The 140,250-nt window shown below is 50.0% G+C and overlaps 5 protein-coding genes and 1 non-coding gene across 16 annotated transcripts in view; 1 reads left to right on the top strand and 5 right to left on the bottom strand.

The window, feature by feature from the left end:
- Positions 1-7,486, bottom strand: part of Dyrk1b (dual specificity tyrosine phosphorylation regulated kinase 1B) — an 8,105-nt gene extending 619 nt beyond the window's left edge. The window contains exons 1-12 of one of the 4 annotated variants that reach the window (XM_052761613.1): positions 6,521-6,846; positions 5,269-5,432; positions 4,373-4,492; positions 4,087-4,275; positions 3,642-3,789; positions 2,175-2,461; positions 1,488-1,634; positions 1,266-1,406; positions 951-986; positions 671-866; positions 225-331; positions 1-121 (exon numbers count right to left, since the gene is read on the bottom strand). The exon at positions 1-121 is cut by the window's left edge and continues 619 nt beyond it. In XM_052761613.1, coding sequence (XP_052617573.1) covers positions 1-121; positions 225-331; positions 671-866; positions 951-986; positions 1,266-1,406; positions 1,488-1,634; positions 2,175-2,461; positions 3,642-3,789; positions 4,087-4,275; positions 4,373-4,492; positions 5,269-5,432; positions 6,521-6,599 — 1,735 coding nt within the window. In that variant the 5' untranslated portion in view covers positions 6,600-6,846. Of the gene's footprint in view, positions 122-224; positions 332-670; positions 987-1,265; positions 1,407-1,487; positions 1,635-2,174; positions 2,462-3,641; positions 3,790-4,086; positions 4,276-4,372; positions 4,493-5,268; positions 5,433-6,520; positions 6,847-7,309 lie in introns of those variants that run through there. The other 3 variants (XM_052761615.1, XM_052761614.1, XM_052761611.1) reach the window with 3 other exon arrangements.
- Positions 5,362-16,426, bottom strand: Fbl (fibrillarin). Of its 2 annotated transcripts, XM_052761616.1 has the most exons (10): positions 16,299-16,425; positions 12,241-12,432; positions 12,034-12,141; positions 11,853-11,947; positions 10,951-11,121; positions 9,539-9,671; positions 8,529-8,641; positions 7,891-8,036; positions 7,737-7,789; positions 5,362-5,432 (listed from the first exon to the last, which is right to left on the bottom strand). In XM_052761616.1, exons 1-9 carry the CDS (start codon positions 16,306-16,308, stop codon positions 7,765-7,767), a joined length of 993 nt encoding a protein of 330 aa, XP_052617576.1. In that variant the 5' UTR covers positions 16,309-16,425; the 3' UTR covers positions 5,362-5,432; positions 7,737-7,764. The 2 variants fall into 2 exon arrangements, 1 of the variants encoding a protein (XP_052617576.1); XR_008223011.1 differs by lacking the exons at positions 5,362-5,432; positions 7,737-7,789 and adding an exon at positions 8,861-8,934 and having other exon boundaries at positions 7,927-8,036; positions 16,299-16,426.
- A 7,388-nt stretch (positions 16,427-23,814) lies between these two features.
- On the bottom strand, positions 23,815-63,579 carry LOC128125085 (IgGFc-binding protein-like). Its single transcript, XM_052762071.1, has 19 exons — positions 63,525-63,579; positions 59,612-59,961; positions 53,259-53,829; positions 50,846-51,450; positions 48,682-49,243; positions 46,460-47,055; positions 43,128-43,713; positions 42,821-43,020; positions 39,820-39,961; positions 37,020-37,357; positions 36,027-36,600; positions 35,140-35,756; positions 34,242-34,782; positions 32,855-33,423; positions 31,935-32,508; positions 30,428-30,627; positions 25,989-26,372; positions 24,077-24,348; positions 23,815-23,981 (listed from the first exon to the last, which is right to left on the bottom strand). Exons 1-19 carry the CDS (start codon positions 63,577-63,579, stop codon positions 23,972-23,974), a joined length of 7,746 nt encoding a protein of 2,581 aa, XP_052618031.1. The 3' UTR covers positions 23,815-23,971.
- Positions 63,580-70,460: 6,881 nt separating this feature from the next.
- Positions 70,461-70,567, bottom strand: LOC128095761 (U6 spliceosomal RNA). The gene has a single exon (XR_008213370.1). It is a non-coding gene; the product is annotated as a U6 spliceosomal RNA (small nuclear RNA).
- A 5,189-nt stretch (positions 70,568-75,756) lies between these two features.
- On the bottom strand, positions 75,757-127,949 carry LOC128125084 (IgGFc-binding protein-like). 7 transcript variants are annotated; one of them, XM_052762064.1, is made up of 26 exons: positions 127,613-127,949; positions 127,376-127,502; positions 122,647-127,116; positions 122,390-122,531; positions 112,637-112,669; positions 112,036-112,356; positions 111,663-111,719; positions 109,596-110,843; positions 107,379-107,728; positions 103,722-104,292; positions 102,402-103,006; positions 98,348-98,915; positions 95,942-96,534; positions 94,533-95,115; positions 94,231-94,430; positions 92,885-93,026; positions 89,511-89,848; positions 88,387-88,960; positions 86,108-86,724; positions 85,054-85,597; positions 83,611-84,182; positions 82,714-83,287; positions 81,371-81,570; positions 78,294-78,677; positions 76,019-76,275; positions 75,757-75,923 (listed from the first exon to the last, which is right to left on the bottom strand). In XM_052762064.1, the coding sequence occupies exons 7-26, from the start codon at positions 111,715-111,717 to the stop codon at positions 75,914-75,916; spliced, it is 8,985 nt and encodes a 2,994-aa protein (XP_052618024.1). In that variant the 5' UTR covers positions 111,718-111,719; positions 112,036-112,356; positions 112,637-112,669; positions 122,390-122,531; positions 122,647-127,116; positions 127,376-127,502; positions 127,613-127,949; the 3' UTR covers positions 75,757-75,913. The 7 variants fall into 7 exon arrangements, with proteins under 7 accessions (XP_052618024.1, XP_052618026.1, XP_052618030.1 ...); XM_052762066.1 differs by having other exon boundaries at positions 127,058-127,116; XM_052762070.1 differs by lacking the exon at positions 109,596-110,843.
- Positions 127,950-128,045: 96 nt separating this feature from the next.
- Positions 128,046-137,618, top strand: Psmc4 (proteasome 26S subunit, ATPase 4). The gene is made up of 11 exons (XM_052762072.1): positions 128,046-128,176; positions 128,985-129,083; positions 129,192-129,378; positions 130,795-130,941; positions 131,025-131,134; positions 131,212-131,305; positions 136,316-136,483; positions 136,566-136,642; positions 136,825-136,993; positions 137,170-137,225; positions 137,418-137,618. The coding sequence occupies exons 1-11, from the start codon at positions 128,141-128,143 to the stop codon at positions 137,529-137,531; spliced, it is 1,257 nt and encodes a 418-aa protein (XP_052618032.1). The 5' UTR covers positions 128,046-128,140; the 3' UTR covers positions 137,532-137,618.
- Positions 137,619-140,250: the final 2,632 nt, after the last annotated feature.

The following is a 140,250-nucleotide window of genomic DNA, read 5'->3' as shown; positions in this document are numbered from 1 at the left end:
GGGGTTGGGGGGGTAAGTGGGCCCCAGTCCCTGGCAATGTCGAGGCAGAGGTAGGGGCTTGATGTGTCTTGTGGGGCACATCACCCCCTGCCCAAGGGCGCAGAGGCTGGGAGGGTATAACCTAAGAAACAAAACAAAACAAAACCCAAAGGAATTGGTAGGTGTTGAGATCCTGAAGTTCCAAGGACCTGCCACGCACCTCCAAGGCCTCACAGCTTCAGTACCTGGGGGCTGTTCATCTCACAGTCGGTGATGGGGGGCCCGGGCCCCCCACAATATCGGTTGCTGTAGCGGTAGGCCCTGTTGTCACTGGAGGAGCCACTGGAGCCCCCTGGAAGCACCGGGAAGAAAAGAGGGCGGAGCTGATAAGACGCAGGGAGCCAGTTCAACACCTAGACCCCAAGGCTGCATTTTGAGGCCAGAGCCCGTGTGAAGGCTCCAAGAGACCAATTTTGAAATCTAGGGTCAGAGCTGTGTGGGAGGCTAGAGTCAGTTTTAGGGGCCGAATCTCAAGCCTCGATTCGGAGCTCCTGTTGGTCACGTGGGACTGTCCCACCCCACCTCATCCTGGAGCTCAGAGTCTGGAAGCTCTAAGGCTCTAAGACAGAGGCCCACTGGTGAGGTCTCCCAGGCTGGGCCCTGCAGCACACATCTGACACTGGGCACCCACCAGAGCTGGAGATGGAGCTGGCGGTGCTAGAGGAGGGGCAGGTGTCGAGGGGCGCCGGCGAGGTGGAGGCACTGCTGCCTGCCGGGCCCGTGTTGGTGGCCTCGTCGGCCGTGCGGCGGAAGAAGCCGTGCTGCAGAGCGCCCAGCGGGCTGATGCGGGCGGCGGGCTCATACTCCAGCATGCGCAGCACCAGGTCCTGGAAGCGGAGGTAGTCGGCGGGGCTGTGGCCCGGCTCCCCCGCCCGCCGGCCCCCGGGCCCGCCCGTCTGCACGCCCAGCACCTCCTGCAGCCGCCGTGTCCCGGGGCCCTGGTAATCCTGGCAGGGAGGGGGTCGGAGGGGGGGCAAGAGAGTGGCCGTCAGTGGGCAGGAGGGGCAGGGAAACACACACGGGGAAACAGAGGCACAAAAGAGGAAGAGAGAAGCTAACAAGAGCTGTGGGGTAGGACGGTAGGTGATGGGGTGGTCAGGGGAGGAAGAAGGAAAGGACAGACAAGGGGGAGAGAAAGACAGGGAAAGACACGGGGAGAGGGGAGCCCCAAGTGTGAGTGAGGGGCCACCCAGGGAGGGAGAAGTGGCACAGGGCAGGGGCCGCACCTTCCTGAGTTCCTTTGTCCTTCGTAGGGTCCAGCCACCCCCAGGCAGCCGCTCAAAGTACTTGCGAGCCTTGGGTGCCTGTTCCAGCATGGGCGCGGGCGGAATGCCCAACACCTCGACAATTCGGCTCATCTGGTCCACCTGCGGGCAGGCGGCGGTCAGGGGCGCCGGGCGGCCAGGCTCCACCCCTCCACCTCCAGCACACCCCTTCCAGGGGCACACCTCATTGGAGCCGCTGAAGAGGGGCTCTCCGGTGTGCATTTCCACAAGGATGCAGCCCAGGGACCACATGTCGATGGCCAGGTCATAGGGTGTGCCTAGGAGCACCTCGGGTGAGCGGTAAAAGCGGCTCTGGATATACTGGTAGATCTGGGGGGAGGGGACAGTAGTCAGGGCACTAGCTCCCCTGCTGGTTCCACGGGACCCCGCAGCTGAAGACAAGCCCCTGCTTGAGAACAGGACGGAGGCCCTAGGTTCTCAGCAAGGCTGCACAAACCAGTCACTGTCTTGCCCATCAGCTTCCAGTCTTTGACCTGCTTTAACTGTCTCCACTCCCAGCTCTGGTCCCTTCTGTTTAATAGAGGTTGGCCATCCCATACTGAACTACAGCAGTGTAACCCCGCGACCTGCTCACAAGAGGCCTGTGCCCTCAAGAGCACAAGTCAGCAAAGCAGAGCTCAGGCTCAGACCTCAACTCCACTACTCTGAGAGGCTGCCTGCCCCTCAGGGTCACCCTTTCTCTTCCTTGCTTGGGTCTCCTCTGCCCCCTTCATCTCTGACCCCCTCCTTCCAGGCCCCAGGGCTCCCTATGCCCAGTGTCATCTCAGGCATCAGCTTTCAGGGCCAAAACGAAGCCGATCTACCCCATCCCACTCAAGACACTGGCCCTGCCCAGAGTCAGAGCCGCACCCGCTGGCCAAGCTGGCAGGAGCTGCCAAAGTCCACGATCTTGATAGCACTGCGCTTAGGGTTGCAGAGCAGGATGTTCTCAGGCTTGAGGTCGCAGTGGATGATGCTGAGCTCGGGAGTGGCCAGAAAGAGCAGCGCCGTGCAGAGCTGCTGCGCCAGCTTCCGAGTCAGGTTCAGCGAGACCCCTCGGAAGTGTGTGTTGCGCAGGAGGTCGTACAGGTTGTAGGACAGCAGCTCAAACACCAGGCACAGATGATTCCGGAACATGAAGTGCCGCTTCAGGTGCACTGTGGGGGGACAGCAGGCAGCAGATCAGAAACAGACTGACAGGGCAGCCAGCCTGGGGGCCACATAGTAACCACCTCTGCTAGACTGCGGTGAGCCCTCAGCCGTCTGTGCACTGGACTCAGTGGACTCCCAAAGCATGCTAGTTCTCGAGGCTCTCAAACCTTCCAACTGTTACCAAAAGGAAGGTTCTGCCAGCAGGGGATAGTAAGCATGACTTCTAAATCCCAGCCTTTGGGAAGCTAAGGCAGAGGAGGATGAGTTCAGGGCCAGCTTGGTACACAGGGAAAAAAAAACAAAGGGTGGTGTAACCCTGGGGTTACATTAGCCTAGGGTAAGGGATGGCCAAAGCGTGGTAGCACGTTTGCCTAGCAAGTACAAGGCCCTAGGTTCAAGCCTCCAGCACTGCAAAGGTTAATAAAATGCACCGTCACCTCCTCCTAGAGCTTTAGAAGATTCCATGCCTCCTCATCTCACTTTATAACACTGAGCTAGGCCTTGGGGGGCGGGAGGGGCAGGCATGGAGACCAAGGTCTTCAGATGCAGATACAGGGAGAGTCTAAGCTCAAGGCTCATCTGGATGACTTTAGTGAAACTCCATCTCACAATAACTAATAGAGGTCCGGGGATGTAGTCCTGGGGTGAAGTGCTTGCCTACATATGAAGCACTGGGTTTGACTCCCAGTATGTTAAGTACTACCACCACCAAAACCCGAATCAACAAATGAACCTGCTTTCCTTTTAGCTGTGTCTACCTTTGTGGCAAGGGACACTGGCTGTCCTTTTAAGAGTCTGTCAGTCCCTTTCCAGAGGAATTGAAGACTAGGACACATCGAGAGTCAGAGTTCCAGAGGCCAGTGCTTCTCAAATTACTAATCCTGTTGTGTATAAACTGCCACCTTATGTACATGACAGCACTCAGTGCCTCAGTTTCCTATCTCTAACATGTGCACAAAATTGTCCTATTCCACACGGGGCTGGGGTGAGGTAATTAATGTCAAGTTTGCAACAGAGCCTGGCCCTTAGTGAGCTCTGGATGAACACTGACCAATGTTAATCAAGTAAGCAGAGAAGAAAAATCCTGCCTACAGCAAGAGATGCACTGAGGCTGAGAAGCCTGAAGACCCTTACTAGCTCTGGCTCTACCATGGCACCCTGCACTCACTCAGGCCCAGGCCTCACCTATGTAGTACTTCATCTCTGTGTCATGCTGGTTCATCAGCTCCAGCAGCCGCAGCTCAATCTGGGCCTGGTTCAGGAAGGCCTTCTTGTTCTTGATGATCTTGATGGCCACCAGCTCCTGGGTCTGGTGATCATAGGCTTTCACCACCTGTCAAGACATGGAGTGTTACCCCGGGAGGTGGGAGGCCCACCAGCCACACCTTTCCAACTAACAACTCACAGCCCAGCACTCACATCCCTTGTACTGGATACAAAATACCACCGTTCCCTTGTGTGGAGTCTTGTTATTTATACTTTTACAGAAACTGAGACAGGGGAACTAAGTGGCTTGAGTGACTGGCCCAGGACAGGACTTGCAGCAAGTGAACCACTAGGGTGGAGGGAATGTGGGTAAGGTTAGTGGTTGTCTGCACCCAGGCACTGGATGAGTGGGGGAGTCCCACACCTGGCCAAAGGAGCCTTTGCCAATAAGAGAGTCAATCTCATAGCGCTCTAGCCAGCGCTCGCCACTGCGCACAATGTAGTCGTGGTTGTCGTCGTCATAACCGTGGTTCAGGACCTTCTTCTCCTTTTTGGTGCTCGAGTCCTGGGGTGGTGCCTGTTGGGCCCGCCGTTTCTTCTTCGCATAGTATACCTGCTCAGGCAGCCAGGAAACCGGACCCTTGAGTGACCCAGGCAAGCAGCCAGGGCCCTTTTCAGCACCCAGCCAGGGAATCCCATTCCCCACCCACCTCATTGATGTGCTTGTAGGTCTTGATGAGGTCCACTGAGAGCTTGCGCAGGGGGGCTGAAGTCGCGTCCCGGAAGGCCAGGGGCAGTCTCCGAGGCAGTAGCCGCACATCAGGCAATACCTGTGGTGCAGAGGGGCAGACACTGGGCACAGGCCTTCATCTCCAACCTCCAGGGAGAACGGTAAAGCTGATGGCTATTTGACAATGCCCACATTTGCCCAGCTCTCCACAAAAGTAGAAGTTCCCCAAGGAGAGATTCCACCATGTAGGGCCTGTCACACATTGGGGTTCCCCAGGTATCTGTTCATTGCGTGATGAAGAGAATGGTTTACCTCTGACCTTCCACCCAGCCCCTGGTTAGCTCGTTTGCTCTCTATCTTTATTTCCTTCTGAACCTCAGTGAACACACGAATGAGAAACCTGGGTTCTTTGCACCCAAGACCACCATTTTCGGGAACCAGGCCACTGATGAATTCCCTGTATCTCCATGTCCTCACCCTCAAATGAGTGTGCCCAGTTCCTAAAGCTCTTGGATTGGGGCTAGATTTCTTGGGTTTCCTAATACCCTCCAGACCTCTGTCTTGCTGTGGACACTAAGACTGTGTTCTGGTCTCTTGTGTGCCGATAACAGTTCTGAGCCTGACAAACATTACACCTAATTTGCTTAACCCTGGACACCACTCTGTGAGAGACGGAGGGCCATGGAGAAGCTCAGTAATTCAGTCCTCATAGCAGGAGTAAGTGTGGACTTCCCAAACTCCACCTGAAACTTCCAGTATCAGGAGGCCTCCAACATCCTCAGAGATCTTCCAACAATCATGCTGTTGTCTGGAGACCCTTTTATTCTCAGTCTCTTTCTATCCCCAGGCAGATGAGAAAGCCAGCTGAATGCCTACCTGTGTGTGTTCCTGGGGCCCTGGAAAGCCAGAGAAGGGACCATGGCCTGGTGGGACGGCCATGGTGGGCTCAGAGGGCCGCAGGGGTGTGAGGCCTGGAGCGGGAGCCCGGCCGGGGGGCGCCTTCTCGCATCCTGCACCTCGGCTGCCACCGCCGCTGAGACCTGAGAACAGGTAGGAAGTAGGGAGACAACATGGAACAAGAGGGTAAGCAGGTCAGGGCCAAGCAAAGAGGTGGGCATGAAGAAGAGGGCAGGGCAGGGCAGGGGGGCACCAGGTAGCAATGCAGAGGGGACAGAAGACAAGTGGCAAGTGGGTTGGCATAGCAGTGCTCCTCAACAAATGATCGGCCAAATAAAGGAGGCAACATGAGAAAACATAAAGGGGAATGGTTAGAGCCAGACAAGGGTGGGGGAGAGTGGGTACAAGACAAGGGCAGGAAGGACAGAAAAAGGCCAGCAATCAGGAGAGCAAAAGAGAAGACAGAAACCATGTAGAGTCTGGGCAGTAGAATTCATCTTTTCTTTGAATTTCTGCTGGTGTCCATCCCGAGTCCTTCAGATAAAGCCCCGCCCTCACATGGTCTTCCCTCAACATCAGTATCTTCTGGGCCACACTAAAGGTCCCATTTCAAATCTGGTCCACTCTCTAGTTCTTTCCACTCTAGAGAACTCCAGGGTCCCTCACACCGTAGCAGTCCTTGTGGACCTCCCAGCAAAATCAAGGTTATCTGAGAACTCCTTTCTGTGTGAGTGCTATGGGTGTCTCAACCACCAAGGCACACTTTCCCGTAGGACCGACTCTACACCCTACCAAGACTGCTCCCAGACCTTTTTCTAAGTAGTCTATATTTATCCCACTAGGATTTTCCCATTACTCCAAGACCCCTACTCCTAAAGAAAATAAGAGGAATGTATCATTTCTCAACAGTTTAAGAGTCACTGTCTTTTTCTCCCTTACACTGGGGTCCTTGCTGTCCCCTCTATCCAGTATTTCTAAACCGGGTCATTCCACAATTGAGCCTATTCCTAGAAGGGCCCAATAGCCAAATCCCTAAATAACACCAGACTTCGCTCTCTCAAAGTGTCCTCTAGAATAAAATCTTCCCCCAAGAGCCTCCCCCATGTCAGATTCCTTCTGTCCTATGCCTCGCTACTCCAGGTCCCCTTTACTGGGGCTTCACGGACAAACAACCTCTTCCCCGGCCCTTCCCTCCCACACTAGGACCGGCTCTCCCAGCTCCCACCCCTACCCGGGTCAGGGCTGGCGCTGGGCCCACGGGGGGCTGGGGAGCGATGGGGCCCCCAGTGCGGTGGGCGAACCGCCAGCATGGTGGTGGTGGCGGTGGCGGCGGTGATGAGAAGGTGGCCGCCTGTCCCCGGCCTGGCCGGCCTGGCCTGGCCAGCCCCGCGGCGGTGAGGGCAAGCGGGACAGGCGGCCCGGTGGGTGACAACAGCAGCCGCCGCCACCGCCGCCGCCAGGGGGGCGGGGAGAGGAGGGGACGAGGGTCAGACCGGGGCACGCGGGGGAAGGGGACAGCAGGTGGACGGGGGAGGGGCGGGCTAACCCTCGCCCTACGGCCCAGCCCCGCCCCGCGTGGCCACCCGCCCCCAGGGACCCTGGCGTCCCGCCCCCCACCCGGCAGGCCCGCCCCGGCCGGTGGAGTCCCGGCGGGCGGGGCCCAACTGAGCCCGGCAGGCCGCACCTCCCATGGCAACAACCGCGCCATTGGTTGTTGCTGCCAAGAGCTTAACCAACCAGCACTCAGGGCAGCTGTTGCTAGGCGACAGTGAAGCGGCCAGCGCAGCCGAGCCCAAACAAAGGGCGGGAGTGGGGCCGGGCTGCCCCCTCCCAGACTCCCTTTCAAGAAGGCTCCCTCGGGCTCAGCCCCTTCCAGAAATCCAGCTGTAACTAGCCGGGCTCCGCTGCACTGGCCCGAAGCCCCCTCCTTTGCCTTGCTAAGTCTCGCGGGGACGGGCAGGGCGGATCCCGGCTTGCCCTCCACCCAAGCGTGCCGCCCCGCCCGTCGCCATACCGTTACCTGAGGGCGTGGGTAAGGGGACTCAAACTGCTCGGGGAGTCCGAGCTCAGACCTGCCCACTGGCTGAGGGTGTCCGGTGGACGCGGCGAGCCAGGGCCCCGATTACCCAGTAATGCAACCAGCAAAATGGCGACCACAACAAACCGGCCCCCCTGTCCCGGCTCCGCCCCCACACCGCTCACGTGACTTAAGGGAGTACTGTGCGCCTGCGCCTTAAGGGCGCGGAGCCGCGCACATGCGTAGCAGCCATCAATGGAGCATGCACCATGTGACCGGATGAAACTTTCCAAGGCACCCCCCACCAAGCGCGCATAAAGTTGGTCAAGGGCGCATGCGTCTTTCGGCCACTGAGCAAACAGCACCAGACAGGAGCGACAGTTGAGTCTTTTAATAGAAAAAAACTACACGTGCAACAGTAGCAACACACATTTCTTCCAATCCGGACAGCTCTGGGTTCAGTTCTTCGCTTTGGGAGGCGGCCTGTGAGAAGATCAGAGGGAGTCGAGTTGTCACCGTTTTTTGGCTCCCCGGGTCTAGGGAGCTCAGGCTGCAGTAAGGGAGAGGTCTATCCTGGTGCTTACCTGTACACACCTACAACCACAGCGTGGTCCCGCTCGTAGGGCTCGAGCGTCAGCTGCTCCTGGGGCTTCATGTTCTCTTGCTGCATCTTCTTCACCTCGGATGCAAACACAGCTTCTGCTGAGGCCGTGGAATCGATGCAGTTGGCCTACAGAGGAGAAATGACACGAGGTCTGTGCGTTGTTTTAAGCTAAAAGTACATTAGAAGTTTGGAGTCCAGGGTTTCGCAATTATAAAACTCCATTACCGAAGTTTTAATTTGGCTTGGACTGAAAACAGGATGTTCTGATTATCTAAGGCAGTGTTTTACCTCAGGAATTTTCTTTCATGTCCTGGTAACAACAGAACAAATGCAGCAAACATACTAGCTAATTTTGAACATGGTGAAAATGCCTGCGAGTTTTTTGTATTTCAAATTAAAATGTTTTGAAAAATGCACCTTGCACTTATTTAATATTTATATAAGAATCTGTTCTAAACACTTTACGTGTATCGATTTTTACTTCAGCCCTTAAAAGCGGACTAATAAATGAAGAAACTGAGTCAACTAGACTAAGTAACATGTTCAGGCACAAGATCAAGCACCCACCCACCACCTTACACTCAGTTGTCACCCCACCTCACATTCCAAGCCTCATACCTTAATGGAAATCACAAAGTGTCCTCCATTCCGCAGGAAGGTGTGGGCATTCAGGGCCACAATCCGGGTTTGGTCTGGTTGCGCCACATCAGCAAAGATCACATCCACCATTGCTAGGGGAAAGGGACAGCAGTTACAAGCAGAAGCCACCGGAGAACTTCCCAGAGCCTCCCAATGGGGGCCTGTGCTCCATCACCACCAGGTTCCTGGGAGTCTCCTGCCTCCAGTCTCACTCCCCACCACATACCCTCCCTCCAAAGTGCCCCAGAGGTGGGGCCAGAACCCAGTCACATCACTCATCCACTCCTCTTGTAAACATGGTTGCCACCTACTCTGTGGCCAGCCCTGGGCTGGGCGTGGGGGACACAGAGACGAGTCAGACCCTGCCCTCGAGATGCTCCCGGGTCTGGGGGGAGACAGACATGTCATCAAAAAGACAGGTAAAGGCGAGCAGTTAAAGGCAAGACGTGGGCAGGGCTGTCAAATGAGAAAAAGGACCAGAAAGGGGCCAAGTAAACCGAGAAAATGCAAAGAAAAAAGAAAATAACACCCTCAAAAAAAAAAAAAAATGAAAAGGTGATGTTTTTAGGCAGTATGATTTAAAACGTTAACACATAAACAAAAGTGATGGAATGAAAACATCCTTTAAGAATTTGGAAAAGCAGATGCCAAGTATCAAGTACCTCTGGGGGAGTTCATGAGGCTTTCCACTTTTATACTAGACCTTTGAGGAGTTTAAAAAAAACAAAGCCAATGGGTCATACTTGCTGTGTTCAGGGCTGGAATCTCATCAGATAATATAAAGAACACAAACCAGGGCGGTGTAAAAGGGCAGCGTGTAGAGAGGAGCGCAAGTGCATGGGACTCAGGGAAGGAGGTCAGATGAGCAGACACAATCTCCACCCTCAGCTCCTCACTCTAACTCCATCTGCTATGAGGCTCCCTTGGCCTCTCCTGGGAAACATGCAGTGCTTAGCCTACCTTCCCTGGGCTGCCCCCAGGCCCCTCACCGATAAGCATGCGGTATTTGTGTGGATGCCGAGCATCTTCAATCACAGGAATAATGTTGGTCCTCTTCTTGGCCAAGTTGATGAGGTCACGGCCAGAACGGTGGGAGAATTCAACTGCATAGACCAGACCATCCTAAAATAAACCCGACAGTGATGAGCACGCACTTGCTCTCCACCATGGTTGCCAAAACTGGGCTCATGTGCCTCTTGTAGCAGGCAGCTCAGACCCTCAATCCAACCCAAATTGAATAACTGTCATTATGTCCACAGTCCAGATGAATAAATGGGCCTGGAGACGAGAAGTCACCTGCCATGGTTATTCACCACCAACAAAGCTACAAGATCCTAATTTATCTGACCCAAGAGCCCAGAAGGACAGAGCCAACAGCATTTGCAATGGGCCAGCACTTAGGAAACATTTAATTTTCAAAACAATCTTATTCTCCATAATGTTAAGCCCTGGTTCAGGAGAGCTCAGGTGTCTCACCGATGCCACACAATATTAAATACCTACAGAAGTCTTGAGTTTTGTTGCTGTTTGTATTTAGACGAGGTCTAACTACGTAGCTTAGGCTGGGACTACAAATGTGTGTGCTTTCATAGCTGGCCATGCACAGGGTTTTCACCCACCAAATTAAACAGTCTATAATTCAGCCACCAGCAAGAGGTTATGAAGTGGGATACCCAAGAACCAGGCGCTCTCTGCACCAGGAACCAGTATTGCCACACAGAAACACAAGCCCCCCAGTAGAATCCAAGGGCTGCGGATGTAGCTCAGTGGCAGCCTATGTGCCTAGCATTCAAGAGGCCCTAGGTTCAACCGCCAATATGGGGAGGGGTACAGAAAACTATATTTGGGGGACATGAATATTCTGTGTGTATGTATGTGGAAGCCAGAGGACAATGGTAGGTGTTCTTCTTCAGGAACCCCATACATCCTACTTCTGAGAAACGTCTCTCACTGGTGTGGAGCTTATCCATTAAACCACCCCCTGATGGATGATCAGCAAGCCCTAGAGATCGGCTTGTTGCTGCCCCTAGTGCTGTTACTACAAGGGCACATCACCACACCTGGCTTTTTAAGTGAATTCCGAGGATCAAAATCAGGTCATCATGCTTGTGTGACAAGCACTTTAGTGACTAAGCCACCCTTCCAGCCCTGGGACATACATTTTTCAAGAGGGCAACCAAAATAGTTCATTTAGTCTCTATGCTCCCAGCTCCGGGTCATTTTAACACTGGCCACACTCCCACGCTCACAACTCTTACAATCCAGAATCCGGGAGCAGTTTTAAGGAACTCTGCTTCAAGCTGTCCCTCTCACAGAATGGAGGATGAACCTGGCTATACAACACACGGTGCAGGTAAACGGCCAGGCCTAGTTCCCTCCACCTTCACACCTGTCTACTCACCGGGCCAACAATATCAGAGACATGAGAGACGGTGGTGCCTGAGGCTGCCCCAAGGTAGAGCACCTTTGCCCCTGGTTTGATGTGGATCTGGTCTACGCCTCCCAGGATTGCTGCTGCCAGCTTGGAACGGAAGGGGTTCCAGGCTCGGTACTCAATTTTGTCATCTCCCTCCTGACAGAAGAGATGAGAACAGAAGTCAGTGCTGGGTTCTTGTGCAGGATTCCACTCCCCATAATGCTAGGAACCTCAAAAGAAACAGTGTTCCAATCACTGTATAAGAAACCGAATGCAGGTGTACAGCAGGGACCAGGACAGAAGCCACCCTGCCATCTCATGGAGGCTGTTGACTTGGGAAGAGGGGAGAACAGACAGTAGATAGAGGTGAACCTGGGTACTAGGCATTACTTCCTGTCCTAGCTCCTGTCTCAGGTGCTAGAGACAACAGTGACCAGGACATGGACCCTGCCGGGAGTGCTAAGTACAAACTGAACTAACATACAAACTGGTTCAGGAGATGGTGACAGGCTATAGAGACCAAGCCAGGAGAGGATGTGAAACCAGAACAGAGCAAGGAAGCTGTGAAAAGGAGAAAACGGACCGGGAAGGGCTACGGCTAGCCACAGAGAAGAGGACATGGGAGAGCTAGGGCTGGGGCTGTGAGGACCGCTTTAGAGAAGTAGGGTGATGTGACAGAGGATAAGAAACTGGTGCGCTATGGAGCTGGGAAACAATGGGGCAAGGCCAGGTAACTGGGAGGCGGAGCTGAGACTGGCAGCATCTCTAAGGCTACAGCGGGCAGATGAACAGTGTGCATTAACACCTCTGGCTGTCACATGTAGGACGCAACAGCAACACTGAACTGCAGGTGACACTATCGGCTGGGGCTGGTACTTTGGACTCACTGAAATAGAGACTCTCTTCTCCCCATATACGGATTCTCCAGGGACCAGATTCTTTGTGACAAGGGCATCCTCCTTTCCTCGACAGATAAAGACACCTGGTGAGGGAGCAGAGTGTGGCTGAGGACTCAGCGTGGCCATGGTCCACTTCCAGATTCCCCTGCATCCCACCCACCACACTCACCTTCATGCCGATGCGGTTCCACCATGACATTCTTCCCTGACTGGTTGCCTCTTTTGCCTCCCCGGCCACCACCTCGACCCCGGCCGCCCCCAGACTGGAAGCCTCCACCTGCAAGAGAAAGCTGCAGGTGGAGAGGGAGGTCCCCGCCTCTCCCCTCCCTGTACCCTCTGAGAGCCTGCTCCACCTCCCCATGTCAACCTCGCTCACCTCGTCCACCTCCTCCTCCTCCACCTCCTCGTCCCCTGAAGCCTCCACCTCCACCTCGACCTCGACCTCCACCTCCACCAAAGCCTCCTCGTCCCCCGCCAAAGCCTCCTCGTCCGCCTCGTCCTCCTCCTCTACCGCCTCTGTCACCAAAGCCTCCTCTGCCACCAAAGCCGCCCCCACGGGGGCTGAAACCTGTAGTAGAAACAAAAACAGGGACCAGGGCAATGAAGCTTAAGTTTAAACTAACCTTACCTGGCATTTTTACAAAAGTGAGAAATCGGCTGTGTGCTCCGAGGAAGAAATGTCCACTGCAGCCAATAATGCTCACCAAGCCCACCCAATGTCCCATCAGCAGAAGGGACACACAAAAGGAATAACACCAATCAACAATGAAAATGACCCTCAGTTGTGTCGTTTGGATAAAGAAACCAGAGCCTTCCCAAAGTGAAGAAACATACTCCTAGAAAACTACACCCAATGACACATACTGCTTTTTTGAAATACCCTGAATTACTATGTAGCTCCTGATGCCACCTCCCAAGTGCTGGGTTACAGGTCTGCACCTCTGGGCCTACCATCATAGCCTTCTTATGAAGCATATGGCAAGGGACCACTAAAAGCAAAGCATGCCACAGACTAACTGGTTAGGGATGAGATGGAATGCAGATATTCTGGTTTTCTTGGTGGGACAGCAGATTCATGGAACTCATTTTATCCTTAGTATCAGTGAGCCCTGCACATCCATGGGATTAGAGCAACAGGATCTCCGCTGCCCTCCCAGCATCTTCAAGATCCCCTCCCTCATCTCCCTTCTTTCAAGACTATAACATCCCTCCCAGAAGCACAGGGGGAAAAAGTAAAAAAAAAAAAAAAAAAAAAAAAAAAAAATCCCCAAATTTAAGGATGGGCAATGATCTAGATGGGCAGGTCAGAGCTCATTGTAAATCAGGCATAGTAGGACAGGCCTGTGATTCCAGCATCCCAGGAGGTGGAGACAGAAGACCCCAGGGTGAAGCAACACTGTCCACTCAGCAGCCAACAATTCCCAGGACTAACAGACGTCTGATGCTGTTGCTGGGTTCGATATTTAGCTTTTCTATGACGGTTTAAAAAACGTTTTGAGTACTATGGGCGGGGGCACAAGAGTTGATCTGAAAACATAGTTTGGAGATTAGTGTTGACTTAAAATGATCTCACTTGAGGTAAATTGTCAGATACAAATCTGCTTAATTTTTTGTCAAGGTACCCTGAGACTACATCCTATCGACAGCTTCAATCAATTCTTTTGTTTTTGAGACGAGGTTTCATCACTATGTATCCCTGACTAACCTGGAGCTATGCACACCAGGCTGGCTTCAAACTCAAGAGATCTACCTGCCCCCGCCTCTCAAGTGCTGGGATTAAAGGAGTGTGCCACCCTAAAAGTATTTTTAATGGTATTTAACAGTTTCATCTTCAAAACTCGGAAACATTCCCAAGCCTTATAAGAGATCCCATCCTGCTGCTTTCAACCTCCCTCTTCACAATCCACAATAAAATCAGAATACTTTTCTTTACAAAGAATCTCGAGCCAGGCGTGGTGGGGCACACCTTTAATCCCAGCACTCCAGAGGCAGAGGCAGGCAGATCTCTGTGAGTTCAAGCCAGCCTGGTCTACAGAGTGAGTTCCAGGACAGCCAGGGCTACACAGAAACCTCGTCTTGAAACAACAACAACAACAACAAAAACCCAAACCTCTGAGGACTTTCTTTTCTTTTTTTAATTTCCCACAAGAACATAAGGGGCATGGTACCCCTGTGCTCCACTGCACTTGGGCTTCTGATTAAGTGGTACAGACTCCCCCGACTCTCATCATATTGCATCTAGTACTGGCACTCTCCCTGGCCCCCACAAGTTTCAAGTGCACAATGATTTGTAATTATTCTGGTTAGTGCAACATCCCATCATCCGGCACAACAGGAAGTTCAATAAACATCAGCAAGTGTCTGGCCATATTCGTAGCCCTGCTGACTCAAGGCCCCAGGTCCCTCCCTCACAGAGAAACCACTAGAAAACCATCCTTTTCATCCAGAGGAGGATGGTGATGGGGAGTCCTGGTTCCTCCTCTTGTAGCTCATACAGGAAGATGGTCATGCCATTGTCATTCAGGACCCTAAGGTAGGGAAGGTACATGGAGTCAGATGTAAAAAATCAAATGACTTTGTATACACAAGAGTACTTAGGAGAAGCTGCTAGCTAGGGCCTGACAGAACAGAGGCCTGGCAAGCTGTGGGTATCTTCACGGGGAGCAGTGGGCCGGAGTGCCCACTCTCAGTCCCAGATACTCAACATGTATCTCAGTCTATTTCAGGAAAATGAACAAAAAGGCTCATTACCCAGAAAGACTCCATGTCCACAAATAATCTGCTTCCCTCCAAGCCTTCCCACCTCAAAACTACCAACTCCAGCAGGGTGAGGCATCACATGTCCACAATCCCACCATTTGGAAGGATGAGTTTGAGACCAGCCTTAGGCTATACAAGATCTCATTTCAAAACACAAACATAGAAACAACAAAGGATCTTACTTTAAAATGCCCACCAGTCTACAGCACACCTCTGCTTAAAAATCTCCCCTAGCTGGTTGTGGTGGCACAGGCCTTTAGTTAATCCCAGCACTTTGGGGAGCAGGGCAGGCGGATCTCTGAGTTCGAGGCCAGCCAGGTCTACAAAGCGAGTTCCAGGACAGCCAGGTACACAGGGAAACCCTGTCTCAAAGAACCAAAAACCAAAACCAAACAAAAAGCCAACTTCCCCAAGACTCAAACTGTCACTGAAGACTCGACTGCTAGAAATTTCTACTTCTCACTCATTTGGTAGAGAAAGGTTGGAGGGAAAAGCATTCCTTGGGGGAAATCACAGACCACAGGTTGCCAACAGAACGCACAGACTAGCAATCCTACCCTACTTCACTTCATCAGATTACCAGAACAGGGGAGCCCCAGATATTCAACACGACTGGGAGGGTGCCCCTGGGTCACTATCCCCTGTAGTGACTCTCATCTGTCCACACCAGACAAAAACCTGCAGTAGTGAAAACTGATCCTTGGGCAACAGTGAAAAGCTCATGTTATCATTACTGTAGCACAGACTGGTGTCAAACTCGTGATCTACCCTGCCTCAGCTTCCCTCGTACTGTGATTGACAAGCATGGGCGGCTACAGCACAGAGTAACATATTACCAAAAAAGCCACTTATCCATTAAGAATCCAAGAAAGAAATGAGACGCTTCTGTCAAAGCCAGAACCCTCGCCATCATCCTCCATGCAGTGAATTCATCAGAAAAAGGCGGGAAATAACACGAATATATTTTTGTCAGGCCAGGCGTGGTGGCGCACGTCTTTAACCCCAGCACTCTGGAGGCGGAGAGGCTGGTGGATCTCTGAGTTCGAGGCCAACCTGGTCTCCAGAGAGTTCCAGGCCAGCCAGAGTCATATGGTGAGACGCTCTCTGAAAACTCAAACCCAAACCAACCCCACTCACTTTTATTCACCCACCGTGCTAAGGCCCCCGGGCTTGTAAAGTTTCTCCCACCACAGAGCAGGGACTCCCTAGTCCCCAAATCATCAACTTCTCCCTGGCTAGGACCCCGCCCCTCCCGGAAGCGCGACAAGCGAGAACCTGCGCACGCGAGCGCCGCACATCATCGACCCGGAGGTCCTCCCTCATCCCCCACCCCGGGGACGTTGGGTTGAGGATCAAGGTAACGGTGACGGCGGGTGACAGTGGCTGGTGGCGGTAACAGGGAAGGCTTGAGTGGGGAGAAGGGTTCCTGGTCTCAATCCCGGAGCCGTTCCATCTACGACCCAAGCCGGATCCCTCCAAGGCACGCGCAGAGAGAGATCCGAGCCCCAGCTCAGGGTCGGGGTCAGGAGGGCCGCGCCGGCCGGTCTGGAGCGGCGAGCCTTTAGGCCTGTCTCTGTGAGCCGAGCCACCGGTCACATTCCCCGAGTCCCGAGCAGCTGCAGTCCCCGCCCGCCGCGCCTGGAGCCCCGCTCCTGCCCATGCCGCGGCCTCTACCTGGCTTCATCACTGCGTCCTGGTCGCGCGGCCCCGGCGATCGGCGGTGTCCCCTGCTCCACGACTCTCAGGCTTTCGCACGTGGAAAGGAGCGCAGGCGCGCGGCGACGCACGGCGCGTGACGGAAGCGCGTAACCCCGCCCCTCACACGCGCCCTCCTCCCCCGGAAGTGCACGGCTTGGGCGGGAATTCAGGAGCCTCTGTGGGATCGGTCTTGTTGCTTCGCTCTTGTCTCTTTCCCGGAGCGTAGAATTCGATCGCAAATCTGCTGCGGCTTCTCCCGTCACTAGTGCTAAGCACTCCAAGTATCAGAGATTATACTCACATTTTTTATTTTTTCAAAGATTTATTCATTTTTACTTTATCCTTAGAAGTGTTTTGCCTGCGTGTATGTCTGTGCACCACGCGCATGCAGGGCCCGCAGAGGTCGTAAGAGGGAGTCGGATCCCTTGGAACTGGAGTTACAGGCGGTTGTGAGCTGCTACGTGGGTGGGGGACCCGAACTTGCGTCTTCTGCAAGAGCAGGGTGTACTCTTTACAGCTGAGCTTTCTCTCTAGCACAGCCTTGTGTTTGTTGTTTGCTGTTGTTGATGTTGTTTGTATTTTGAGACAGGGTTTCACAGTGAGGCCCAGGCTGGCCCGGAACTGGGGATCTCTTACAGTCTCCAGGTTGTACCTCGTTTTTCTATCTCTTTTTTTCCTTTACACTCAAAAAGCCCTCCTTCACTCACTTGCCCCAAGAACAGGCACCTCACTGCTTCTGCTCCCGACCCCTGGCCTGTTTGTTTCTGGAAATCTTCGGTCACCCTAATGTTGCTGCAGCTGCCTCTGAGTCCACTGCCCCGCTGTCAATGGCCAGCTGGTTCTGCTGTCTGCATATCATGGATTCTGCCCACTCTACCGATAAAAATCAAAATCAGTCATGTTAATGTTGCACCACCAGGGGGCAGCACAGGAGCGACCTGGTCTCCAGGACAAGATTCCCAACCGCCACATCACAGCATAGCCTTCCAGGCAACCCAAAGACCATTTGCACTAATCACAGACTTTTTGTTAGGTTATCAGGGAAAGAGTTTACCCCCTGGCCTAGGTGAAGTGGCCGCTAAGGTTTACAGAGGCTTCTGATGGCAAAAAGTCCATGTAAACAGTCAGAGCTAGAATAGTGCCTCCCGAGCAGGAGTTGTCTTTCAGAATTAAATGGTGGCTGTAGCAGTGCAGCTTCCTGGAGGTCAGTCTGTGGAGCATTCAAGAGCTTCTAGGCTGCCATGACAGCAGATCAGGTGGCTCCCAAGAGGGAGCTGCTTGGATGGTAGTCACGCATTCAAAGCATCCAAGTGCCAGGGAAAGGCTGAATTTGTCTGGGTGACAGATCACTAGCCTCCAATATCTTGTTGTTTTTTTTTTTGTTGTTGTTGTTTTTGGTTTTTCGAGACAGGGTTTCTCTGTGTAGCTTTGCGCCTTTCCTGGAACTCGCTTTGGAGACCAGGCTGGCCTCGAACTCACAGAGATCCGCCTGCCTCTGCCTCCCGAGTGCTGGGATTAAAGGCGTGCGCCACCACCGCCCGGCAATATCCTGTTTTTTTTAAAAAAACAAAATAAGCATTAAAGGAGATTCTTACTATAAAAGGCTGTCATTGACACTGACAATGCTTTAACGCTTACATGTGGGCTCTCTGTCTCTCTGTCTCTCTGTCTCTCTCTGTCTCTCTCTCTCTCTCTCTCTCTCTCTCTCTCTCTCTCTCTCTCTCTGTCTCGTGCGATGTCTTGGGCGATGCCCAAGCTCATACAGAGGCCAGGGGAGGACGTTAGACATTCTGCTCTGCCATTCTCTAACTTATTCTCTTGACATAGGGTCTCTTCCCTGAATCTGGAGCTAGGCTGGGGAGCAGAGAGCTTCTTGTCTCACCACCACCACCCCGGCCCAGAGGTTCCAGGCATGCAGATGATCACTCATTTTTTTTTTGACATAGGTGCTGGGATTTGAACCCAAGTCCTCATGCTTGCTCAGCAAGATCTCTTACCTGCTGAGATGTCTCCCGAGCTCCTAGTATTTCTAACTATTTAATTTAAAATCTTTACTGGTAAATAGGTCACATTGTATTAATTTGCCCATTTATACAATTCAATGACTTTTCGTGTGGCGTAGTCATAGGAATTTTAAAACACTTTTGGCACTTCCAACATGTATAAAAAGTACTGTGCTCATGTTCACCCCTTTAACCTCATATCTTTCCCATTCCTGATGACCCCTTTATTTTTCCCAACTAGCACCCCTCCACCCCGCTTTCCTGTCTTTTTTGGTGTGGAACTTGTGCAGGTAGCCACAGCTGCCACGTGTTCATGACTACAATGTCACAGCGCATCCAGAAGACAGCATGTCACAGCATTCTTCACCATCGTCCAGCTCTTACAGTCCTTCCAACCCTCTTCTTCAGCCTTCCCTGGCCTTGGTGAGGACCGCAGAGAAGTCGTATTTAGGACCGGACACCCATCAGCCAGCCACTATTCTCGCACTTTGGCCAGCTATGAGTCTCTGTGGGAACTGTCACCGCTGCAAGCAGACGATTCTCTGTCCAAGGTGGGGAGCAGCGCTATCGTACGAGTAGAAACACAGACACTTAGAAGGCAGTGTTAGAAGTCCATTTAGTCCAACGAGTAGTAGACCCCACCCCACCATGCCTCTTTTAGAGTCTGCCGTCTTCTCAGCCTTGGCCTTGTAACAAGGTTTATGGTACCAGGCATGAGCTCCTTCCCATGGGGCAAGCCTTCGATCCAATCGGAAGTCGCCAGTTGCCCCCAAACAGGCATGCTGCTGTTGCACCAGTGTGCATACCTTGCCTCGTCAGTTGGTATTGTTGGGCAAAACAGTTGGTGACTTTTCTGCCCCAGTGGGCTACAAAGCACATCCTGGTGCCATGAAGCCAGCTAGCCAGCAGGGAGCTTCCAGTTCAGTTCCAGCGTGATGTGTCTGTATCCTGCAACCAAAGTGTGTGGTGCCTTCAGTGATATGATTTCACCATCTAGTTCTGGTGGACAACCAAGAGAAACGGACATAGCCTGTATTGTTTGGGGACCTCTGGACCCTCCCTGACAAAAGACTCGGGCATTTTATGCACAGCGCTGAGATTTTCATTTAGTAACTTTGGCTTCTAGGAGTATTCAGAGGTATCTATTCATGTAGAATACCGCCATACAAACATTTTTAGTTTTAATTTTTTATAAATAATATTTTCAGTTAGTGTTCAGTTAGACCCCATCTTTTCCACATTCTCTGTTGCATCTCCATATTAACACTTTCCATACATCATATCCCCCCTTTTAATATCACGTGTGTGTTCCCACTCCCCCTTAGGGTCCTCCCCTATCACGGTTCCATTCTTGCTTTCTGACCTCTGCTGACTTTCATTCCAATTTGAACACAGAAACCTGAAAATTCAGATCTAAGGTCCACAAACGAGAGAATGCACATGGCATCTGTCTTTCTGTGCACAGGCTACCTCACCCAGTAGGTTATTTTCCAATTCCAGCAATTGTGTGTTACACAGTATAGCAATTTTAGTATATATATGCTGACTAGTTTTATATAACTTGACACAAGCTAGAGTCATCCGAGAGGAGGGAACTTCAATTGAGAAATGGCCTCCATAAGGCAAGTCTGTAGGGCATTTTCTCAATTAGTGATGAGGGGAGGGCTCGGCCCTGTGGTGGTATTGTGTTCCCCAAAATATTGTGTACCTTAATAAATTTATCTGGGGTCAGAGAACAGACAGCCACTAGATACAGAGGCTAGAAAATGGTGGCACTCACGCCTTTAATCCTAGCATTCCAGAGACAGAAATCCCTCTGGATCTCTGTGAGTTCAAGGCCTCATTGGAAACAGCCAGGCATGGTGACTCACGCCTTTAATCCCAGAAAGCAGCCTTTAATCCCAGGGAGTGGTGGTAGAAAGCAGAAAGGTTTATAAGGTCAGAAACTAGGGCATTTAGCTGGTTAAGCATTTTGGCTGGTTAAGCATTCAGGCTTCTAGCAGCAGTTCAGCTGAGAGCCATTGGGATGACACAGAAGCTTCCAGTCTGAGGAAACAAGACCAGCTGAGGATCTGGCGAGGTGAGATAACTGTGGCTTGTTCTGTCTCTCTGACCATCCAGCATTTCACCCCAAAAACTTGCCTCAGGTTTGATCTCATTAATAAGAACTGTTAAGATTCATGCTACACTGCCCATTGTGGGTGATACCACCTCTTGACTGGTAGTCCTGGGTGCTATAAGAAAGCAGGCTGAGCCAGCCAGTGAGAGTCCTTCTCCACGGTCCCTGCATCAGCTCCTGCCTCAGGAATCCTGCCCTGTTTGAGTTCCTGCCTTAACTGCTTTAGATGATGAACTGTTTGTTATGTGGAACTGTGAGTGAAATAACCTTTTCCTCTCCAAATTACTTTTGGTCATGGTGTTTCATCCCTGCAATAAAACCCCCAAGAATAACACATAGCTTTCGTGTTCTTACAGAACTGTAACTATGGAAATTAAATACTTTTAATGTTTTCCTGCTCTAATTCGTCAGCATATAAATACCAAGTCGGTATATCTCTGGATTGTATTGTACTAGAATGTTTTACTTTAATTTTTTGACAGAGTGTCACTGTAGCCCTTGACGGTCTGGGACTCACTGTATTCCACAGCTCTTCTAGCTCTTACCTCCTTTCCGCCTCCTCCTCTGTGATGTGCCCTGAGTGTTGATGGTGGGGGCGTTGATATAGGTCTGAGCACTGCACTAGGACTTTGAATTTTAAAAAGACCTTGGACTTTTAGAATGCCGAAAAATTTAAAGACAAGTGTTGGACCATTTTGAATCCTGATATTAACACAATAATTTGGGGGACAAGGATTGAATGGTTATGCTTAAAGTGGTAAGTTTGTGTATCACGTTGATAAGGGATGGTGGGTTCTAGAAGAGCCACTGAGGGTGGCGCCATTCCCTAGGCAGGTGGTCTTTGGCTGTATAAAAAAACCAGCTGAGCATGAGTCTGAAAAGGAGCCAGCAAGCAGTGTTCCTCCACTGTCTCTCCTTCAGGTTCTTGCTTGAGTTCCCTCAGTAATTGGTTGTAACCTGTGGAATGAGGTAAGTCTCTGCTCTCCTTAGTTGCTTTTGGTCGTGGTATCTGACACAGGGACAGAATGGAACCAGGATGTAGGGGTAGATCGTCGTTCTCAGTGCTGCTGCCACACCCTTCTCTCTGCCTCCTGGCTACGCCAGCCATTTTGGAAGCCACTGGACTGTGCTCCCATTCTCGACACCAGCACTATCAATTTCCAAGTTACAGCTGCTTTCTTTGTGGCTTCAGCTTGCCCCCAAACTGTAGCCCAGTCGGACTCTGTGAACCCCATTTCCCACCTGTCTGCTTTGCGCCTCTAATGCAGATGTCCCCCTGAACCACTCAACTGTTGACCTCCTCATCACGCCCTACCCACTGTGACCACACTGCCCTCAGCTCCACCACTGTCAGTCACACGCCTTCCCTCACAGCCTCCAACTATAAACCTGACTGCAGCTCTCCATCCACGCTGCCCAGCACCCTAGAGGCTGAATGTGGAAGACTCTGCCTGACTCTTGAAGGAAATTTCTCTATTCACTGCTTCACTATTTCTTGAACCCACCCCAGCCAGATTTTCCCTTCCATCATCCCACCAGAAACCCAGTAAGGACTCAAACCAGGAGTGTCATCTTCATCTGACGCTTAACGTGATGTAATAGGAAATTAATATGCTCCTTAAACCTGACTTTGAGAACCCTCCTATGTTCTCGAGTGGTTTGAGTGGGGATGGTTCCCATAAACCGAGGTCTTTGAGCACCTGGTTCCCAGTAGGTGGCGCTGTTTGAAGAGGTTTGGATGGTGGAGACTTGCCGGCAGATGTCCCTCTCTAGGGGCGGGTTTTGAGAAGTCGGAGCTGTGCCCAGCTTCCTGTTTTCTCTCTGTTGGTGTTTGTAGTTGAGATGTGATCTCACCATTTCCTGCCCTGGCCTCTTGTTGCCGTGCTTCTCCCACCATTATAGACTCCCCTCTGGAGCCATAAGCCAAAATACAGTCTTTTTCCTGTAAGGCACCTCTGGTCACGGTGTTTTACCACAGTGTGGTGGTTTGAAAGATAATGGCCCCCCCAAAGGGAATGGCACTATAAGGAGGTGTGGCCTTGTTGGAGGAAGTGTGTCACTGTGGGGGTGGGCTTTGAGGCTTTCTATACTCAGGCTACCACACAGTTTGGCTGTCAGTTGACTTCCTGTTGCCAGCGAGATGTAGGATACTTCTCCAGCACCATGTCTGCCTGCATGCCGCCATGCTCTCTGCCATGATGGACTGAACCTCTGAACTGTAAGCCAGCCACAATTAAATGTTTCCTTTATAAGAGTTGCCGTGGTCCTGGTGTCTCTTCACAGTGATAGTAACCCTAACTAAGGCACACAGCAACAGAAAATAATTGGTTCATTTTCCTAGTATTGAAAGGACCAAACAGATGCCATAACAGGCTGCTCAATCTTCTCTCAGAGATCAGGCCTCAATTTCAGTTTCCTGAGACTTGAGCAAGCAGTTTCTGGGAGGGCCATGATCAAAAGACATAGCTCCTTGCAGTAGCTCCCTTTCTGCACGTACTCTGACTGCTCAAAGTTAAGCCAAATGTTTACTCTCTGGGGCCCCTCACCAACTTAGAGTTATGTGCAGTACGTGCTTGGCCAGCCAGCCCCCATGGTGGCTCAAGGACAAAGCCTGGGACTTGTGCTGGACTGCCCCCAAAGTAATAAATTGTAACCACCAACCAGTAAATTCAAAGGTTACATACCCTCACCCAATTAAAAGAGAACAGAGATAAAAATAAACCAATCCGAGTTGCACCCGTGCAAAATTCCCCCAACCCCCCTGAAGGGCTTGTGGATTTTGCCTTTAAAAAGCTAGCCACACAAAGAAAAAACAAGTTCCTTCTGGCCTCACGACTACGAGTGAGTGCTTTGGATCGAGCTTCCCTGCCCGCGGCTTGTAAACAAACAGAAATAAACCATGCTATTGCATTCTGAACCTAAGGTCTGTGGTGGTTGTCTTTGGGGTCCCAATCTGGGCATAACAGTATCATCTCTGTTCAAATTTTTCTTGCAGGGGGATTCCTATAGTAAATCCTCACTCCAGCTGTATACTAGCCTTTGTTCTATTTAAAGGTGATGAAACCGAGTCAGAGAGGAACCAGGCAACTCACCAGACTTGTCAATGGTAAAGCCAAGATCTGTCTTTCTCTCCACCTTCCAGGTCTTCCCCCATCCAGTATTCCATCATATCATCCATCCACTCCTCTAATCATCTGTCTCTGTGACTCCCAATCTCCTCACTGCTTTCCCCCACTCTGGCCATCGGCTTCTTCATCTGCTCAGGCACCCACACATGCAGTCACCCATCCTCTCCTAAGAGACTCATCATCATCCATGTCTCCCACAGTGGGGAGGAAGTTGGAGACAGCAGGAGGCAGACACACTGGCATGCAACTTGGGTCTAGATATTTACTCAATGCTTCCAGATTTGGCCTTAGTGGCTCAGCAAAGGGGAGGGACAGGGAGGGGACACACAGGACATCCTTCAGTCACTGGAACTTCTGGAAGAGGCAGGTCTTGAAGTGTCCATTGCCAGTGATGACTGATCAGTTGGAACTGCAAGAGACAGACATTTAGCACTTCATGCTGCAGACTGAGCACCCACCCACACCACCTCTTTTCCCAGTCTGGTTTCCACTCTCCATCCTCACCATGAGGAGAAGTCCTGTGCTTTCCACTTCTCCATCAGTGTCTTCCCCTGATATTTAAGCACATCATTTTTCTGGTCCCCATCAAAGTTTCCACAGGCCCCACACAGCAGGGCTGCATGGTCATCACCGACCATCACATCCAGCTGCCCACTGGTTCCAAGCCGGACCTGGACCCCTGCCTTCTTGCGGATGAGCATGGCGCCATCGGGCATCCTCCTCACAGACACAGATGTTAACACATTAGCTGGGAGATCCACTCGGAGACCATTCACCTGGTGTAGGGGGAGGGGAAACGGAGACGTGAGACCTGAGTGACAATAGCTGAGGGAACACCACACTGGAGTCCTCATGCACAATAACAAAGCAAAGCAGCGGCAGGGACAGGTGCTGGAAGGGATGGGTCCCGGAGAGGAGGGTTACATGGAGAGATGAACAGGTGGGAAGACAGCTGGAGATGGGTGTCCACACACAGCTCACTGTGCATGCTTATGCCCATTGCAGTGTGACTCCCCAATTAACTTACTAATATTTTCAGAATCTCTTTGTTTAGTATTTAAGTTGTCAGTGGACAGAATGATGGGTCAATGGACCCTCACAATATTCTAAGCTGGGGGAGGAGCTCCTTGGATCAGATAGATAAGTAAGCAACTGAGCGAATCTGGGGTTGCTCCTCAGGTCTGGTTTTCAGAATGAGCTGAGGATCCTGTCTGCACCTCTTCCCCATTGCAGCGTCTCTTCACATCCTGTCATTGTCGTCTTTCTTGCCCATCAGTACAGCCGGGGGCTGAGTTCTCAGACGGGACCATGGAGCCTGGAAATTAACTTGGGGAATCCCAACACTTCATGTGATACCAGCTTGGCGAATCATAGCATTCCACCCCCGACGCTAGAATGGGCAGGCAGTCCAGGCTAGCTCAGTGAGAAGCAGTCCTGAAGCTTGTGCTGGATCTGTTTCTGCTGAGGTGCTCAGGCTGAGGCAGGTGGCACGTCCCTTCACGGAAACAAAACTATCTAGGAATGAAGTTGAAAACCAGGCACAGCACTCTTTAATCCCAGCACTCAGGAGGCAGACACAGGTGGATCTCTGTGAGTTCAAGACCAGTCTGATCTACATAGTAAATTTCAGGACAGTCAGGGATACACAGATACATGTATCTGGTCTTTAAAAAAAAAAAAAAAAAAAAAAAAAAAAATTGCCAGGCAGTGGTGGCGCACGCCTTTAATCCCAGCACTCGGGAGGCAGAGCCAGGCGGATCTCTGTGAGTTCGAGGCCAGCCTGGGCTACCAAGTGAGTCCCAGGAAAGGCGCAAAGCTACACAGAGAAACCCTGTCTCGAAAAACAAACAAAACAAAACAAAACAAAACAAAATTTAGACATAAGCCAGGCGGTTGTGGCGCACGCCTTTAATCCCAGCACTCAGAAGGCAGAGGCAGCAGATCTCTGTGAGTCTGAGGCCAGCCTGGGCTACAGAGTGAGTTCCAGGAAAGGCCCAAGGCTACACAGAGAAACCCTGTCTCGGAAAAAAAAAATTAGAAATAGACATTGACTTCAGAGACAAGGTGTAAACTCCTGACAGTATAGCTGGGGTGTCTGGGGCCGTCTCTGGGTTTCCCAGATATGGAGCCAGTCCATTCGTTTCCCCCAAGGCATTTGGTTTCCTGTCACTGGTAACCAGTGGAGGCTTGATTAAGACCAACAGCAAAGCTATGCTGTTCCTTGAATGTAAGAACTCAGGCCAAGGAGAGGGACCCAGGCTGACCTATAGAGACAGGTACAAATCCAGAAAAATGTGTAGAGACCTGGATGAAGGAGACAGACCGCAAGGCCACTGGGTAGCCAGGATGTTGGCCACTGTGACAGGAAGAAGGAAAGCCCAGGGAAGACATCCCTGCCCTCTGTGCCCAGGCTTACCCACACGCCCTTGCTTTGGGTCACAGTCACCATTCCATTCTTGAAGAAGACGTGGACCTTGCCCACGACCTTGTCATTGCCATGGCGAGGCTGGACATCAGCAACCACACGGTACCAGGGCACAGTCTTCTGGAGTCCCGGGCATCGAGAAGAAAGCTCATAGACACCAGGGGAGCTGATGGCATTGTGAGCCCCATCGAAGGTGGTGAGGTTGGCCCCCACAGAGATGGAGCAGAGACCTTTGGCTGGCCAGCAATCCCGGACTCCTGCTCGGATCTCACAGACGTGGCCAGATGGGCAGCCAGCTGCTCCGCATGTCAGGCCGGTTCTTGTGGAGCAGAAACAGCGCTCGATGCAGTCTGAGGTCATCAGTGAGGTGTTCACCTGTGCACAGAAAGGGTGGGTTATGTGCATTTGCATGGGGAACCCATCGAAGCTCCCAATAAGAAATGGTGTGTGTGTCCTCTACCCAATGGTAGAGTGTCAATGACCCTCAGACTGATTTGTCAATAAAACATAGCAGAGGCCAGGCTGTGCTGTGGTGATATATTAGGTGTACCCTAATAAACTTGCCTGAGGATCAGAGGACAGAGCCAGCCGCTAGATTAGACACAGAAGCCAGGCAATGGTGGCACACACCTTTAATCCCAGCATTTGAGATCTCATGCCTTTGCTTGGGAAACACACATGCCTTTAATCCCAGGAAGTAATATGGCAGGGCAGAGAAAGGTATATAAGGCGTGAGGAAACAGGAACTTACTCAGTTTAGGCTGAAGATTTCATACAGGTAAAAACTAGTGGCTGGCTGTTCTGTTTCTGTGATCTTTCGGCTTTCACCCTGATATCTGGCTCTGGGTTTTGTTTTTTTTTTAATTAAAAGACCATTTAAGATTCAAACAACACTGTGCCAAGCTCATGTTTTGACTCAAGAGTCTTGACAGTCCACCCCATCACCACCCTGTCTCAGATTGTGCCGTTACTGTGAGAACAAGCCTGGGCTAATCCACTGGAGGATGAGTCCCCACGTGGTACAGACAGTGACCCCAGCTCAGGCCACTTGCCGTGGCTTGAATAAAGCTTGTTCTCCTGAACTGTGCAGGACTTTAGTCCTCAAGGTTTTGTATTAATGGTGTGAAGAGGTTGGAGACTTCATCCAACTACGGAGTTTAGAAGTTGGGACTCTGGTTAAGTTGGGAAAGTGTGAATGATCTTAGAAGCTCTTGAAAAACTCTTATTAGCCTATGACATGTGATCATTATAACTGCAAGGAAATCTAGGACCTAATAATGTCTGGAACAAAAGAAAAGCAGGGGTGATGTGTGTTACGAGCAAACCATGCACGAGGAGGCTGGGTAAGTTTTGATTGATCCTACTAGCAGGATATACTCTTTTCAAATGCACGTCAACATGAAGACAGAGTTATTTTAGGGGGAAAATGACTGGGGCTGGGCGTTGTGGCACACACCTTTAATCCCAGCACTCAGGAGGCAGAGGCAGAAGTATCTCTGTGAATTTGAGGCTAGCCTGGTCTATATAGTGAGCTCCAGGACAGCCAGGACTACATAGTAAGACCCTGTCTCAAAAACAGAAATTCTTTTTGTTTGTTATTGGTTTGGCAGAAGTTTGGCTGTGCAGATTCAGGCTCAGAAACCAGTGAGACAAAGCCATAAGGACAGTTTTGTAAAGAAAGAACCCATTCTCCCTGGCAACGCTGAATGAGAAGGGAAGGGACAAAGTACTCAGGATGAAATGACGATAGTATCTTATTACAGTCCTTGACTCTCAAGTAAGAAATAGAAGATCGGCCTTGGGAAGCTGACTATAGATCATGTCTCTAAGATGGCGGATCCCCAATAGAAGTCTTATGGCTTTTTAAGGAGAGAGACTACATGTTGACAGAAACATACAACTGCTGCCATGATGACAACATGCAGCCAGGGAGCCTCCCCAGAGCCTGCACCAGGAGCTTTGGACTTCCGTCTCCAAAGCTGTGAGCTACACCAACCTCCTTTACCCATAGAGCAGTCCTCCCTAGGCATTGTCTTGCAGTAAAAAAGCTAGTGGCCTACAGCAGCACCCTCCGCTGTCCTGTTAGGTGACAGATAAGCTCAGAGGACAGGAGGCCTCCTACCCCAAACTGCAGTCACCGGATTAGAAGCGTAAAAGCGGTCATTGTTTTAATCTATTACGTTTTGTAGTGATATAGTAACATATTAATTACATGAAGATATTTATTACTATAATGCAGAAAAACTTACTGGAGGAGATAAGGTGGATGCTGGGACATCTCAGTGCCCAGAGACCATGGCCCGGAGCAAATGGCTTTCCCTGAACTGGGTGTCTCTTTTCTGATCATCTCCTCCTGTTTTTTGCTTTCTCAGACCTAGGACCATTAACCCCTTGCCCTGGGCTCTGTCCCCAAGCCTCGTTCTTGCCGTACCTCTCCTGGAGAGGTCATCAGATTTTATGGACAGAACACAGCGTCTGCCTCCTCAGGGGCCCTGGGTCAGAGAAGGCAGTGATTACAGATGCTTGTATTGGAATAACTGGTGAAATCTGGGTGAAGTCAACTGATAATGGTATTGAATAACTGGGAGTTTCCTGGTTTTGATCATTATCATCGGTCACGTGATCGATTTCCTTAGTCTCACAGCACCCATGCTTAATGATGTAGGGGTAAGGGAGCCGCCACGTTTGCGAGAGAGTCTCAAATGGTTTATAGGAAGCAACAGGCACACACTCCCAAGAGAAGTGGGTGGGGCGAGCATGGCATCAGTGGCAGAGCCTCAGGAAAGGGCACCCCCCAACACACATGCTTACACTTGTTCTGAGGATTGATTATTTAAAAGAACAAAAGTTTGAAAAAAAAAAAACCACACATAAAACTTTGAAAACTTGGCAAGAAAAAAAAAAATCAGTGCAGTTCTCACAACAGAGGGGTCCCTTGGTCCAGAAGCTCCTGAAGGTACCGCATTGGAGGATGCTAACTCCACTATATATGGTGGTATTGTTTTTGCATGTAACACACCACATCCTACTGTATACCTTAGCCCATGCCCAATACAATGCGAATGCTGCATAAACAGTGTGGTGCTGACTAGGAGAGCATGAGAATAAAATTCTGTACATGCTCAGGACAGTTGTCGGTTTCCCCAATATTTTGCATCCAGGGTTATTGGATTCCACTGATGTGAACTGAGATTGAGTGAGCTGAGGGTCCCACCTGTATTCCAAGGACTCACACATTTCTATCTCTTGGTGGATTTTCCTCTGGATGCCGGCTTTACAAATCCAAAAGGCTTTAATAGTGCAGAGGTCAGAGATGAGATGGGAAGGCTCAGAAAGCCGGGGATAGGAGGGGAGGTGTAGGAATGCAATGAGGGATATAAAAATCGGGTCAGAACTGGGAAGCATTTGAAAGCCCAAGGAGGCTGCAGACCTAACCTGGGGGATCCCAGATGGCTTCCAGTAGGCAGTGAGACCTGAAGGAAGGGACAGAAATTTGGTTCCACTTGCTCAAATTAGCACCGCTGACTGAGGAGCAGCTTTGGGATGGCTTCTCTATTGCACAACCTTTGTTGGTAACCTGTCTCAGACTGTCAGGATCACAAGACGAATTGACATGTCAAACACACTTAGTCACACAAAGAGCTTTCAAAAAGCATCAGCAAGGATAAATTAACTCTTAAATCCCAGAGCACACTGTTGAATGATTGGTAGCTGGGCCACCCACTGCACTATTATAACTTCTGTTCTGTTTGCTGAATGTGATGCAGGGGAGGATGAGGCCTGTGCTCACTGGGTACCAGCTGTCCTGAGCATCAAATGTCTATGGAGCCAGGATGCTGACTCAACCACTCTGCAGGTGAAGAAGTTCAGAGAGGGAAGGGTAGTGGAAGAATGTCCCTGCACCAAAGATAGCAATTCCCAAGTCCTGGGACCAAGGATGCTACTTAAACGGAAACATGTGTTTGCAGTGTGATTAATGCTGTTTAGATGGGGAATTAATCCTGATCGTCTAGGTGGGGAATCCCATGGACACTCATGAAAGAACTATACAGGGAGATGTCAGGTCACCCAGAGAAGTGATGGCAGAGATTGGAGTGGTGTGGCCAAGCCAAGGAATGACCCAGGCCGCCAGAGGGTGGGAGACACAAGGCAGAGATTTCCCTCCGGAACCTCTTAGACAGTGTCAGCTTTCCAGTGCTTCGACTTTAGTGCCGTGAGCTGGTCCTTGACTCCTGGCCTCCAGAGCTGTGGGCAACTAAGCTCTCTTGCTTCGACCTGCCGAGTCTGGGGTGACTTAGCACAGCAGACGCAGCTGGGAACAGGTGGTGGCCCCCGGTGTCCCAATCCCTGAACAGAAACCCAGAGCACAGCAGCTCTGAATGTCCCTCCAGCTCCCCCGCCCCCACTGCCTGCTTGGAGTCCCTGCTCACCGGCATATATTGGCCATTGTAGGTGCAGCCGCAGTCGTGGGCAGGAATGCACACACCCTGGGAGAGCAGGTAGTGATTGTCACACTCACATCCTTCAAAGCAGCGAGTGGTGCATTGGGTGAGGCCAGAGAGGGCAGCACAGGAGCCCTGGCAGGAGCTCATGCACACAGAGTAGTGGCTGTGGTCGGGACACCGGAGAGCTGGAGGGAGAGGAGGCAAGGTAGGTCACACCTGCTGCAGGACACTGACTAACTCGGCTTACTGAACTCCTAGCCCTGGCCAGGATGGTGCTGAAGATGGGAACGATGCAGTCCCCAACCCTGTCTTACAAAGCTCACATCCAGGTTTACACATGCAGGTTTGCACTGCAGGAGGATAGTCAGAGGGGTCTGTGAAGACGAGAAATCTGAGACAGTCAGGCCTGGAGAACGGAATGCTGGGGGAGGATGGGAAGGCATGGAGGAAGGCTGGGCTTGGATGCAGGGAATCAGCTGTAAGATGGGGAGGTCAGGAAGAGGGCGGGGACAGCATGGGGAGGTCAGGAAGAGGGTGAGGGAAGGATGGAGTGGGCAAGCAGATTGTCAGGATGGGTTGGGGATGTGGGGCAGAAAACTCCGAAGGCATTGGGAGGCTCAGGTAGGTCAGATTGAAATGGGGAAGCTCTGACAGTGTTGAGTTGGGGTTGGGGGGGGCAGGCAGAGTATCTAAGGCTGGAGGTGCAAACAAAGGATTGAGATGGCACAAGAATAGATTTGAGAACGGGGCAAGAGAAAGACAAGAATAAGTGAAAGACACGGAGCTGTCAAAGAAGAGGCGCTGGGCTCCAACTGAGCGTTGAGGGCTGGCATGGCTATTGTCACCACACGGCCACTGCGGTAGGAGAGAAGGATCAGGCTTGAAGTCTGATTTCAGTTGGAAACGCAGCAGCTACAGAGACGTTAAGGACCACCAGGGCACATGTCCAGAGAGCACAGGGTGCATGGGCCTAGCCTACTGTTTGAGCTAGGGACGGCCAAACCCGGACTGTTTCAATGCTGTTGGGTAGATGACGACCCAGGTCTCCATCCTGCCTAGGAGACTGAAGAAGTGGCTCTTCAGTGGAGCACCAGGGACCCTTGTTTTGACATTGGGGGTCTGAGGGGACCTGTTCCTACCCTGTAATTTGGAAAGAGGTGTATTGTCTTGGATTAGGGATCTATTGTCCATGGACTTGCACTGAACACATGAGAGGCTACTCCATCTGAGGGAGGGGTCAGTGAGCCACAGACTCAGGACACTCAATCCATCAGCTCCCTTCCAGGTCACTACAGAAAGAGCTGGGAACAGCTCTGAAGAGGTGGATGGGAGGTCTGGGGAGGGTGGACTCTTGACTGGAGGCTGAGACCCCAGAGCCGCAAGTAAATGGGGGAAGGCACAGAGGATGCTGGAGCAGGGTTGGAGGAGGCCTGTCACAGGAAGGGATTTCTCCAGGGCCCAGGAGGTCCCAAAGGGGCCCACAGACACTCACGGCAGAAGCTGTCTGTCCTCCAGGGCTTCACGGTTGCACCAGTTGCCTGGCAGGCTGCAGTGTAGGCTGCCAGGCTACGGCAGAGGTATACTTGTTTTCTCTTATGGGCACACATATTAAATACACATTGGCGGAAGTATTCCAAGGGACTCAGAACCTGGTGGCAGTCTTTGAAGGGGCCTTGGGGATTACTGATCTGTCCACAGGCTTCGTTTTTCTCATATGCTTCTGTCTTCTCTGCCAAGCACACAGGGCAGCCTTGGGGCCCACAACCTTCACCACAGCCCAAAGAGGAGCCGGGAGCTCGCCACGCAGCTCCAAAGGCTTCCACATTGGGGGGCAATGTGCCACTGGGCAACATAAAGTCATCACTTTGGTTCCCATTGAAGTTCCCACAGAGGCCACACATCCGTCCATGGAAGGGACTAGGGATGACCATGAGGATATGGTTATTACCATCAAAGAGAAGCTTCAGCCCCCATTTTGTCTGAAGAAACATGTTTCGGCCTTCAATAGTTATATACATGGAGCCTATAACCACAGGCAGGGTCACAGCTTCACTCTCCACAGTCACCTGGAGGGAGAGGTCAATCAGGTTGGGGGTGAGAGCATGTCACTTTAAAGGAAAGCCCTTCTTGTTCTGCGGTAGAACGCCGCTGTCTCTCTTAAACCCTCATGGTAGAGCTAGGTACATTTTAGCTGGAGTGTATTTAGGCTCCCAGGGAAGGGATTGGGCCATGTTTCCAGTGGGTTTCAGGGTGGGACCTTCATTTCCCCAATACCAGGTTCTGTGGTGCTCTCAAGACTCTCAAGTTGGTCAGTGTCCCCCAAGGTCCTCCAGAGTAGGGGCATGACTCTAGATGACCCCGTATATGGGTCTGTGTCCCATCAGAACACTGGGCAGGCTTGTGTCCACTCACCTGTGGCCCTTTAGCCAGGACCACATTGTGGCCGTCCACTGTAACCACCACACGTTGGGGGTCACCTGCCAAGTTCTTCTCAAGCACAATGGAAAACTCCTCCAGTCCAGGTTTCGGGTAACAAACTTGTGCCAAGATGTAGGAGCAGGAGCCATGAAGATCATACACCCGTCCATCAAGGGTGACATAATGGATGCCATTAAGGACCAGCATTAATTTAGAACTTTTGGGATGACAGGCACGGATGCCATCCACTAACTGGCACTCCTCATGGATGCCACAGGACTCTATCTGGCAGCTGACCTCGCCACCTGGCCCACACGCACAGAGCCGCTCACACTCAGGGCCTGGGTAGAATGTGGCACCTAGCAGGTAGTAGCGTCCATTGTGGAGGCAGCCACACTGGCCCACGGGCACACAGGTGTCACCACTGAGCACAAAGCCAGAATCACAGACACAGCCCTCACGGCAGGTGGTTTCACAGCCCTCTGGGGGCAAGAGGCTTGGGCAACTCACAGGGCAGGAGTCACCACAGAGCTGGTAGTGACTGTTGGCAGGACACTGGAGAGCTGTGGGGACAGAAAAAGGGAGAGTCAGGCAGGGGCAATGGTGGGGCCAGAAGGGCTTGTGTGTAAGAGGAGCCTGCGGAGACAGCTCCCTGAGAAGGGTGTGTCATCCTGACTAGTACCTCTACAAGCGACTGTCTGGGGGATAGACGACGTGCGTCTGACCAGAGCACACTAGAACCCACCAAGGCTCTGTCGGTGAGCGCCTGACTAGGGGCCCAGGTGCGTGGGAGATCAGTCAGCCTGACTGAAGAGAGTGAAGACGTGCGGACAGGACCGGAGCACCCGCTGGTCTCTCGGACATCCTCCGTTTCAGGGTGCGACTCTGCCAGTGTGTACGTGAGTGGGTGACACTCACAGGGTGGAGTCTGCTTGGATCTGCCAGGGACAGGTCCTGATTCCAGCTGAGGGTGTCGGATGTCTGACCAGTGTGTGGCAGGCAGTGTAGCATCTCCCCAGGCACCGCTGGGCTACTGACCACTTCTGTGTGTCTAACTGTGGGAGATGGTCCAGGGGTGTAAGTCACCTGGCCTCTGACAGAGTTTCTTACTGAGTAACTGTCACTGGGTCATATCCAAGTCCACTAGGAAAATGAAGCTCCCAGAGGGGTCTGCACCCAGGCTTTGTGACTCTGGGTGTGTAGCTAGGTCCTTCCCTGGCCAGGTGGTGTTTTTCAGTATCAGTGCCAGGGTGTATCTCTGACAGGAGGTGGTGGGGATGGGCCTTGAGCTCCACTGAAGCACCAGGACTCTTGTCTTAGAGCTCCTGGAAAGGGTTGGGGGAGACCCTGTTTGTGTGGAGCTGCACGGGTCAGTACTCACGACAGAAGTCTGGCTTCCTCCACTCTCCAAGTTGGGCCCTAGAATCCTGACAAGCTGCCACATAGGTGGCGATGGCAGGACAGAGGCCTCCTGGATGGCCCTGAACCTGACAGGCATCCAGCAAGCAAGCCTCAAAGTACTGTGTGGGCGGCACGAGGCTGTGGCAGGGTGCCAGGGGGCCTTCGGGGGACGAGATTATGCCACAGGCGTCAGGGCCACGGAAGGGTTCCTGTTGCTCAGGTGTGCAGGGCTGTGGGCAAGGCCCAGCCACGCAGTGGTCACAGTTTAGGGTTCCTCCAATCTTCCAGCCCTCAGGTTTCCCAACTGCTGTCGGGTCATCCTTGGGATTTTTGTTGTAGTTCCCGCACAGGCCACAGAGGGCGCCTGCATAGGCTGCAGGCACATGCATGCGCACGAAACTGTCTCCATCAAAAGCCAGGGAGAGCCCCAGGGTGGTGTTCACCACCAAGCCTGTGCCACTCAGATAAGCGAACAGTCGTGAATCCAGCTGGAAAGGCAGCATCATCATCTCTCCGTTCACCTGTGGATGTGGGCGGGAGGAGTGAGTTGAGACGGGTCTACACACGTTCCAATCCTGTCTGCACCATTCAGTATCAGTGATCTTGAGCACATGACCACTGGTTATAATAATAGTAAAGAGACTAGTGACATTTGCACTCTATGCTACCGTCAAGTAGGTACTTTTGACAGTCCACCCTACAGAGGAATAATGGAAGGCAGAGCCTGGGGAAGACACTGCTTCCAGCCTCCCTGGCCCCACAGGCTGTAGGCTGAACTCAGCACCAGGCTCCTGCCAGGCTGGAAAGGTGCTTTGGGGAATGGCCCATCCCTCATTCTCTCCTGTCCAGCAGAGGCTCCTGGACCACAGCCCACTCACCTGCAGCTGCCTGGGCCAGCGGGCACTAAGGGTCAGGCTGAGGCCATAGATGCTCAGAGTGACAGTGCGGGTGTAGCTGACAGCCTGGCTGCCCCTGTGCTCATTAGCCACAGTGACACTGAAGTATTCAGTCCCAGTGGGTGGCGCATGGCAGGGTGCACTCAGCAGGTACTCGCAGGTGCCTTGGAAGTCAAACCGGTGCCCATCTAGAGTGATGTAATGGGGATCACCCCAGGCTTGGCACTCAGCTGTGCTTGTAGGCTGGCAGCCGAGCTGGCCAGAGGGCAACAAGGCACATTTCTCACCCAGCCCACAGCTGGCAGATGTGCAGACCAGGGATTCACCTCCAGGTCCACAGTGACACCTCTTAGAGCAGGTGGCATCAGTCCAAAACTCAGTGCCTGGTTCATGGTATGTGCCATTGACCCAGCAGCCACAGCCACCGTCCAGCGGTACACACATCTTTGCACTCAACACAAAGCCCTGGTCACACTGGCACCCCTCCACACAGGGCCCGTCACATGCAGCTGGGGTTGTGTGGCGTGCAGGGGGTGGGCAGCTGGCTGGGCACGGTGGGCCACAGAGCTCATAGTGGCTGTTGTCAGGACAGGCGATCTCTGTGGGTAGATGAAGGGAGAGAGAGAAATGAAGAATGGTGTTGGAGTGGTCTCTGGGGATGGAGTGGGAAAGACATCAACAGAGACAAAAGGGGACAGTCGGGGGGGAAGCTGGGACAAAGTAGAGCAGATGGAGTGAGATGGAGAGAGAGATAAGCTGGGACACAGACAGAGACAGCCGGGAGACAGAGACAAGCAGAAACCAGTAGAAGGACCCCAAACGGTGGGAGTGGAGCCAGCCCAGCCCTTGCCCTGGTCCCCACCACTCACCACAGCCTGCCTGAGTCCTCCAGTCCTTGATTTCGATGCCAGCAGCCTGGCAGGCAGCAGCATAGGCAGCCAGTGCCTGGCAAAGTATGTCTTTGTTGCCACCACCCAGACAGACATCCAGCACACAGCCCTTGAAGAAACTTTCAGGAGGCACATGGGCATGGCAGTTGGCGAAAGGGCCCACTGTGCCAGGAGCCAGAGGTCCACAGTAGCCAGGACCCTCATACTCCTCCACTCGTTCCTCTGGGCACATTGGACAGGAACCCTTACATTCATTCCAGCAAAGAGGGTCCCACCCTGGAGTCTGCCAGCTGCCACCCCAGGTGGGCATTGAGGGTGCCACTGTGCCGTTAGGGAACACTAGGTCATTTTGGGGGTTTTTGTCCATGTTTCCACAGAGCCCACACACTGCACCATGGTAGCTACTGGGCAGCGTGACCTCTACCCTCCAATTCCAGTCGTAGGTGACCTGAAGCCCGAAGTCAGTCACCAGCACAGCCTTGGAGCCTCCATGAACCACTGAAATCTGCCCACCAGCCAGGTAGACAGGCAAGGCCTTCAGAACTCCATTCACCTGGGGAGAGAGGGAGGCCAATGGGGTCAAGGGAGCAGCCTATGTTGAGCCGTAGCCTTTCCTGTCCTGGTTTCCTCATTCTGCCTGCTAAGGGCTTCCTCCTGACTGACATTATGGTCAACACCAGCTCTTGGGAATAAGAGTGGGCATCAGAGTCTGTTTTTTTTTTTTTTTTTTTTTTGGTTTTTCGAGACAGGGTTTCTCTGTGTAGCTTTGCGCCTTTCCTGGGGACTCACTTGGTAGCCCAGGCTGGCCTCGAACTCACAGAGATCCGCCTGGCTCTGCCTCCCGAGTGCTGGGATTAAAGGCGTGCGCCACCGCCGCCCAGCCAGAGTCTGTTTTAAATCTACTTTGGAGTTGGTTGAGATTCCAACTCCGGCCTCCTTCGGGTACTTGAGCGACCGCCCTACTGATCGTACCTGGACTCTGCCGTTCCCTTTCTTATGGATGGCGATGCTGGTGTTGTAGGCGGTCACAGTGACCTTCTTCACACTGGACACGGCAGGGTTGCCCTGGCTCTCGTGCTTGGTTGTGACAGTGAAAGGGGTCAGCCCCTCAGCACTGACCCCAGGACAGACACTTCCTGCCAGCAGGTAGCTGCAGGTCCCGTGGAAGTTAGCATTCAAGCCATCGAAGGACTGATAGTGAGGGTCTCCCCACACCCAGCACTTGGAATTATAATTGGGTACGCACACACCCTTGCCTTCTTTCTCTGTGCATGTTTCCTGTGACCGACAGGTCACACCTTGGCATGGGTCTGCGGAAACAGAAGACAGGTTCTTGAGGGGCTGCGCGCCACAAGCATGCCTGAATCTAACTCAGAATGTACCAGGGATATTGGCTCTGAATGTTGCCATGGGGGAGACCCTTGCAGATCTGGGTTTGGTTCATAGCATCCACATGGAGGTTCACAGCCATCTGTAGCTTCAGTTCCAGGCGATCGAACACCTTCTTCTGGATTCTGGCTCTCTGCTCTTAGGCTCAAGACCTCAGTCCCAGGATTTGCTGATGAGATTTCCATGTCTGGGGCCCCAACATTTCACCTTTTGCCTCAGTCCCTAGTCAAAATCTCATGGCCTGAGGTGCTAGCTCCATTTGTGGGTAGTGGGGTGTTCTGCCTTAGGAGTCTCATCACCGAGGCTTATCTTGGAGAGCGTCCATTCCCAAGGCTCCATATTAGTGTCACTATATACTGTCTCCAGTGTGGGAACACATACACACTCTGAGCCTAGGCTGCTGTGGGATGTTCTGTATGTCAAATGTGTTGCTGATTGGTCAATAAATAAAACACTGATTGGCCATTGGCTAGGCAGGAAGTGTAGGCGGGACAAGGAGGAGAATAAAGCTGGGAAGTGGAAGGCTGAGTCAGAGAGACACTGCCAGCCGCCACGATGACAAGCAGCATGTGAAGATGCCGGTAAGCCACGAGCCATGTGGCAAGGTATAGATTAATGGAAATGGATTAATTTAAGCTGTAAGAACAGTTAGCAAGAAGCCTGCCACGGCCATACAGGTTGTAACCAATATAAGTCTCTGTGTTTACTTGGTCGGGTTTGAGCGGCTGTGGGACTGGCGGGTGAGAGAGATTTGTCCTGACTGTGGGCCAGGCAGGAAAACTCTAGCTACACTAGGCATCCAGCCTGGAAGCTTTGTCAGCAGAGGGCACTAGGGAGTCTTGGGGGAGGGGCCCCTGTCCTGACAACCTGCTCTGCTCTTCCAGGGGCTGCTGCTGCTGAGCTGTGGGGCCTGTGGCCTGTAGGGATCTCTGGCTAGTCACCAGACACACTAGGTGGCTGCTTCCAGCTGAGTTTCGCCAGCACTTGGGTGGGGGATGGGGGTTCACTTCTGCAACCCCAGCCTTGCAGGATCCTCTGCCACTCAGTGGCTGCAGGGGTGTCTTCTCCAGTGAGGTATGAGACAGGTGTGGCACTTCCCAATCCCTGCCTTCCTATGTGATGAAGGAATCCCTGAAAGGGTCACTCCATGTAGTTTCTGTTGCTTGTGTGCCCTTGTGTGCCCTTGTGCGCCCTTGTGCGCCCTTGTGTGCCCTTGTGCGCCCCTGTGTGCCCTTGTGTGCCCTTGTGCACCCTTGTGTGCCCTTGTGTGTCTCTTTACTCAATGCAGCCAGTGCGGATAGCATCTGCCTCCGGCTCTAGTGCTATGCTCGGTTATTGCACCTGCTAGGCAAGCTCTGAGCCACATCCCTAAACACGGAAATCATTTGCCATATTAAGCTCCCTTCCGATGTGACCCTGATCAATGCAGCCCATTCCTCAGAGACTCTGAAATCCTGCTCATCAATTCTGAGTGTCTCAGCCCCACCCTCAGTTCTGGAATTACCACTTTTTACTCATTGCAGGAGAGGGCTGCCTTCCAGGAAGGTGGTGTGAGGTTAAATTTTGTCCTCAATTTTGAATGAGGGGGGTCTCTTCTGAGACCTGTGTTTCTTTTTCTTTTCTTTTCCTTTTTTTTTTTGTGTGTGTTTTGTTTTTTGTTTTTTGAGACAGGGTTTCTCTGTGTAACATTCATGGCTGTCCTGGAACTCACTTTATAGACCAGGCTGGCCTTGAATTCATTGAGATCCATCAGCCTCTGCCTCCCAAGTACTTGGATTAAAGGCGTGCGCCACCACCACCCGGGGCAAGACCTGTATTTCTAAAAATCACAATCTTCTGCTTGAAGGGGATCCTGTAGTCAAGGTTCTTCCTTGATTTTGTCTCTGCCTCTGCCCTGGGAGCACCTGCCTTAGAAACTCAGTGCCCTAATTTCTCAGTGCCCCTGACCCTTGATGCTGGCGTTGGAAGCCCCATGCCTAATCCAGTGAACCAGTGGCCATCCAGGCATAGGACCTCCTGGTGCTCGAGGTTGTAAATAAAGCTGTGTTGCAGTGAGCAATTGTATTCCAGGCCACGTGGCTTGCAAACTTAAATAATTATCACTGTGCATTTGAAAGAAAAAGTTCACCAGGCCTGCAGTCCTCCAAGGCCTTTGACATCCACCATCGAAATCTTGCCCTGAGGTTCCCACAGCCTCAAATGCCTTAAGGTTCCCTGACACCCAGACTGAATGATCTCTTCCCTTGGCTCCTGGAATCCCAGTCCAAGGTCTGATACCTCAATCCACAGCCCTCAGCACCTCTCACCATGAAATTATGTCACCTTTAGCTCCTAGCCCCTGTCCTGTGTCCCCCACACCAGCCCAGACCCACTTGCCCAGCACCTTTGGTGACGCAGGTCAGGATGCCTCCTGAGGGCTCGCACACCTGTCCTGGCTTGCAGCTGTGATCCTGGCACACCATGCCTTCTCCTGGGTGGCACACACACTGCTGCTGGCAATTTTCAATGAGAACTGACTCCTCTGGCTGTGGGGACAGAGAGCATGCCATCAGTAACCAGAGGGGGTGCCGACACTGGCGTCCCCAGTGTTCCAGGCACAGAGAGAAGTGGGGTACACAAAGTGGCAGCTCTCTGCAGCGTGGTTCATTGTCAATGAAACTGAGGCACAGCATGGCTTTGAGGCCCAGCTCATTCATTTATTCACTCACTCATTCTAAAACATGCACCCTTTAGAAGTAGAATTAAATAGTCCATGGAAAGAAAGCAAGTCGGGCACAGTGGTGTATGCCATTATCCTACCACTAGGGAGGCTGAGGCAAGAGGACTGCGGAAAGATGGAGGCCAGTCTGGACTACATAGTGAGTCACTTAGGGGCACACATCAAGGCCATCAAAAACAAACAAACAAACAAACCACAAAACAAAACAAAGCAACCAGAGCAAAAGCTGTGGTGTGGCTTGCTCTTTCCAAATTCTAGACAACATGGCTCGATGTTTTGATGTCTCATTTTTTTCATTTGCAGACTGTAGGTAATTAATTACAGGGCAGAGCTAAGACAACCCAATGGAGTTAACATAATGTGTAAAGTACAGGTGGAAGCCAAGAGGCACCTTTTCAATAATCCAGGCCTCTCCGTAAAGGGGTGAAAGTGAAGCGAGACTGGGGTAAAAGACGGTTGTTGTTAAAGCTGAGTGATGCAGGTATACAGTGATGTATTTCACCATAGGTGTGATGTATGAGCCCGGTGATCTGTTTCTCTATTCTCTTGACATCGCACATTCGATTTCATAATGAAACATCTCTATCTGTATAATTCATGTGTGCGCATCAGACAGGTCCGGGCAGTGCCCCCACTCATTTGCTTCCATTACTATTGTTCATGGGATGAGAAGCACAGGGAAGGTACTGCCCTCAGAGTCTTCTCAGTTCTATAAACAAGGCAGAGTTTCAGCACACACACACACACACACACACACACACACACACACACACACACACACACACACACACACACACACTGGTTAAGGCAGAGCTCCGTGGGAGTAGGGGGAGTAGGAGGAGGAAGCAGAGAGACTGAGCAGCTGCTATAACACAAAATTTCCTTTTTGTGGTCACAGAACAGAGGAGAGGACACATCTCCCCTTGGGCACTGGCCAGCTGTTATAAACTGGGGCTGGAGAGATGGCACAGTGGTTAAGAACACTGGTTGCTCCTCTAGAGGATCTGGGTTTGATTCCCAGCACCCACATGGTGGCTCAAAATTGTCTGGAACTCCTGTCCCAAAGGATCCGATGCCCTCCTCTACCGTCTTTGTTGACACCCACCAGGAACATACATGGTGCACACATATACAAGCAAACAGAACACCCACACGTAAAATAAACATGAATCTTAAAAACTATCATAGTCATTTTGTTCGGATAAATTATTTGCTTTCTTGTTGTCAGTGCTCTTTCTAGTGTTCATTGTTTTGCAGCTGAGCAAAGACATTGGAGGATCAGGTAATCTGGTGGCCCGATTGGCAGCTGGAGGACTCTCTCTTGCTGCAGTGGCCTCCTTGAGCAAAAGGACTATCACTCAGACGAGCCAGCCAGACTGAGCTCATGCCAGCCTCTGTGGTTTTGAGCACTCCATGGATTTGTGGAGAAGGTCATAGCTGGTTGTCCTGGCCCCTGAAGGTGCAGTTTAGCCAAGACTTTTTCCTAGCACAGATCTCTGTGAGCTCTCAATGATCCTATACTCATTTCTAGGCTGGAGGTGAAGTGCTCCCCCGGTGGCCTGGTAGTGACTGTCATTGACTGATGCTCAGGAGGCAATTGTGATTGGTGCAAACACCCCTGGGCAGGCAATGTAAGCATGCCTTTCAGCTCACCTAGTGAGTCAGCCGGGAGACAGTCCAGTCCCCTGTGGTAGATAAAAGGCCTCTTTTGAGTGGTTTGTTTTTTTTTCTCTTGCTTTTCAGTATTGAGGGCTGAGCCGGCGCACAAAGAAAGCAACAGGACAGACGGCAGAGGGCAGTGGCCAAGGAGACAGTGGAGTGGCCATGGCAGCCGAGTGGTCAGCAAGCCCAGGTATAAAAGCCACAAAGCTGGACAGCCAAGGAAAAGGCCAGCTGAGCTAGCAGCGGGCTGAGCCATGGAAGCGGCAGAGCAGCCAGCTGCGTAACAGCTGGAGCACGGGGGAAGACAGCTGCGCTGAGGATGGTGGGGGCGGCAGAATTAGGAAGGATGAAGGCATGGTGGAGAGAGGGCAGGCTATAAAGAGCCAGAAGAGAAACCGCAGACTCTGGTTGCCGGAAGAGTTCCGGAGAGCATTGCGTGCCCCAGGACTAGGATGGAACGCTGGCAGCTGCCCAGGGTTAAGGAACCTTCCACCTCTTAGGCCTCCACTGTGACACTTCCAGAGCTAAGGGTCTTGTTACCCAAATCTAAAGCAGAGCTATGACACTAGAGGCCATCACCTGCTCTTGCCCTGCCGCTATCCAACACCTGTGGATGCCAAGTGCCCAGGACCGTCACTTGAAAAGCTTTTCCTTCCTTACATGATTTTTATCTCAGCAGAGCAGGACTCCACCCAGCTGACTGACAAGAGGTGAGTCATCTTGGCCCAGACACGGTACAAAAGGGTTAAATCTTGACTTTGGGAGCCAGGGGAGAGTTTAAAACATCACTACCCATGGTGACATTTGGAAAGGTATTTTCCACTGTCATGAGGAGGGTAGACCAGGAGGAGGAAAACTCAGGACTGGATAAGGACCAGGTGACCCAGTCAGGGTGATGTGGGCAGAGAGCTAGTCAGGAAGCTGAATGGTGTGAAGGCTGATGAGCAGTGTGGGTTGGTTCAGGCGGAAGTTCTAGGTTCTGTCAGGACGGCTGGGTTCCTACCTCATAGTAGATCCCATTGTGGTGGCAGCCACACCTCTCCATGGGCACACAGGTTGTGAGGCTCTGCAGGAAGTCAGAATCACATTCGCAGCCCTCACTACATGTTTCCAGGCACTGTATAGGTGTGGTGATGGTTGAGCAGCCCAGGGAGCAGGTGTCTGCGAGGATCGAGTAGTGGCTGTGAGGGGGGCACTCCATTGCTGTGAGAAAGGGGTGCTGGTTAGGACGCCAGGGTAGAGGTTAGGGTCCTACCCCTTCCGCTCCCCAAGCTTCCCCTTTCCCTAGCCCTCAGTGTCCCATCACTCACGACAGAAAGTTTTGTTCCTCCATGGCTCGACATGCCCCCCAGCTGCCTGGCAGACACTCGCGTAGTTGTGGATGTTGTTGCAGAGAATGCTCAGGTTGCCGCCATTCAGGCAGAGATCAAAGACACAGTCTTTGAAGGGACCCTGGGGATCCAACAGCTTGTGGCAGGCAGCCAGTGGCCCTGTGGGGCTGGTGAGCAGCCCGCAGAACTGCACCCCGTGATACTTCTTCTCCAGAGTCGGGCTGCACTTTGGTTGGCAGTCCTGTCCCGGTTTGCAGGCAGGCTGGGGCATGCAGGAAGAACCTGGCACAGCCTTTTCCCAGGAGTTCCCCAACTCACTGGGACTGAGTGCTTGTGAGCCATCGGACTTCTGCAAGTCATTCTTGGGGTCATCATTGTAGTCCCCACACAGGCCACACATGTGTTTATAGTAGTTACGGGGGATGGTGACATGTACATTGTTGTTGAGATCATAGGACACTTGCAGGCCAAATCTGGTTTTGATTACCACATCTACGCCATGCTGGAGGGCCTGAACACTGCCCCCATCCAGCACCACAGGCATCTTCATGTTCACGCCGTTCACCTGGAAGGCGGGGAATGCCAAGCTTCAGAGGGCATGCTTTGAGACAGTCTGTCACTAAATATCCCTGGATCTAGTCTGTCCCTAGATGTTCCTGTCTGACACTGAAATCTGGAGTGACCCCATCTTTCTGACCCTCAGTTTCCATATTTGTAAAATATGTATAACAGTGTCTTATTCTAGCCAGGACCTTGAAATGTGACCGCATTTGGGAAAAGGCCTTTGTTGATGTAATTAAAAGTTACAATCTTGACATGAGAACACTATGGATCAGAGTGAACCCTAAATCCAATGACAAGTGTCCTGTGAGGCAGTGGAGTAGGACAGAGACCACAGAGAGGGGGGGATGGGAAGACTCAGTAGTCAGGATGGAGTGTTGACATTGTAAGCCTAGGGACATCCTGGAGCCACCAAAAGCTCAAGAGGCAAGAAGACTCCTCCCCTGCAGCCTCTGGAGGGGGCGTGGCCTTGTTGCCATCTTGACTTTAGATTCCACACCCAGAACTGTGAGACTATAAACATATGTTACATTAGAAAAGTTTGTAAGTTACATTTTATTTCAGTATTTATTCGTGGGAGGGAGCGCACACATGTACATCAGAGGACACATTGTGGGAACTGGCTCTCTCCCCTCACCACGTGTGTCTCAGAGATTCAAGTTAGGTCGTCAAGCTTGCTGGCGGGCGCCTTTACCCGCCGAGTCATCTCGCCAGCATGTTATTTTAAGTCAGCAAGCCTGTGGCATTTGGTCACAGCAGCCACCAGGAAACTATTGTAGGTCTCAGAGGGGTAATGATCTCACCAGCCTGGGTGACATGGTGACTGATAATGCAGGGACTGAGCCTGGAGACACATGCTGGGCTGAAGCAGTCTACCCTTTACCCCTCTGTGCCCTGGGCAGAGATTCGCCTGTGTTTCTGCTTCCTGTCTGTCTAGGGGGACCCGGTGTCTTGTCTCCAGAGTGTCATCTAGGGCACCTGCTACATATAACATGTGCAAAGGCTTGTGCCGTGGACCCCCGTCCCCCGTGGCTGGGGTCCTATTTGCAAGTCTTCATCTGGACAGTGAAGCAAAGTCAGGCTCCATTCCTCATTTGAAGATCACCCGAGGGCTTTGGCTCCAACCAGGCCTGCGAGGCGCACCCCTGGATACCACATCTGTGCCCTTCCTCATTACACACCCCCGCACACTAGGTTTACAGAGCTGTGAGGCGACAGGGAGTGGGCGGGGGAAAGACACACTCGAGGCATGTCCGAGTGTCCTAAAGACATCAACAACCATTCTATTCCATCAGGCTGGCCATGCAGAAGGGCAAGTCACTTAACCTCTGGGCTCAGTTTCTCCCTCTGCAGTGAGGGACAGTCGCAGGGAAGCTGGGGTTTGGTGAGACGCCAATAGCGAACAGAGACTGTCCCCATGTGCCTGGAGCTGCTTATTTGTCAGGTGCTAATCTCAGAGCTCAGGGCTTGTGAGGGAAGACACTGCATCCTGTACCCCATGACAGCTCTCGTACCTACTGCTACCAGAACAATGGTTGTGTGCTGCATGTGTGTGTGGGGGGGAGGGGGTGGATGGATATTCCCACTGTATCTCAAATGCCAGTCTCCATGTGAGACCCAGTCCTTCTTGTTCAGAAAAGCAACAGGGTGTGGTGCAGAATCCAGTGTGCTGTTTCTTAGCAACACATATCTTGTCTTTGCCAAAGGATTTTAACACAGTGATGGGACCTTGTCTTCCAAACAAATGAAGCCAATCGTGGTACCTTTTCCGGCTACAGTCTCAAGGTTAAATTGATGATGAGGGTGCCAGGTGCTTGGCAGCCAATGGGCCTAGGGGCAGCATGCGAAACAGGCTCCACTGTTGTTGCTATGGTTGTTAAGGGATAATGGGGGCCACAGGTTGTCCTCTGTTCCTGAACTTTTCCCACCTCTGAACTTTTCTATGCGGTGACTGTATCAAGTGTTCCTTGTGGGTAGTAAACAAGGAGGTGGCTAGGACAGTGTTGGGTAGAAATTTCCTGTGAATACATTTCGTCCTTGAGGGAGGCTCATTAGGACTCAGAAGTTTGAAAAGGAAGCTCTATAAGACTTAGGACATAATGAGGACTAATAACTCACAAGTCACAGGAAGTTCCTAAAACTTAGCAGATTCACAAGGTCCCTCTTCCCCAAGGTTATATAAGCAGCAGGGACTGCTTAGAGACTCTCCCACTTGCAGAACTAACTGAAGGTGTTGCAGAAAGCTCCGGGGTTTCAGCTTTCCTCAGTCATCACCTGTGCTGGAGTGGACTTTTGTTTTCCCAGCTTTCTTTGAGTTGTTCATGCTCTGTGAGTTTATATTCCTATAAGTAACCCAAGAAACTCATTGTTAAACTTGGGTGGTATTTTTACTTTGGCCTGTCGTGGGTTCCCGTCTAGGGGTGAGTAGACATTTGTTCATGCCTTCCTACAAATAGTGTCTTACAACAGGCAGGGACCAGGTATGGTGGGAGTACACGGGAAGATGAGGAGAAGGTCAGTTAAGGGTAGAGCAGAAGGAGAGACAAAGGCACATGGGAAAAGGCCCCAGGTCCCTGAGGCCTCCTTACTCTAGGCTTTCTATCAGTACCTCCTCTTGTTGAGGTCATACTTTCTCACATGCTCTCTTGGTCTCTTGACACCCCCTCCTGGACCGAGCACTGTCCACGCTCCACCTCACATGTCCTCCCCCAAGGCCCATGTCTCCTCTGGGGCCCTGCTTCTGCTCTCACCTTGACCTTCCATTGATTCCGCTGCAGCTTCAGGGTGTAGTTGGCTACCTGGATGGTGATCATCTTGATCGCACTGACTTGTTTGTTGTTGTCCGAGACTGCATTCTCCTGCAGTATTGTGAACTGTTGCAGGCCGGGCCGGGTCCAGCAGGTCTGAGCCAGCACATACACACAGGTGCCGAAAAATTCAAAGCGGCGGCCATCAAAAGTGGTGTAATGGGAAGCTCCCGATTCACGGCAGGTGGCTGAGTTCACAGCCATACATCTCAGGATGCCACTGGACACCTTACAGACTTCATATGGGCTGCAATATGAGGGCTGACAGGACACCAGGCCACCCTTGTGACAGTGGCAAAGAGAATTGCACTCGGGTCCAAGATAGAAGTCCTCTTCTGCCTGGTAGTAAACACCTTGGTACACGCAGCCACAGGAGGACAGGGGTATACAAGCCTCACCACTAAGGACAAAGCCTTCATCACAGACACAGGCCTCGTGGCAGTGTGAGCCACAGCCTCCAGGCACTGGCAGGTCTCCACAGGTCAGCGGACAGCCTCGATGACACAGTTCATAGTGGCTGTGAGGAGGGCAGTTCATTGCTGCAGAGAGAGGGCCGTCAAGATCAAAGATTTTTACTCTTGGGTAGACACAGTTGATTCCCCGATATACACAAGTACATACACACACACACACACACACACACACACAAACACACACACACAAAGTGGCCCTATTTCAAGAAACTATCATGCTCAGTAGGGTCAAGGGAACAACTTTCATCATAGTTTCTGAGTCTCAGAAATAAGATTCAGTTCTGATGCAACTGTGGTTTGTGGTCAATCTGAAATATATATATATCTCCCCCCAGACAGGGTTTCCTTGTGTAACATTCCTGGCTGTCCTGGAACTCACTTTGCAGACCAGGCTGGCCTTGAACTCACTGAGATCTGCCTACCTCTGCCTCCAAAGTGCTGGGATTAAAGGTGTGTGCCACCACTGCCCGGCTAATCTGTAATATCTTTTTTTTTCTTTTTTCCGCAGCTGAGGACCGAACCCAGGGCCTTGCACTTGCTAGGCAAATACTCTACCACTGAGCTAAATCCCCAACCCTTATCTGTAATATCTTTAATGACATAGCTAACATTGGATATAAATGCTAATATGTGTTACATAGTCTAAATAAGCTTATGCATGCCTATGTATAATCTGTGCAGTATGTGAGTGAGTATGGCATTAGCTCTTTCATTTTATAGTATTAATAAAATATTAGTTTAGTAATTTCAAATATTAAGTAATAGTAATTAAAAATAGTTATACATTGCAGTTAGTGAAAGCATCTAGTGTTACAATGAACAAACAAACGAATGAACAAACACGGGCCTGGGGAGATGGCTCAGCTGTTAGGAGCACTGGCTGCTCTTGAGCAGGACCTGGGTTCGGTTCACAGCACCCATATAGTGGTTCACAAGGATCTGTAAGTTAGGTCCCAGGGGATCTGCTGTTCTCTTCTGACCTCCTTGGGCACTGCATGCCCATCAGTGAATAGATGTATATTCGGGCCAAACACTCACACACATAAAATAAAAATAAATAAACCTTAAAAACAACCTGCCAACCAAATCAAACCATTTCTTACTTCCCTCCCTAAACTCTGACACAAAGCAAAAGGAAGCACCCGGCCAAGCATGCCGGGCCGAGCTCCCTGGCACAGCTCGCCAAACTTGCATCAGGCTCTGTGTTCACACCCCAGCACCACATAAAATGGAAACTGAAAAAGATGTCCAAACCCCAAACCATGGGAACCAAGCCAAAGGAACTCCCCATACTGTGGGCTCTAGCCACGTTGGTCATTTAAATAAAAGTAAAAATAAAACGAAGGAAGAGGGAAGATTCTGTCTCTGGACCATAGCGGCCTCATTTCAGAACAGCTTCCCAGCTTCCTAATTGTGTCTGACAGCTGTCATTGGCAATCAATCAAACTTGGGGTCTCCAGGTGTACTCGGTCATAAGTGCTGCTGTCTATGACTTCTTAGTGTCCTGTTGCTGTTCCCGAGTTCCATGACATAAGCAGGCCCCCTTTCTCACCAGGTATCATAAAGATTAAACAATGCTACTTGTATGTTAATTATGCTAATGTCACTTGTATGTTAATTATGCTAATGCTACTCGTATGCTAATGAACAAACACCAGATCCAACCCCCTGGTTGCCACTCTTGGTACTCACGGCAAAGCTTCTCACTCCTCCAGGGATACACGGTGATCCCTTCAGCCTGGCATATGGCGGTGTATGTGGCCAGCGCATCACACAGTGGCTTCGTTTGGCCTGGCATGCGGCAGCTATCATAGGCACACTCTATGAGGGCACTGTTGAACATGGGCACTTTCCAGCAGTTCCTGAACTGACCCTTCTTGTCCCTGAGGATCTTGCACTTCTCTTTGTTCTTCACCACTGACTTGCTGTTCATGTGAGGACAGAGAAATTGTTTATCCGTTCTGCAGCCAGGCTTTTCTACGACCATCCACTTCTTCCCGAAGTCTTGAGGGTCGAGGGCTTCCCCTTTATCCTGCTGACCCAGGTCATCATGAGGCTCCCCGTTGAAGTTCCCACAGAGCCCACACACAGCTTTAGCGTAGTTGCTGGGCATCTTGGTGGTCACATGGGTGTCCCAGTTGAAGCTGAGGGTCAGGCCAAAATTCGTGCGCAGGACGGCGTACATGCCCCTGCGGAACGCGACGATTTTTCCACCTGCGGCTTGGAAGGGCAGGTACCGAATGACGCCATCCAACTGAGTGGAGATGCAGGAGGACCAACAGGTCAGGGTACCAGCTTCACCCATCTCCCAGTACTGATAGCACTCTAGACCTCTCCATTTAGTCTGGTCTTAAGACCTTTGCGTTTAGTTGTTTTAATACACATTGTTAATTAGTATTCAAGCCTTAGCTAAAATGTCATTTCAGAGAGGTGGGGGAGCATTAATACCTATTAATAATTGCTTATTAATAAAGCCTTATTAAACAGGCTCTCTTTATCTAGAGCCTTTCCACACCAACCACTGGGGATATAGAGCCCGGCACATGGAAAGTTATGTTTCCCACTTTTAATTTGTCCACCCTCCCTCTCCCCAGGGTGACAGGCCATTACCCAAACTTCCCTCCTTTAATTATGAGCTATTGTGGGAATATCCACACACATATATTTTTTTTAATTTTCTTTTAGACAAGGTCTTTCTGTACTCACTATATAGACAGGCTGGTCTCGAACTCAGAGATCTGTGCCTCTGCCTCTGAAGTGCTGGGATTAAAACCTCAATATGTATATTGAGACAGGGTTTCACTTTTTCGACCTAATTAGCCTGGAACTCACTATGTAGACCAGGCTAGATTGGAACTCACAGATCTCTCTGTCTCTGCCTCCTGAGTGCTGGGACTGGTGTGGTTTTTACCACCTGGCTTTTACCGTTTTTTTTTTTGTTTGTTTTTGTTTTTTGTTTTGTATTGTTTTGTTTTTGTGGGCAAGGAGTGTCTGTAGACTTGACTTTACCTGTAGCAAGTCTCAAGAATGGCAGAGAAGCCCTCTTTGATCACAGGACGAGACTTATGGTGGGTTTGCAAAACCTATTTGGGAAAACTTGAAGCAGGACAATTGACCTCTAGGTGTGGACTTGTCCTCTGTCCCTTGCCTAGCCAGCCGGTCCAGGGCTCTGGGTTTTAAGTCCTAGTGAGTGAGAATAGTTTGGCCCTCAGGGCAGCTGAGACAAGTTATGAATAGCACAGCAGATAGCCTGGAAAGAAGTGATGGAGTAGGGCCTGTCCTGGGGAGAAAGAGGGTGTAGAGAAGAGGCCACAGCCAGACAGAAGAGCTTTCTTTTGTTTGTTGGAGTTTCTGAGACAAGATCTCACTCTTTGTAGCCTTGGTGCTGTGTCTGAGTGGACAGACATTCATTCATTCTGAGGGGCTGAATGAGGACCTCCATTTTCCCGCTAACATAAATGCTTGCTTTGCTCCTGATATTTCACATCCCTCGACACCTTGCTCTGTGGACCATTCTTTGGACAAATTGCACAAATCTATAATTCCAAAGTTTCTTGGGAACAAAACTAGGGACCACCAACATCTACTGAGCATCAAGACCTCTCTTGAAGACCCTGCAGATATGGATTCATCAAATCTCCACAACCACCCAGGGAATGGTGGCTCCTGGTGGCAAAGGGAGAGAAGCTGGACGACAGTCACGGAACTGTTATCCCAAGGAGGAGTAGCAGGGCCTACGTCTCAGGTCTGGACCTTAGCCATCCGTTGAAGGAATCCCACTCCACCCCCTGCCCCCAAGACACTAATCGGTCAGTGGGTTTATGCCCTCCCGAGTTCCAGGACCCACAGCACTCACCAGCACTTTGCCTGGGTAGTCCCGGGGCACCTCCAACTTCACTCCATAGACCTCCAGCTGCACAGAATGCACAAAGCTCACACTCTGGCTTCCCCGACGTTCGTTTTCCATGATCACCTTGAAGTCCGGGAGGGAGGGGTGCTGGCCACATGAGGTGCTAAGCATGTAGGTGCAGGTGCCCATGAAATTGTAGTTCCGCATGTCAAAGGTCATGTAGTGCGGGTCTCCAGATGCCCGGCAGGAGCCGAAGTATTCTGGGTAGCAACCCAAGAACCCATTCTGTATCCCACAGCGCTCCCCAGACAGACATCCTGATGTGTCCCTGCAGATGACCTTCTGGGTGGCCGCATCACAGGTGCAGTGGCGCAGGCATAAGTCGTCAGCAAACACTTCCTGACCTGGGGCCAGCAGGCGGCCCTGGAAGGTGCAGCCACAGGATGACACAGGCACACAAAGGCCTCGATTGCTCACAAAGCCTGGAAGGCACACACAGCCCTCCACACAAGGGCGTCTAGAGCAGTTGGTCGGTACAGCTTCTGAGTTGCAGGAGGCTGGACAGGCAGGGCTGCAGGGATCATAGTAGCTGTTGGCTGGACAGGACAGGGCTGCGGAAGGACAGACGTTGGGTCAGGCAAGGGTGGGGGCTCCCCCCAGACAAAGCCGCTTCCTCAGATCTCCACACCCCTCAGTTAATGGCACTCATAACTTCTTGATGCTCAGGTCCCAATGGCCTCCTCTATCCCATCCCCGGACAACCAGTCAGTGCGCAAACCCTGTGACTTTCATAGTCAAAGCCACCCAGAATCTGTCTCCACAGCCCATGAACCACAACAGACTCCTGCCTGGTGTCCTGGTCCCCTGTCCCAAATCTGCTCCTCACAGCAGCCAGAGGAGCTGGGAATGCAGGATCAGACCACGTACCTCACCCCCAACCTCCATCTCAGGAGAAAGCAGAGTCCTGCCCAGGCCCAGGGGCTTCCCTCATCACCTCCCTGTCCCCATCCCTCTCACTTCCCTAATGAATAGCACCTCAGTGGACTGGCGCCTGGTCTCCAGAGTCCCATCTCAGGCCTTTGCACCAACCATTCCCTCTACCATTGTTATTTTGTCCTCAAACAGACGATGCAGGTAAAAGCAAAGGCTACAGGAGCCCAGACAGCCTGGATTCCAGCACCAGCTCTCTCCTTGCCCATGTGTTCATGAGCAAACGACTCTGATCTGTGTGTACCTCAGTCTTGCCAGGAGGAAATGGGGTGACACCCACTGATTTCACTGGTTATGTGGATCACTGTGATGGCTTAGCTGACTCCGTTGCCTGCCTGCACTCCAGGGTCCAGGGTCATTGATTTCCAAAGTCTTCCCCGAGCCTCCGGACACTATCACAACACCTTGCTTTCTTTGCTCTTTGAAGGTATTTCATAGTTGATCTGCTAACTGCCTGTCTGTCCCTCCCCACCCGGGATATAAGTTCTGCTGGAGTGGGGACACAACCTGACTCGGTCACACTGAATCTTCATCACTGACCACAGGGCCTAAAAGACAGACAGGTGGGGCAATGAGCTTACTGCTCTCCCCTTTATTTTGAGTTTGGAGATGCTCAGAGAGGGAGGCTTCCTGGACAACGGTGTATCGTAGTGATGCAGGCAAATTCAAACAGTCTCCCCCTGGACTTATGTCCCTTCTGAAGTCCCAGGCTTAAGCACTGGGCCGGCTTCTTCCCTCACCAGCCTGTATGCTTCTTCAGCATCTCTCTGACCTGTCTGCGGGCCACAGACACGTCCATGGGGGCTCTTACAGTGTCTGTCCTCCACATCACCAGCATGGAAGAGGCTGTTATGAAGACATAGCATGTTTGTTGACTGAATGTGTGACTGCTACAGTGGGTGGACACCTGGCTAGTCGTCTGTGGCTTAGTCTGGAGGGCAGGGGAGTCATGTGAGTGTTACAAGCAAAGAATGATCACTGACTTTTATCTTGCAACTTGGCAGACTCTTTCCTGCCAAACCTCTGTTCCCTTGAGTCAGGAGCCTAGATCCGTCCCCCATTTTCTGGCTATTCCAATCCTCCCATGGATTTCAAATTGAACATTCTTTTTCTAGGAAAACCCTCCCCATAACTGTATCAGAAACCCCCGCTAGCATCATTTATCTCTGTAGAACTCCCCTAGTCTTATCCTGCATCCCTCTCCATCTTTGCTGAAGCTTTGCTTCAGCGCCCTCTCATGCCAACCACTGCGGTCTATCCTTGTTGTATCCCTACGTGTGGCCCAGCCTTGCGCTCACTGTGGCAGAGCTGGGGTCTCTCGGCCATCACACTGTCACTGGGCTTCTTCACAGTCAGTGCTCAGGTACCAAGCAGATTCGGCAGTTCCCCGGCCCCTCACCAAGACCTCCCTACCCTGGCTGTAACTCACGGCAGTTGGTTCGTGACCTCCATTCCCGGACAGAGATGCCCAGGTCCACACAGGCTCTAGCGTAGGCACTGAGGCCATGGCACAGGGTGAGGCGTTCCCCTCCAGTCACACACATGTCATACACACACTCTTCCAGGAAAGGCTTGGGGTCCAGGAAGTCATGACAGTCAGCAAACGGGCCTGTGGACAGAGTTAGCATGCCACAGAGATGGTCTCCCTTAAAGAACTGGGTCTGGCTTGTGGCACAGGAAGGACAATTGCCGAAACAGCCGTCATCACATAAGAGGTCCCCATTATCCAGCTTCCAGCTTTTGGTGAAGTTTAGGACATCAGAAGCCTGCTTCCCATCAGGCATGCGGAAGTCGTCGGCAGGGTCTCCATTATAGTTGCCACACAGCCCAGACACCTGGTCTTGGAAGCGCTTGGGCAGGCTTACTGTCAGCTGGCAATCCCAGTCATAGGTGACCACCAGCCCAAAGTCCAGCTCTACCACACCCTGTGTCCCACTCTGGTACACACGCAGGCGACCTTCTTTCAGGGAGGCAGGCAGGTTTGAGTACTGGTAGTCGATCTGCGGAGAGGCGGCAGCAGTCAGACCCCTGCATTATCTCCCCTTCAGCCCTCATCTCCTCCACTCAAGTCCCCAGCTCTAGTCACACAGGACACCCTCCTTCCTTGCCCTTCCTTTGTCCTTCCCAGCGGAGCCCAGGGATGCTTGCCCTTGCACCTCTAGTGGCCTGAGGTATTCTTCCCCCAAGATGTGCATGAAGACCCCCCTCCCCAGCTAATGTCTACCGAGGTGTCACCGACTCAGTGAGGCCACCCCTGATCACCCTTCCTGTTGCCTCTCCTCCTCTGCTTCCCAGTTCCCACAGCATCTCGCCTTCTCCCACAGCGTGCTAGTGTCCCACACCCTCCATCTGTCGGAGCCACTAAAGGCCACCTCATGGCTTTCTCTCCAGCGCCTCCAGCAGTGCCCAGCTATGGTGGTATTTTATTTGTACTGAAATGTGATTTTAATTGTATGTTAAAAAATAAAGTTGCCCGGGGGTCAGAGCTATTAGAGCCATAGCAAGAGCATGGCGGTGGTGGCGCACACCTTTAATCCCAGCACTTGGTAGACAGAGCCAGGTAGATCTCTGTATGTAAAAGGATACAGCCAGCATTGGAGACACATGCCTTTAATCTCAATACCAACCATAGAAGACCTGGAAGTCTCTACAGACAGGCAGTGAGGAGGCAGTCATGTGTTTGGGATTACAACCAATGAGAAGGCAGAACAGAAAGACTATTTAAAGACATACACACAGGAAGTAGGTCCCTTTTGGAGAGCTCTCTTGGCTGAAGCAGGAAGGGTAAGGCTCTTAGTTCTGACCTCTTGGCTTTCTTCTCTGAATCGGCTCTGTGTTTCTTAATTAATAAGACGGTTGGTTACATCTACACCCAGCAGAAGAGCAGGCTTGCTACAAGCATGAAGCCAGTGTGAGGAAGGAAGCTGGCAGGTCTGGTGGCAGCAAGGGGCAGCTGCAGGGAACCAGTGAAACCAGCAGGATTCGTGGTCCTGAGCAGGGAGTGAGAGACGGGAGGCTGTGGGCAGAACTAGTCAAGACCAGCAAATCTGCCGGAGGGCGGCCCTGCCGAAGTGTAGCAGTGTGCTAGTTTCCTTCCGTGACACAGTGCACTGGCCAGAAGCAACTTCAGGGGAGGAAAGCGTTTATTTGTCTTATGTGTTCAGATCACAATTCATCAGTGAGGGCAGTCGGAGCAAGAATTCAGGACGGGAGCTCAAAGCAGCAATCATAAAGAATGCTGCTTGCTGGTTGGGTCCCTGGCCCACTCCCTAGCTCTCTTATACAGACCAGACCCACATGCCTAGGGATGTTGCTGCCCACTGTAGGCAGGGCCCTCCCACACTCAGTGGCCAAGACAATCCTTCACAGACATGGCCATCAGCCAAACTGCTGTAGCCAGTTCCTCAGCTGAGGCATCTCTCAGGTGACTTTGAGCTGTGTCTAGTTGACAGTTAGGGCTAGCTAGAACAATCAACGTGGGCAATGCTGGGCACAATGGACTGAGGAGCCCTCAAATGGTAGCACCAGCTTGCTGTCACCCCAGGTCATTCTCCCTTTCCCGACTCCTACGTTTGGATCCCCCAGATACTAGGAGTAACTTTTGAGGATTCTAGCCTCTAAGGAATGAGATTAACACTCATTGCTGACCTTAAAGTCCTTCCTCGGGTGTGAGTGCCTAGCTCTGCCAGGGCTTTGGGGTCTTGATTTATTTGTGTTTGAGAGCTGACCAGTTCCACTGCTTATGTGTGGAGGAGCCCAGGTTCTTATCTGAAATCCTGACTGCTCAAGAAGTTCCTTTGGACTGAAGTATCTGGTTTCCCACTCTCATTTCTTTATTATCTATATTAACTCTGGATGCCTCTTCCTCTCTGTGTTAAGTGGCACAAGACTCTTTTTGAGCAGTCCTGTCTGACATTTTGTTTGCTGATTTTTTTTTGAGACAGGGTTTCACTGTGTATCCCTAGCTGTCCTCGAACTCACAGAGATCTGTGCCTCTCCCTCCCGAGTGCTGGGATTAAAGGTGTGCGCCACCACCGCCTGGCTTTGTTTGCTGTTTTAATGTACAGAACTGGTTGGGGTGCCCCTTTAGCCCCAGCTGGGAGGGAATCAAGTTCATGACCTGAATCTGCATAAAATGGGTTCAAGTCTCTTAACTAGTTGCAACAAAGATTTAAAATTCCCTGTTATTAAAATTAAAAATTAAAAAAATTAAATCCCCTGTTAGGGGCACTGTACTGCAATATAATATGGCCCAAGTGTGCATTACATGCCAAAGAGTCATGACTCTTGAATGGGCCATTGAATTTTTATACTACTTTGCAGTTAGAATTATTTTGTTAAAGCAACTATATATGTATATTGTGTGTGTATGGTGTGTATGTGTATGTGTGTGTGCGTGTGCATGCAAGTGGATGCATGAGAGAGAGAGAGAGAGAGAGAGAGAGAGAGAGAGAGAGAGAGAGAGAGAGAGTATGCAGGTGTCCACAGGAGCTAGAGGCATTGGATCCCCTGGAACTGAGCTCCTGACAGTTATGAGTCACCTTCTGTGGATGATAGGAACTTTATGTAAGTGATGGAAACTGAATTTGGATCCTCTGAAAGAGCAGGGCATGCTTTAACCACTGTTCTATAATCAAGATTCTTCTAATGGTGGGAACAAATCTAGGGCATAAAGATCCCAGATATCAACCATAACCCCCTGCTGGTTCACAATGAAGACCCGAAGGGAAGGGAATCAATGTTACTATAACTTTAGGCCCCAAGTTCCCAGAAAGTCTCAGAAAATGTTCCACTACTCTCTGCTGGACCTGAGCCAGCTCCTCTTCCCTTCGGAGACACTACTGGAGCATCAGGAGAGATGTAGCGGTGACTCTGCAATGGTCTCTTCCTGCAGAGACCATCAGGGCACCCAGTTTTCTTAGGGTGTCTGCTGCAGTGTGGCAGAGGGTGGCCCCCACTGAGATGTACCTGGCAGGATGCTCAAATACCCAAGGCTAACCCTAGGGTTGTTGGGTCCATATCCCCCTTCTACTTACAACCTCTTCAGTTGGTCAAAGGTGAAACTCCTTGCCAGCATTCCAGCTACACGCTACCCCTCTTGGGCTGCTGTATGAGCCCATGTCATAAACAAAGCTAGTGAGATGACTGAGTTCCAACACTCCACATTCAAGAGATGTGGTAGCAATAAACAAACAGGGAGGGACTCAGATTCCAACAACGACAGACGCTGCCTGGACCCCATCGCAAAGATGTCCTGTTAGACACTTGAGCCAAGAAACTTGAATGAGATACAAAGCCATTTCAGGACCGCTAAGGCTCTTCTCTGCCTTGTCATAAAGACTGTATCAAATGACGGGTGCTGTACTGAATTACAGCCAGAAGCCTCCAGAAATGTAAGGATGGTCAATATCCTTCATTAATCTGGCAAGGTGTGTCTGATATTTGGCTTAAATGACAAGCAATTAAGGGGCATAGGTATGGACCTTTCTTGATTGGTAGACACAGCCTTAGAAAGTCTACAATGACCAAGAAGATAAGAAGATCAAACACTTGCTCTTGGGACCCTTTCCTCCTACAGAGTTGCCTCGTCCAGCCTTAGTAGGAGAGGAGGTGCCTAGTCTTACTGCAACTTGACATGCCATGGCTGGCTGATATACATGGGAGGGCTGCCCTTTTCTGAAGAGAAAGGAGGAGGAATGGATGGGGGTGCAGGGAGGGGAGGTAGGGGGAGGGGCTGGTAGGAGAGAAGGGAGGGGAAACTGATCAGGCTGGGGGAAACTTAATTAGTTAATAAAAAATAAAAAAGAATAATTTTCACTATGGAAGATAATGATTACAAATGAGAATCTTAATAAAACCCCCAAAATATAGCTATTAAAACAAAACCAACCAACCAACCAAACAAACAAACAAACAAAATCAAACAAGCCACCACCTTCATCCAAAACTTGTAAAATGAGTTGAAAACTTGGAACTGGAGCTTGGTCCCCAAGGGGAGCGGCCCCTGCACCCTGTAAGAACTATCACAATAGACAGCTTCAGCTAACGGGAGTCCATAATGACCTTGCTAAGGACTGAGGAGGCTTGGGGGTTCCCACAATCCCTTCGGCTTTAACCGTTACTTCCCTGAAACCAGGGAACAGCTGATATGAGGTACACACTCATAAGCCCCGTGATTTACACGGGGATGTAATGACCCTTTAACAAAAAGAACTAGCCGGGCAGTGGTGGCGCACGCCTTTAATCCCAGCACTCGGGAGGCAGAGGCAGGCAGATCTCAGTGAGTTCGAGGCCAGCCTGGTCTACAGAGTGAGTTCCAGGACAGGCACCAAAGCTACACAGAGAAACCCTGTCTCGAAAAACCAAACCAAACCAAACCAAAACAAAAAAACAAAAAGAACTAATCCTATTGCATCCTGTTGTGAGGGCACCAGGAAGTCCTCGAGGCAACCTTTCTGACAGCCATGACAGTGTAGCCTGGCTGGCGCTACCTAACCCAGTTTCCTGTTTGTACCAGAATGTCGAGTTTCACAGTCCAGGGAGCGACTTACTCTGTAAACTCAATGCCTGAGATACCCTTTTCCCAGAGAGGCAGAAAATGCAGGTTAAGGGACATGGGGCTGGTGTGTGCTCAGAAAGAGGAGTCCCCCCAAAGCCACCAGATTGCTGACCCTGCAGAAAGGGATGATGGGATTCCAGATGGAGCCTGCTGGTGTTCTTCTAAAGATGGAACACTGACTCCCCACTTAAAGCCCTGTATTGTATGACAGGAGGATTCTGGAGGGTATCCGAACCACACCTCCAGAAAACAGTTGTTAAGTGCTAGTTGATCACCTAACTGGCCACCTTATAATACTCCCGTGTGACCGAGGAGTGTCACTTTGTTCAAGACATAAGCTGCTGATGAAATTGCCTAAGACATCCACCCTACAGCCGGGTCCTTACAGCCCTCTGAGTATCTTACCAGCATAAATGCTTTGCTGTGCTGGGTTTAAAAGAGGCTTTAAAAAAATTGTTTATTTAATTTTATGTATATGAGTGTTTTCTGAATGTAGTGAATAGCACACATACAGTGCCCACAGAGGTCAGAAGAGGGCATCAGATCCCCTGGAAATGGACTTCCAGGCATGGCTGCTGGGACCAGAACTCCAGTCATCTTCAAGTACAGCAAGTGCTCTTAACTGCTGAGCATCTCTCCAGCCCTGTTTTGCCTCTTAATTTTCATTCCCCTCCTCAGGCACTCTCTCTCTGCCTCTGTAGATCAACAGACATCTGTATGACAGTGGACCAAAACTACTCATATCAACAGCAGGTCTCCTCACAAGACAGGTCACCATGTTGAGGTCGCCCCCAGATGAGAACTACTGTCCGCAGTGGCCAGGACATACCTTTGGGTGGAAGCAATCATTTCACGGGAACCAGATTGCACCCCTCAAGAGCTGACAGCAATACCAGCTTCTTCAGAACCCGTCTAGAACCGGAGCTAAAATGATGATCATCCAAACCACGCCCTAAGCACCAGCGCCTGCTCTCTGCTGTGCACACCCTGAGCAGCCCCTCTGTTTCCTGCCCCTGTGCGCTCACAAAGTTCTTGTTATTCCTCTCGAGAGAGTCTCAAGGTTATTTGTTCTACCCGAAGTGACCACACCGAGTCAATCTTTCTGTGCTCACCCCCACCACAACTCTCTTTGGTTGGCATATTTGATGCTGGTAGAGCCAAGGCTTGGCTCCTTTGGAACTGGTAGCTGAAAGGCCATAAACTCAAAGCCTGGGGGAACTCACCTGGGCAATGCCTATTTCTCCATAGGCCAGGGACACAGTGTGGTTGTAGGCACGCACGGTGACAAAGCGCACGTAGGAGACTTTGTTGGTGCCCCGGTGCTCATTCTTGGCTTCTACCTTAAAGGCCAGCAGGGATTTCTTGGTGCTATGCAGCTCAGCCATTGTGTAGGAGCAGGTGCCCATCATGTCATAGCGACGGCCATCGAAGGTGGTATAATGGGGATCACCCAGGGCGCGGCAGACAGCTGTGGACTCTGCCACACATCTGACCTTCCCACTCACCATCTGGCAGCGCTGCCCGGATGTACACTGAATGCCTTGGCAGGAAGCCTCTGCTGGGGAGAGCCGAGCTGGGGAGAGAAGAGAGTTAGAAACAAAGTTAGAAATGTTCGTGAGGTCAGAAACCTGGGGTCTTCCTTCAGTGTGGACCATGGGCAGTTGGCTCACAACCACCCATTTTACAGGCATGGAAACTAAGGTTTGCGGTCTCATGGAGAGGGATTCTCTGGGTTTCCTGACACCCCAGGGTTTCTGATTTCACTGTTTAACACAGCTTGGCCCAGAGGGTGGCAGGGAGTGAAGAGGGACCAGGAGCAGCCATTGAAACATTCGGCTGTTCCTGGTTCCATTTCCCTCCTTCTTGTCTTCCCATCTGCTGGAATGAACAAGGATAGGAAATGGAGGACAGGACAGGGGATGTGGGTAAAGCGCTTGCTGTGTGAAGGCTGGGCACGGTGGCATGCACGGGTGTTAGCTCAGTGAGACCGAAGGGAGCAGTGACAGGCAGGTCCCAGGGCTGGCTTTCAGCCAGTTCTGCTGATGGAGAGCTCCAAGCTCAGAATCTCAAAAACAAATGGACAAGATGGGGAGGATCAGAAAAGGATACCTGGCAATGATCCCTGGCCTCTACACATGTGTGCTGGGGTGTACATATCTGCATACACACATGCATGCCTGGGTGTGCATACCTGCTTACATACAGATATACATATGCATGCCTGGGTGTGCATATCCGCTTATACACAGATACACACATGCATGCCCCGGTGTGTATACATAGAGATACACACACACACACACACACACACACACACACACACATTTTTTTCCCCCGGAGCTGAGGACCTAACCCAGGGCCTTGTGCTAGCTAGGCAAGTGCTCTACCACTGAGCTAAATCCCCAAACCCCTCCCCCTCCCCGAGACATTTTTTGAAGGAAAGCAGAGACTCAAACAAAATGGAAAAACCATGGTGTAGGAGGCCTTGGTCTGAGTCCTAGCCAAGGCACCCAGTGTGGGACACTGGGTAAATTATACGAAGTGCTCTGGCCTAAGTGAGCTAATTTGCCAAGGAGTAAGCTTTGCCATAGAGGTCAGAGAGAGGTGTGGTCAAGTTTTTTTTTTTTTTGGTTTTTCGAGACAGGGTTTCTCTGTGTAGCTTTGCGCCTTTCCTGGAACTCGCTTTGGAGACCAGGCTGGCCTCGAACTCACAGAGATCCGCCTGGCTCTGCCTCCCGAGTGCTGGGATTAAAGGCGTGCGCACCACCGCCCGGCATGGTCAAGTTTTAATAGCTAAAATGGAAACAAGATTTGGAACTGAACCTAAGGATTGAGTTTTAATTAATTAATTATCTACCCACGCCCCATTCTACTAGTCAAATCTAAAGCATCACTTGAAGTGGGGTGGCATTTTTGCCAGGATAAGGAAGCCCTGGTCTAGGTTCCCAGTTTGAAGAAGACAGTCTGGGAAGAAGCAGCCCTTCCTGGTCAGCCTCCAGCCCTCAGAACTCTCTCCTTCTGACCCCCCTGGCAACAGCTCACCCCGCCCCGCCCTGACCTTCCGCCACAAGGAAGTGCATTAATTTCTTCCACTCTCAGCACAGTCCTGTTGTGTGTGTGTGTGTGTGGGGGGGGGGGGTGTCAGGCATTATCCCCACTTCAGAGTTGCAGAAACTGAAGCCCAGAGAGGTGGAGTGACAGGCCAAAGGTCACACAGGCACAGCTGGGGTTTAACCCCAGGCCCTCTGGCTCTGGCCCTGCATTCTCACAACCCCTGAGCTACCTGCTGGCATCTTCTGAATGGGCTGAGCCTGAGGTCGCACACAAGGCCAGATCCTGTCCCTTAACCATGCCAAAGCACATGAAGCACCCGGGGAGGCTGGAGTGCAGAGACGCCCCCGTCCCGGGGTCCTCACTGTCAGTGCTTTTGAATCTCCAGACTTTGAGCATCAACAGTCCTCCATGAGGCATGCAGTACTGCAGTTAGCAACAGGCTTAACTGGGTCAGTTGCTGAGGTATCAAAATATTGACCAGCCCCTTCCCAGAGATCCCTCCACCCTGGCCTCCTGGGTCTCCCCAGGGGACCACAACCTCCCTCCAAAACAAAAAGGCTGATGCTGGAACAGTGGGGGGATTCTCACTACAGTGCTCTGTTTCATATGCCCTGCGTCACTCTGGCTGGTAAAGATTTTGAATCTTGTTCTTGACTAAAAGGGGAGAATTAAAAAAGGATGCCAGGGCTGCTAAGATGAGAGGTGGGCAGGTCAGCTGGTCCCGGGAGCCAAAAAAGAACAAGCAGGAAAGGTGGGGAAAAGGTGGTCAAGGGAGGTATGGGAGGTGAGCACAAAGCCCTCGGTGTCCAGGGCTCCAAGAGGGCCACAGCAGCGTCATGTCAGTCCAGGCTGGGCTTGGCACTTAAAGTCCACTCTGCGATGGTGTGGTCAGAGTGGACCATCACAGAATGTTGGGAATAGTACAGCTGGCCACCTTAGCCTTGACACTGATGCTGGCCGTGGCTGACTCCCTGCACTTCTCTGTGACCTTCTGCTAGGTATTGCCTGCCTGGCTGAGGATGGTGACAGAGGCGATGCTCTCTGACAGACTGGAGATGAAGAGGTGGAGAGAGGCCGTGCCGTACCCCGGCTGGTAATTCTGCAGGAAGGCCGTGAGGAATTCTTCCCCACCAGTGTTCCTGGAGTTCACTGTGGCCTCCTGGGTCAACCCTTAAGAAAACGCAGGTGTGGGTCCACTTATTCGTCCCCTTACAAACCCAGCCCGCTGGCCTGTACCTGAGAACCTCTTGAAATAACTCCCGCTCTGCTCCCACGTCCCTCCTCACTCGTGCAGCCCTCATCTACACGCCGTTCTGGCTTTCGCTGCCCAACACCTGAGCACTTTGCACAGCGCTCTTGAACTCAACTGCAGCAGGGCCAGATGAGGCCTAGAGATGAGCGAGGTAGTCCAGAAGGTGACTGTGGACCCTGGAGCACCATGCTCCACCTAGAACAAGTTACCACCCTTCTCTTTTGCTGACTGGGATTGTGGTTTGGTGGTGTCTTATTTTTCATGCTACATCTTCTACCTTCCAGGTGAAACTGGTTGCCTAGCTGAAGCTTTATACAAAATCTCCGACCCCCCCCTTTTTTTTTCTTTAGTGTTGTGGGAGCTTCCAGTCTGACTGGGCTCAGTTGCCATCATGATTTCTTTCTTTTTTTTTTTTTTTTTTTTTTTTGGTTTTTCGAGACAGGGTTTCTCTGTGTAGCTTTGCGCCTTTCCTGGAACTCACTTGGTAGTCCAGGCTGGCCTCGAACTCACAGAGATCCGCCTGGCTCTGCCTCCCGAGTGCTGGGATTAAAGGCGTGCGCCACCACCGCCCGGCTGATTTCTTTCTTAATAGGTCTCTGTGGTGAGAACCAGAGGATGAAGGGAAGTATAGATGAAGTCTCCTAAAAAGAGAAGCAGCTAGACTTGCCAACACTCTAAACCTGGGGGAGGGAATCCTAGTTTTTCACAGGCTCTCAGTCCCATGTCAGCTAGCCTGGGAGATACTGGGGATGATTTACGGAAGGGTTATAGATGAAAGACGCTGACCCAGGCAGGCAAGTTTCCCAGATATGAACAAGGACATGACTTACCCCATAGGAGGGATGCTGCAGCCCAGAGTGCCCACCAGCTCCATAGGGATCCCATGCCTGCAGCAGGGAGAGAGGGAGGCACATGCAAGGCTGTCCTGTGGTCCTGGTGGAGACTCATGGAGATGGCAGAAGGGGGCAGTCCTGGGACTGGGGCTACCTGGGTGCAAGGAAGGCTGAAGGAGGAAATGAAGTTGGGTAGATAGACCAGGTGTGTGTGTGTGTGTGTGTGTGCGCGCGCGCGCGCACGTGCGCACGCGCGTGCGCAAGTGAGCATGCAGCTTCTAGTCAGTACGTGGAGAATTCAGAATCCAGGGAAATAGGTAGGGGAATTGGGTATTCAGATGCCCCGAAGGAAGAGATAGACAGAAAGAAGGGCAAGAGGAGACTAGCCGTCATACTTCCATGGAGAAACCCATTCCTTCCCACCTGCAGGTCCCTGGAGCTGCAGGATCAGACTGTGGGCTGAGTTATATAGTGGAGTTTCTCATTCCCTCAGGCCACACTACTGGCCACACGCCAGGAAGATGATGCCAGCTTCCTGGAGGAGGCTGCTGATACCAGGCCGGGAGGAATAGTGAGTCCTGAAGTTTTGTGGAGGGTGGAGGAAGAGTCTGTAGCCTGTGCTCTGAGATGGGTAAGATCAGCCGGTGGCAGCACTCCAGGCAATGGAAAAATTGGGTCCAGGAAGAGTAGTGTCCTTAGGAGGACAGTTGGGGAGTAGTGTATCAGCAGATACTATTGAGCAAGGTAGTGGGGACTGAAGGGTGAGGTAGCATTGATCATGTTTGTTGTAGGGGGACAGCTGGGGAGTAGTGTATCAGCAGATACTATTGAGCAAGGTAGTGGGGACTGAAGGGTGAAGTAGCATTGATTATGTTTGTTGGCTTGCTGGCCAGAGTCCTATCTTTGGTCTTTACCTATAACAACATCTAAAGGTCCATATCCGGCTTCTGGCTCCTTGCAGTCCCCATGGGCTGATCCCTGGTCCCAAGCCACCCACATACAAATCCCAGTGAGGGCAGTTTCTAGGAATGTATAGTCTGAAGCCCTGATTTGGGTTTTTGTGTAGGGCATGATATTTCCACCCCAGAGAATTATTTGGTTTGGCATTTGAAATATTCCTGTCCTCCATCTCTCTCCATGAAGAAGGGACTGGCTGATTTGGGGATGAATCTATGTCTTCTCATCGCCTACCTTAGTATTTTCCTGAGATGTGATCTGGGGGTCTCAGGATTCAGAGGAAGTAGCAGAGGGCACATAGGCTTTCTGGGATGTAATCTGTGTCTCCCAAAAGGCTGGTACAACACATGATATTATTGGTTGAACATGAAATGTCTCCCACAGTTTATTGTATTTTAACACGTGGTTGCCAGCAACTAGTACTATTTGGTGAGGTTATGGAATCTGAGGTTTGGGACATGAGGCCTCACGAATCGAAGCAAGATACTAGGGACAGGCCTTGAAGGTTATCCATGCCTCTGTTTCTGTCCTACTCTGAGGCTTGCCTGCTTGATGTACCCAGGCACCCCTGCTCCCGCTTTGGATGGAGTCACTCCAGCCATGACGCCCTGTGCACCCCCAGAGGCTGTCCTCTCTCAGACTATGGGCCCAAATAATTTATTCCTCTTGTTACTTCTCTTAGGCTGTTTTTTTTTTTTATCACAACAATGACAAAAGTAGCAGATACAGAAAAATTGGTCCAGAGAAGAGGAGTCATTATATAACTAAATCTGACCCTGTGGTCTTTGTACCTTTGGATCGGGTTGGTTAAAAAGATAGGCATGGAAGGATTTGGAGACAGAAGCTAGAGAAGCCCCAGAAGGTAGTAGCAGAACATATAGGGCTAATGTGGTGGAAAATTTGAAGGCCCAAATGTCAACAGAAATATGGACAATACAGACAGTACTCACGAGGTTTGGAGCAGAAATAAGGACTTGGGAATCAGGGTAAAGGCCATTTACACTACATTCTGGCAAAGACTCTTGCTCTATGCTACTCATGAACTGAATCTAAAAGGAATGGAGTGATTTGTTTGCTAGAGGAATTATCTCTGGTTGCTCCTAATCAGGCCTGTGGTGGGAGTGGAGGGAGAAAGTGGGGCAGGGAAGCAGGAACCATGTGTAGCTTGGGGCTCGAGAGCATTTGAAGCCACAGACAAGGCGAGTGTGAATAAAGCCAATGTAACTGTTCAAAATACCGGTGCAATTAAACAGAAGCTTCACACGGTAGGAAAGGTGCCTCAAGGAAGACACTGCTCCCACCACGCTTGATTTCCAGGCTATGAGATGCATGGAAAGGATCTTCTTTAAAAAGAGAAAAGTACAGCCACAGGAGTGCCTTGATTGAAGATGTCCATGCAGGGAAATGTTTCTCTGGTTCAGAGGCACAGGAACTAAGAGGCCACTGTAGCCAAGGTCCAGATGAACTGGCAGCCAGAACTTGGTATCATGCACGTGGCGCTGGATTTGCAGGCATGCACGAAGAATGCAGTAGCGATGTGGTTGCAGAAGCTTGCACAAGGTTCCAGAGAAAAGCTCTTGTCAGGTTCTATGTGGCAGAGACAGAATCCTTGGAGGGCGGTCCTCGTAGGGCAATGCCTGAGGCAGTAGAAGTGAGGTCCAAGTTGCCATGGACACCCTAGGATGGTGGTGGTGCCATAAGCACTGCATGTATATTAAGAAAAGCTACAGGCACTGACTGGAGCCAGAGTGAAAGGTCATGTGTGCCAAGTCATAGGGATAAGTATGACCAAGCCCATAAGAACCCAGATGGTGCCAATGATGCAACCATGTGCTCTAAATTCTGGGCTGTAGCTACAGTGTTTATAAAATATTTGCCTTACTGGTTTGGGGTACGGCTTTGTTCCAATCCTTCCTTACTAACCACCTCCCCTACTGCATTCCTCTCTTGTAGAACAAGAATATTTACTCTGCGCCATTGGGTGTTGGTAGAATGCAAATGCTTTATTACTTAAGGGCTCATAGCTAACAGTACCTCGAGTCTTAGAAGAGACTGTTGACCTTGTGACTAATACTGAGACTGTTGAAACTGTGGGGGGGATTCTTGAAGTTGGATTACTCATTTTGTGTGGTCAGATGGCCAGGCATCCACTGGGACTAGAAGTGGACTATTATGGTATGGACCTGAAATGCCCCCAACTGATGCGTTCCAACACCTCTGCATAAGGAACTTTTCACTGCGGTCACAAAAGTATCTGAAATACACAACCTAAGGAGGGGGGCTGAAGGTTTGTTTTAGCTCACAGGAGTGGTGATTTTAGTCCATGGTCACCTGGGTCCATTGCTTTTCAGCCAGTGGCAAGTCACTCACATCATGGCAGTGGGACATGGCAGAAAAAAATGGGGGTTGGGGGAGGGAGCTTTCAAGGGCATGCCCTCAGTGACCGACTTTCTTCGACCAGGCCCTGCCTCTTAGTCTCCACCACCTGCCAATAATTCCATAAAACTATAAACGTGCTAATGGATCAGTCCACTGACAATGTCAGCCCCTCACATTCACGTAGGGAGTTGAGGCTGGGCAGACAGATGCGAAGTGAAGGAAACTGTAGCGGTGTCTTGTAGCTTCGTCTCCGACCGTCAAAAGCGCTCTTTGAGTTGAAGGTCCAGTTTTGAGGAGCTGCCGTTGAGCTCTTTCTGTTGTATCAGAAGCTGAGGTGCCGGGGCCGATCTCAGCTGCTCCACGTGCACACCAGCGAGGGATCTGCGTCCTCTAAAGAGCCTGGCTTACTTATACCCCCTGCACTGCGGTTTTGACCCTCTCTCGTGAGCTTTTCAAGAGGATCATGGGAAGAAAAGCCCTAAAAGAGAGATCCAATGTACTATGAAAGGACCACATTACTCCATGACTATTCTATCCACCTCGTAAGTATGCATAAAAACCTCTTCTATAAACATCAAATCGGAGATTTCATGCTGCGGTCTTCTCATTTGAGTTTGCCTGTCCCAAGCTCTCCGGACGATGCCATCCTTGTGCCTTGCTTTACTTAACAAACTTCTTAAACTATCCATGTTTCTGAGTAGAATGATTTCCTTCAAGAACAAAGAACTGAGGGAAAAGTGCATCCGAGCCATAACTCAGGTAGCAGTATGAGCATAGGGCCATGCTTTCTGTGCGAGTCTCAGGCTCCGTGTGCGCTCTCCATCCTGGCTTGCTCGGCAGTTCTTTTTTCTGTGTGGGGTTTTCAAAGACCTTGCTGTGTGTGAATTCTTATGGAGGAACTTCTCAGGCATGGGCCACAGCAGTGCTGCGCTCCATCTACCTGCTGTTGTCACAGCGAACCACCTAGTATTTAACCAATGTCTCTATGCTGAATATAGGGAACTGTGGGGAGATTTCCACTCCCACTCCCGAGTTATATGGAATAATAATGTCTTGCTAAAGAGGACATGGCCACAGGAGAGGACACGGTCATCAGAGGCTTGTCTTCCCTGCAATGCCCTGAGTCACTTTCTTGTGTCTGATAAAAGCTAGACCAGCCACATGAGACCCTGTGGAGATGAGACAACTCTGAAGTGACACCATAGTAATTAGCACATCATGGTGACCAGGCTTGCTCTTCAGAACCTGTCTTGCAGTCCTTTGCCTGCAACCCTGTCTGCCTCACCTTTGGACACTAAATACCACCCTTGCTTGATCTCTACTTCCACCTAGCCATATTGTCTTTTCTTTCTCTCCCAGGCATAAAAACCCCAGAATGGCAGATGCTCACATTTTACTAAAGTCTCATGTAGAATGTGTGTGTGTGTGTGTGTGTGTGTGTGTGTGTGTGTGTGTGTGTGTGTGTGTGTATGTGTGTGCATGCGCGCACGCGCACAGGGGTGTGAGTAGTTTGGCTATAAGCCCTACCTGAAGCAGGCCCAGGATCTCAAACTCATCCCTTCCTCACAGGCTGAGTTGGATGCCCGGATGTCTTGATGTGGGGGAATTATCAACCATGCCGAGGAGTGGGTGTGGCTCTGTTCAGCCTGGGCAGGCTCTAACTTTTCTTTCTCTAGGTCCTTCAGTCTCTGGCCCCAGGTGAGCGAGCACTCTCATGTCTTGTCATTTTAAGGGACAGAACTGGCAGGATGCCCAGTCTCTGGGATCGTACCCAGCCTGGTCCCTTAGTTCTAGCATGTATAGATGGAAGCACAAGGGAGAGGGGATGGAATCTGAGACTCCCCAGGTGAAGAGGCTGTTCTCACCTCTCCTCCCCAGCCCAAGGCGTGAGTAAGGGACGCCTTTCTCTTCCCAGTGTCCTGTTTTTCTCTTCTGGATGTGGAACCAACCATCCATCTCCCAGGACTTGCCCTTTGGCTACATCATTTAAAAATGGAACCAAATTTGATCCCCAGTTGCTTAAGAAAAAAACAAAATCCACTTGCACTTCCTCTGTAACACAGCTTGGATGCAACGGTCTGAATGCTGTGGAGGTCTGGCCTAAGAACGGGAGTATAGGTTTTAACACCGTCTTCTGCCTGTATCTCCTTTCCCAGAACTTGGGCCCACGGATGAAAGTTCCTCATGTTCAGATCTTTATGGCCTTAAAGGACAGCCCTGACTATAAAGCTGTAAGCTGGATCCTGATCCAAATACTTTATTCCTGTAAGCAAGCCTGTTCCATGACTTACCATACTTATCACTGGATAAACATTTGGTAGGGAATGAAATTAAGTATAATCTCATTTACAAGGGTACAATTTGAAAAGCATTAGAAGGTCCCTCTAAGACTATTCCCCCAACCCTGCTCCTGAAAGCTTTTCACTATTCCTGGTTGTAAAGGATGATCATCCAAATGGGAAAATGGAAGGATGAACAATTAGATGCTAAGTCCTGAGATCTACATCCCAAAAAGGACTGGCTCCGGAGCCTGCCGATGCTGGGATCAGGGAACCAATTTTAAGACATTGGGATCCACAAGTTCATGGGTTACCACTAGCTAGTTCTCTGTTAAGTGGAAAATACTGTAAAAAGAACAAATGTTCTGGGCTCATCTTTCCATCACGACCTCAACAGTGAGGCTCCTGTTGGAGAATATTATTTTAAGTTGTGTTTCTTTTGTTTATGTTTTTGCATTTTTTTAACTCTGTGAAGCTGTGTTACTGTGCCTTCCTAAAACATCTGATGGCCTAATAAAGAGGTGAATGGTCAATTGAGGCATGAGAGAGAAATAGGCAGGGCTGACAGACAGAGGGGATAAATAGGAGGAGAAATCTGGAAGGAGAAAAGAAGTAGCCAGAGAAGGAGGAGGACTCCAGTGGCCAGCCACCCAGCTACATAGCAAGCCACAGAGTATGAGTAAGATTTACAGAAGTAAGATAATGGGAAAAGCCCAGAGGCAAAAGGTAGATAGGATAAGTTAAGTTAAGGAAAGCTGGCAAGAAACAAGCCAAGCTAAGGCTGAGTATTTATAATTAAGAATAAGTCTCCATGTGTGATTTATTTGGGAGCTGTGTGGCAGGTCCCCAAAAGCAACCAACAAAAACAACCAACAGCAGGCTCCTGTCCAGCTTGTACCACTGTGTTCTCTCTCCCCTGAGTCCTTAGGAGGAAACAACCATTTGCTATGACCTCCAGCTCCACAGAGAAAGCTGCTATGTCCTAAGCTGTAGTACAGGGGTAACACATAAAATCTTCACACTCCCCCCCCCCCACCCCCGTGTATTTTCTCTTCCTTCTGCTTTTTCTTTCTGGTAGTTGGTAGTAAGTGACTTTTGCAGTCAAGTGTCCCTTGTCCTTGGAAAGCTTCATTGTCATGGGAGTTCTTGCTGGACTTTAACGTGCTGGATGTGTTAGCCCATAGCTTAGGCTCTGAAAAGGCAGATTCTGCCCAAGGCCCACAGTAGACAAGAATATACGCTCTCACAGTATCTGGACAGCTACCTGTTGTTTATTTTGTTCTGCTGTTCAGCTTCCCTTTTCCATATTCAAGTTCATAAAAATATGGAATTTTTTCACGAATTTGCCTGTCTTCCTTACGTAGGGGCCGGCTAATCTTCTCTGCATTGTTCCGATTCTCGTATACATGCTGCTGAAGCGAGCACTCCACTTCCTTTGAGTACACTGTAGACTTTGTCGTGTTTCTCTGCTTCACTAAGGAAGGAAGCAGGGTAGAAAGGAGCCAACAAGCAGGGAACAGATGTAGAGAAGGGTATAGGATGTGATTTTTGATAAGAAAGAGCAAAAAGAGCCAGGTGTGGTGGTGCATGCCTTTAATCCCAGCACTCGGGAGGCAGAGGCAGGCGGATCTCTGTGAGTTCAAGGCCAGCCTGGTCTACAGAGTGAGATCCAGGACAGCCAGTGCTGTTAATAGAGAAACCCTGTCTCAAAACATCAAAAAAAAAAAAAAGGAGTGGGGGCATAAAAAGAAAAGACACTATTTATGAACAAGGAAGGATTGCGGACAGTAAAGTGAGATTTCTGTTTTAAAGTGAAATGACTGGATTCTTTCCAAAATGGAAAAGGAAAGATGAAGGCAAACCAGAAACCTTAAGGATGTTGCAGGTCTAGGTAAGTGGACAATGAAACTTGAGGATTATATGTAACACACACACACATTTAAAGAATTCAAATTCTTTGCAGGGCAGTGGTGGTGCATACTTTTAATCCCATACCAGAGAGGCAGAGGCCAGCCTGGTCTACAGAGTGAGTTCTAGGACAGCCAGGGCTGTTACACAGAGAAACCCTGTCTCAAAAAAACAAAAACAAAAACAAAAAAGAGTTTAAATTTCATAAAGTCAAAACTCAGCATACTGATATAAAACAGAAACCCGGCTCTTTATTTAGAACAAGGAGGTTTTCTTAAGATATTGATCTGTTCTTTGTAACATTTATAAGAACCGGCTTAAAGAACAAATGTTTCATGCTTATCAAGATAATTACTGTGTTTTCTATTGTTTATCGGGCTTTTTAACTGTGTAGGAACCTGAGTCTTTAATAAAATCAGGGCCTATTTACATGTTTATTTTGAATGTTACAGAGAAGTTGGAATGAGGGCCCACCACTTCCTCTTTGGGATGGATGCAAGTTTCCTTGCAGGGGAGGGCAGGGTGTTCAACCAAAACTTGGTGGTCAAACCTGAAGAGGATAAAGGGACTAAGAAGATATCCAGCATTTTGGTCCTTGCCCTGCAAGGTCATCCAGGACCTAGGAGATGACATGGCATCTCTAAAGTGGCCCTAGAACTCTGATATGCCACCTGTCCTGTTGATCAGAGAGGCATTGGGTCACCAGGGGTTAGATGCCAATGGTGCACATCCTGTAAAGAGGAGAGTCACCCTGGGAAGAAATGTCCCCTCTGTGTCCCAGAGAAACCACATGTCAGCAAGATCCTGATACCTCAGCAAAGAGACAGAGGGGCACCTTCAAACCCCCAGAGAGTAACCCTACTGAGTCAGGATTATCTTAACAGTAAAAGAAGGAAAGATTGTCGGCCACCTGCATGGTCTCAAACACCCAGCAGGAAAGTGTAACTCAAGAGTGAAGTTAGGGCCAGTGAGAAGGCTTAGCAGGGGGTGGTGCTGCCCATCAACTCTGACTACCTGAGTTTAATGAGTTTAATCCGTGGGACCCTCTGGGCAAAAGGCGGTTGGGTTGGGGAGAAGGTTGGGGGGCAGGAGGAAGGAAGAGGGGGATCTTTGATTGGTGTGTAAAATGAATGAAAAATTTTAAATAAAAAAGAGAGAAATCAACTCCCACAAGTTGTCTTTTGACCTCCACATGTGCTCTCTTGCTCTCTCTCTCCCCCTTCTTCCTCCCCCCCACCCCCGCCCCGTATGTAATAGAAAGTAAAGTTAACTGATAATAGTAAAGGTTCTACAAGTGCCCAACCAGGCTTCTGACCTTGGCCTGGCTGAGCTGAGTGCTCCTAAGGCCCTCGGAGGATAGCACTTCTGATTGTCAGTCCAGCCTACCTAAGGCCTCCAGTGGCTGCCAAGCATCAAGGGCATTACTAATTTGGTTCACTTGTCCTTCAGAAAACCCCATTTTTCAGAAAGTGCTCATGGTGAGTCCTATTCAGAGCAGACAACCAACTGAGAACTTACATATCTTCTTTAAAAGAAACCTCAAGGGCCAACGTCAAAGGAACAACCTATGGACTCTCGATCCTAACTCCTGAGTTTGGAGTTTTCTTTATGGGATGTGTCTGATAATACTTATGCTCACTTGTACCTGTGCCTCACTAAATAAATCCTTTCTTGACTGCTTTGAAAATTCTTTTAAGATACTGTATTTTTTCTGTTAAACTAATTTGTTAAAACAAAACTAATTTGTCTCTGAGTGAATGGAAATCTGCTCTGTTTAGGATCTCCTCTGTTGGGGATACTCTCTTGGGGGAATGTCACCACAGTTAGGTCTGTCATACTCATTCTTAGGCTCAATCTACAGTCTCCACTTTATTCCAGTTTTCAAAATATATCCACTAACTTTTAGCCCTGGGACCCTCGGGGCGTAACTGGGTAGCTAGCACATACTCAATGGTCATAGCTCAATCCATCTCCCATCCTGGTTCCCTTTGCCTTATGGGGGCTTCCAGAAAAACAAAACAAAACAAAAACTAAACATCCAGATTCTCCTCATGGCAAAACAGGCTTTTGATTCCTGTTCTCTTCCCTCCTAGTTGTTCCTGTCCCCGGGTCCCTTTTTCTCACTGCTAGAATTTCCCAATCATTTCGTGGATGGATGTGACCATGGGTGGCCTCTATGTTCCTCTGGTAAAATGTATTTCACTCTGCAATTTTGGTCCTGCTTCCTACAATGGCTGCCCTGGCTTGGTTCTTTCAGAATTCAATAAATTCAGCTTCAGATGGTCACGTGATGAAAATATTGATCCATCTCTCCTGGACCAGATCTTGAAGCATCATACTCTACACTAGATCAAACAGGACAAAGTTTCTGTGGGACTTTCCAGTCAACAAAATATGCAGCTACTTATATCAACAGTTTATGTAACTGCCTTGGTTACCAACATAGACAGCAATGACACTGGGTCCATAGGCAGGGTCTATGTCTTAGGAAGTTACTGAAGAAAGAGACATCTACTTTGCCCTCTTATAAAAATATAAAGGTCCATATTGATTGAGGGAGGGAATGAGACCAGGTAGGCAGATAAGACTAATTGATACGACTAGTTAGGATCACGCATCATCGTTGGCCATGGTAGAAGAAACAGCAGCTGTATCTTGGAGGCTGTGGCTTTTGATTGTCAAAAATGGCCCTTGGTGACCAAACATCCTTGATGCTACAGTTGGGTTCTTCCCACTATATCAAAAACAGAGACTTTGAGGAATTTCCCAATTGCCACATTTGGACATTAGTGGAGGGTTTGCATGGTCAAAAGACCCTGGCTTCATTATAATATAATTTGTATTGCAACTTTGTCCTCCTGCCTCTCCAGAGCTTTTTAAGGAATCATGGGAAGAAATACCTTTAAAGGATGAACGGGTGCACCATGATTTGGGAGAGAAAAGCGTCCTCTTATTCTCATGAATATATCTCATATATACACTCATATCTCATATCACTTATATCTATTCATATAAACCTCTTACAGCCATAGCAAATCTGCCATCTCTTGCTGCTGTCCCCGTCTCAGGACAGCCCATTGTAAGCACTCTGATGTGTATCATCACTTTGCTTTGCCAAATACACTTCAGCTTAAAGTGTTAATGTTTCTCAGCTGAATTCTTTCTTCTGAGAAGAAAAGAAACAAGGAACTCTCTAGTGCAGTAACAGAATCACCTGCCCAAAGGCCACCTCTGAACATGTGCTCGAGGCTCAGCCACGAACACGCAACAGTTTGAGGGACACTTCATATCCAAACAGTACAGCGTCTGCAGCTTCTCTTCACTCTGCTGCTCTAACCAGGCATTGCTGCCCTGTGAAGAAACAATTTACTTCTACTCCACCCTCACGTGCACCACCCAGGTAGAAGGGGTAAGACTCCCAGCCCTTGCTCTTCAGCGCCATGTTGGCATCCTTTCTCCCTCGCCCCTTCTTCTCTAACACTGAAGTCCACAGTCATACTGAAAGATGTCCTCCCATCCTTGTGATTAGCATCACTAACTCCCAAGCTCCCCCAACATGTTCCTCCAATCACAAATCTTCTCCAAAATCAAGCAGATCCCATGAACACTGTGGCTTCTCAGTACCTTGCTTTCCACTTGTCCAGCGACCATGTCCTCAAACCAAGCTGTCAATCCCACGGTCACACTATGCTTTGTGATGGGAATTCAGTGGTGTTGGTGATAGCCCTGGAGGTCCTAGCCCGCTGGAAAGGAATTACTCATTTCTAGATAGCACCAGCTCCTGAACTACAGTCCTTCCAGAGCCTCAGCTCCAGGCACCTCACCTTCTGCCCACGAGCTTCTATATCTCCACCTTATTCTCTTTAGTACAAATACTCCAAATATCGTTCAGTCCCAACCTCCATTAAGCTGTCCATAAACTCCTGGTCCGGCCGGCACCTCCTTATGACTACACTGCCCTCAGCATCCATCCACATCCCTACCCACCATCATCACACACATCCTCAAACTGTAAACTGACTCAAGCTCTCCAGCTACTCTGTGCCCACCCCTAGAAGCTGAATGTAGAGGATAAAACCGAGGACCACTCCAGCTAGGTTGTAATAATGCTCCTCAAAAGAGATACTTGTACTTACTGTCTTTGTTCCATCTCTGCTTCCTGGACTCACTCCAACAAAGCTTTCCCTTCCACCAGTTGATCAAAAGTCATAAAAGACCTCCATGTTACTAAAACCAGAGGTGCATTTCCTGTCACCTTAAAGCAATGGTATTTGACGTGCCCTTCTGCTTAGTATATGTGTTTTCTACCTAGCTTTCCATGGTCTCCATCAGCTTCCCTGTTCATTTTTACCAACTCTGTGAGAAAATACTAGCCTTTGTTCTATTTAAAGGTGATGAAACCGAGTCAGAGAGGAACCAGGCAACTCACCAGACTTGTCAATGGTAAAGCCAAGATCTGTCTTTCTCTCCACCTTCCAGGTCTTCCCCATCCAGTCATCCATCATCTCATCCATCCACTCCTCTAATCATCTGTCTCTGTGACTCCCAATCTCCTCAATACTTTCCCCCACTCTGGCCATCTGCTTTTTCATCTGCTCGGGCACCCACGCATGCAGTCACCCATCCTCTCCTAAGAGACTCATCATCATCCATGTCTCCCACAGTGGGGAGGAAGTTGGAGACAGCAGGAGGCAGACACACTGGCATGCAACTTGGGTCTAGATATTTACTCAATGCTTCCAGATTTGGCCTTAGTGGCTCAGCAAAGGGGAGGGACAGGGAGGGGACACACAGGACATCCTTCAGTCACTGGAACTTCTGGAAGAGGCAGGTCTTGAAGTGTCCATTGCCAGTGATGACTGATCAGTTGGAACTGCAAGAGACAGACATTTAGCACTTCATGCTGCAGACTGAGCACCCACCCACACCACCTCTTTTCCCAGTCTGGTTTCCACTCTCCATCCTCACCATGAGGAGAAGTCCTGTGCTTTCCACTTCTCCTGGGAGTCAAGCACATCATTTTTCTGGTCCCCATCAAAGTTTCCACAGGCCCCACACAGCAGGGCTGCATGGTCATCACCGACCATCACATCCAGCTGCCCACTGGTTCCAAGCCGGACCTGGACCCCTGCCTTCTGATGGACGAGCATGGCGCCATCGGGCATCCTCCTCACAGACACAGATGTTAACACATCAGCTGGGAGATCCACTCGGAGACCATTCACCTGGTGTAGGGGGAGGGGAAACGGAGACGTGAGACCTGAGTGACAATAGCTGAGGGAACACCACACTGGAGTCCTCATGCACAATAACAAAGCAAAGCAGCGGCAGGGACAGGTGCCGGAAGGGATGGGTCCTGGAGAAGAGGATTATCTGGAAGATGGACAGGTGGGAAGACAGCTGGAGATGGGTGTCCACACACAGCTCACTGTGCATGCTCATGCTGCTCTAATGTAAAATTAATGAATGAATTTATGTGTACACTCATGCCTTGACACAGATGTGGAGGTCAGCTGGCACTTGTGGGAGTTGGTTCTCTCCTTCCACCATGTAGCTCCAGGGACCAAATTCAGGTCCCATTGGCTTGGAGGTTCGCTTCCCCACTAAACCATGTCCCTGGCCCAAAAGTAACTTATTAATCTCTGGAGAATATCTTTCTGTATACATTGATAAGGATAGAAAGAAGAGGTGTGGAGGCATGGATCAAAACTTCTCCACAACTTTCCAAGGTCTGGTGCAAAACATTATTTACCAGACAGATAAACCAAGCAGGAATTCCAGACTTAGACTATGAAGTCCTAGTTTTTAAAGTGGAAGACCCCCAGGTTGCCTGTAAGTAACAGGATCTCCAGCAGAAGCAATTGTATCATCTCTTCTTGGAGGGCCCGTGTCTGAATGAAGATAATAATCCCAGCAGTGTAACAACCGTGGGGCACTTTCAGCTTCTTATCAGAGGCTGCAGACTCAGCAGCCTTGTGATCGTTTTCCAACTTCTGTCTGTTCTCCTCGATGGAGTATGAGTGGCTATAGACGCTGGAAGCAAGGAGCTGAGAAGGATGGATACAGAAAAGGACACACAGACACTCAGTGGATGGGAAGTCTTACTGGCTACAAGCTTTGTGGTAAGAATTGGTTCAGTCATGTCAGTGACCCAGCCCAGGGCTTTGAGAAGGGCTGAGTTTATTCACAAAAGCTGAGATTCCCTGGTACCTCCGGGCTATCAGGCTGTGATCCAGGTACTGGCAAGAAGTGGTGATCTGGACTGGTCTGGGTCCCTGGTCAGCTGTGCTCGCACTCTCAGGAGGACAGCAGTGGCAGCCGTTTTTGCCCATGCTAGGCAGACAGTGCCGATGTAACCAGCATCACTGGAAACTTGAAGTGTGCTCATACGAACCTCCCTGAACATACTTCCCAGGCTTTGTCGTGACTGTTGCTGGAGGATGTGTGGACTCTGATTCCAGTAGGGGACTCCTGGGAGTCAGTGCCTGTGTCTCCAGGACTGCACTGGGTGGCTCCTTCCCTCTTGCGGGTTTTGCCTCCTGTCCTTCTACTGTAATCTTTCTTAGTTATTAGGACAACTCTCTGCTGAACCCTCTGAGGGAATCCCGGTGCCTCCCTGAGAAAGGCTCAGAGGGACCCTGACATGTGACCTCAGCCTGGCCAATCATAGCATTCTATACTTAAGACCACAGTGATAAACTCCAAGAGGGGACAGACGGTCCAAACCAGCCTAGTGAGGTGCACCACTGGGACTTTTGTTGGATGACTTTGTGTTCGGGTGGCAAAGATGGTAGACGATAGGCCTAGGGCAGATGCTGATCATCTTTGCCCCGTAAGAGGAAAACTCGGAGAATGAAGGTGATTAAGTGGTAAACAAGTCTGAAACCTCAGGTGTAAACTCCTGACAGTGTCGGTGGGGTGTCTGGGGCCGTCTCTGGGCTTCCCAGATATGGAGCCAGTCCATTCGTTTCCCCCAAGGCATTTGGTTTCCTGTCACTGGTAACCAGTGGAGGCTTGATTAAGACCAACAGCAAAGCTATGCTGTTACTCGAATGTAAGAACTCAGGCCAAGGAGAGGGACCCAGGCTGACCTATAGAGACAGGTACAAATCCAGAAAAACGTATAGAGACCTGGATGAAGGAGACAGACCGCAAGGCCACTGGGTAGCCAGGATGTTGGCCACTGTGACAGGAAGAAGGAGAGCCCAGGGAAGACATCCCTGCCCTTTGTGCCCAGGCTTACCCACACGCCCTTGCTTTGGGTCACAGTCACAATTCCATCCTCGAAGAAGATGTGGACCTTGTCCACAACATTGTCATTGCCATGGCAAGGCTGGACATCAGCAACCACACGGTACCAGGGCACAGTCTTCTGGAGTCCCGGGCATCGAGAAGAAAGCTCATAGACACCAGGGGAGCTGATGGCATTGTGAGCCCCATCGAAGGTGGTGAGGTTGGCCCCCACAGAGATGGAGCAGAGGCCACGGGCAGGCTGGCAGTTCCGGACTCCTCCTTGGAGCTCACAGATGTGGCCAGATGGGCAGCCAGCTGCATGGCATGTCAGGCCGGTTCTTGAGGAGCAGCAACAGCGCTCACTGCAGTCTGAAGTCATCAGTGAGGTGTTCACCTGTGCACAGAAAGGGTGGATTATGTGCATTTGCATGGGGAACCCATCGAAGCTCCCAGTAAGAAATGGTGTGTGTGGTAGAGTGTCAATGGTCCTTAGAGGCCAAGCAGTCTATACCATCACCACTCTGCCTCCCCCTTCAGATTGTGCCTGGTTACTGTGAGAACAAGCCTGAGTTAAGCCAACTGGAGAATGAAAGACCACATGGAGATAATGTTACCGGCTCAGGCTATTTGCTATGGTTTGAATATGGCTTGTCTACCTGAACTCATGCAAGAGCTTACTCCACAAAGTGTTATGTATGAAGAGGTTGGAAACTTCATGTTTAGAAGTGAGGACTTTGGGGCTGATTAGATTAATAAAGTCACCAAGGTAGAATGCCCCTGATTGAAACATGGTGGCTTTTAAAGGAGAGGGAGGGACCACACATTGACAGAGGCATACACATGCTCCCACCATGGCATCATGCAGGGGGGGCTTCATGAAAGCCTGCATCATGAGTGCTTTTTAGACTACTAGCCTTCAAAACTTCGAGCTTCATAACCCCATTTTCTCCACAAAGTAGCTTCCATTAGCTGTTTTCTTACAGCAACAAAGCAAATGCATTAGTCTAGAAACCAAACAAACTTCATGGGACCCATCAGGTGAGTATAATACACAAAAGCAAAGTGAGGAGATAGAATCCTTGGCCCATACTGGAAACACACGGTTCTAAAAACAACTAAAACTGGCCTAAACAACTGACTAGAAGTGACTGGTAACACTGCACAGGTTGACTGTATATGTAGGAGTGGACAGTACATCCCCACAGTGTGCTGGTGTGAGAGCAGAGAGGACACTGCCCTGGGAATGCGTCTCCGTGTGTAACAGGCCCCAGACTTTAACACCACTGACACCATGTTAGAGATACCATTCTGACCTTAGAACCCAGCACGTAGGCCCCAACGCCTGCCAACATGGAAACAAAGACCTAATCCATGGAAGAGACCTGGTCCATAGTTCCAGAAAAGTCCCTAAACCTTGCTTTTTGGTGTCTTTAGTTCTGCTTCTTACTAACTGAATTGTGACAACCAGGATGTGATTTTAGTACATAAAAAACAAAGGGCTGTAAGATTTGAGGCTAAGTGATTTGGACAAGTTCCCCATGCAGATGCCGGCTGACAATAATGGCTTGGTTTTCAGCTTTGTCTACGTGCTGGTCTCTGGAAGACTCACCTTAACAACACATGAACCTTCTCTGTCTCTTCCCTCACTAGCTGCTCCGCCATGTCAGTGTCCGGCTCCTTCAGCCCTCACAGACCCCTGCTCTCTGGTCCTAGGCTCTGCAGATAGTTTTGTCTTCTAGCTACCTTCTACATCTGGTGATTTCATCAGATTCTATGAAAGCAATGCAGAGTCTGACCCTCACTTGGCCCCTGGCCCAGAGAGAAGTAATCGCTGTAGAAGACTTTACTGGAACAACTGGTGAAATATGGTTAAAATCTACAGATTAGATAATTGTGTTGAGTCAACATTGCTTTCCTGGTTTGGATAATTGTCATCTATGTCATATAAATCCATTTCCTTAGTTTTAAATGTGAGTTTAGGAGACTCAGGTAATGCTCAGGAGTAGGCTAAAAGGTAAATGAAGGGGGCCAAAACTGGGATGGGGAGCACAGCTGGTTGTGAGAGCCCTAGGAGGCTGCAGACCTAAGCCACAGGATCCCTGATGGCTTCCAGGAGACAGTGAGACCCAAAGGAAGGAAGGAAGGAAGGAAGAAGAGTTTGGCTCCCTTCACAGCTGGCATACGTTGACTAGGAACAGTCTCTCTGTAAAATGGGAAGAACAGCAATCATGTCTCTCTGCTGGACTGCTGTGACTACAAGACAAACTGACATGTCAAACACACTTAGTCACACAAAGAGCTTTCAAAAAGCATCAGCAAGGATAAATTAACTCTCAAATCCCAGAGCACACTGTTGAATGATTGGTAGCTGGGCCACCCACTGCCCTATTATAACTTCTGTTCTGTTTGCTGAATGTGATGCAGGGGAGGATGAGGCCTGTGCTCACTGGGTACCAGCTGTCCTGAGCATCAAATGTCTATGGAGCCAGGATGCTGACTCAACCACTCTGCAGGTGAAGAAGTTCAGAGAGGGAAGGGTAGTGGAGGAATGTCCCTGCACCAAAGATAGCAATTCCCAAGTCCTGGGACCAAGGATGCTACTTAAACGGAAACATGTGTTTGCAGTGTGATTAATGCTGTTTAGATGGGGAATTAATCCTGATCGTCTAGGTGGGGAATCCCATGGACACTCATGAAAGAACTATACAGGGAGATGTCAGGTCACCCAGAGAAGTGATGGCAGAGATTGGAGTGGTGTGGCCAAGCCAAGGAATGACCCAGGCCGCCAGAGGGTGGGAGACACAAGGCAGAGATTTCCCTCCGGAACCTCTTAGACAGTGTCAGCTTTCCAGTGCTTCGACTTTAGTGCCGTGAGCTGGTCCTTGACTCCTGGCCTCCAGAGCTGTGGGCAACTAAGCTCTCTTGCTTCGACCTGCCGAGTCTGGGGTGACTTAGCACAGCAGACGCAGCTGGGAACAGGTGGTGGCCCCCGGTGTCCCAATCCCTGAACAGAAACCCAGAGCACAGCAGCTCTGAATGTCCCTCCAGCTCCCCCGCCCCCACTGCCTGCTTGGAGTCCCTGCTCACCGGCATATATTGGCCATTGTAGGTGCAGCCGCAGTCGTGGGCAGGAATGCACACACCCTGGGAGAGCAGGTAGTGATTGTCACACTCACATCCTTCAAAGCAGCGAGTGGTGCATTGGGTGAGGCCAGAGAGGGCAGCACAGGAGCCCTGGCAGGAGCTCATGCACACAGAGTAGTGGCTGTGGTCGGGACACCGGAGAGCTGGAGGGAGAGGAGGAAAATCGATCAGCTAGACTGTGCCTTTCAGAATGTCTGTTGCCCGCCCCCTGCTTCTGGCTCTGTGCCTGGCTGTTAGCTCCATCTGCTTCTCTCTGCCACAACCACAACCCTGTCCTACATCAGGCTCAAGGGTGCATCCAGTTACCTTGAACAGAAATGTCTGACAATGAATCAACATAGATCCTCAAAAACTGTTTCTCTCAAGCATTTGCCACAGTACAAAAACCTAACACGATGTTGTAGAGGACATAAGCGCTGAAGACCTTGTGCTAAAGAGCTCATGCCCAGTGCGCCAAACAGCTACGGCTCCAGTGATCATGGCTCATGGTTCATTGAGAAAATCAGGTAGAGGCTTGAATGGGATGGGGAATCATAGGCAGAGGGTTGAGACAAGGACAGTAGAAAAACAGGCAAAACTCTGGGCTCTAACTAAGTAACCCCAGGATGGTGAGGCTGGCCTCTAATGGGCACTGGAATAGAGAAGAAGGATCAGGTTTGGGATGAAATGCTGCATTCAGATCCAAGGGTCAGCAGAGATTACCCAGGAGGCCATGGATTCACCAGCCTAGTACTCAGGAGGAAGTCCAGAGCTGGAGACAGTGTCTCCTGTCATCACTGGGACAGTTGCTATACTATGGGGTGATGATGGCCCTGTGTTTAGGTCCTGCCCCCAGGGGACTGAGGGAGAAATGGCTCGGCCACGAAACAAACGTCAGTGGCCACAGTCTTGTCATGCAGAGTCTGACGTGACTTGTTCCTGCCCTGCAAATTGGAAGGAAGTGTGTGGACCTGGATTGGGGGGTCTGTTAGCTGGAGCCTTGCCTCGAGGATGTGAAAGGACACAGGGTCTGAGGTAGGGGCCAGTGAGCCACAACTCAGGACTCTTGTGGGCTCTCAATCCAACCAACCCCCTTCCAGGTCACTACAGAAAGAGCTGGGAACAGCTCTGAAGAGGTGGATGGGAGGTCTGGGGAGGGTGGACTCTTGACTGGAGGCTGAGACCCCAGAGTCGCAAGTAAATGGGGGAAGGCACAGAGGATGCTGGAGCAGGGTTAGAGGAGGCTGTCACGGGCAGGGATTTCTCCAGGGCCCAGGAGTTTCCAAGAGGGGCCCACAGACACTCACGGCAGAAGCTGTCTGTCCTCCAGGGCTTCACGGGTGCACCAGCTACCTGGCAGGCTGCAGTGTAGGCTGCCAGGCTACGGCAGAGGTATGTTTTGTTGCCCTTATGGGCACACAGATCATACACGCATTGGCGGAAGTATTCCAAGGGACTCAGAACCTGGTGGCAGTCTTTGAAGGGACCTTGGGGGTCTTGGATCTTCCCACAGGCTTCATTTTTCTCATATGATTTTGTCTCCTCTGCCAAGCACACAGGGCAGCCTTGGGGCCCACAACCTTCACCACAGCCCAAAGAGGAGCCGGGAGCTCGCCACGCAGCTCCAAAGGCCTCTGCACTGGGGGCTACTGTTCCATCGGGCAGCACAAAGTCATCACTCCAGTTCCCATTGAAGTTCCCACAGAGGCCGCAGATCCGTCCACGGAAGGGACTAGGGATGGACATGAGGATGTGGGCATCACCATCAAAGAGAAGCTTCAGCCCCTTGCTTGTCTGCAGAACCATGTTTCGGCCTTCAGCAGTCACACTCACATGGCCTTTCGTCACAGGCAGGACCACAGTTTCACCATCCACAGTCACCTGGGTGGAAGGGTCAGTTAGGATGAGGGAAGAGCACCTCAGTGTAGGCACGCACTCATAGATCCTGCATGGAGTGTTGTCTATCTCAGACCTTCTTGGAAGTCTTAGGAGCTAAAATCAGGCCCTGGGAAGCACTCAGGTTGGGGCCATGACTACAGTAGATTCTGAGATGGGACCTTTACCCACAAATCCGGAACTATTGGGGTGGGGCAGTGATATTCCCATACTCTGGAGCTCTCCAAGGTCTACTGAGACCCTATAGGGTGAGGCCAAGCTGGGGTCAAGTCCCTACCAGAACTCTGGGCAGGCTTGTGTCCACTCACCTGTGGCCCTTTAGCCAGGACCACATTGTGGCCGTCCACTGTAACCACCACACGTTGGGGGTCGTCAGCTGAGTTCTTCTCAAGCACAATGGAAAACTCCTCCTCTCCAGGTTTCGGGTGACAGACTTGTGCCAAGATGTAGGAGCAGGAGCCATGAAGATCATACACCCGTCCATCAAGGGTGACATAATGGATGCCCCCATTAGCCAGGCAGTGGCCACAGCCAGAGGGATGGCAGGCCTGGATGCCATTCTCTATCCGGCACTCCTCATAGGGCTCGCAGTCTGCACCGTCCTGGCAGCTGACCTGGCCACCTGGCCCACACGCACAGAGCCGCTCACACTCAGGGCCTGGGTAGAATGTGGCACCTAGCAGGTAGTAGCGTCCATTGTGGAGGCAGCCACACTGGCCCACGGGCACACAGGTGTCACCACTGAGCACAAAGCCAGAATCACAGACACAGCCCTCACGGCAGGTGGTTTCACAGCCCTCTGGGGGCAAGAGGCTTGGGCAACTCACAGGGCAGGAGTCACCACAGAGCTGGTAGTGACTGTTGGCAGGACACTGGAGAGCTGTGGGGACAGAAAAAGGGAGAGTCAGGCAGGGGCAATGGTGGGACCAGAAGGGCTTGTGTGTAAGAGGAGCCTGCGGAGACAGCCAGCCGCTGGCTTGGCATGGGACTTGATGGAGAGCATGGGCGGGACCAGGTCTCCCTGAGAAGGGTGTGTCATCCTGACTAGTACCTCTACAAGCGACTGTCTGGAGGATAGACGACGTGCGTCTGACCAGAGCACACTAGAACCCACCAAGGCTCTATCGGTGAGCGCCTGACTAGGGGCCCAGGTGCGTGGGAGATCAGTCAGCCTGACTGAAGAGAGTGAAGACGTGCGGACAGGACCGGAGCACCTGCTGGTCTCTCGGACATCCTCCGTTTCAGGGTGCAACTCTGCCAGTGTGTACGTGAGTGGGTGACACTCACAGGGTGGAGTCTGCTTGGATCTGCCAGGGACAGGTCCTGATTCCAGCTGAGGGTGTCGGATGTCTGACCAGCATGTGGCAGGCAGTGTAGCATCTCCCCAGGCACCGCTGGGCTACTGACCACTTCTGTGTGTCTAACTGTGGGAGATGGTCCAGGGGTGTAAGTCACTTGGCCTCTGACAGAGTTTCTTACTGAGTAACTGTCACTGGGTCATATCCAAGTCCACTAGGAAAATGAAGCTCCCAGAGGGGTCTGCACCCAGGCTTTGTAACTCTGGGTGTGTAGCTAGGTCCTTCCCTGGCCAGGTGGTGTTTTTTCAGTATCAGTGCCAGGGTGTATCTCTGACAGGAGGTGGTGGGGATGGGCCTTGAGCTCCACTGAAGCACCAGGACTCTTGTCTTAGAGCCCCTGGAAAGGGTTGGGGGAGACCCTGTTTGTGTGGAGCTGCACGGGTCAGTACTCACGACAGAAGTCTGGCTTCCTCCACTCTCCAAGTTGGGCCCCAGCAGCCTGACAAGCTGCCACATAGGTGGCGATGGCAGGACAGAGGCCTCCTGGATGGCCCTGAACCTGACAGGCATCCAGCAAGCAAGCCTCAAAGTACTGTGTGGGCGGCACGAGGCTGTGACAGGGTGCCAGTGGGCCTTCGGGGGACGAGATTATGCCACAGGCGTCAGGGCCACGGAAGGGTTCCTGTTGCTCAGGTGTGCAGGGCTGTGGGCAAGGCTCAGTCACGCACTGGTCACAGCCTGGAGTTCCTCCAACCTTCCAGCCCTCGGGTTTCCCTGCTACTGCGGTCAGGTCATCGTTGGGATTTTTGTTGTAGTTCCCGCACAGGCCACAGAGGGCGCCTGCATAGGCTGCAGGTACGTGCAGGCGCAGGAAACTGTCCCCGTCAAAAGCCAGGGAGAGCCCAAAGGCAGTGTTCACCACCACATCTGCTCCACTTAGGTAAATGCTCAGTCGTTGGTCCAGATGGAAGGGCAGAGCAACGAACTCTCCGTTCACCTGCGGGGCGGGGAGAGAGTGAGAGGTAAGACGCACCGATAGTTTTGCATGTTTCCACCACTTATAATATACAGGATTCAAAGTAGGTTACTGCCCTGCTATTGTTAGGGTAATGAGATGTGGTGTCGTGGACTCCTTTGGTTTTGTGTATATTCTGTTTGTTGCCTCCTGTAACAAGGAATGACTATCGCAGGCTAGGCTTCTGCAAGTCTCTGCAGCCCTCTGACCCCAGTCTCTGAAAGCTGAATTAACAGAAGTGAACCACCCTCCTCACACCATCTCACTGGCTCTCTATGCTACCGTCAAGTAGGTACTTTTGACAATCCACCCTACAGAGGAATAATGGAAGGCAGAGCCTGGGGAAGACACTGCTTCCAGCCTCCCTGGCCCCACAGGCTGTAGGCTGAACTCAGCATCAGGCTCCTGCCAGGCTGGAAAGGTGCTTTGGGGAATGGCCCATCCCTCATTCTCTCCTGTCCAGCAGAGGCTCCTGGACCACAGCCCACTCACCTGCAGCTGCCTGGGCCAGCGGGCACTAAGGGTCAGGCTGAGGCCATAGATGCTCAGAGTGACAGTGCGGGTGTAGCTGACAGCCTGGCTGCCCCTGTGCTCATTAATCACAGTGACATTGAAGTATTCAGTCCCTGTGGGTGGCGCATGGCAGGGTGCACTCAGCAGGTACTCGCAGGTGCCTTGGAAGTCAAACCGGTGCCCATCTAGAGTGATGTAATGGGGATCACCCCAGGCTTGGCACTCAGCTGTGCTTGTAGGCTGGCAGCCGAGCTGGCCAGAGGGCAACAAGGCACATTCTTCACCCAGCCCACAGCTGGCAGATGTGCAGACCAGGGATTCACCTCCAGGTCCACAGTGACACCTCTTAGAGCAGGTGGCATCAGTCCAAAACTCAGTGCCTGGTTCATGGTATGTGCCATTGACCCAGCAGCCACAGCCACCGTCCAGCGGAACACACTGCTCAGCACTCAACACAAAGCCCTGGTCACACTGGCACCCCTCCACACAGGGCCCGTCACACGCAGCTGGGGTTGTGTGGCGTGCAGGGGGTGGGCAGCTGGCTGGGCAGGGTGGGCCACAGAGCTCATAGTGGCTGTTGTCAGGACAGGCGATCTCTGTGGGTAGATGAAGGGAGAGAGAGAAATGAAGAATGGTGTTGGAGTGGTCTCTGGGGATGGAGTGGGAAAGACATCAACAGAGACAAAAGGGGACAGTCGGGGAGGGAAGCTGGGACAAAGTAGAGCAGATGGAGTGAGATGGAGAGAGAGATAAGCTGGGACACAGACAGAGACAGCCTGTCTTGTATAATATTAAAAGGACTAGCCTTAATATTATACTTCCTAGGGGCTCAGGAGATAAACTATGAACTGTGAGAATTATTTTCGGGAAAAGAATCTAAGTACACCAAGCTCTTTAGTCCACTTGCTTTAATTTATCTGAGATAAAATCCTATCTACACAGCTTCAGTTCTGTTCTCATGCCTAGCTCCTTTCTTGCCTGATTTCTCTCTACCTTTATCTACTGTTCCCTCTACATTCTATCTTAATCCTCTCATATTAATTCTGCCTCACCTAGGTCCTTTTCATCTCGTTCTTACCCAGCTAATACTTACCCATCTGACTCTTCCTCATCTTCCATGTCGTCCACATGTTCTCTCTGATCAAAATCCTTCTTATCCCTCTCAGTTCTCTGTCCTCAAGTTCTCCACTCCTCTCTTCCTCTCCGTCTCCTTATACCCCTAAGTCCTTATCTGAAAATAAAGCTGCCTTTTTATCCCTTTGACCCTTATCTCCCAAGCTATTTCTGCTCCCACTGTTTCTGGTGAGTGTGCTCCATCGCTAGGCAACTTGGCTAGTCAACTTCCATCACAGCTCGATGTACCTGTAAGTTGGAACCCTTTATTCTGAGTTAATTGTTAAGGGTGGATCTAAAGCTAGAGATAAGACTTTGGAAAGGAGAAAGTTAAGCTTAATTGGCACATCTGCCAGACATTCTCAAATGGGTAGTCTGGACGCTTAAGTCTGTTCTTAGAGAGTACAGAGGTGTCTCTGATAAGGTACTTTCCTCCGTCTGGGGATGGACCTGGCCGGATGCTTGACCCGGGGTTGTGGCTGAGCATAGCTGTCAGCGCAGAAAGTTATCTAAATATTGCTAGAAGTGGTTAGGTAAGGAATTAGAGGTCTATAAAGTTAGTAAGTCTGTAAGAAAAGGAGCGTCCGAGCTAAATTGTGCGAAGCTATTACTTAAGGTCCACCTGACCTAGGCAATGTCTCCGTGTGGAATTTAACTTAATATCAGGAGACTTATTATGTGGTGGTTTGGACTGTTATTCCTGTTAGTCATTGAATGTGGCTAAGGGAGATATCTGATTCCAGTGCTGAAAGGCAAAAAACGGATGGGCTAGGGGGAAGGAAGTCTTTCCTGAGGCTGTTCTCCAAATACTTTGAACGTATATGTCCAAATAGTGATCAGTCCACACTGTTAGCAATTCTTAGGAAAGAATGAATTGGGAAAGCTATGAAGGCACACATGATTTTCATAACAGAAGACTGCTGATATATAACAAGCCAAATAACATCAAAAGCTCCTTGGAATTTGGCTTCCTCTGAAGGAATTCTTGATCCCTCCAGGTAGTGGTTTTGTCATAACCAGCTGAGTTCTTATATTCCTGCGGCCTGCAGCAAGCCAGGAGACAGAGACAAGCAGAAGCCAGCAGAAGGACCCCAAACGGTGGGAGTGGAGCCAGCCCAGCCCTTGCCCTGGTCCCCACCACTCACCACAGCCTGCCTGAGTCCTCCAGTCCTTGATTTCGATGCCAGCAGCCTGGCAGGCAGCAGCATAGGCAGCCAGTGCCTGGCAAAGTATGTCTTTGATGCCACCACCCAGACAGACATCCAGCACACAGCCCTTGAAGAAACTTTCAGGAGGCACATGGGCATGGCAGCTGGCGAAGGGACCCCCTGTGCCAGGAGCCAGAGGTCCACAGTAGCCAGGACCCTCATACTTCTCCACTTGGTCCTCTGGGCACATTGGACAGGAGCCCTGACATTCATTCCAGCAAAGAGGGTCCCACCCTGGAGTCTGCCAGCTGCCACCCCAGGTGGGTATTGAGGGTGCCACTGTGCCGTTAGGGAAGACTTGGTCATTTTGGGGGTTTTTGTCCATGTTTCCACAGAGCCCACACACTGCACCATGGTAGCTACTGGGCAGCGTGACCTCTACCCTCCAATTCCAGTCGTAGGTGACCTGAAGCCCGAAGTCAGTCACCAGCACAGCCTTGGAGCCTCCATGAACCACTGAAATCTGCCCACCAGCCAGGTAGACAGGCAAGGCCTTCAGAACTCCATTCACCTGGGGAGAGAGGGAGGCCAATGGGGTCAGCTTCCTTTCCCACTGTCCTTCTCCTCTGTGAATTTCTGTTCTAGATGTCTCCCTCCAGCAGAAGATACCCTGGGCTCAAATCTAGGTCTATACTAGCAGTTTTCAACATATGGGTTGTGACCCCTTTGGGGGGGGGGGTCAAATGACCCTTTCACAGGGGTCACCTAAGACCATCGGAAAACACATATTTACATTATGATTAATAATAGTAGCAAAATTACAGTTATGAAGTAGCAAAGAAAATAATTTTATGGTTGGGGTCACCACAATATGCAGAACTATATTAAAGGGTCACAGCATTAGGCAGTTTGAGAACCACTAGTCTAAATGAAGGCAGACATCATGGGTCTACTTTGAGCTGTTAGCAGAGGGTTATGCTTAATTTCCTGTGATTTCTCCCCCACGTGGTTAATGTCTGTATGAAAACTGACACTTTTCAGCTCCTAATACTGCTAATAATATCAGGGTTCATTTGGCCTCGTCCCCCAGGGTGTTCCTGGGACCATCATGTTTAACATACCCGGACTTTGCCAATCTCATTCTTGTGGATGGAAATGTTGACATTGAGGGCGGTCACAGTAACCAGTCTCACATAGGACACAGAAGGGTTGCCCCGGTTCTCATTCTTGGTTGTGACAGTAAAGGGAGTCAGGCCCTCAGCATTGACCCCAGGACAGACAGTTCCTGCCAGCAGGTAGCTGCAGGTTCCCTGGAAGTCAAAGTTCCAACCATCGAAGGAGTGGTAGTGAGGGTCACCCCACAGCCAACATGTAGAATTGTAGTTGGGCACACACACGCCCTGACCGCCTTGATCCTTGCAGGTCTCCTGTGGCCGGCAAGTGATACCATGGCATGGGTCTGTGGGGAGAGGAGAGAGTACATTGAGGGACTGCCCACCACAAGCTTGACTGCTCCCAGCATCCGTCTAAGTCTGTGCTAGGGCTATCAGCTCTGATTGTTGCTGTAGGTGTGATCAGATCTCAGTGTCCTGACACCTAAGCCCTAGGCCCTGAAGTTGCTGTGTGTAAGACCAGACCCTGAGAAGCCAGCTCTAGGGGTCCAAGAATTTCATATCTTATGCCTGTGGTCCCCACATCTAAGTCTCTCAGCTTGGCTATCCCACAGTGCAAAGCTCCATTCCTGAGTGTCACATCCAGCCCCAGGAGTCTCATTTCTGAGAGCTTGTCCTTTTTTTTTCAAGACCCCACTTATGTTACTCTCTCTGTGGCCCCAGCTTTGTGTCAGGCATCCAGCCTTCAAACTTGCTCCTCTGTTTCCTGTTCAAAATTAGCCTGGAAGCTTTGTCAGCAGAGGGCACTAGGGAGTCTTGGGGGAGGGGCCCCTGAACTGACAACTTGCTCTGCTCTTCCAGTGGCTGCTGCTGCTACGCTGTGGGGCCTGTGGCAGGTAGACACGGGATCTCCAGCTAGTCACCAGACACACTAGGATCTCTAGCTAGTCACCAGACACACTAGGGGGCCGCTTCCAGCTGAGTTTCAGCAGCACTTCGGGGGTGGGGGTGGGGGTTTACTCTGCATCTCCAGCCTTGCACGATCCTCTGCCACCCAGTCTGAGGCAGGCTGAGGGTGGAAGCCTTCTAAATCCTGCAGCGTTTGGGATTAGTGGGGTTCCAGTGAAGTTTGTGTTCCCCTCACCTGGAAGCAGTCAGTCCCCTTTAGAACTGTGACTTGAGAGGGAAGGTGGTGGACTGCTCCCACACTCTAAATGCTATCGTTTCTGAGGGATGACCAGGGCGGCAGAAGAGCAGCGGCCTCTGAGGTGGGCGGTGGCAGAAACATGCTCAAGTCTCAGTAGTGAACAAACAACAAAACTCTCTCTGTCTGTCTCTGGGTCTCTCTCTCTCCAGCAGCCATGTGAGTGCTGGAAGCTGAACCCAGAGTCTCCGAGAGACCAGCCAGTGCTCTTAACCACCGAGCCATCTCTCTAGTCCTAACCCTTAATTTTTAGTCCTCTTTTCTTTTTCTCTACTTTTTATTTCACTATCTTTGGTCAAGTAAGTTTTCTCTTTCTCATCCAGACCATATAAACAACAACAACAACAACAACAAAAACCATATTAAAACAAAAGAGTAAGTAATCCAGTGAGCAGGAAATGGACAGGCACTCTTCAAATGAAGGACACAAATAATCAGCGCGTCAGCCCAGTCAGCACGCCCATCATCAGTGAGCAAGCAGCTGCTAGGAGCAACCTCAACTGATGTAGCCACTGTAGACATCAGTATGAAGTTCCCAGTAAAACCCAAACTAGGATCCAGCTCCACCACTCCTGGGTATGTAGCAAAAGGAGTCCAAGAAACCATACAAGAGAGACTCCTGTACATCCATGTTTGTGATGGCACGGTTCAAAACGGTCATATCATGGGATCGGTGTAGATGCCCATCAACCAAGAGGATCGAAAATGTGGTACATATACCCAAAGGAGCTATACTCAGTCATAAAGAATGTGATTATGTCACTTGCAGGAAAATGGAGAGAACTGGAGGTCAATGACGTCATGAGTGTAAGTCTCTCGCATGTAGAAGTTAGGAAAGAAAAAGGATGTGAAACTTGAAAGTGGGGATGGGGGCCGACAGAGAAGGGGAATGAGAGGGAAGAGGAGTAACAGAGTAACAAAAGGCTGTCTGGAATGAAATCACAAACCCTCCTCTTTTCTGTAATTGACACATGTTAGTAAAATGTAGATATAAAGAAAGCAGTGCTGCGGGGTGGCGGTGGTGCACGCCTTTAACCCCAGCACTCGGGAGGCAGAGCCAGGCGGATCTCTGTGAGTTCGAGGCCAGCCTGGTCTACCAGGACAGTCGGAGTTACACAGAGAAACATGTCTCAAAACAAACAAACAAACAAACAAACAAAAACAAAAGCCAACCAACCAACCAGCAAACAACAGAAGAAAAGAAAGGAAAAAGCCGTGCTTCTGTGTGCTGGGGGTGGGGGGACCTAGAGTTCTGGGTATGCCAGGCAAATCCTCTCCCCTGGATCTCACCCGAACACACAAATCATTCAGTGCCTCAAGCTTTCTCCATCTGGATAAAGAGGTGGCATCCCTCTCCTGACAGGACTCTCTGCTGTCCTGTTCATCATTCTGGGAGTCTCAGCCCAGCCTTCCAGTTACCAGTTCCTACTTTTCACTCCTCCAGGATTCTCTGCCCCTCATTTTAGGAAATGAGCCCAAGGGAGGCCCTATGTCCCAGCCTTAAACTAGGAATCCTCTAAGACAGAACCCTTAGAAATTCTGAAGACCCACTTGAAAGGCTCTGCCTTGGCCCAGTACCCCTGTGTTCTAGGAGACCGCTGAGCTCTGCTTTCCCAGCAAATACACAAAAGAGTTCAGTGTCCTTGGTCATCAGGGAAATGGAAATTAAAATGATGAATTTCTCCTAACTGCCCTTTAATGGTGGTGTCCAAAGCCCCAACCTAATCCAATGAGCCAGTGGGCAAGAAGCCATGGGCCACCTGGTGCTTGTTGTTGCAAATACAGTTGTGTTGCCGCTCTGTCCCTTCATACACATAGTCTCTGGTCGCTTTATATCATAAGGGTTGACATTACAAGTTGTGCTTAAAGCTCTGTGGCCTGCAAGCTTAAGTGTTTACCATAGGGCCCTTGAGAAAAAGTTCACCAGGCCTGCAGTCCTCCAAGGCCTTTGACATCCACCATCAAAATCTTGCCCTGAAGTTCCCACAGCTTCAAATGCCTTAAGGTTCCCTGACACCCAGACTGAATGACCTCTTCCCTTGGCTCCTGGAATCCCAGTCCAAGGTCTGATACCTCAATCCACAGCCCTCAGCACCTCTCACCATGAAATTATGTCACCTTTAGCTCCTAGCCCCTGTCCTGTGTCCCCCACACCAGCCCAGACCCACTTGCCCAGCACCTTTGGTGACGCAGGTCAGGATGCCTCCTGAGGGCTCGCACACCTGTCCTGGCTTGCAGCTGTGATCCTGGCACACCATGCCTTCTCCTGAGTGGCACACACACTGCTGCTGGCAATTTTCAATGAGAACTGACTCCTCTGGCTGTGGGGACAGAGAGCATGCCATCAGTAACCAGAGGGGGTGTCGACTCTGGCGTCCCCAGTGTTCCAGGCACAGAGAGGGTTGAGGGACAGCTCTAAGCAGTGTGGTCCATTGTCAGTGGAACAGATGCCCAGTGTGGCTTTGAGGCCTAACTCACTCATTTCTTCATTAATTTTCATTCATTTATTCACCCATTCTTTCCAAAATGTGCACTGAATTGCCGCTGCTTAGGAGGAGCAGAGTTTAGTCAGTCAGAGCAAAAGCTACGGAGCGCATTGCCCAGTTGAGCCTGTTCCACCGTTTCCAAGCCGTGTGATGGGACAACACTGCTTAACTTCCTTATCCCTCAGCTTCTTCATCTGTGAGGGACAGCTAGGAACAAACTGAGGAAGTAGAACTGAGTTAATAGTATGTGTAAAGTAGAGATGCAACCACAGAAGGACCTCTCCAATAATGCAGACTGGTTTGGAAAAGTGAGTAAAGATGAAGCTAGGCTTGTGGGGGAAAGCTGATTGTTTCTGAAGCTAAGTGATGAAAAGGAGTATAGTGATTCCTTCCAGTAGTCTCTCAACAAATGCACATTTGAGAATTCCCACAATATGAATGCGTGTGTGTGATGTGTGTGTGTGTGTGTGTGTGTGTGTGTGTGTGTGTGTGTGTGATGTATAGACATAATAAAATAAGTTCATGATAAGCACCATGCACACATCTGCTCCCAGGACTATTGCGATTCACGAGGGAGCACTGTCCTCAGAGACTCCTCACTCCTGCAAGGGAGACAGACTTGAGCAAGCACACGCTCAAGCCAAAGGGTTCCCTGCGGGAGAGAATAGGGAAGCGGAGGGAGTGAGCACCTGGTGTAACAAACAATCTCATCCTCATGACCTGGAAGAACACTTCTGCTCAGATCTGGGATTCAAAGGTGAGTGTTGATCTGGGGAGGCAGTGAAGGATTTAAAACTTCGGGACCCACAATCATGCTTTAAAAGATCTTTCCACAGTTGTGGGGAGGGTATAGCAAAGGAGGCGAAAGTGGAGATTTGGAAAGGACAAATGGACCACAGCAGGGTTGCAGGTGGACAGAAGTGAACACAGAGATAGATGTTCAAGAGACTGAATGGTGGAAAGGCTATAGTGCTAATGAGCAGTGGGGAGGGTGAGCCCAGAAGAGGTCCTGGGCTCTGTAAGACGGCTGGGTCCTTACCTCATAGTAGACCCCATTGTGGTAGCAGCCACATTCCTGGATGGGCACACAGGCTTTGCCATTGTACAGAAAGCCGGAGTCACACTCACAGCCCTCAGCACACACTTCTGGGCACTGCTGTGGGGTATTGAGAGCCCAGCAGCCCAGGGAACAGGTGTCTGCACAGACCTCATAGTGGCTGTGAGGGGGGCACTCCATTGCTGTGAGAAGAAAAGGCTGATCAGAGTGCAGGGTGGGGGTGGGGAGTCTACTTCTCTACGCCAACCTCCCCACTCCCTACCCCTCAATGTCCCATCACTCACGACAGAAAGTTTCAGTCCTCCATGGCTCGACTTTCCCCCCAGCTGCCTGGCAGGCGCTCACGTAGGCATGGATGTTGTTGCAGAGAATGCTCAGGTTCCCGCCACCCAGGCAGAGATCAAAGACACACTCTTCCAAGGGACCCTGGGGGTCTAGCAGCTTGTGGCAGGCAGCCAGTGGCCCTGTGGAGCTGGTGAGCAGCCCGCAGAACTGCACCCCGTGATACTTGTCCTCCAGCTCAGGGCTGCATTCAGCACCACAGCTGTCTCCTGTGCAGGGAGGCACTGGCGCACAGGGCGAGTCGGGCACAGCCTCCTCCCAGGAGTTACCGAAGTCACTCGGGCTGGCTGCCTGTGAGCCATCTGGCTTCTGGAAGTCATCCTTGGAGTCCCCATTGTAGTCCCCACACAGGCCACACATCTGCTGGTAGTAGTTGCCTGGGATGGTGACCCGCACATAGTACGAGAGGTCATAGACCACACGCAGGCCAAAATCAGTTTGAATCACAACATCAGACCCATGTTGAGAGACACGGATCTTGCCCCCATCCAGCACCACAGGCATCTTCATGTCCACGCCGTTCACCTGGAAGGCAGGGAATGCCAAGCTTCAGAGCAGTCAGTCCCTAAATGTTCCTACCTGACACTGAAGTCCATGTGACCTCATTTCTCTAGGCCTCAGTTTCCATATTTGTAAAAATATGTATAATAATAGTGTCTATAGTGGGAGGAAAGGTGGTTTTCAAAAGGCAAGTCTACCCAGAAGCTGGAGAGATGGGTCAGCAGTTAAGAGCATCTACTGCTCTGTCAGAGGGCCAGGATTCAGACCCCAGCACCCACATCCAGCAGCTCCCAACTCCTGTAACTCCAACACCAGCAGACCTGATGTCCCTTCTGTCCTCTGTGGTCACTTACATGCACGTGCGCACACACAGAGAAATAAATAAAAAGATAAGTCTACCAAGAAGCTCAGAAAGCAACCATATTTGGAGAAAGATCAACAGATGTAATTAGAGTTATTGTCTTGAAGTGAGATAATCGTAGATCAGGCTGGACTCCAAGTCCAATGACAAGTGTCCTATGAGGAGAGGAGAGGGGAGAAGGGGAGAGAGGAGGAGAGGGGAGGGGAGGAGAGGAAGGGAGAGGAGGGGAGGGGAGGAGAGGAAGGGAGAGGAGGAGAGGGGAGGGGAGGGGAGGGAAAGGGAGGGGAGGAGAGAGGAAAGAATCAGTGAAGGAAAGAAACAGAAGAAGAGTTATAGCCATATTGGAAAAGGTCCCCAGTTCCTGGCCTCCTCTCTCTGGACTTTGCACAATACCTCCTCTAATTGGGACCCCACTTTGCCATTTTCTCCGGGAGCTCTGCATATTCTCCCACAAGGGAGCCTTCATCCACACCCTGCCTCTGCTCTCACCTTGACCTTCCACTGATTCTGCTCCAGTCGCAGGGTGTGGTTGGCCACCAGGACTGTGATGGCCTTGGTCACACTGACTTGCCCATTGCCCCAGGCCTCATTCTCCTGCAGGACAGTGAACTCGTGTAGGCCGGGCCGGGTTCCACAAGTCTGCGCTAGCACATACACACAAGTGCCCATGAAGTCAAAGCGGCGGCCGTCAAAGGTGATGTAATGAGGATCTCCTGAAGCCTGGCAGGTGGTAGTGCCCACAGCCACACAGCCCAGGACTCCATTGGATGGTTGGCAAGCCTCATGTGGGCCACAGGATGAGGGCTCACAGGAAACCAGGCCACCTTCCTGGCAGTGGCAAAGAGAATCGCATCCAGGTCCAGGGTAGAAGGTTTCTCCTGGTGGGTGGTAGGTGCCCTGGTGTACACAGCCGCAGGAGGCCAGAGGCACACAAGACTCACCACTGAGGGCAAAGCCCTCATCACAAACACAGCTCTCTCGGCATTCTGTGCCACAGCCTTGGGACACTGGCAGGTCTCCACAGGACAGCGGGCATCCGTAGGAACATGGCTCGTAGTGGCTGTTAGGTGGGCAGGTCAGTGCTGCAGAGAGAGGGCCATCATAATCACTAACTCTTTCAAAGGGACACAGTGGATGCCCCCCATATACATGTTTATACACACAAGCAAGTCACCCAGCTGCAAGATGTCTGTACGTTCAGTGGGTCCAGAAGAACAATTCCTATCACATGTTATTAGATCCTGTCAATTGGTATTTGATTCTAATAGTACTGAAATTTGTGGTTATCTCTAATGGCTGTCCAAGTTGTGTATAAATTTCGTGTAATGCATGTTTTAAACATGCATACACATGTACATGTGAGTAATCTCTGCAGTGTATCTGTGGATATTGTCTTTCCTTTTCACCCTTCTCCCTCCTCCCTCCTGCCCTTCTCCTCCTGCTTCTTACATTTTCTTTTAACTCAGAACCTCTGACATTCAAGGAAAGCATTCCACCATTCTCCAGCAGTAGTATATTCATTTTATAGATGTACACACATACAAACACAAACACACACACCACACAGACACACACACACACACCACACACCATACAGACAGACATAGATACACCACATACACACACACACACACATCACACACACACCATACAGACATACACAGACACACCACACACACACCACACAGACACACATAGACACATCACACACACACACACACACACACACACACACACACACACACACACACACACACACCATACAGACAGACATAGATACACCACACACACACACAACACATACACCATACAGACATACACAGACATACCACACACACCACACAGACACACACATACACACCACACACACACACACACACCACACACAAACACACACACATATACACACCACACACATACCACACACACCATACACGCACCATACAAACATACACAGACACACCACACACACACCCCACACACACACCACACAGACACACACACACCACACACACACAAACATACACACATATACACACCACACACATACCACACACACACCATACAGACACACACAGATACACCACATACACACCACACACACACACACACACACACACACACACAAATACTGTAATAGTAGTTTTAAATGACAATGCCATGTTGATCTTTGTGGAATGGATGATGGACATAAAGGGTCTACTGTCCTAGCATGCTTTGTGATAGGTTCAACTTTTCCCACAATGAAAGGTTCTTAAAAGTCAAAGATTACCACTTGCTAGGAGTTTCAGTGTTTGCAATTATCTACACTTAAGATGGAGCAGCTGGAGGTGCATACTCCACTCATAGAGTTCAAATCTCCCTCCCAGGGCAGGGAACCTGGCAGCATTTACACAGTTTGGCCTCATGCTGGAAGCTAGTCAAGCTGCATGTTAATGTACCCACTAAACATGTGCAGTATAGGGCATCCTCAAGTCAAGTTTAAAACTCAGGAATGGGTACATGGCTTTCCAAATCTCTGCAAAAGACAAGCAAAACTGCTTTCCAGCCCTTCCCGCACCCACATCTGAAGCCAAGACGTACATGGGTTAAGTGTGGAGATGGTTCCACGGACAACTGCAGAGGGGTCCAGGCTCATTCTAAATGCAGCACGCTGCTTCTCCCTGACTGACCACTGACTTGAGATCACCATACATGCTCAGTCCCCAGAGTCATTGCATGCTGTTGTGACTTTCTAGCTGTCATAAGTGCAGGCATGGAGCTGCAAGTTGGTACTCTTCCACAGTATAATCACAGTACCTTCCTCACCAGGCACCATAAGGATTAAACGATGCTACTCGTATGTTAATGAACAAACATCAGACCCAATCCCAGGTGGCCACTCTTGGTACTCACGGCAAAGCGTCTCACTCCTCCAGGGATGCACAGTGCCCCCAGCAGCCTGGCATGCAGCAGCATATGCAGCCAGGGCATCACACAGTGGCTTGGGCTGACCGGGCAGCAGGCAGAGGTCATAGACACAGTCACGTAGAGCACCCTGGGGGTTCAGCAACTTGTGACATTCCCTGAAGGGACCCTCAGGATCAGCAAGGATCCCACATTCTTTTTTGCTTTGTTGTTGCTGGGCCACAAGGGAGTCCAACTGGGGACAGTCACCAGGATCAGTTGCTGCACAGCCAGGTATTATCTCCTCCTGCCAGCTGTTTCCGAAGTCCAGTGCGCTGGTAGCTTGGCCTCCACCCCTCAGAGCCAGGTCATCAGATGGGTCCCCATTAAAGTTCCCACAGAGCCCACACACAGCTTTAGCATAGCTACTGGGCACCTTGGCAGTCACATGAGCATCCCAATTGAAGGTAACAGTCAAGCCAAAGTCTGTGCGCACGACAGCATCATTGCCCTGGCGGAACACCTGAACTTGCCCGCCTGCAGCCTGGAAGGGCAGGTACTGAAGGATGCCATCCACCTGGGTAGAGATGCGGGAAGAACAACAGGTCAGTGTCTTCGTGCTTTCACTCAGCTGGCTCCAGCCACCCCACCCTCCTTGGTTCCACCTCAGGGCTTCACAACGGCCATTCCCTCTGCCTAGCACGTCACCCAGTGCTCCTTATCCTCTAAACTGAGATCCAAGTCCCTCCTGCTTTCAAAGCCGGCCTCACCTGTCTCCCTGGTACCTGCTTGAGCACGTCCCCACAGGCACAAGTGTTTGAACACCATCCACAGCTGATGGTGCTGCATTGGGAGGCTTTGGAACCTTTAAGAAGTGGGCCAAGCTTAGAGAAGGACAAAGCTGGGAGGAACGTTTTACAGGATATAGCCCACTGACCTCTCTCTGCTTTCTGGCCCACTGAGATGCGAGCGGACCTCTCCTCACATCCAGTTAGTACGGAGCCAGCAGCCATGTCTTCCGACCACACTGTACCGTATCCCCTCAAACCACGGGCCAAAATGAATCCCCCCTTGCGCTGCTTCTTGTCAGGCATCGGGCCATGGAAAGAAGAGCGACCAACCCACCGGGTAGCTTTCCCGTTTAGTCTAGCCCCAAGGGCTTTGCCCCCGGCCTAACCACCATCCACCAACCCTGCTGCCTTTGCCTTATCCTTCCGGGCTTGCCTGCAGGTCAGACCTCTCACACGGAATGTCCTGCTGGACCGCGGCCTGCCAGCGCCTTGCCCATCGTCACTCAGCCTCTGTTGTCTCTGACTTTCCGCCCTTACCTCCTCTGAATTTTTCTGGGACAGCACTCGCCACTTCCCAGCCTGCTCTCTGCATGCCAGCTTTTCACTGCCAAACCTCTCATGGCGGCCTCAAATGATCTAGACGATCTGAGTCCCAGGGTTCCCTAGTCAGTCTCCCAGCACAGCCCTGCCCCTGCATCTCCAACCATGCGTGGACTTGAACTCACAGAGCTCAGTCCAGACTTGAGGCCCCTGTACTTGCTGCACCCCTGCTTGCAACGCTTCCACTCGCTTCCACATCCCAGGTCTCCAACAGCGGCAAATGTCTCCTGTATAGTCTACTCAAAACTAAGCTCTCGACCCACTTGGCCCACGCATGCCTACCTTTCTGACCCACAATTCCTCCTGCCTCTGTATGCCACCTCCCAGTGTTACTCACAGGAACGCTCTCTTCATCTCAGTGCTACTCTAGTCTCTTCGAGACGACCCAGCCTCAGCCTTCCTATCTGCTCTTCCCTCTGCCTGGAAGATGCCACCTTGACCTAGAGGTGTCTTCGCTGTTCTCCAGGCCGTCCCTGAATTCAGAAGCTTGGGGATAGCTAGCCCCGCCTCGTCTCTGCTCACTGTCTCTGACCTCTCCACTCAAGCTCCATCAGCACCCTTGCTGCTCGTCACCTACTCCAGCTTTACTTTCCCCCCTGTCTGTTCCACGTCTTGCCTAACAAACTCCCGCAGGCTGGAGAGGTAGCTTAGTAGTTAGCTGCATGAACTGCTTTTACAGAGGACTCAAGGACTGACTTCAGTTCCCAGCATGCATGGTGGGTAGCACATTGCCTGTAACTCCAGCCCAGAGGGACCCCATAATTCTGGGTCCTCTGCCACTTACGTTCACAACCCATGCCCCTCAGTTAAAAATAATAAAATCATTTTTAAAAGTATGAATTCCTGCCGGGCGGTGGTGGCGCACGCCTTTAATCCCAACACTCAGGAGGCAGAGCCAGGCGGATCTCTGTGAGTTCGAGGCCAGCCTGGTCTCCAAAGTGAGTTCCAGGAAAGGCACAAAGCTACACAGAGAAACCCTGTCTCAAAAAACCAAAAAAAAAAAAGTATGAATTCCTGAGCAAAACAGCAGGGTTCCAAATTCTAGCTCGTGGGTATCTCAAACTCACTCAGGTCTTCTCAGTATCACACAACTGTGTCTCAGTAGGTGACTTAACCTTGTGCTGACATTTTTAATCTAAGACATAAAGCTTGCCTGAAGATCAGAGGACAGAGCCAGCCACAGAATTAAACACAGAGGTCGGGCAGTGGTGGCACACAACTCAAATCCTAGCACTCAGGAGGCAGAGATCTGTCTGGATCTCTGTGAGTTCAAGGCCGCCACTGGGCTACATGAGATTGATCTAGTCTAGGAGACAAACAAAGCCAGGCAGTGGTGGCACACACCTTTAATCCCAGTATTTGGGAAGCACCCACGCCATTAATCCCAGCACTAGGAGGGCTGAGATAGGCAGTGAAATGGCTGGGCAGAGACAGGCATATAAGGCAGGAGGAGACAGGGCCTGAGGCATTTCGGCTGAGGACTCAGGGTCATTCAGTCTGAGGATTCGTGAAGTTGGTGAGGTGAGACGTGGCTGTGCTTTATTCCTTTGTTTCCTCTGATCTTTCAGCATTTGCCCCAATATCTGGCTCTGGGTTTTTATTATAAGACCATTTAGGATTCATACAACATAACCTCTCCGTGTTGCAGGTTTTTTTTTTTTTCAGCCAAAGTTGAACTATTTTCCTTGCTTGCTTTGGAGAGGAGATGAATGAACACGTGCTGTTCCTTTAGCCCACTGAAGTTAGTGGGAACACGATGTATGTTAGGTATTAGGAGACAAGCCTTGGGCAAATGCCACGTCAGAGAGGACAAATACTGATGAATAATTATTCCCTCTCCTTTTCTGGAGCCCCTGTACTTACCTATGGGCACGATTTCCTTCGCTCTAAGATTGCTTTGGAGACTAGGAGTGAAAGCGTGTGTGGGGTACACGGGGCCTGGAGCACAGGAAGTTCTCTCTGTCAACCATTTCCAATGTTTCTATTCCTCGATCCAGGGGATGGGCCAGACTCCAACTAGTGCCCTAACTTCTTTATTCTAAGTGTCAGCCATCGTGTGGACACCCGGCACCTCGCTTCTCCAGTTCCTCTTTGGTGTCTACAGAGAAAGTGAGTGCTTCTCTACTCTCAGTGGGGCTGGGCCCCTCTGAAGGCCACCCTGACGCTGTCAGTGCTGCTCCCTCTTGCTCCCAGAGGCCGGGTGAGGCTCTGGGTTATCCTCGAACAAGCACATGCAGCTAGATACCGGCATCCCACACGCCATCCGCTCTATGAGCCACCATCTTCCAGAAAATGCACAAGTCTACAACTCTCAAGTTTCAGAAGACAGTCAGCAACCACCACCATCTACTGGGCACTTCATGGGCACCAAGGCATCTTTTAAAGACCAGGCAGACATGAGGTCGGCAGAGCTCCACTACTCCCCAGCCAATGGCTGCTGCTGCTGCTCCAGGATGAAGCCTCTCTTTTCCCCATCCTTTCTCAGAGGAAAATGCAAAGGCTACAGAGAGTCAGAGCTGAGGAGAAACGGCGCTGCCTGGCTCCTGGGCCTCTCCTTTAACCACAAGATTTAAAAAAAAAAAAAAAATAAGCTCCCCCCCCCCCCCAACTGCAGCCACTAACCTTCCAGGGGATTCACACCCTCCCCCGATTCCCTACCCTGGGGCGCTCACCAGCACTCTTCCGGGGTACTCCCTGCGCACCGCCACCTCGACACCACGGGCCACCACACGCACAGCTCTCGTGTAGCTCACAGTCTGACTTCCTCGATGTTCATTCTCCACCAGCACCTTAAAGTCAGGCAGCGCGGCATCCTGGCCGCACGAGCCCACCAGCAGGTACGTGCAGGTCCCCATAAAGTCAAAGCGTCTTCCATCAAAGCTCACGTAGTGCGGGTCTCCCGATGCCTGGCAGCTGGCAAAGTTGTCTGGGTAGCAACCCAGGAGGCCGTTCAGCACGCGGCAGCGCTCCCCAGAAGGGCATCCTGATGTGTCCCTGCAGATCACCTTCTGGGTGGCTGCATCACAGGTGCAGCGTTGCCGACACAGGTCATCAGCAAACACTTCCTGACCAGGGGCCAGGGGGCGGCCCTGGAAGGTGCAGCCACAGGATGACACAGGCACACAGTCACCACCACTAGCCACAAAGCCTGGAAGGCACACGCAGCCCTCCACACAAGGGCGCTCAGAGCAGTTGGTCGGTGCAGCTTCTGAGTTGCAGGAGGCTGGACAGGCAGGGCTGCAGGGATCATAGCAGCTGTTGGCTGGACAGGACAGGGCTGCGGAAGGACAGACGTTGGGTCAGGCAAGGGTGGGGGCTCCCCCCAGACAAAGCCACTTCCTCAGATCTCCACACCTCTCAGTTAATGGCACTCATAACTTCTTGATGCTCAGGTCCCAATGGCCTCCTCTATCCCATCCCCGGACAACCAGTCAGTGGGCAAACCCTGTGACTTTCATAGTCAAAGCCACCCAGAATCTGTCTCCACAGCCCATGAACCACAACAGACTCCTGCCTGGTGTCCTGGTCCCCTGTCCCAAATCTGCTCCTCACAGCAGCCACACAGCAGCAGGATCAGACCACGTACCTCATCCCCAACCTCCACCTCAGGAGAAAGCAGAGTCCTGCCCAGGCCCAGGGGCTTCCCTCATCACCTCCCTGTCCCCATCCCTCTCACTTCCTACCCATGCCCTTGACTTCTTGATCTTAACCCCCAATTTCTCCAGACTCTCTCCATCCCCATCCCTCCTACTCCTCTACCCATGCCTGTGCCTTCTCTGTCTCAACCCCCAATCTCTCCAAACTCTCCCTGTCCAATGATGTGTCTGTCCCAACCTTAGGCTAACTTTGGCAAAGCTTGGATGTCTTGGCCAACCTGTGTCTCTGGCATTGTCCAGCATCAGGCTGAATCACAATCATGACTCAGATATTGAGCAAATGCAAGGGGGTTCCCTGGCCCTCACCATGGGCTTCACATCCTAGGTGCTACTTACGGCAATTGGTTGGTGACCTCCAGTTCCCAACAGAGACACCCAGTTCTGCACAGGCCTGGGCATAGGCGCTAAGGCTCCGGCACAGGCTGAGGCGTTCCCCTCCAGTCACACAGAGGTCAAACACACAGTCCTCCAGGAAAGGCTTGGGGTCCAGGAATTCGTGGCAGGCAGAGAAGGGGCCTGTGGACAGAGTTAGCATGCCACAGAGACGGTCTCCCTTATAGTGCTGGGTCTGGCCTGCAGTGCAGGAGGGACAAGTAGTGTGGCAGCCATCATCACACAGGTAGTCCCCATCATCCAGCTTCCAGCTATTTGCAAATTCCAAGGCATCCGGAGCCTGTTCCCCGTCAGGTGTGAGGAAGTCGTCAGCAGGGTCTCCATTATAGTTGCCACACAGCCCCCACACCTGGTTTTGGAAGCGCTTGGGTAGGCTTACTGTCAGCTGGCAATCCCAGTCATAGGTGACCACCAGCCCAAAGTCCAGCTCTATAACACCTCGTGTTCCACTCTGGTACACACGCAGGCGACCCTCACTCAGGGAGGCAGGGAGACGGGAGCGCTGATTGTCGATCTGCAGAGAGGCGGCAGCGGTCAGACCCCTGCATTATCTCCCCTTCAGCCCTCATCTCCTCCACTCAAGTCCCCAGCTCTAGTCACACAGGACACCCTCCTTCCTTGCCCTTCCTTTGTCCTTCCCAGCGGAGCCCAGGGATGCTTGCCCTTGCATCTCTAGTGGCCTGAGGTGTTCTTCCCCCGAGATGTGCATGAAGACCCCCCTCCCCAGCTAATGTCTGCCGAGGTGTCACCGACTCAGTGAGGCCACCCCTGATCACCCTTCCTGTTGCCTCTCCTCCTCTGCTTCCCAGTCCCCACAGCATCTCGCCTTCTCCCACAGCGTGCTAGTGTCCCACACCCTCCATCTGTCGGAGCCACTAAAGGCCACCTCATGGCTTTCTCTCCAGCGCCTCCAGCAGTGCCCGGCAGAAGAGCAGGCTGGCTACAAGCATGAAGCCAGTGTGAGGAAGGAAGCTGGCAGGTCTGGTGGCAGCAAGGGGCAGCTGCAGGGAACCAGTGAAACCAGCAGGATTCGTGGTCCTGAGCTAGGGAGTGAGAGACGGGAGGCTGTGGGCAGAACTAGTCAAGACCAGCAAATCTGCCAGAGGGCGGCCAGCCCCATTAAACCACCACGGTGGCATATCAATCAGCATAGTAACATCTCTGCCCAGGGGCAGCTATAACTCAAGCACTGGCACATTCCGAGCTGTGGGCAAAGTGGCACATGTTCCCGAATGCCTCCTCCCTCTCTAAGAAGCAAGTTGTTGGCTGTCTTTCTGCTCTGTGACACACCTTCACTTTAGAAGGGCCTCATGTCTGTCCTCCACCTCACCCCTGCCAACGGCCATGAAATAAGCTCATTTTTTTCTGACCCTGTCCGTGCTGGGAGACCACAGGGGAAGAAGCAGTCACACAGCATGACCAAACAGTGCAAGCTGAGGACTCAGGCTGAGGCTCTGTAGAGGGTTGCGGCTGGACTGGAAGCCTCGAGAGAAGGCTGTACTGAATTCTGCCAGCCAAGGAAGTCTCCCCAGAAAAGGGAGAGCTGAGTCAAGCCTGGAAGGACCAACAAGAGCCCCGGCTATTCTGGAGGACATAGGAGGCCTGCAAGTGTGAGGCCAGCGGGTAACCCAGTGAGCCCTGTCTCAAAACGAAAGGAAGAGAGCTGGAATGTAGCCCAGTAGTACGGCACTCAGCTGGCATTTGTGAGGGGGCATTCAATAATCACATTTCAAAAAATTCAATATTTTTTTAAAAGGACCGAAAGAAGTAGTTTCTTGTGTGAAGGAGAAAAAACCAACAGATGATGTCTACGCACAAGTTATAAGTTTTATACTATGCCCTTTTATGAAGTTCTTTGTGAGTCTCTATACTCACTATGTAGACAAGGCTGGCCTCAAGCTCACAGAGGTACCTGTCTCTGCCTCCCAAGCACTGGGAGGCACAACTAACCTATGAGGGAAAAGAATCAAGACAGTGATATGCAGGAGACATTGCCTGAAGACCATCTGGAAAGCTGCGGTAGGGAATCGTCCAAGGTGATGAAAAGATTCTCTATCTTAACGGGGGTTTTGTTACACGTTTGTCAAAACTCAGTTGAAGTGCATACTTACAGTACATGATTTTGGTTTTGAGGGGGGGGATGTGTGTGGAGTGAAACTGGGGCTTTCCAGGTGTGGTGGGACACTCGGGAGGCAGAGGCAGGCAGATCTCTGTGAGGTTCAGGCCATGCTGGCCTACACAATGAGTTCCAGGCCAGCCAGAGTTATGTAGCAAGATTCTGACTAAAATAAAAATTAAAACAGAAACTACAAGTGTTCTGCCCTGACTATACACCCAGTCCTTCATTTTTTCAGAGTCTAAGTGGGTGCTGTGCCACTGAATATAAATATATATATTAATCTGAAAATAAAGCAAAAATTATTTAAAAATTGCATTCTAGTTAATGATACGTATGTTGAAGTCATTTTGTTGATGTTTTCTGATGTCTATAATTGAGTTTCAAGTACATAAAAAATGAGCCTGTCAATCTGACAGGAATGTACAGATGGGTATCTGTGGTAAATGAAGAAATTAAAATGTTGAGAGTCTATGCAGGGGGCTGATATACAAGTGCTCACTGTCTAAATTACCTACCCTTGGTTCAAACATCTGAAATCTGAAATAATGAAATGAATCTGATACTTTTTTAGCATTAAGAAGACATTATACATGTTTTCAGTCCCTGATACCAGAAAGGAGGATGAATAAGATTTTAAAAATGTGTGCGCTGAACACCATGTATGAAATTATCTTTAGGCTTTGTGTTAGGAATGTATGGAACCTAAATGAATTTTGTGTTTAGGCTTGAGTCCCATCATAGTATGGACATACAAATATTCCAAAATCTTTAAAAGTTCAAAATCTGAAGCATTTTTGGCCTCAAGCATCTCAGACAAGGGAATCTCAACCTGCACAGTGACTTGTTTAGAGACTTTCCCGCTTCCATGGTGTCATGGTGGGGAAGGGAGATAACCGCTCCTGCTTGGACTGCACAGCAATGTGTACCAGACTAAGCACAGAGACCCGGCCGCTAACTGCATGTGTCCATTTCCAGTGTTTCTAGGAAGACCTAGCTCTCGGGCCTTCAATCTCTTTCCTCACCTGTGCCCGCTCACAATACAATGCCACCTCAAAAAGATGCTGTAAGCATTAAAGACAGAATGAACCAAAAGAAAAAAAAAGAAAAGAAAAGAAAAGAAAAGAATGTACCCAGAAGCAGACCTGGCCCCAGCACAGCAACACCAGTGGTGACTGTGTTAACACTAGAGATCCTTCATTTTTGGACAGTTACATCATTCCCTTTCCATTTTCTCTTTTCCCGCTTTTCCAAAGAGTGTCTGATTGTCGTCTTCCTAATCAGTCACTAAACTAAACATCCTTAACGTTTCTAGATGCGGAGTTAGTGAGGGGAAGGTTTTAAAGAAATGCTACTGGTTTTCATATCTCACCAGTTCCCTACCACCTCACCCACAGACAGGCCGTGAGTTTGGAGTCTGAGAGCAGGGCTTGGGCTCCTGTTTTTGACTGGTGGCTCATGGGTACTCAACTCTGAACACTTACCCGGGCGAAGCCAGTTTCCCCACGAACCAGCGACACCGAGTGGCTGTAGGCGTAGACTGTGACCAAGCCCACGTAGGAGACTTGCCGGCTGCCACGGTGCTCATTCTTGGCCTCCACACTGAAGGCGGGCAGGGTCTCATCCTCTCCACTCAGCTCAGCCATGGTGTAGGAGCAGGTGCCCATCATGTCATAGCGACGGCCATCGAAGGTGGTATAATGGGGATCACCCTGGGCGCGGCAGACAGCTGTGGACTCTGCCACACACCTGGCCTTCCCACTCACCATCTGGCAGCGCTGCCCGGATGTACACTGAATGCCTTGGCAGGAAGCCTCTGCTGGGGAGAGCCGAGCTGGGGAGGGAAGAGAGTTAGAAACAAAGTTAGAAATGTTTGTGAGGTCAGAAACCTGGGGTCTTCCTTCAGTGTGGACCATGGGCAGTTGGCTCACAACCACCCATTTTACAGGCATGGAAACTGAGGTTTGCAGTCTCATGGAGAGGGATTCTCTGGGTTTCCTGACACCCCAGGTTTCTTTTTCTTTTTCTTTCTTTTTTTTAAAAGATTTATTTATTTATTATTATACAGTGTTCTGCCTGTAGTCAGAGCACCAGATCTCATTACAGATGGTTGTGAGCCACCATATGGTTGCTGGGAATTGAACTCAGGACCTCTGGAAGAGCAGCCAGTGTCCTTAATCACTAAGCCATCTCTTCAGCCCCACCCCATGGTTTCTGATTTCATTGTTTAACACAGCTTGGCCCAGAGGAGTGGCAGGGAGTGAAGAGGGACCAGGAGCAGCCATTGAAACATTCAGCTGTTCCTGGTTCCATTTCCCTCTTCCTTGTCTTCCCATCTGCTGGAATGAACAAGGACAGGAAATGGAGGACAGGACGGGGGATGTGGGTAAAGCGCTTGCTGTGTGAAAGCTGGGCACGGTGGCATGCACGGGTGTTAGCTCAGTGAGACCGAAGGGAGCAGTGACAGGCAGGTCCCAGGGCTGGCTTTCAGCCAGTTCTGCTGATGGAGAGCTCCAGGCTCAGAATCTCAAAAACAAACAGACAAGATGGGGAGGGTCAGAAAAGGATACCTGGCAATGATCCCTGGCCTCTACACGTGTGCTGGGGTGTGCATACCTCCTTACACGCAAATACACACACACACATATGCATGCCTGGGCATGCAAACTCGCACACACATGCATGCCTGGGTGTGCATACATATAGATACACACATGTTGTAAGTGCCCCTTGAACTGGGGTGGCATTTTTGCCAGGATAAGGAAGCCCTGGTCTAGGTTCCCAGTTTGAAGAAGACAGTCTGGGAAGAAGCAGCCCTTCCTGGTGAGCCTCCAGTCCTCAGAACTCTCTCCTTCTGACCCCCCTGGCAACAGCTCACCCCGCCCCGCCCTGACCTTCCGCCACAAGGAAGTGCATTAATTTCTTCCACTCTCAGCACAGTCCTGTTGTGTGTGCGTGTGTGTGTGTGTGTGTGTGGGGGGGGGGTGTCAGGCATTATCCCCACTTCAGAGTCACAGAAACTGAAGCCCAGAGAGGTAGAGTGACAGGCCAAAGGTCACACAGGCACAGCTGGGGTTTAACCCCAGGCCCTCTGGCTCTGGCCCTGCATTCTCACAACCCCTGAGCTACCTGCTGGCATCTTCTGAATGGGCTGAGCCTGAGGTCGCACACAGGGCCAGATCCTGTCCCTTAACCATGCCAAAGCACATGAAGCACCCGGGGAGGCTGGAGTGCAGAGACGCCCCCGTCCCGGGGTCCTCACTGTTAGTGCTTTGGGATCTCCAGACTTTGAGCATCAACAGTCCTCCATGAGACGTGCAGTACTGCAGTTAGCAACAGGCATAACTGGATCAGTTGCTGAGGTATCAAAATATTGACCAGTCCCTTCCCAGAGATCCCTCCACCCTGGCCTCCTGGGTCTCCCCAGGACCCTTTTCATAAGCTCATCAGAAACCAATAGAGTGCCCAGTAGGAGCTCCCTGATGCAGTGCTATGGATGGTGGTGCCTTTAGTCACTCTTGCTGGTAAATATTTAGAATGATTTTCTGTAGGGGTAGGAAGGGGCTGAGAGGAATTAAGGAAGTGTGCCGTGGAGGATAGACATGAGATAGAAAGGCTGACTAAATCAGGAAGCCAAAGAGGAACAGGTAAGGAAGGCATGGCCAGGAGGCCAAGGCCAGGGATCATTTCCCATCACTCACTCTGTCCACAGGCAGCTCCTGTCCCATAGCCCACAGCCTGGGCCAGCCCGAAGGTGAGCAGCCCAAAGCTGGTGGAAGCCTCAGCTGTGTGCATCTCGTCAGCAGTGCCAAGGTCCACTTCTGCATAGGAGAACTCACTGCCCGGCACAGCCACCCAGGTGAGTTTGGCTCCCAATGCCTGCCCATCCATGGTTAGCTCCCTGGTAGCCTTTGTCTGTGCGACCACCAGGGCCACACCCTCAGTGCCTGGCATACTCTTGATCACATAGGCAGGGCAGTAGGCTGCCACATCTGGGATCAGGACCAGGTAAGGGTCATAGGTCACTTGGTCCTTTATGGCCCCTGTACCAAAAAGTACAACCTGGATGCCCACATCTGCAGACAGGTAGAGTGGCCGGGTTGGCCGGATCTCGAACTCAGCTACATCACCCATTTGGAGGCCCCGGGAACCAATGGTGCCCCCATGGTTGTATGTCAGTTTTGTGGTCTGGCTGGCTACAACATAGGCTAGATCATAGCGGGACTGGGAGGTCAGAGGGGGGACCACATAGTGGGTTCCCCAGGCAGATGTGGGTAGCAGTTGCTCCACCACATGGTTGCAGTTCGTGTGTTTCTGGACACAACTGTGGCCAGAAAGAACAGCCACTGGACTACTGGCTGTGACCCTTGATCCGGAGAGATCTGCTGTGCTCTGTAACTGGGCTACTTCATAAGGCTGCAGAGTCACAGTTAATATACTACCAGCTGGATGGAAAGTGCCATGGAATGTCACTCCTGCCTTCAAGCTGATAGTAACTGAGGCACCTGCTCTGCCAGCCACCACAGCAAACTCCTTCACATATTGGGCAGAGATGCCAGGGGGTGTGAGCACAAAGTACTCTGTGCCCAGGGCTCCAACAGGCCAGAGCAAGGTTAGCTCCGCTGTTCTAGGCTTAGCATTTAATGCCTGCACAGAGATGGGGTGGTCAGAGTGGACCACTACTGCATGCCGGAAAGTGCTGCTGCCAGTCATCTCTGCTTTGGCATTGATGTTGACCATGACTGACTCCCCAGGCTTCACTGTGACCTTCTGTGAGGTGTCATCCGCCTGGCTGAGGATGGTGACAGAGGCGATGCTCTCTGACAGACTGGAGATGAAGAGGTGGAGAGAGGCCGTGCTGTACCCCGGCTGGTAATTCTGCAGGAAGGCCGTGAGGAATTCTTCCCCACCAGTGTTCCTGGAGTTCACTGTGGCCTCCTGGGTCAACCCTTAAGAAAACGCAGGTGTGGGTCCACTTATTCGTCCCCTTACAAACCCAGCCCGCTGGCCTGTACCTGAGAACCTCTTGAAATAACTCCCCCTCTGCTCCCACGTCCCTCCTCACTCATGCAGCCCTCATCTACACGCCGTTCTGGCTTTCGCTGCCCAACACCTGAGCACTTTGCACAGCGCTCTTGAACTCAGCTGCAGCAGGGCCAGATGAGGCCTAGAGATGAGTGAGGTAGTCCAGAAGGTGACTGTGGACCCTGGAGCACCATGCTCCACCTAAACAGCTTTTGCTGGTTGTTAATATGAAAGATTGGAGCCTTTCAAAAATGCCACACATTTACATTTTTCAAGAAAAGCTGTTTGGCTAACTGAAGTTCTAAATGAAGTTTCCATTCAATCTGTGTAGTTTCTGTCTTAATATGACTAGGGGATTTGTGTGAAGCGGGTGGAGGGGGAAAGGGATTGTAGAAATGTGGACAGAGTGTCTGTGAGAACTAGAGGGTAGGGGGCTCTTCAGTTTGTGTGTATGCATGCGTGCGTGCGTGCGTGCGTGCGTGCGTGTGTGTGTGTGTGTGTGTGTGTGTGTGAATGAGAGAGAGAGAGAGAGAGAGAGAGAGAGAGAGAGAGAGAGAGAGAGAGAAGCATAAATGAATTCTATCATATTTCTTGTTTTACCCAAGGGCCTCTTCAATTTCAGCTGCTTCTGTCTCATTTAAGTTAGCCTTGGGGGATGGCACCGAGAGGGGCCAAAACTTGAGGGTGCTGACCCGGGCAAGCAGAGTTTTCCCAAACATGAATGGGGGCTTGATCTGACTTACCCCACAGGAGCGTTGCTCCGGCCCAGAGGGCCCACCAGCTCCACAGGGATCCCATGCCTGCAGCAGGGAGAGAGGGAGGTCAGAGGATGCTGTCCTGTTGGAGACTATTCCAGATGGGACAGAAGGGACAGTCTCAGGACAAGGACCACCTGGGTGTAAGGAGGGCTCAAGTAGGAAGGGAAGTTAAATAGATAGGACCAGATGGGTTTGGGGTTGGGGGTGAGGCTGGGCATGAGATGAGGAGGTCAGGATCAAAGGCAATGGATGGGGTAGCCAGGGGTCTGAAGGTAGCGGTAAAGAGGTGATCTAAAACCCAGATCCAGAATAGGGTGTTAGTTGTCCCCCTTCTGCAGAGAACCTCAGCCCTTCTCACCTGCCGGTCCCGGAGCTGCAGGACCAGATTGAAAGCTAGGCTATATAGTGGAGATTCCTGGCTCCTTCGGCCACACCCTGGGTCACCTGACAAGCCCATGATGCCAACTTCCTGGAGGAGGAGGAGGATGCTCTCAGACCAGGTGGAATGGGGAGCCCTGAAGACCTGCCAAGGGTGGAGGATGAGTCTGCAGCCCGTGTTCTGAGAGGGTGTGAGAACAGCTGGCGGCTACACCCTGGGAGCTTATGGATCAATTCAGTCCTGGGAGGGCGTCGTCCTTATGGAGACAGCTGGAGAGCAGCATGTTGAGATCCTGGGTTCCTAGGCAGGGTTAGGGTAGTAGTTAGGGTTTGAAATCGAGATGGGAGGTGGCAGCTAGTCATGTTTGCCGGCTCACTGGCCAGATTACTTTCTTTGACCCCTGCCAGAAACAACAGTAAAGCACTCATATCCGGGCCCTAGTTCCTTGCAGTCCCAAGCTGAGCCTTGGTTCCTAGCCATTGCACATTCTTTCCAGTCACCAGTGGAGGATGGTGTCTGGGGGTGGGCAGGGGTGTGAGGCCTCGACCCAGGCCTGTGATGTGGATCCCAACATGCTTACCCCAAGTCCATCGAGGTCTCCCGGGTTTCTCACCTAGGAAGTGGAAACATGGAAAAGTGTCTTTGCTCGGCTCCTTGATGTTCTGAGGTGCTCTTTAACTCTTGTGGCAGGGAAGGGGTAAAGCGGGGAGGCCTGGAACTCAGGCTGTGTGTGACAAAGGCCAGAGGTCTCTATTTCCTGATTCCACAAGACCATGAGGGTTTCACTTCCTGGAGAATTATTTGGTTTGGAATTTTTCTGCTTTCTGTGGTTTTGTCATCCCTCTCCTTTTTTCTTCCTTTCTTCTTTCTTTTGTACCCTAGAAGGGGCTGACTGGACAGGTTTTGAGTGACTCTGTGCCTCCCCATTACCCTGCACCTGGTCTGAGATGAGGCATAGGGGCAGGTGGTATAGTGAGAGGCAAGGTGGTGTGGACTTTCTAGGCTGGGGTCAGCATGTCTCATGGGCCGTGCCATACTCTCCTGATCCCTACTTTGGAGGTCAATGTTTGCCGAGGAGTCTCCTCAGGAACAGCAGCTGCAGAGCCTAGCATCCTCTGTCAACACCCCCTCCCAGCTCCTCCTCCCTTATCGCTGAGGCCCAGACTTCTGTGCACCTGGGTGGGTGGAGGATCTTCCCTCTAGGGCTGTGACTTCTCATATAACCACTCAGGGCCAGTTTTCAGAGGGGAAGATAAAGCTTTGGTACTGATAGGGCCCTCACGTCAATCAGGCAAGAGAAGTGAGTCAACAGGAGGCTGGATGGAAGCCAGAGATGAGCAGAAACAAGTGGGTGCAGGCGAGGGGTGGGAGTCATGGAGAGTGAGGACTTGGGGGAGGACAGAGGCATAGTATCCTCAGGGAACCCCTCTGAGAGCCAGGAGAGAACATGGCAGAGTCCCTGAGGGAAATACAGCCTGGAAAGAGAAGATACCAGGACTACCAAGGATGAAAGTGATGTTAAACGAAGATGGCAAACCCCTCTATGTGGTTACCTCTCTTCTCCTTTCAGACCCTCAGAGAAATGAGATGTGAGGAGGAAAGCATTAGGGCACAGTGTTCTCAGAGAGAATTCTGACCCCCTTTCCACGCACTCCTCTAAGCCTTAATGTCTCCCCTGACTGAAATCAAAGAGAAACCTACCCCTTTGATCACTGCCCTCTGCAGATGGATGCCTCAGAAATAGGGTGGTGGAGCAAGTCTCATGAACACTGTAACTTGGTAACTCCTTGGGACCTTGTCTGTTACTCCTTTCAGGGTTCAAAGTGTGTGTGTGTGTGTGTGTGTGTACTCATGCATATGTGTGTATTATGATACAGTCCTGTGCCCTACCCCAGATTATTTATATTCTCAGGAATCTCACTAACAACCCCGGAAATAACCTACAGGGACACTTCCTTATGGTCAAAGAAATCATATTCATCCTGACCACGATAGCTTTCCTCTGAGCCCAAGGGTGTTTAAATTTGAACCTTTGAGCCTCTCCTTATATATGAGGCAGGAAACACCATTCCAGATCCTGGGGGAGCCTCTGACTTGTCTGGGCTCTACAAGCCAGGACACAGGACAAATGATTTACTGTGTCCAGCTAAGGTCTGGTTTTGCTGGAAGTTTCTAATTGTATTCCTTCACACTCTGGATCCAATGATCTGACTTGTACATGCACAGAAACTGCTCTAAGTTTTCCAATGATCTGTTCCTTGCCACATGGTTCTAGCTCCTTCTCTGTAATATCAAACATCAGTATTTCCTCATTGAAACTGTCTTGGCTTCCATATCACCTTCTGGATTTTGTGATACTTTGGTCTGTTTCCTACATGCACATCTTCAATGCTGCTAACTTTTAGATTCCTTTTATGGTCTTTCTATTATTCTTCTCCAGAATGCAACCATGTTTGCCCATGCTGTTCAACAGAATGTCCAATGATGATGAACACTTTCTCTCCTCTGCCTGTGGTAGACAATTCAGCTGTTGAACTCATGAGGCTACTGAGCACTTGAAACGTGGCAAGTGTAATGGAGGAGCTGGATTTTTTTATTTAGTGTAATTTAAAACGAGGACCTGCACCCAGTGTCCATATTTGCTACCACACAACACTAGAGCTGTTACTACACAGGCTCTATGGATGCTTATTTGCTCTGCCATCCACATACCTAGTCATTTACCCTATATTTCCTTTTCATTCCTTTGGTTTCCTTATAGACAACTGTTCTGATGTGATCCATGAGTCTATTTTTCCCAGTATCTGATTAAAATAAGATACAATATTAATAAGTAAACAAACCATAAATGTATATAGCTCATTAAATCACCTCAAATAAATACACCCTTACAATCTTCAGGTGAAGTCTTTATAAGCCAGGTGAAGTCTTTAGCAAGAACATTCTAGCATCCCAGAGACATTTTTCATGCTCCCAACCTCTTGAAAGCTAGTGACTAGTTTGGCTTCTAATATCATAGGTTATTTTGTTTTTGAATTCTGTGTAAATAGAATCATGTTTGTCTTGTTTTGTGATTATCTACTTTTAATCAGTGGCTTCTTTGCCCAAGTAACTGTATTTTATTTTCAATGTGACATGATATTCAGTTTTATGAAAACATACTTATCCATGAACATTTGGGTTGTTTTTACTTTAGCTAATGTTTTTGTACATGTACACAATTTCTTTGGAAAGTAGTGTGACGTTCCAAATTGTAAATTTCCCAGGTTACTGGATTAAGATTTAGATTCTGTCAATATTTTCTCAAAACTAAGGCACTAATTTCAGCTTGCACAGTGTGTATGACCTGATGACCTGGAACTGGAGTTCCAGAGGGTTGTGAGCCACAGTGTGCATGGTGGGAGCCAAACCTGGCTCCTCTGCAAGAGAAGTTGCTGCTCTCAGTAGCTGAGTCACCTCTCCAGACCCTGGCCTGTGGTTTCAGTCTGTGCTCATCAGTGAGACTGAACACATTTTCACGTGTTTATTGGCCATTTGGATCTTTCCCAATATTTTTCATTGCTTGTCTAACTGATCTATATGGATTCTTTCTATAGTTTGAACATAAACTGTTTGTTGGTTACGTATTTTGCAAATATTTCTTCCTTCTCTGTGATCTGGCTTTTAATATTCCTAAGAATGAAAAAGGATCTTAATTTTAATACAGTCTATTTTGAAACTGGCCTTTTCTTGTGACAATATTGAGTATTCCAATCCATGAACATTATTTTTCCATTTATTTATATCTTGATCTCACCAGTATTTTAAAATTTCTCAGAATACAAATCTACTTATTCTGTTAGATTTACTAATGAATTTTAACTTTTTCTGGTGCAATTATAAATGGTAGTATGCTTTTAATTTTAGATTCCATGTTTTCATTGTTAATGTACAGAAACACATTCAGTTTTTGTCAAGTTGGGCCTTCTTGTTTTTCCCAAAATTTGATAGCTCTTCCTTTTCTCATATTCTTGCTGTCTTCCGAATGGTTCAGAGCTCAGAGAGTTGGTTCTCTCTTTCCACCTTTTTATGTGGCTTCTGGGGAGCAAACTCAGGTCATCAGGCTTATGTGGCAAAGGTCTCTACCCATTAATCCATCTCACTAGTCCTTGTCAGTCCTTTGAACTGTCAAATGCCCTTTTGCACCGACTGAAATGGTCTTACGGTGTTGCCACTCATTCTGTTAATGTGCTGTGCCATGTTTATTGTGTTGCATATGTTGAAACGTCCTTGCATCTCTGAAATTAACCCCACATGTCATACTAATTAGAATGATCTAATTGATGTCTGATTCTGTTTGCTAATCTTCTGTTGAGGATTTTTTTTTGTATCTGTTTATCAAGAATCTTGGTATTCCTTTCTTCTGCCTTTCCTTTTGTTTGAGACAAGGTCTTTCTACATAGCCCTGGCTGCCATGGAACTCACTATGTAGACCAGGTTAGCCTCAAATTCACAGAGATTTGACCCCCAAGTGCTGGAATTAAAGTCATTTGCCACCATACCAGGCTATTCTGCCTTTCTTTTTTATTATGATTTGTGATGATCAGTTTTCACTGCCAACTGGTCTGGATTTAGAATCACCTAGGAAACAGAACACTGGATGTGTCTGTGAGGACATTTCTAGCATGTTTCAACTAAGGGTCTCTATCTATCTATCTATCTATCTATCTATCTACATATATATACATATATATATATCAGTTTGTGTATGATTACTGCTCTCTACTCTTATCCAAGTTTGTAGTGAGAAAGATCAGTAAAGGGGGCAAAACATTTTATATACATTATAAACATTGTATATATACATTTTATATGTATTGGTGTTTTGCCATGGGTGTTGGGTCCCTTGGAACTGGAATTACAGACAGTTGTGAGCTACCATGTGGGTGCTGAGAGTTGAACTCGGGTCCTCTGGGAGAGCGGTCAATGCTCTTAACCAATGAGCCATCATCTCTCCAGCCTACTAAGGAGTGGTTTTTTTTTTTTTTTTTTTTTTTTTGGTTTTTCGAGACAGGGTTTCTCTGTGTAGCTTTGCGCCTTTCCTGGGACTCACTTGGTAGCCCAGGCTGGCCTCGAACTCACAGAGATTCATCTGGCTCTGCCTCCTGAGTGCTGGGATTAAAGGCGTGAGCTACCACTGCCCAAGCAAGGAGTGTTTTAACTATTCCTTTTTATTTAGTCTGGGATCCTACCATAAATGTTGGCAGCCACCAACACTGATTAAAAAGGACTAGAGAAAATACACTGAGTACCAGCACTCATGTCCCTATGTGCTGATTGTGACTGCAATGTGACCAGCCACCTCATAGTCCCATTGACATGCCTTCCCCACTGTGACAAACCACTTCCTTAAACTGTGAGATAAATAAACTTTTTTCATGAGTTGCTTTTCTCACAGCAATGAAAAAAAAGTAACTAACACGGAAGTTTGGTACCTTGGGGCTGTTGCAGTGACAAACCTGATCGTGTGGTTTGTGGGCCTTTGGAACTGATTTTCCTCAGGAATGTGGAAGTGTTTCGAAGGCAGTTTAAAGAAGCCCTAGATGAAGCCAGGCAGTGGTGGTGCATACCTTTAATCCCAGGAAGCAGAGGCAGGTGGATTTCTGAATTCCAGGCTAGTCTGGTCTACAAAGTGAGTTCCAGGACAGCCAGGGCTGTTACAGAGAAACCTTTTTCGATGCTATAACAGAGTGTAATAGGATATTCTGGCTGGTGTTGGAATGATGTCAAAAAGGTGGGTAGTGAAAACTGTGCTCGAGATTTCACAGGGAGAATAAAACTACCAAAACTGGAACAGAGTCCCATGTGTTACACCCCGTTAAAAAACCAAATCTGTCTCGGGAACTCAAGTGAGGCTGAATTCAAAAGCAACAGACTAATTTGTTTACAAGAGGAAATTTCAAGACAGCATTCAGTTTGTGTATGTTCACTGCTCCCTGCTCATATCCAGGTTTATAGTGAGAAAGATCAGCAAAGGGGGCAAAATGGTACGAAAAGTATGCTCTTGGCAAGGCAAGGACATGGACAAGTTTAAAGTTGCAGACAAGTAGGGTGAGGAGAAAGCAGTCATGATTGTTAGGGAAATTAGCATGATTAAGGAGAAATCTTGAATGTTTCACTGTGATAATAGGGAAGCTGCTTGAGGGCAAGAACTACCTTATAAAAAGCTTCTGTGTGTAAACTGAAACTCCTTCTGAGAGACTGAACTAAGAACACAGCTAAAGGGGTCTTCTGCTCAAAAGTAAACACCTAAGTGTTTTTCCAGGTTCAGTTGCCAAGGTACACAGACCACAGCTGCAGTGGAAGACGGCCAGATCATATCTGAAGGTGACAGCAGCACTGGCCAAATGGTACTGGCTGGGCATGTGTGCAAAATACAAGATGGGGTGGAGAGACGGCTCGGCCGTTCAAGGCTAGGCTCACAACCAAAACACAGAAGAGTGATGGGATCGTAGAGCCTTACTGCAAGGTTCCAGAAAGCTGCTAAATTCAGGTGTAAGTGTTACAGCTCTGAGGGGAAAGGATTCCCCAATGCAAGTGTTGCAGCTCTGAAGGGAAAGGTATCCTGGCAGTCAGGAGCCAAGGGATACCACAAAGTCACACTGCACAACAAACCTCACACAAGAAACATATTGGGAAAGACACAAGAGGGTGGCTGCCTCTGCTTGATGAGCAGCAGAGAACTGAGGGGGAGGCAGCCTTATGTAGGGTTTCTGGGGAGTGGAGTTTTCCAGAGTGGGAATTGGTGGGTTTTCAAGTTCAGGGATTGGTGGGTTTTCAAAACCTGGAAGTGAGCTTGGACTTTTTACCCTACACAAGCAATGTGTGACAGAGTCAGATTCAATGCAAAAAGTTCCATTATGTAGGTTAGTGAATGTGAAACCTAAGCTGCAATGTTGGACAGTGGAGATGCTAGGACCATGGAATGTCTCTCCAGGAAAGTTGTAGTCATGGAATGAAACTGGCCCAATGGAGGGGGTGGATATCATCACATTGGCTACAAGTGGCGAAGCTGGAGGAACAGGGTTACCTACAGCTTTTGGAAGTGAGATGATGCTACCAAGAGCCCAAGATAGCAGGCATAAAGCTTAAGATTTGGTGTTTGCTCTACTGGATTTCTATCTTGTTATGAGCCACACCCCCCCCAACGCCCCATTTTAGGATGGGAATATTTACCACGTCATTGTATATTGGAAGTAGATAACTTCTGTAAAACAGATGCTCAGAGTTAAGGAATTACCTAGTCTCAGCAGATGCCCTGCCTTTACTATTTTGAGTAATGTTAGAAACTGATAAGTTTTTGGAGACTTTTAGTGATGATCTAAATTTATTTTTCATTGTGAGATAAATATGAGACTTTTAGGAGCTAAAAATGAAATGTTCTGATTTAAAAGTGATGTTTTGGGTGCCAAGTTGACAAGGGGAGGGCTTGAGACCGTCGACCTTCACTGTCAGGTGGACTGGATTTAGAATCAGCTGAGATGCACTCCTGGATATGTCTGTGAGGGTGTTTCTAGAGTTTCATTTGAGCAAAGACCCACCCCCCACTAATGAGATGGCACTATTCTATGGCCTGAGATCCCAGGCTGAACAAAGATGAACAGAGGAGAAAGTGGACTGAGTCTTAGACTCACCTCTTTCTGCTCTAACTGGACCCACTGTGGCCGGCCACCTCACACTCCACTACTGTGCTTTCTCCATCAAAACGGACTGCACTCCCTCAAACCAAGGGCCCAAATAAAGCTTTCCTTCCTGAAGTCGCTTTTATCAAGTATTTCTTTAAACAGCAACAAGAAAAGTAACTAGTCATTGTGTCCATGTCATCTATGGCTTGGTATCTATGGCATGCTGGCCTTGTAGGATGTGTTAGAAACTTAATTTTCAGGCCAATGCTGTTGTTCATACTAATCTACAAAGATCCTTTGTGGTGTCAGAGCTATAGTGATCTGTGGTGTCAGATGTAATGTCTCTCTTTCACCTTTCACTTTACTTATTTGGACGTTCTCTCTTAGTCCAAGTAGTGGTATACCTGTTTCCAGTGCTTGAAGACAGCAAAGGAAAGAGGCATTAGGAATCTGCTTGCTGATATTTATACATTCACAGTTCATCAAGCGTCAACTGAAGTCCCAACAGGTCCCTATCAGCTTTGCTTTAACAGTCAGCAGCTGTCAACCAATACAATGCCAATTTATACTAAACAATAAAGATGAACTGTTAACACACAATAATATGAGTAAATCTCAGAATAATTAGACTGAGTGAAAGAGCACACGCTATTATATAAATTTCTAAGGTGTAGTTTCGAAGGTAAAGGGAGAATATAAAGGGACATAAAAAGAACATTAGAGTGTAGAAGATATATTTATCATCTTAATTCTGTTGATATGTATGTATAAAAATATTAAACTGTACCAAACTGTACACTTTAAACATGTGCCCATGGATTGGGCCAGTAAAACAGACCAGTGGATAAAGGGACTTGCCACCGAGGCTTACAACCTAACTTCTACCCCGAGGTCCCACATGGCAGAAGGATCAGACTCCCACAAGTTATCTTCTGACCTGCACACATGTGCCCTGGCATACACACGCCCCCAACCCCTAAACAAAAAGCAATAGAATCTGAAATATGTATTAGTTATTACAGATTGGTTGTAGCTACTTCATAAAGGTATTATTTAAGAAAGTGAAATAGATGTAAGTGTACCAAGTTACATGGATAATTTGTATACTAAAAGGGAAAAAAGAGCCGGGCAGCGGTGGTGCATGCCTTTAATTTGAGCACTTGGGAGGCAGAGCCAGGCAGATCTCTGTGAGTTCGAGGCCAGCCTGGTCTACAGAGTGAGATCCAAGACATGCACCAAAATGACACAGAGAAACCCTATCTCGAAAAACCAAAATAAATAAATAAATTTAAAATAAGAAAAGCGAAAAAAGAATAAAAATGGAAATCAAAGGCTTACATAGGCCTATCACATTATACAGATCAGAAGTGCCAATATTGTTACAATGCCAAGTCTTCCTGAATGCAATCCACATACAAATTCTAGCAGAATTTTTGGTATATTATGGAAATATGCAAATCATACACATATGTGTGAAGAGAATCTGGGCTAAGAGTGTGGGCAGTTCTTAGAAGTTTTCTTTAACTCTGAAAATTCAAACTGAAAAGATTTTTGAAAAAGTTTTTTTTTTTTTCTTTTTGAGACAGGATCTCACAGCCTGCTATGTAGATCAGGCATGTGCCTGCCTCTGTTTCCCAAGTGCTGGGATTAAAGGCATGCACCATTGCGCCTGGTCTTATTTTTTCTTTTTAAAGTATTATTTTGTGAATACTTCACTAAATCCTTTAAATTGTATTATAGCCCATAATGAATGTCTCATAGTGGACAGATGACTTAGAGTTAAACTTAGACTAACTACTCGGGCAGATGACCTAGGTTCAATTCCCAGCTCCCACATATCACAACCAGCTGTAACTCCAGTCCCAGGGGATCAGACATACATACAGGAACAGCACACATACACATGAAATTAAAAAATAAAATGAAAAAAAGTGTTTAAGTTTACTTAACTGTTGTTAGAAACCAGTTCACACTTGGTTCCCTCAAGTGTAACATTTCTTCATTTTACTATTATTCTTACTCTCTTCTGAGAGGTTCGACCCTTCTTCCATCTCTCTCCTAGCACGGGAAGGTCTCCATTCCTGTACCGTTAGAGCAGTCCTGGGGACCAGATGAGTGCACACCACGCCTCAGACGGCGGGCCGAAGCACAAAGACGCTTGCTTCTCTTTTAACCCGCACAGTGTGACGTTTTAAATGAAACGCCAACACTGTAAAGTTCAAAGACTTTAATTAAGAGTCTGGGCCCCCCGTCATTTTGAGGGTGCGCTGGGCATCAACACGTGTAGCAGCCATCTAGCACTGAACTCCACTCACCCCCAGCACTCAGCCTTGGACTTCTCAATCAGCCTGGCGATCTTCGTTTACTTGTTTGCCTGCCCCTGTCTACTGAGCCTCTCCCAAGGCCCTAAGTCCCAGCTACGAGACCAGTGAGGAGTTCTTTGCCGTGGTGGTGGAGCAGAGAGAAAGCAAGCTCTGCGCTTGAATCTGAAGAGATGAAGTGAAGTGAGCCTTCTTGATTCTAGCTTCCCTATGTGTTGAATAGCCCCGCGGGCTGCTCTGGGGAGTGCGATGAAGGGTCTTAATAATACAGTACAGGGAAAGGTGGGTCTAGCTTGCAAAACTCCTGAGAGCATTGGATCTCCTGAATCTTGAGAAAGACTGGCTTACCTGTATAAGATGTTCAACACATCAATGATAACTATCGACGATGTTACAACTCTGGACTCTGACTTTAATGCCATCTCTGTGATTTCTTGCTGAGTGCATGGCAAGTAACTTCACTTCCAGAGCCTGGTTTCTCATGCAGGACCTGAGGACATAGGAAAACCAGGGCTCTCACTTCAAGTACCACTCTGAGGATTAAATCTGAAGGTATGCACAAAGCACTTAAGAATCATTAGTGTAGCCAGTGTGGTGATGCACACCTTTAACCTCAGCACTCAGGAGACAGAGGCAGGTGGATCTCTGAGTTCGAGGCCAGCCTGGTCTGAAGAGTGAGTTCCAAGCCAGTCAACAGCTATAGAGAGTGATCTCAAAAACCAAAACTGAAACAAATTGCACAACTACTTCTTATTTCTGCCATCAACTTTCTAAGGCTGCTGTGGAAGATAAGAAAATGAGTTAACACAACTGACTCCATGATGGAAGTGCCATTCAGGCTGTAAAACTCAGCACACAGACAGTACCACCAGCCAACAAAAACCTAGACCTAATCCATCAAAGTCCATGGCTCTGGGAAAGTCTCTAAATGTACTAACCCTGCTTTTGGGGCTCTGAGTTCTGCTTCTGGCTAACTCTTCTTGTTAACTGAAGTATGTCAACCAGGATATGGCTTTGTGCTTAGAAGCTCACCCTGAGAAAGGTCCAGTGCTACACTGAGATCTTAAACACCCAGTGTAAAGACTTTATTGGCTTAAACTCATATCCAAACAGTCTTCTCTGGTGGATATGCCACAACAGTGCTGGTCAAGGACCACACAGAACTGGGCATAGTGCTTGGAAACTGGAGTGACTAGAAACAAAGGGCGGATCATGGATTTGAAGTCATAGATTTTAAGATGTAAGGTTATGGAATGTCTAGTAGATATAAGGTGAAAGGTAGAATTAAAAAGTTGTCCATTCTTTTCTTGTTGTTTTCCCTTTGAGGAAAATTAAAAATGTTTGGACTGTAAACAGAGAGGCTGGGCCAGGTGTGACTAAACTCTGAGTTTCTGAGCATAGAGCTGGCACTGAGCAGGAACCACTGGTGTTGTGGAATATTTAACTATGTAAAGGTGTGTTGCATTTGTTTATGCTACATTTGTTTAACTATGTAGAGATGTGTTGCATTTGTTTATGCTGCATTTGTTTAATTATGTAGAGATGTGTTACTGTTTTACCTTGCCTGCCTAAGGCTCCTGATTGGTCTAATAAAAAGCTGAATGGTCAACAGCTAGGCAGTAGAGGGATAGGCGGGGCTGGCAGACAGAAAGAATAAGGAGGAAGAATCTAGGCTTGAGAGAGAACACGAGGTAGAGAGGGAGACACCCGGGGTCAGCCAGGCAGGCAGCTGCCAGACAGACAGACACAGAGTAGGACATACAGAATGAAAGAAAGGTAAAAGGGGCTGAGGCAAAATGTACATGAGGAGAAATAGGTTAAATTAAGTTATAAGAGCTAGTGGAACAAGCATAAGATAAGGCCAAGCATTCATAACTAATATTAAGTCTCTGTGTCAAGGTTTGGGAGCTGGTTGGCAGCCCAAAGAAAGCCTGCTACATATTGGTTCTCTCTGTGAACAGCAGAAGTGATTCTCACTGCACTCTAGTTTTCTCATCTGTAAATGTTGATGAAATCAGCAGATCATGGGTTGGAATTTGTCTGGCCGAAAGTAAGCATACAGTGTTTGGTGTAACAATCCCCAATATGCATGCTGGGTAGGAAAATATTCTGGTCAATGTGTACAAACTGGTTCCTGGTATGGCAACTAAGCTAAACATATTCTTTGCTGTGGCAGTGCTGTGGATATCAGTCTGTATAAATAAAATGCTGATTGGTCAGTAGCTGGCGGGAAGTATAGGCGGGACAAAGAGTGGAGAATTCTGGGAAGTGGAAGGCTGAGGCAGAGAGACACTGCTAGCTACCGCCATGACAAACAGCACATGAAGATGCCGGTAAGCCACGAGCCACGTGGCAAAGTATAGATTAATAGAAATGGGCTGAACATAAGAGTAAGAGCTAGACAATGATAGGCCTGAGCTAATGGCCAAGCAGTTTAAATAATATAAGCGTCTTTATGTTTATTTTACAAGTGGGCTACGGGACTGCTGTGACTTGGCGGGACCCGGAGAAAAAACTCTCCAGCTACACTTTGCCCCTATGGCCTCCAATTCCGCTCAGTTACAAAAGCTCATTTCCATGTCTGTGAACATGTTCATGGTGCATGGTCATGGGGAGGCTGAAGGACAACCCTGGTGTCATCCTCAGGAATGCCATCTGCCTCCTTTAAGTCTCTTATCAGCCTGGGTGCACTAATTAGGCTACACAGGAGCTAGAATTCTCCCTTCTCCATCTCCTCAGCACAGGGAGTACATGGGTTCCGAGGAACAAACTTAGGTCTTCATGCTTGTGTTTTACTGACTGAGCCATTCCCTCAGCCACCAATTCCACTCTTGGGTATAGTCCCCAAATAAATGTATATGTTTACTGAAAGAAACATATTTGGATATTCCCCAGTGGAAATCATTCAAAAATGAAAACTATTTTTTACACATAACAGAATCTTACCAATATAATGATAAGTTTATAAAAAGGTAAACACACTATACTGTACAGGTCTGGAGAAAATTCAAAATTCAAATTCAATGACATCTTTGTCAGTATGAGTGAATCCTTTTACTGGGCGCAAAGGGAGTATGGGGTGCCCTGGGAGCGTTGTGTTTGGTTGATCGATCTGGGTAACAGCTCTGCAGTGCAGTGTGCATTGTATTGGTGAACTGTCATGTGCTATGGGAGCGCATTAAGTGGACCCACAAGTGGAGTGGGCCCTCCATTCCAGACCCAAACATGTTTGTCTCAATCTGTCTTCCGCAAAGCCCTGTCTGAGGGAAGGCTGATCCCTCTAACTCTATAACTAGGAGAAAGGAAAACAGCAAGAAGCTAAGTGTGCTTACAACCACTGTGTCCAGGAGGGGGACTGGAGAGATGACTCAGTGGTTAAGAGCACTTTCTGCTCTTTCAGAGGACCTGGGTTCAATTCCTGGCACCACTCAGTGATTCACAACTGCCTGCAACTCTAGTTCCAGGGTTTCCATCGCCTCTTCTGACCTCCAAGGGCTTCTATGTGCACATGGTGCACACACATACACATAAATAAAAATAAAATTATAAACACAATGTGTGTGGGCCAGTGAAGTGGCTTAGTGGGTAAAGGTGCTTGGCCGAGTTTGATTTCCAGGACTTAGATGGCAGGAGGCAAGAACTGATCTGCAAGTTCTAGTATGGGCATCCCACCCCCAGAATAAAAAATGTAAAGCAACAGCAGCAGCAAACCCTTGTGTCCTTGTGCACGGCGGGAAGGCACACACTTGCACCAGAGGCTGCCGCTGTTTACCCAGTGGTATAAAAATGGCTGAAGTGGGAAACGGGAGCCCAAGCTCAGCCGTGGTGAGAGTCCCCTACCCAGCTGGAACTCTCAGCCAAGCAGAGGTGGTTTCTGCCAGGCGACTGGAGGCACCAGCTTTGATGTTATCTACCTGCTGCAAGCATTTGTTCTTTTCCTTGGAAGCCTCGCCTGAGAGGGTACTCTGTTCCAGCCAAGTGAGCCTGGCTGCCTCAACGGGGCTTCCCGAATCATTTTTGATGGATGACTGACTGTAAGTGCCCAATCTGATGATGTTATCTGTATGCGTTTGTTCTTCTTGGAAGCCTCCACCAAGAGGATACTCTGCCCCACCCGGGGCTTTCCAGTGGGGATTCCAGCTGCCTTGATGGGGCATCTCTAGTCATCTCCGCTGAATGTTATAAACTCACAATTTGATGATGTTTCATTATCTGCTATTTGCTATTTTTCTTTTGATATATATACATATATAGCTATTTATATACACCCACATATATGGACTGAAAAACAGGATAAGGCCCTGGGCCCAATAGTTTTTAATTTTTTTCCCCTCCAAAAATAGAGTTTCCAATTCTTGGTAGGGTTTGCACCCAGCAGTAAGTTTCCATTTCTCTGAAACATATACCACTTTCCCCCATATATTGTGGGCCTCTCCATACCTGTTACACCACAAAAAGGAGAGAACACTGGGGTGCCCACTCTTACCTTAGCCAATCAACAATTCAGTTATTTCCGTGCTCGTAGACCAAGACAAAGGCCTGCTTACCGAAGGGACACATAAACATCATTAGCTCAATGGAAGAAAGGAGCGGCAGTCACCAGGTGGGACACCGTAAACCCAAATAAAACCCCAACCTCCCTTAACGGTCAGAGGTCGCCCTCCCTCCGTATCTGCATTGCTTGCCAATAAACTTGACTTTTACTTTGTGTGGAACTCTTTTCCTGCTTTTTAATTCTTCAACTGACGGAGGAAAGGAACCCACCTGCTAGCCAGTATCACAGCTATCATAGATCGTTCTCTACAGTTTGTGCAGACTTTTGCTTATTTCTACTCTAATAAAAAGTTTACTTAACAAACACTGTAGCTGTTGTGAAGTGTGGTAGTGTATGTCCCTGTACCAGGAGCACAGACAGATCTAGGTTCCAACCATGCTTTGCCATCTCTGCCTGTTCCTCAAGTGACTTTAGGGCTTGACACCTCTTTCCTTCTCTGTAAAAGAGAACATAGTACATACCAAGAATTTTAGCTGGGCTCGCTTAGCACATCAAAGGCCCCAAGCTCCATTACCAGCACCTGGGAGGGAAATAACAATAACAACAACAACAACAATAATAATAATTCAACAGGAGGCTGGAGAGATGACTCACTCAGCCTGTAACTCCAGTGCCACAGACTCCTACGCCCTCTTCTGGCCTCCGTTGTACTGCATCCATGTGCACAAACTCACGCTCTAACACACACACACACACACACACACACACACACACACACACACACACAATTATCAATAAAATCCTTTCAAAAAAGATTTATTTATATTACTTTTACTTACGTGTAGGTGTGTGTATCTGCAAGTGGGGATGTGCGCTTGAGAGCAGGTGCCCGCAGAAGCCAAAGGAGTCAGTTACCTACGCTGGGGAGCGGCCCCACGTCTACGCTGAGACCCGAACTCGGGTCTTCTAGAAGAGCATCAAGTGCTCTTCAGCGCTGAGCCATCTCTCCGCCCACCTCCACCCCCACCCCCACCCCCAGTGAAGAAGAAAGAGAAGAGGAAAAGATTCGACAGGACCTGGCAGTGCTCTAAAGCACCCGCAGCTGCCTCATTTTCTCCAGCTTTGGTGCGATCTGATTGGCTCCTCGCCGTTCTGTGGCCTTTGCTTCTCCCTGCCGGTGGCGGCCGGAGGACTGTCAGAAGAGATTCCTCTGTAGAACCGAACTCAGGTCTCGTAACTCAGCTGAATCTTGAGAATGCCCTCTAACAAATCTCTGGAGACTGTCTTCAAGAGCAACGCGGCCGCGCCGCCTACTGGAGAAAAATCCCCACGACGCGCGAGCCGCCGCGGAGCAAGACGGCGCCGAATGAGAGCTGCTGCGCACGCGCAAACCACCTCGCGGGCCCGCGCAAAGCACGGGCGCACGACTTAGGGGCGGAGCCCAGGACCCAGTCTTTCCCGCCCTTCCTGCGATTCCCGCCCATCCTGTCCGCCCTCGGCCATACCTTAAACTACGTTTCCCAAGATGCTCTATGCGAAGGACTTCCGTTGGCGTCAGCGGAAGCCGTGACTAGCCGGGCTGCACGGAGGCCGGCTTGGTCACTATGGAGGAGATAGGCATTTTGGTGGAGAAGGTTCAGGTGCGGTGGGAATCTGGGTTTCTTTGCGCGAGCTAGGCCTAAGTGGCGTGCTGAGTGAACTCCAGGAACCCAGGTCGGGACTGGGTGGTTTCAGAGGCCTCGGGGTAGAGCTTTGAGTGGTCCCGAGGCCTGGCTGGGTGGCCGTGTTATCAGGAGGGCGGCAGAGCTCAAACTAGCAGAGCGGCAGAGGAAAGTGGCGTTAAACTTAAAGACTCTTTAAGACCGAGCGATTTCGAGGCCTGGATAGCTGTGCTTAGTAGCTTTTCGGTTTGGGGGTTGGACCAGGTGGAGAATGATGTAGTGGGACCCTGTGGCCTAGGTATATCCGTGGCCAAGTGGCTAGTGGACTGACTGTAGTTGGGGCTTGGACGGGGAGGCGTTATGTTAAGTATTATTTGTGGCTTGGCTGAGTGACCTTTGGCCTTAATGTGAGTTGGGAGCCTGACATGAAAGCTTTGCCGGGGAAACTGAGTAATGAAACTCTGAATGTGCTCTGACCTTAAAAACCATGTGAACCTCCTGAGGGGACCAGGATGCTGGGAACTGATATCGGAGTTTGCTGTAACATTTGCATCCTAGTTAGGGGGCATCATAATAGCAGATGGGAGATGTTGACATAAACAGTTTAAGGGGCCTGATAGGAGAAACCTACAATGGGGATTGAGCAGTTCCTGTATTCATTTAGAGAACTCGAGTTAGGTCAGGTGCTGGAGGCTGAGTGACTTGGTGAAATGGGAAGAAAGTACTGTAGTTGATTTCATGAGATGATTCTCTACTTCCAACACCAAGTTGTCCTTTTCATCTATAGGATGAGATCCCAGCACTGTCTGTGTCTCGGCCCCAGACTGGCCTGTCCTTTCTGGGGCCTGAACCCGAGGACTTGGAGGACCTGTACAGTCGCTACAAGGTATGGTCAGCCCTGACCTGGACCCTCGTAGGGCCCCCATCACAGACTGCCCCCACCTTCCAGTCTGGTACAGCAAGGCCTACAGACAGCCCTTTGCTCTGCTTACAGAAGCTGCAGCAGGAGCTGGAGTTCCTGGAGGTCCAGGAGGAGTATATCAAAGATGAGCAGAAGAATCTGAAGAAAGAATTCCTCCATGCCCAGGAGGAAGTGAAGCGAATCCAGAGCATCCCATTGGTCATTGGTCAGTTTCTGGAGGCTGTGGATCAGAACACAGCCATCGTGGGCTCTACCACAGGTGAGTGGTCGGGCAGGTTGGGGGCGCCTCACTGGTTCTTCTGTCTGTCCAACACCTGATTCTTCTGTAGGCCAGGAACTGGGAATTGTCACGTCCTAAGAATAGCAAGGCAGGGTGATGAAATGGCCAGAGGATTGACTAATCCAAAAGAAGATATGTATTTTATTTCCTGAATGGCTCTTTCCGCCTCTCAATTCATGTATGCATATATATAAAAGTTTCACTAGCCAGGTAATGGTGTGCACCTTTAATCTCAGCACTGAGAAGGCAGGGACAGGAAGATCTCTGTGAGTTTGAGGCCTGCCTGGTCCACATAGTGCATTCCAGAACTACACATAGAGAGACCCTGTTTCTAAAAAAAAAAAAGTCCAACATGATTATTTACCCTGTATGTGGTGTACCGCTGATGTTTCTGTTGTAGTCTGTTTGACTTAAACGAGCTTATGGTCATGACCCGCTGAGTTTATTTCACCACCACTGCTGGGTTAGGAGCTGCAGTTTGAAAACACTGGCAGCAGGTTAAAACTTGGGGCTCTGGTTTGGGCTCAGCATACAGTAACTGCTGTCGATGAACAGAAATCCAGGCCCTGCCCTTACACCTGCCTGCTTCTGGCCACTGCTGCTCCGGACTGAGCCATATGCTTAGAAAGGTTCTAGATAGAGGTGTATGATCACTTGGGCTTGGACAGATGGGCTATGAGGAAGCACGGGGAGAACGATGTCCAGGATGAGGACTGCAGACGGTGGAGGCCCCCTGAGATAGTGTGGTTGGAGGGGTGGGTTTGCAGGGAGACAGTGAGGGAAGTTGAGGTTGTTTTGGGAGATGTCTAGCTTCATGTTTTGCTGTGCATTACTAGTGTAACTGTAGGGAGTAAATTGGAGAAGAGGGATGGAGGCCGCTAACCAGGGATTCATGCAGAGACTTAGACAGAATATCGCTATGGTTGTAGAATAGGTGATACCAAAGGAGGGGCTGGTTGAATAGATTGGGAGGTTGTGTGGAAAGTCACAGTGAGTGGGGGCTCTGAAAGGATGGAGAGAAGGGTCCAATATGAGGTTTATTCCTCTGACTGGGAACTCAAGAACAATGGGTGTCCTTGAGACGGATCCAGGAGAAATAGCACAGTTTAGAGAAAAATAGCAGGATTGTGTTGGGACACATTGAACGATACCCAGGGACATCCAGAAGATGGCGTATGGTCACCAAAGCTGGACCGCAAGAGAGAATCAGGGCTGTAGACAGACAAGGAACTCATAAGTGTGAGCATGGGGTGGATTGGAGGAGGCAAAACTGGAGGCCCAGAGGGTCCAGATGTGAAAACTTAGAAAGTGCCACCTGTGGTGTAAAGGGAATTGGGGAAGGAACAATGTCACGTCTCTGCCCCTTTTCATTCTCTTTTTCCTTCCTTTCCACAGGCTCCAACTATTATGTGCGCATCCTCAGTACCATTGATCGGGAACTGCTCAAGCCCAATGCCTCAGTGGCCCTGCACAAACACAGCAATGCGCTGGTGGATGTGCTGCCTCCTGAGGCCGACAGCAGCATCATGATGCTCACCTCAGGTGAGGGGGGCACCCAGGGCCCTGGGAGTCCCAAGGGGACCCTGTGGGCCAAACTGGAAGCTGCAGCTCTACTCTCCCAGCAGACCAGAAGCCAGATGTGATGTATGCAGATATCGGAGGCATGGACATCCAGAAACAGGAGGTGCGGGAGGCCGTGGAGCTCCCGCTCACACACTTCGAGCTCTACAAGCAGGTGAGGGCAGGGAGAGGCCTCGCTGGGCCTGGGGTTGGTGACAGGATTCCTGGCTCATCCTTTCCCACCTCCCTCAGATCGGCATCGACCCTCCCCGGGGTGTCCTCATGTATGGCCCACCTGGCTGCGGAAAGACAATGTTGGCAAAGGCTGTGGCACATCACACGACAGGTGAGCCCCTCGTTGCCTCCCCGGTGCTGTCATGTGCCCTGGACTCCTCACCTTGCCTCCTGCTTCCTCGGGTTTCGTGGGAAATGGCATAGCACAGTACCTGTAATATAGGCTCTGGGGACAGGTGGGGGGGTCTCTTGTCTGCTGTACAGTCTGGGCAGGTGATTTCACCTCATTGTTCCTCAGTTTTCTCAAAATTAAAAACCAGTGAGGTGTGGTATCACACGCCTTTAATCTCAGCACCCAGGAGGTAGAAGCAGGTGGGTTACTGTGCATTCAAGGCCAGCCTGGTCCATATAGGCAGCCCTGGCTGCCAATGCTAAATAGTGAGACCCTGTGTGTTCAATAAGGGCAAATTGAAAAGAAAAAAAAAAAGTCTTATCTAGAAATGCTGGCAAATATGCTTAATTCTGACTCAGAGACTGAGGCAGTAAGATAAGAATTTGAGACTGTCCTGGGCTACCCAGCAAGACCTTGTTCAAAACAAAAAAACAAACAAACAAAAAAACAAAAACACCCTCATTCCGGAGGGTGATTGCGGAGGGTGATTGCGAGGAGTCGGTAAAATAATACAGTGTATTTCTTATGGTGGGTTCAGACTCAGTGCTTATAACCGCAAATGCTGAGCCGAAGCCAAGGGGGTAAGTGATTAGAGAGAGTACAGTCCACAGACCACTCTGGAAGCAGGGTGGACAGGAGGGTGTCCTGGATGTGCTGTCCATCCTGCATGGGCCCCTCAGGAGAAGTTCCCAGAGGAAGCAGATGTGAGGAGGATGTGTCGGGCACAGAGAGTGGAAGAGGGAACTTAGGTCAGACACAGTAATGTGTGCAAAGGCCCAGCGGTGGAGGCCTTAGAGACATCACGGGGAGACTATAGATCCCACTAGTGCAAAGCCGAGCTTTTGGGTTTTCCTGCTGCGTGACTGGCGGAGTAGGGGCTGTGTTTGGCAGCACATAGGGGGTGAAGCTGAAGAGATCGTGAGGTGCCTGATTATAAATAGACTAAAGTATTTTTAGTCTAAAATCCAACAGCCAATCAGAAGACTTGGTTTAGAGACCCCTATTATTAGCCTCATGCTGTGTGCTTAGGGATGGATAGTGAAGGGGTGGCAGCGTTGAGATTTGCTAATGAAGTAGGTGTAATTGGCGAGAGGTAACTCAAGAGCACTTCTCAGTCCTGGCTTAGGCTATCCTGGAGTTGTTGTTGACTTTGACAGGATAGAGAGGTGAACTGGGGTAGAGGAGCAGTGGATTTGCTATGGGACACATGAGATTTCATGACCAGGGAACATTCAGCTAGAACTCTAAAACATGGATGCACTGTCCCACTTTGATTTGGGCTGTCAGTGGAGATTTGGATTCATCGATGCATGTCCTCTCTAGTTGTTTCTGTGAGTGTAAGCCTGGGTTTGGAAAGGTGAGATAAAAATGGTAATAGCAGTGGTAAATACAACCACAGTGTTAGCTAGACGTCTGTAATGTTCTTTAGCTAGACGTCTATAATGTTCTTTAGGCAGATGTCTGTAATGTTCTTTAGGCAGACGTCTATAATGTTCTTTAGGCAGATGTCTGTAATGTTCTTTAGCTAGACGTCTGTAATGTTCTTTAGCTAGACGTCTATAATGTTCTTTAGGCAGACGTCTGTAATGTTCTTTAGCTAGACGTCTGTAATGTTCTTTAGCTAGACGTCTGTAATGTTCTTTAGGCAGACGTCTGTAATGTTCTTTAGGCAGATGTCTGTAATGTTCTTTAGCTAGACGTCTGTAATGTTCTTTAGGCAGACGTCTGTAATGTTCTTTAGCTAGACGTCTGTAATGTTCTTTAGCTAGACGTCTATAATGTTCTTTAGGCAGACGTCTGTAATGTTCTTTAGGCAGATGTCTGTAATGTTCTTTAGCTAGATGTCTGTAATGTTCTTTAGCTAGACGTCTATAATGTTCTTTAGCTAGACGTCTATAATGTTCTTTAGGCAGACGTCTGTAATGTTCTTTAGCTAGATGTCTGTAATGTTCTACTCTTCTTGGGAAGTTGTGCATATAGCTTTCAGAAATTGGCATTGGAATACACTGGATACTGCTGAGTGTCTGCCATGTGCCAGGTAACTAATTCCTGAGATACTCAAACAAGCAAGTGTCTATTCCTGGGATCAGTGTCCTCAAGGGCAAGTGGGGGTGGGGAGATAGTTGGAAAGGGTCGATGTTGATGGTTTAAGGTAGGAAGGGCTGTGGTAGCCCACGCCTTTAATCTCAGCACTCAGGAGGCAGAGGCAGGCAGATCTCTGAGTTCAAGGCCAGAATAGGACAGAGACTCCAACAACAACAAAAACAGATAGGGAAGATTTTACTGTATTGTAATTGCCTTGGGAAGGAGCTAGTTGGTTGGAAACATGTGATACAAGCACGAAGAGAGGTGATGGGTGGGAAGAGAGCCCTGCAGAGGTGGGGGGTGGGGCTTAGATGGAGGGTCAGGAGGGTGGAGAGGGTGAGGGAGGATAATGTCCTGGCAAGGAGGACTGGAAGCGGAGCAGGAGCAGTCATGGGAGGAGGGCTCACTGCTGTCTGTGGTGAGCTTAGGTGAGGTCTTCTGACAGCCGAAAGGCAGGTAGAGGGGGTGCTAGAGGACAGTGGAAGATTTAAACTCTCACTGTGGAGTTTAAAGCAGTTCTGAGTTAAAGACCCAGGGCAGGTTGATGAGAATGTGTGGTGGCGCCATCTGTCCTTTTCTCTGGTCTTCCTCCAAATGCCTTCCTTGGTGGCATTTGTTTGTGTGGCGATGGCACTGGAGCGGGCATTGCCTGTCGTCCTGACCGGCAAAGCCGTGGAGAAAAAGAAATGCCTCACATGAGAACGCAGGTTTATCACTTGTTCGGGGTCACCAGCTGACTAGCTGTGGTGCTAGGATTTGATGCTGAGACCTGACCCCAAGCTGCAGGCTCTTGATACGCATCAATTCCTGGAGCTCAGTGAGATACAGGAATGTGTAAGCCAGACAAATGATACAGAGGATGGCTGGCTATTTGTGAAGGTGATAATAAAATTATAAAGCTTTGTGTTATATTTGGAATTCAGGAAATCTGCTGCCTTAAAACATCTTTTAAGTATTTCCTGAGAAAGTGATTTTAGAAAGTTCCAATGTACCCCTCACCCAGATTCCTCCGTATTACTTCATGGCCCCTGTAACATGTCACAGAAGTTACGGAAAGCAGGAAGTTGACATTGCTAAGGTACTCTGAACTGGAGACTAGACATCTTTGACATTTACCAGCAGCCCACTAGTGTCCTTGTTCTACCCAAGTTTCCATCTAGACAGGTGACCTTGGCCAAGAGCGGACAGAAGTTGAGGGCCTCTTCTGTTCGGAGTGCATCTGGAGAAGGCTCTGTCACTGGAAGAGGGTGCAGGGGTGGAGCAGTGGGAAAGTCCTGGTTGAGACAGGGTTTCATCTGCTTGCTGTGATGGCGACTAACTGCCAAGAGTGAGCAACTCAGCGGGAGACTGGTCCAGGGTGGGTGGGAGGAAGCAGAGGCTGAACAGTCTAAAAGATGGACAGGAGACTGGGTGAGCCCGTCATAGAAGTCAGCTCCAGAGATGGGGTTTCTTGTGGGCACAAAGCAAGGAAGGTGTGTCTAGGAGCAGCCCTGAGGTTAAGGTACGAGGTGAGCCCCAAGGTGATGAGGGAAAGTGGGCACTTTTTCATACCTTCAGCCAAATGTGAAGTCTGGGTCTGAGGGCATGTCAGGCCACCAGTCTGCAGGCGTGCCCAGTTCCTGCTTGGCCTGTGTATATGGATTGTGTCTCCCTGCTCTGGTGGCAGGAAGGAGAGTCCCAGGAGTGTGTTCCACACGGCATGCAGCCGCCCACTTAATAGGAAACAAGTCCAGAGGGAAGGCCCAGAACAAGCCTGATTCAGCCTTGCTGCTGGCTGTCAATCAAATGAGAAGATGGACTTAGGGCCTTGGATTCTTCCAGGGATGTGAAAAAGTGACTCAGAGTTAGGCACACATGTAGTGTAGTTAACATTGCAGTGTAGTTAACCAACTACACTTTTTTACTCTTTGGGGACCCGCCACCCAGCTCCCAAATATGTACACGGAGACTAAATCTTACTTATGAATGCCCAATTTTAACTTGGCTTGTTTCTAACCAGCTTTTCTAACTTAGCTTATCCTATTTCTCTTTAACTACATTTTACCTTTGGGTTTTTTACCTTTCTTTATTCTATATATCTTTCTTTCCTTCTTACTCCATGGCTGACTGTGTGACTGGGTAGCTGGCCCCTGGTGTCCTCCTGTCCTCCTTTTTCTCACTCTTCCCACTTCTCTCAAGCCTAGATTTCTCCTTCTATTTATTCTCCCTGCCTGGCAGCCCCGCCTATTTCTCTCTCCTGCCTAGCTAATTGGTTCAGACCAATCAGGTGTTTTAGGCTCAGTAACACAGCTTTGCAGATTAAAAAATGCAACGTAAAAGAATGCAATACATCTGTGCATCGTTAAATATTCCACAACATTGCAGAGCTTGCAACAGGAGAATTTCTAATTCTAGGCAAGGGCGGGCCGTGTATCAAAATCCTTCCTCAAAACAAACAAGTATGGTTCATAGAGCAAACATGAACTTAGCACTCTTGGCCAGACAGTCTAATTTCTTTTCTTTTTCTTTTTTTTTTTCCCCCTAATTTCTTATTCTATGGACTTTTCTGTTTTGTCAACTGATTTTGCATGCATTCTGGAATTTGGGGTTTTTAGTTTTTGTTTTGTGCTTAACATTCTGATTCTTCTAAAAAGTCCCCAAAATGACATGTATGTGCAGGGTTTATGATTGGGGCTTCTCCGTCACTGTGAGGCAAGAGCAGTGACTGGGTGTGGAGACCCAACGGTGTGCCTTACCCAGCTACTAGGGGTAGTTATTTAAAAAAAAAAAAAAAAAAGACATCTTCAGAAATTCCCAGGGTCAGTTAAAGCACAGGGACCCCAAAGGAGCATGGTTCCCATTCTAACCAAGTCATTCTGCCCTCAGCTGCATTTATCCGTGTGGTGGGCTCAGAGTTTGTACAGAAGTACCTGGGTGAGGGCCCCCGAATGGTCCGGGATGTGTTCCGCCTGGCCAAGGAGAATGCACCTGCCATCATCTTCATAGATGAAATTGATGCCATTGCCACCAAGAGATTTGATGCTCAGACAGGAGGTGAGTGGTGCCCAGACAACCTGGATCTTGTGCAGGCTTGTCAAAGGACGTGTCCTGGACTGACCATGTCTCTTACTCTCAGCTGACAGGGAGGTTCAGAGGATCCTGCTGGAGCTGCTAAATCAAATGGATGGATTTGACCAAAACGTCAATGTGAAGGTTTAGGGTTCAGGATTGGCAAGGGGTGGTATGGATTGGCAAGGGGTGGTATGGATTGGCAAGGGGTGGTATGGTGTAGGGACTGGGGAAAGATAGGGACTGTCTGAAGAGGGCCAGATGTCATGACAGAAAGAGAGGATGTAGGGGTGGCAGAAGTCTGAGCCGGTCCCTCCCCATGCCAGGTAATCATGGCCACAAACAGAGCAGACACCTTGGATCCAGCTCTGCTTCGGCCAGGACGCCTGGACCGCAAAATTGAATTCCCACTCCCTGACCGTCGCCAGAAGAGGTTGATTTTCTCCACCATCACCAGCAAGATGAACCTCTCTGAGGAGGTAGACCTGGAAGACTGTATCCTTCAGAAGTGAGAGAGGGGACCCAGCAGAAAGTGGGTCCTTATCACAATCACCACCTTTTGGGGAGTACAGGGGAAGGTCCAGAAGAGGGGGCGTGACCGGGATAAACATCCGTTTCCAAGAACTGACCCCCTCATGTGAAGAAAGGTTTCTTTAACTCAGCTGCTGCAGATGTGGCCCGGCCAGATAAGATTTCAGGAGCTGATATCAACTCCATCTGTCAGGAGGTGAGCAAGATTCTCTCTGATCTGAGCAGGGGTGCTTAAAGATGTCTCCCTTCTCTGCTCTTCTTTTCTGCAGTCTGTCCTCCCCTCGTGCCCCGCTGGGTTCTTGGGCCTGTCTCTTCCATCGCTGTCATGGGGCCGAGGGGTGGGGAGGGTGGAACTTGGAGTACAGTTTTTATTCCCATCCCTTCCTAGAGTGGAATGTTGGCTGTCCGGGAGAACCGCTACATTGTCCTGGCCAAGGACTTCGAGAAAGCCTACAAGACCGTGATCAAGAAAGATGAGCAGGAACATGAGTTTTACAAGTGACCCCCTCCCCACACTTGCCCAGAAGCTAGTTTTCTCTTTACCCAGGATTGGTTTAGTCAATAAATGGACATGATTGGATCTATTTAATTTCTTCTTAGGTGTTTAACTCCTTTGGGGAATATGGATCTTGAATAGGATCCACTGGGTCCTTCCTTGTCTCCTGTCAAATAAGTAGGCAAGGTTCCTGGCCTGGGATGCAACGTGAGAGAAGGGCAAAGAATGTGAGCCAAATGACTTCAGAGATTTTGGAAAGGGGGATGGAAGCCTTGACCACAGACTCAAGCCCCTCTCTTATTTCTACAGGAAGATCATTTGGATTTTCAGGGATTTCTGCCTTCCTTTCATACACAAGGGCCAGGGACAGAGATCCCCCCAGTCTGTTCTCCTTCTGCAGCCTCTCAGAGAGAGCACAGGTGTATTTGGTTGCCAAGGAAACAATAAAAGCCCAGTGCACATGCTTGTCTGCCTGTAAGAGACAAGTTCCCAAGATGCACTCTTCCATGCCTGGGCATACCAAGTCTGCTGGGCATGCTGCCCTATTTGTAAGACTCCTGGCCGGGCGGTGGTGGCGCACGCCTTTAATCCCAGCACTCGGGAGGCAGAGGCAGGCGGATCTCTGTGAGTTCAAGGCCAGCCTGGGCTACCAAGTGAGTTCCAGGACAGGCGCAAAGCTACACAGAGAAACCCTGTCTCGAAAAACCAAAAAAAAAAGACTCAACTTCTGGCTAAGTGCTCTTCCCCAGGCAAATGAGACTTAATCCCCGAGTCGTCATCTAGCCAAAGCTCTTCTGCCGTCCTTTATGCTTGAGGCTTTGCGAGGCTTTGCGCTGTTTGTCCTGGTGTCTCCAGGGGTTCCATTTCTGGTTAAGCTTTGCCTACCCTCCCTGGTTGTGGGGCTTCTTTCTTGGTCATCTCTATGAAGAGGCTGGCTGCTCCGTTCTGTGATCCTCTGTCACCTCAGCTGCTTAGCGTAGTTTAATGTGGCTTTCAAGGCTCTGGTCTGCCCTCTACTCACCTGTTACCCTGTCCGGCTGCCTGACCTTGCAGGGTTCTGAAGACTCAGGCTCCCCTCTGTCCATCATTCTAATCAGGCCGAATCCCAGTTTCCCTCACTATTATTTAGAGTCATCTTCCTCTATAGTTAACCCAGCCTGCTCCCACCCAAGTCAGGAAGTGGAGTCCTTTGCCATGTTCCCTAGGGCCTGCCCATGTTCTACCTGGAGAAGCTACCATGCTTTAGACCAGTGGTTCTCGACCTTCTTAATACAGTTCCTCATGTTGTGGTGACCCCTAACCATAAAATTATTTTTGTTGCTACTTTATAACTGTAATTTTGCTGCTGTTGTGAATTGTGATGGAAATACCTGTTTTCCGATGGTCTTAAGCAACCCCTGTGAAAGGCTCATTTGACCCCCAAAGAGGTCATGACCTACAGGTTGAGAACCACTACTTTAGACTTAATTTCTTATCCCCTGCAGACTGAAGTACAGAGCAGTTAGGGAAGGCAGTTTGATCATAGTGCGGCCACCATCCCCTACACATGGTAAATATTTGGGTTCTGTCTAAAAATTGAGTATGTACTTTGAAGAACGGATGGACTCTTAAGAGCACTTGGGCTCTTCCAGAGGACCTAGGTTTGATTCCCAGCACTCATGGTAGCTCACAACTCCTCAGTAGTCAGTGGGTATGCACATAGTATACAGACACATGGAGGCAAAACACATTAAAAATAAATTTTAAAAAGTGACCATCAGGAAAAATAGTTGAGGAATATCAGGTCTTTGAAGGGAAGGGGGTGATCTATCCATGGCTGGCAGAATGAGCAAAAGAGGACCCCCAGGCCCCATTAAAATGAGTCAGGAGTAAACTACAGGACAAAGGGAGGTGTGACTTGAGAGTCACATATTGTGGAGCTTAGTGGCCGCTGCTTGCTCACTTGCTTAGCAGACCTGGGGAAACCTGAGCTGAAAGGTAATGAGAAACACATGTTCCCTTTTCAGAGGGGTCAGGAAACAGGTACCAGGTTCCCAAGGGAAGGGCATGGGGTATTACCACAACATGTATAGAACGTACTTCCCATGGCTGTGTACCTTGAAGTGTCTGAAACCATCTCATTCAGTAAAATGGGCACAAGCCCCAGTGATAGAAGAGGCATGACGTCACATTTGCCAGTGAAACAGCATGGAGCTCTTGACAGCGAGAGGAACGCCAACACCGAGGGAGGGCTCCTGTAGCAGCCCTCTCCCTGTATGCCTGACTGCCCTTAGCAGGGCTGCAAACACCACGGCTGATTCTGCTGTGGAGAGCTGTCCACTCACGGCTCCCTGACGCACTAGAGGGACTTCCTCAGGAGTGAGTCAGACTCGGTCTCTGTTGTCAAAGACCTCACAGTGTAAGAGAAAGACCAACTCAGTAATGTATTTCTTAAGCTAAGGTCTTGCTTTGTTACCCTAATAGCTGTACACTCCTGGGGTCAAACAATCCTGATTCAGCCTGGGTCGGTGGACAACAGGTGTGCTAATCACACTGTTTGACTAATGGACAGAGGCCTTTTTCTTGATGGAGTTCAGGAACTGCTCTGAGAAATGATTCAGGTAGAATGTTCTAGTGCTCAAACTCAGTGACAACTTACCTTGAGACGGGGACATCTCAGTGGTGAGCTCGGTTTTAGTTTTTCCTGTCAGTTCACTGGATGTTTCACAGGGCATTGTACCATTTC

The sequence above is a fragment of the Peromyscus californicus genome, unplaced genomic scaffold (genome assembly GCF_007827085.1).
Source record: "Peromyscus californicus insignis strain IS unplaced genomic scaffold, ASM782708v3 Scaffold_4__1_contigs__length_199733344, whole genome shotgun sequence".
NCBI lineage: Eukaryota > Metazoa > Chordata > Mammalia > Rodentia > Cricetidae > Peromyscus > Peromyscus californicus.
This window is presented reverse-complemented; position numbering and strand designations above follow the sequence as displayed.

Coding starts and splice junctions, on each gene's coding strand:
- Fbl (XM_052761616.1), bottom strand. Junction 11,948..12,033: donor GGAACCGCATCGGCATGAAG/GTGAGTGTGGTG, acceptor CTCCCTCACCAG/GTGTCTTTATCTGTCGAGGA. Junction 8,037..8,528: donor ACTTTGTGATTTCCATTAAG/GTATGAGGCTTG, acceptor TCTCCTCTGTAG/GCCAACTGCATCGATTCCAC.
- LOC128125085 (XM_052762071.1), bottom strand. CDS start 63,579: ATGGGATCCCTATGGAGCTGGTGGGCACTCTGGGCTGCAGCATCCCTC. Junction 59,962..63,524: donor TGCAGCATCCCTCCTATGGG/GTAAGTCATGTC, acceptor TTCTCTCCCCAG/CTCGGCTCTCCCCAGCAGAG. Junction 33,424..34,241: donor GAGGAAGCCAGACTTCTGTC/GTGAGTACTGAC, acceptor CTGTCCCCACAG/CTCTCCAGTGTCCTGCCAAC.
- LOC128125084 (XM_052762064.1), bottom strand. CDS start 111,717: ATGGGATCCCTGTGGAGCTGGTGGGCCCTCTGGGCCGGAGCAACGCTC. Junction 94,431..94,532: donor GAGGACTGAAACTTTCTGTC/GTGAGTGATGGG, acceptor TTCTTCTCACAG/CAATGGAGTGCCCCCCTCAC. Junction 81,571..82,713: donor GAGGACAGACAGCTTCTGCC/GTGAGTGTCTGT, acceptor CTCTCCCTCCAG/CTCTCCGGTGTCCCGACCAC.
- Psmc4 (XM_052762072.1), top strand. CDS start 128,141: ATGGAGGAGATAGGCATTTTGGTGGAGAAGGTTCAG. Junction 136,643..136,824: donor ACCAAAACGTCAATGTGAAG/GTTTAGGGTTCA, acceptor TCCCCATGCCAG/GTAATCATGGCCACAAACAG. Junction 136,994..137,169: donor GGAGGTAGACCTGGAAGACT/GTATCCTTCAGA, acceptor CAGCTGCTGCAG/ATGTGGCCCGGCCAGATAAG.